A 142,314-nucleotide genomic window follows, 5' to 3' on the forward strand; every position below is an offset into this window, starting at 1 on the left:
CTGAATAGCAAAGCACAGAAAACTATTTACTGATGGCGAATATTTTAAAGAAGCCTGCGTGTGCGTGTATGTGCGCACGCGTGCCTTCTGCTTTGCTGCTGTTATTTCAAGTTTTGATATTTTCTCCAACAAGATATCATTGATGAATGGTATGGTCGCTGTCCATAGCACTTGTTTTTTAAATGTAGTTCATAGTTAATGAAGAATGGTTGATTCTGGTTATTCTTGTGGCAAAACGTTGAAGTAATGGGTGGCTACAGGCCTTTCCACTTGTTACTTACATTCATTTTTAGTTGATTGATGAACAACAATAGTGGAAGATAAATTGGTCAGTTATACCAGTGTTTTTAAATCAGTGTGCTGGGGAACACTTGAGTGCCGTGAGACCTTGTCTAGTGTGCCGCTGGAATTTGCCCAATTTTATCTTTCCAAAAAATCAGGCCATTATTCAGTATTTTTGCAATCTTCAGACAAGGAACTGTAATAGTCATCCATATCAGTAAATGGCAGTAGATTTTTATATACTTTTTTTGTACTAACTATCTGCTCTTGAGGTAGCACAGTCCATTTAATAACTTAATTTGTTTAACAAAGCGGTTTAAGATTGCACTGTAAAAAATAAAAACATAAAGCACATCATTCGTTTTTATTTTAAGTATTATTTTCTACTTTTTATGTACTAATAGTCTGCTTATGATGTAGTACAGTGAAATATTTGACATAAATTCATTTTCAAACTTTTTCGACGGACGGTGTGCCTCTGAACTTTTTTTATAATTAATAGTGTACCTTGGTTCGAAAAGGGTTAAAAAACACCGAGTTATACGATTAAAATGTATATCCATGTTGTATATTTGGACTGTTGTAAAATGACAGCTCTGTTGGATATTAAAAAAAATGTTGTGCAAGTCATTAATCTTGGTGTGGCACACTGATTTACAAGGAAATTTGAAAGTGGCACTTCACACCAAAAAAGTTGCTGACCCCTGGTTTGGGATAATAATACCTTTTACTTTAAAGCAGCTTTCAGGACACTCAGGTTTGCTGTGAACCAAATATCAAACAACAATAAAATAAGAATCAAACAAGCACGTAATAAATAGCAAATAACAACAAAGTAAAGATAAAATTTGAATTTAGGAAACTGACCGCTACATGTTTCCTCAAGTTCGATGTTGAATTCTTGAATGCAGAAATAACCGTTTGTTTAGGCAAACAAAGGAGACATTGCATATAGAGGGCTCCGCGCTTTGTGCTAAAAATAGTAACACGGCTTCGTGCCGCCATCTTGGAAGTCTGTCGATTACAAGCGGTGATAGCGAGAGGAGCAAATATTTACTCAGTTTGTCTATTTATTTACTCAACTAGCTTCGTTTGTGTACGGATTTTGTCCATCAACACTATGGAAAACTACGTGGAGAGTTTAGACAAGCAAGCACGCGAGCGGTACGCTGCGAAGTTGCATTTTATGGGAAAATTGGATCCCTACAAAATTAAAAACAAGGACTGGAAGTCTGATCCCGATTTGTTGCCGTGTGTGACTTACATTGAACTTGTTAACTATCTTATTTTCCACTCAAGTCCCTTTTGTGAACTGAAGGATTTTCAAAATTACAAAAGTATGGAAGCCTACGACAGATTTGTGTCTGGTTGGGTTCGGGATGTGTCTGTGCACACAAGCGAAGGTGATGAAAACAAGACTGTGAAAGGGAAAGTTCTACATTCTCAGAGTTTGTCTCAGCCAAGTTTACAACCATGGATCATTGTTGACAAGTCATCATCGATTCTGTGTGCCCATTGCAACTGTGTTGCAGGTTTAGGGGATTGTTGTTCTCATGTTGCTTCCCTTTTGTTCTATGTTGAACAACCCGGGAAAGGCAACGCTTCTCCGAACGGCGCACCGGTGGCTAAGTTAGCTTAGCTTTCGGGGGCTTTAAATCCTCTATTGACGCGAGTTGACTGAGGAATGGAGACTCTCTTTCCCTGAAACCGCGTTGAATTTCTCCACCAAAATAGTGTACGAATGAGAAACGGAGTTTTGTTCGGTTTTTAAATGTCGTTTTCGGCGAAATACCTCACATATATGTTGTAAAAGTAGTTTGGGGTCGTCGAGCTGTTGTCATGAAGTACACATGTCCCATAACCTTTTTAAAATTTATTTCTACATCATAAATAATTCAATTTACCTGTCAGAAAGTGGTCAGAACAAACACGAACACAGTCAAGCTTTGGCAAATTCGACCGGTTGATAGCTGCCAGCCACATTCGTCATCGCCGTTCACTTTTCCCCTGAGCTTCAATCCCCTGATCGTAAACACACTTCGGAAGTCTAAAGAAGCCCTTCCCACCCTTTTCCCCTCGGCTACAACAGCCAACAATAACGCACGTATTCGGCATTACAATGTAGAATCTAACTGGTTCGCTGAACAATAACAATGAAGTGAAAAGCTTTGTGGACTTCCAAAATGGGCGCCAGCAATGCATTGTGGGTAATCTTAGGACCTCGAAGCACTCTATAGTAGCTGATGTTTGGCACATGCTTTTGAAGTGAGTCCAGGGGTGCTCTTCCTCTTCTGTCTTTTTATACTCGGTATTGCTAAGCGACAGTTTTGGTCTGTTTCATCCGCTGAACTTAAATATTGTCACGTGACGAGCCCGCTACGTTTGATTGGTTAAGCATGTTAGAGTGTGCCGGAGGTCTTCGTCATAATGAAGATAGACACATACTTACGTGGAGGAGATTTATTAAGTAACGAAGCAACGACTTCAATTTTGCCTAAAGGTTCCGTTTTTTCATCACAAATTTATTAAAGTAAAAGTAAAGGTATAGGGATTTAAAAATTGTCGAGAAAAATTGTTCAAACCTCACATTGTTTATTTGCTGTCAATACTGTCAATAAAATTGTTCAAACAAAAAAAAAATAGGGATTTAAAAATACTCCTAGAATTACAAAATGTCTAAAAACTTACTCAGGTAAATGTAACGGAGTAAATGTAACTGAGTACATGTACTCCGTGACTTCCCACCTTTGCAGATGTGGCATAGTTGAACATACCACTGGGAGGGGGACACAAAGCAGATTCACCCCTTTTCTTGAGAAATTTGGTTCATGCTGCTTTTGTATTGTTCCATACCATACCATATTAGCGCATATTCATACCTGTCCACCTGTACGTTTTGCTGTACAAAGTACATTTATTATGCATTTTAAGACGTGTACGATGTACAAAAGAATCTGTACGGAAAAACGCAAATTTTTCAATTATGGGTACCATCTGGTATCCACCGACTATCACGAAACAGCAAATCAATCAAGTCAACCGATTTCGCCGCGGTAGACTCTATCTCCGTATCGTTTTTTTCCCGTTGCAAACGAAGCGAGCGGTTTGATGCTACTGTGCGCATGCGTCTGCCGCCTCGGATTTCATGTGGTAGTTGTGTAGTGAAAGAAAGTCCATCTATTTTTAGAGAACCGGCTTGTTCGGCTCAACTCATTAAAGAGAACCGGTTCTCAAACGGCTCACTTGCTTTGATGCATTATATTACGAATGACTATGTTGTATAAAGAAGTTGAGAAAAAAAGGAAGTATAAAAGGAGAAAATGAACAAAGACAGGTTTGTGGTTATCCCTTTAATCAGTACATTACCAACAATAATTAAATGCAGAAAATGAATTAATTATGAATTAATATATATATATATATATATATATATATACATATTTTCCCTTTTATTTTCTTTGTTATTTTATGTGTTTGTCTTGCTGTCGGTCACCCCTCTTGAGGGATATGACCAAGGTAGATAGCTTTACTATAGTCCATCTGGTGAAGGAAACTATAGTACATCTGGTGACGGAAAAAGAGCTGGCGGATCCTTTGGTTTTAAATGCACCCTTTTTTTCTCATTATTTTCCCCTAGAACAATATAACATGTTAAACTACATAAATAAACACCTTTGAAAAAAAATATGATGTAAGATTATTTTGTGTTTTGTAAGGGAAAATACGACAGTTTGTAAGGGCATGGAGCCCTGGAGGTTGATAGGTATGCATATTACTAACACTTTTAACACTTTATACTTTTTCCATGACCCTGATTTCTTTTGGTGCCCTCCTGGGTACTTGATGCCCTACCAACGCACAGCGCGTTATGTGCGTTTGTGGGGCTATGGCCCTGTAATAGTTATTTAAAACGTATCGAACAACCTTTCTGGAAGTACAGTAGTTGTGACGTCTATTTTGAAAGAAACTACCGGATGTAGTTACGCTCATTTATCTTTGGTTTTCTTTACACTGGCTGTCTTTCCGGGTGGATCTAGTATTTACGTCAAAATTAGCGTGTCAGCATTTAGACGCCACCTCGGATACACCAAGTCAAAAATCGGTAAGGATTTGTGTTTTCTTTTGTAATATATCGAAGTTTTATCTTCCTGTTTGGATTTCCATTGTGTGTTTCGAAGACTTGTATTTTTGTGTTGAGTGGTATTGTGTGCTGCAGTGGTGCCTGACGGGGGAACACCTGTGTGCCTTCTCATCTGCTCCCTGGGGCCATATTATGAACGTTATGAATGATAAGCAGGTGAGGGCGCACAATTCGGCGTGTCGAACATTCAGTGGGCGGGGCTCGCCGGAGCGATAAAGAAAACACTAACACCGACGTCAAAAGGTTTACGGATGAATGTGTGGCGATCCTTTGTTTTTGGTAGCTATTTTCTAAGACTGTTGCTGGCTGTGATTTGACACTAGCAGCCAGTCTTCCCCAAAAGCAGCGGGTGGGTAAGGGGGTGGATGCGGGGGTGTCTTGAAGCTGTCAGACAGGATGCTCGGGGAGGAGGGGAGGAATTTAATCACAGAAGGATTACCCGACCTTTTTTGGTCAGGCCTTTTAACGAGGCTCTGATGCACTCGTCAGGTTTTGTCTTTTGGATTACAGTATTGCCTTTAACTTACATAGTTACCACTGTGTTTATTTATAGTCATTTTGAAAAACAGTTGCTCTGACTGTATCCCACTAGAAGGATGGCTTTCAAACTCTCATTTTTTAACTAAGTGTTCTCGGCGCCTTGCTGCATGGCCGCTATTTGTGTGTGTGTGTGTGTGTGTGTGTGTGTGTGTGTGTGTGTGTGTGTGTGTGTGTGTGTGTGTGTGTGTGTGTGTGTGTGTGTGTGAAGCACATTGTAAAGCGCTTTGGGAGGTCTTCATTGACTTGAAAAGCGCTATATAAATGCATACCATTTACCATTTATTGACGAGGCTTGTATCAGGGTCTCAAACTCACAGCCTGGGAAGCATTTGCGGCCTTCAAGGTAAGAGTTTGTGGCCCCTGACATAATATGAAAGCTTAATGTTAGAGCAGCCTGCGCGAGTTGGAAATGGATGCTTCATCTGTGCTTACTATGTACTCACTAGTGCAGGGGTGGCGAAAACGCTGCTCTAGAGCCTCATGCAGCTCTTGGCCAGTAAGAATGCGGCTCTTTGCCTCATTATATTTTCTATATAATGTGGCTCTTTGCCTCGTTTCATGTTCAGTTTTTGTTCCCCTCTTAAAACACAATTGCTCCATCAGTTAATAACAAATAATAAATAATGTTTTGAAATTAATTTGGCAGATTTGTGGTTTTTATGCTGCTCCGGACACATTACTGACTGCCAATCATCTGCGTAGGTTACGTCTAATGCCGGTCAGTGCGTGGTGTGGCTCTTCGACTCGCACAGTTACAAATTTCGGCTCTTTGTGTCAAACTTGTTCACCGCCCCTGCACTACTGCATTGTTTTTCAACCTTTTTGAGCCAAGGCACATTTCTTCCATTGAAAGACTCCCGCGAAACACCACCAGTTGGTGCCGTTGCATCTCCGGTAAAAGTAAATCCAAAAGAAAGCTAGCTTATGCTAGACTGCACACGCACACAAATTGGATAATTTGCAATATGATTGGTTAGCTACTTCCTGGTTAGACCCACACAGTGTGTACACATTACAAAAATCAAATTTTAAGCAAATTATCTGATTCAATCAATCATTTTTATCCCAATTTATTGCAAAATCTCTCATTTAAATCAAAGTGCGGAATGAGAGGCTGCTGTAGAACTGAAGCTTAAATAACATTGGATGCATTTTGAATGCATTTTGGTGAGTTTCTGCCTTTGGAAACCCAATACGGCCCAACTTCAAGCAGATCCTGGTTCCAGCGGCCCCAGAGTCAATTGACTTTGAGACCCCTGGCTTATATAATGTTGCTCTTTTAGATGTTGCCCTGCTCGAGAGTACCAAAGGAGTAAATACCCTGTAACAGATTTTGGTTAAATGCAGCAATGTACCAATTACAGTAATCTCTTGTTTTTCGTGGGAGTTTCCTTCCGAAATGGACCCACAACAGCCAAAAGCCACAAAGTAGAAATCTTTATTAATCACTCTGTTACACATTTAAAACCAAAGGACAAGCCTTATTTACAGGCTCAAGCTTGTATTTATAGGAACAGTGTGTAATATTAAGTGCCTCCTAGTGGTACGAAAAACTTTCATTCAGTAAAAAAAAAACATTTATTTGGATACTAGGCAAAATACATGAACTAAAATATCAATGTTGATTTTTTTTTCTTGCAAAAAAAAATCATAAGTTCAGAAATTTGTATTTCTTTTAAGAAGTGGAATCCCTACTTAGTTCGCCGCCATGTTTGTCTGCCGTCTTTTTCTATAAAATTAGACAACAGTGCCATCTATTGTTTAAATATTATACGCTGTGGCTATAACAAATACAAGTACTGTATTTTTTAAAAGTTTTGTTTACAAAAACCCTTTGCCGCCATCATGTGCACGTTATTTGGAAAACAAAGATGTCAGGCAGACTAAGCCAAAAAAGGGGTCAGGCAACTGTTTAGCCAACCAAAATGCAGAATAAAATGCACAAAGAAAATCTGTAAAGTATCGAAACCGCGAAAAAGTAAACCGGGATACAGCAAGCAATTACTGTCCTCATTCTTTTGTTTGTGGCATGCAAGCTCAACAATGTGGCATTTGATATGGGTGATCACTGATCATGAAAGAAAAGTCTTTCGAACTCAGTTATTTAGAATTGGAATTAAAATGTTCTTTATTGCCATTGACACTCCAGGATGAACACATACTAAAGACCAAAGAACAAAATAGGATAAAAAAGAATGTTAGGGTAAATTGGCAAAAATATTTACAAGGTACAGTAGTTCTTGGAGCCCAAGTTGTAAGTGCATGGGAACAACTTGAAAAAAATATCTGAATACATTTATCAATAACATAATTCCGAATTAAGTAGAGAAATATATAAGAAAAAAATAGAATAATAATGATTATAGGAGGACAACACGGCAGCGCAGTGGTCAGCGCGTGTGCGGCACAGTTCTGAGGTCATGAGATCGAACCTCCTGTGTGGAGCACTCTGGTTTCCTCCCACATTCCAAAAACAAGCATATTAGGTTAATTGGCCGGTTAAATTGTCCCTAGGTGTGAATGAGCGAGCGAATTGTCTATCCCTATGTGCCCTGCAACTGGCTGGCAACCATTTCAGCGCGTCCCCTGCCCACTGCCCACTGCCCAAAGATAGTTGGGATGGGCTCCAGCACCTCCGTGGCCCCACTGAGGATAAGCGGTGCAGATAATGGATGGATAATTATATGAAATCTATTTTCCATACATAAGCATGATATACTGTATGTATTCTTTTCACATTTTTTTGTTGTAGTTTAGGAGTGTGATGGCTCTGGTGAAAACAAAGGTTTCTTAAAAAAGTCTTTCAAATTCAGTTGATTATGCACATAGGTAGCATTGTGACTCAGGCACTAAGCAAAAAACTGATTGAAAAAGACACAAAGGTTCTGTCACAAAGATATCCTTGTTTGGTTTGAAAGTGAATGTTGAAAAGACAGTCTGTTTCAAATCAAGTCGTCAAATCATTTTTTCGGCTGAATTTGTATGACATTGGACGAGGTTAACACAGTGACGACTAAATCGGTTCAAAAATTGGAAATCTCAGTTCTCAGCCTTCCCGACATGCGACAAATTATGTTATGTTATGTTATTGTGGAGAGTGTTGGAATCTGTGTCAAGAATATTCTCGTTTCGTAACACAATGTTTGATGTAGCTGTTAAAAGAATACAATGTGGTCATGGATCTTTGAGGGCACAAAATTACAAAAAGCTAACAATTAAAATAGTTGTGAAGTGTCTTGAAGAATCCAACTTTTGGTTATTTTAAAGTATTTTGGTTGACTTGAAAATGTTCTCGACATGCACTGGCACTGCAGTGGTCCTTGAGGTTGTAAACAAAAAGACAGATACTTTTTTCTGACGAAGCAAGTCTGGAAAATGAAACCGTTCACAATAGACTTTTCTATTCTGGATCTGAAACATCTTGAAATGTTTGACTTGATTTGGTTTGTTTTTTCCCCCAATACATTCAAACCATCAATTTGCTAAACCACATATCCTCACTCGAACGAGAGGGAGGTGAGCAAATCCTATGCCAAATGATTTTGGTAGAAACATTACAACCGACTAGGCGCAGTATTCAAGGAACAACAACCATTTGTATGTACATTTTTACATATGGACTATTCAAGACAACCTCAGAGTAAGGTTTCGAGGATGTGAGACAGACACAGAGAACATGCAAAATACTCAGATCCCCACGGAACAGTGATAGATTTGCTAGCCATTCTACCACAGTTCTACCGGTCCGTTAATTCCTAGAGTTAAATAGATTGCTTGTAAGTACTCATGTGGACAGGTGACTATTAAGGCCAAGCATGAAAGAAAAAGAGTTGTATTGATTCAGTGCAGTTGATCCATATTTCAATCAAAGCTGGATCTAGATAGCAAGAAGTTTATCATTCAGATAGATTCTCTAATGTTGAGTTACTTTAGAAAATCATCCAAACTACAGCACCAGCTTCACTGCTACATACTCTGCAAAATCAGTCAATTACTAAAATTGTTATTCTAAAAAGAATGAAAACAAATTATTTTTCCAATTTAAATTTGCAAAATGCAAAGCCACCTGCCATATCTGCTCACTTGACTCATTTTAAGTCAAGTCAGTCAAGTCATGTTTGTTTGTATAGCACTTAACTACATTATCCCCTGATCTAAGAATTATTTTCCTAATTTTTCTGCGGAATGCATATTATAATATAGTAAAATAAGAAAATATACCTTACATGAGAAAAATAAACTTCTAGACACAGAATTATTTCTTTTAATTTACCATATACAACAATGTAAAATATTCTCAATGAAGCATGTGTTTGGAGGGTACTTGACTGAATAAAATATGTCCCCTGGGGTACATGATAGATGCATGAATATAATCGGTGAATGGATGGACGGATGGATGTCACTAACGGCCGCCTCCTCATTTGCTTTGTCTCCTGTCTTTGTTTTGCAGAGAGCGAGTAACCCCAAAGTGCAATGTCTATCTTCATTTGTGTGAGAGAACAGGAAAAGCACAAACATCAAAAGCCCTAAAGCATGCAAGGAACACTAATCCATCTTGGCCAGGAGCTGCAATGTTGAGGGTGGAGAGCATATGTGACGGATTTAATCAGCACACTAATTACATTCAAGTCAGGGACGAATAAGATGTTCGAGACACGACCCTCTGCCTGATTTAATGCTAGTCCCAATCCAAAACACGATGTGTTAACTACTCTCGGCCTCTTTCTTCTTCTATGAGACTGAGCTTTGTAGAGCACAGCCCAGATGGAGTGGTCACTAGAGAATGTAAGGGAGATGCTGGCCGGAGGGATGCAGTCTGTGAGAGAGTGTGAGGTTTGCGCCTGTGCAACAGTGGCGTGTGTCCTGTTGCTGTTCTTATGGTACTGCTACAAAGTGGGTCGAGATCACAGCTCCAGCCCTTTGCAGGGAAGGTACCTGACCGGGCCCAGCAGGATAAGTGGAGTGGTCGGAGGCCTTATCGGTTCGGACTGTCGAAATCGGGGCAAAGGAAAACTAGGGTCCATGTTAGAAGACCAGAACGGCTTTGCTTTCTGTCAGTCGTCTGAATGTTTCCGCTGCACTAGCGCAGGAGAAAGTCTAAATCAAAAACTGTATCATAGCCTGCAGGAATACGCAAAACGCTACACTTGGTCAGGTATGGGCAGGGTGCACAAAGGAGTCCGTGACCAAGGCCGATACCTTAACAGCCGGCCAACCATCCAGCGGCCTGAGGTCTTCTTCCTCCCCGACCTACCGTCAGCCCCTTTCTTCTCCAGGGAAATTCAAAGGCACGATGTGGAGCTCCTAGAGCAGAGCTTCCCGACCCTCCTGGCCGAGTTTGAGAGCATCTACAATCAACCGCCGGACAACAGCAGCTCCCCCTTACCGCCGGGATGGAGGGCCAACAAGACTCCTCGTGGCCAATGGTGGACATACTACCTGGTCAACCAAGGTACCCCTCTAGTACTGAATGTCAGGAGATGCCCACGGGCTTGGAGGGTGCTGGCCCAGCTGCGTACATTTATCGCCAACAATGTGTTTGGAAACGCCTGCTTCTCAGTCCTGTCCCCGGGAGCGCTAATCACGGAACATTATGGTCCAACAAACGTTCGGCTTCGCTGCCACCTGGGTAAGAGTGTGTACGGGAGAGTTCAAACTATTTCACAGAAACATTATTGGTCTCAGTTTGTTAAACAGAGATTTTCCACCAAACAAGTAGATTTTTTTTGCATGCATGCATGCTGCAAAAAATAACACTGCAATTCAGACTAGCGAGTCTTTGATCCAAAATAAAACATCCTTTTTTTAACAAAATCCGAATCATTATCATTTGTCCCTATAATTTTTTTGCACCTTTTTTTTAAAACACAATGCTTGATTTTCATTTTGAAATATAGGATCATGTATTTTCTAGTGGTTATGCATTTGTTTATTATAAGAGAAAACAAAAAGGAGCAATGATGCTATGAAAAATGATCTTGGATCAGATTCACTGAGCTGCCAGGAGAAAAAAAGGGTTTTTATTCGATGAAAATTGAGACTTCTTGGGAACATTAAAACAAAGTACTGTAAGCTGTGATTTTAGTAGCCTAAAGAAAAGTATTTGGTTTATGACTAAACCTTCAATTTCTTTTGTTTTGTTTTTGTCTTTATGTTTCAATAAAGAACTCCCTGTATTCTATAAAGCCAGTTTGAGATTACTCTTTTTGGGATTCAAAACTTAGAACTGTCTTTTTCCCTTTTGAATTGCAATTTAAAAAAGAAAGAGAAAAATATATTCAAATTATTTAAGTCAGTGTTCACCAAATAACATCCCGAAAGGCCATATTAGTCCCTCCAAAGGCCTGCGAAACAATGCTGAGAGGCATGCATGCTTCTAGTCAAATCATGACCTAAGATTTTTAATATGTCTACCGGATGTTGCCGTTGCATGCAACAAAACATTTGACTTGAATTTAATTGAATCGTCTTTATTGTCATTGTTAACAACATTGTATGCATCAAGATTAGACATAGCACTCAGGGTAAACATGTCATAAAGACTTTAAAGATTTTTAAAAAATACTGTCAGGGTAAAAGGCAGTTTTTTTTTAAAAAACATAGTTCTTAGAGACTGGCATAAGTTACAATTATAGTACAATGTTTGTGAATGAAAAATAATAATGCACTGTAAAAAAATTGCAATACATTCGGAAGTATTCCTATCGGGTTTTTTTCATCAAATGATCAAATTTAAGATTATTACTTTGTCATTACTTTTAATTGATGATCTTGTTTCTAAATGGATTTCATTATTTGTAAATTTTGTGTGTTTTAAAACGAATTGGATGACGTGTTCCATTTATAAACAAATAGACAATGAAACACAACTTGTGCAAGTGGATGCAACGAGAAAAAATGCATTGGCTTATTTTATTCATTTTCCCCACGTATTGTATCGACTTTAAGACTGTTTCGGCGTGTACAAAAAAATCCAGTACATTAATCAGTTTGTTTATATTTTGTCCGGCCTGGCCCCTATGCAATATTTCTTTTGAAACAATGCAACCGACAACTTGAAAAGTTTGCCGACCCCTGCTTTAAATTCTAGATCAAAAAGTCCAATAAAAATCGCCAAGGCCTAAAACTATTATTAACAAAATAAGCAATAAATTGGTTCTTTTGGAAGGTATTACACTGAGATTGTTAATTTTTAATTTCAGGTCTCCGAGTGCCACCTTCCTGTGAGCTTGTAGTTGGTGGAGAGCCTCAGTGTTGGTCCGAGGGTAGTTGTCTGCTATTTGATGATTCTTTCCTCCACAGGGCCTTTCACGAGGGTAAGAAGGATTTCCGATTAAGAATTTTTACGATGTATCATTTTGAAAAGCAACAATCTTTTTTCCAGGTATGACTTTCTGGGTTATATTTGCAGGGGGTCCCGAGGACGGCCCGAGGGTGGTCTTCATGGTGGACCTCTGGCACCCCAATGTGGCGGCCGCCGAGAGACAAGCATTAGACTACATTTTCACTCCGGGTCGTTTAGAGGACAAAGAAGCAAAATAGGTGAACGTATGTGATGTCCTGACAAGATTTAGAAGGAGGCTACGCGTATGTGGCGGTGAACAAATGTTCCTCAGCTTTCAAAACCAGCTCTCACGCTTACTTGTGTGCTTCATTTCTATTTTCACTCAGAGTTTACTTGAGTAACTGCACAATTATGAACCCCATGCTTGTGTTTAACACTAACAAATTTTATTGATACATTAACTGAGTGATAAAAGTGGATTTTGGCTTTTTATAGACTTTTTCAAAGGATTTCAAATAAAACAATCAGCCTGTGATACATCCAGGAATGAGGTTTAACTAGAGCAGTGGTGTCAACGCTATGGCTCTGGGTCAATTGCGACCCCATATCTATTTTGCAGTGGTCCATGGTATGTATTCAGGATAACATTTATAATCCAAACAATGATAAACTCTTTATGACTGAAATAACAAAACTCATTTCCATCAAAACAGTTGAGCAAATAATTCAATTTTAAAGGGACACTAATATTTGACCACTAAATCTTGCTGGATTGTGTAGTGCAACTGAAAACGAGTGCTGAAACGCACAAAGAAGAATACAAACTATGGAGGCTCAAAGTGACCAAACCACACCATTTTTATTGTATTTATTTTTACCCAAACTTTCACAAGGTTTTTTGGGGGGAAACCTGTAACAGCAAGTTGGTGGACTATTTTTTTCAGCTCCCTCTGGTGCAGCTCATGTTAATAATAAATAATTACATTAGAATTAATTGACCTACGATTTTTTTTTTAAAGATAGTTCAGGTATTTTGCTCATTATTCAAATCAATATTGTTTTTCAATGAAGTTTTTGTAACTCTAACCTAATTTTAACCCACTACATGGCACTAAACGATACACAACATCCCTTTAAAGCAAAAATATATTATTTACTACTTTACTCTCCTCTGAATTTATGGTTGTAAACAATAATACTTGTTAATAACTTGAAAAAATTGTGTTATAACTTTAGTTTCCCCTTATTTTGGTCTAAATATGAAGATGTTGATCCGTAGATCTAGTCTATTAGATTTCAGGCCTCCAAAATTTAGAAATAAAATTCAATAACTTGAGATGTTAAAGCAGGGATCGGGAACTTTTTTGACCCAAAGAGCCATGAAGGCAAAATATTTTTTGGGGAGAGGGCTAAAGCCACACAATGTATTTAAATACAAAATTCAACAAAAACGCCAAACATGCACTCCTGACAAAGTCTAATTATTCAGTGCCTTTTATTTTACTGTGTGACTTTGACGATTTGATAGAATGTATGAAACAATAATAATGCCAGAGCCTCTCTCCCATATCAATATCAATATCTCTGTTCACTGATCCCTTAATCAGGATTGTAGGGGCACCTCTTCCTGTGCTGTGTCTTGGGCAAATACAGCCTGACGGCGCCCATCCCTCTCCAGGCTGTTATTTTGGGTAGGGGTTTGCTCCCTTACGTGAAACAGATAGTATTGGTTTCCATGGTTGCCTCCTGATCAGATTCAGAAACAGCACCTTCATCATCTGGTCGTTGTTGTTTTTTTTTACTGTACCTCAACATTGACGGGCAGCGGTGTGTGACAACACTTATACCAGATAAATCGCTGGGGAAAAACTCAATTTAATATTTGCTCCCTCCTGCAGTTACTTAAGAGTGTTGAGGCTCATATTTTGTGAGCAGATGTTATTTGTAAAAATTTCACAAAACACTGCAAACAAAAAATATTTCCGGATTTATTTTCATTCTGCTCAAAGGGCACGTGTGAGAGAGACAGGAGCATGGTTATTTTTTTTAAGAACAAACTTTCCTGGGAATGTGTCACAACACTCATGAATAGTGTAGAAAAAGCCACCAATGGAATGCTTCATTGGACATTATTCGATTTTTAGTTTTCAACAGTGGTCTCACTGCCGCCAATTTTATAGAACAATGGAAACTCCAACAATCTATTTTCATCATATGAATGTTTACAGAGCTGATGCAGCTGAGGTCATAACTCCTTAGATGGATTCTTGTGCTCACCTGTTTGTACAAGACATGTTTCAATAAGCACATATTTTGTTTGGTAGTATGGAATAACTGCGGATTAAATGATGGTGAATAGATTCTTAAATTTGCTAAACTGTTGTAATTTGGTTGTATTTGATATTAAATTTGTATTCTTGTAAATATAAAGGGATTGTGGTAGAACTGGGGGGTAAATGGGCTGATGTATTTTGGAATAATGATATTTATTATATCTGTTGTGTTGTTTTGAGTAAATCATTTTGCTCGGGTATGTCAAACATAGGCCAGATTCGGCTCGCCATAAGCCCACCAATAATTATGTCAAAAAAGCAAAAGTTGTGATGTTTTTTTAATAAATACAAACCAAATGCTCCATTCCAATTCAATTTAGAACAGTAAAGGTATGAAAAAGCCGGCGTCCAGTCTGGTTTGGTTATGTATTTTGAAAGAGCGAGCAATCCACCCAGGAGTTTGTGGCTCGTGTCTCTCTAACCACATCCCACCTAAAATTAAAGGGGAGGTGGGGACATGCAGAACTAAAGAACGAATCGATTCGAAGTATAACTTCTGTGATATGGTGCATAGGGAATGCCCGTCAATAGCCTGGGGAACCAAGGGATGGTAAATAGGAACAGTTTGTGCAGTATTTTCTCTGCTTCAATAGGACCATCCTAGTAATTTTACCTGATGTCATTAAGTCAAGTCCAGTCACATGTATTTATATAGCCCTTAATCACAAAAATGTCTCAAAGGACTGCACAGGATTACAATTACAAAATTGCACAATTACCTGATCTTAAACCAGCATGCGGGCAAGGAACAACTCAAAAACCTCAGTGTGAGGAAAAAAGAGAAACCTTGAGAAAGGACCTCACATGTGGTAATCCCCCTTCCAGGATTGACCAGGGTGAATCACAATTAGCATTTTTGTACACAGAATAGTAAACACTAGGTAAGATGTTGAAAATGTCCGGAAAGAGCATGACACCAACGATGCCCCCAGCCTGTAAACTAGTCCAGAAAGTCTGACGGCCACGACGCAGCTTCCCATCTCTGCCAGCTGGTAAATGCAGGGGTTGACATGTTTCAGGTCAGACGCTGGTCCGCTGACTCATCTCAAATCGTCCTTCTCCTTTGTATCACCACCAGGCAGGCAGTCGGAAAAAGACAGGACAATACAGAATATGAGGTGGGCATCAATCATAAGCTTTGGAATAGAAGTGTGTCTTAAGCCTCGATTTAAAAACTTGCGTTGAGGTTGCAGATCTTATCTCCAGAGGCAGGGTGTTCCATAACACCAGGGCCCGCATGGAGAACGCTCTCGAGCCTGCAGACTTCTTGGCTCTCTGAGTCACAAGTAGACCGGCATTTTCCAAGCGCAGACTCCGTGCAGGAACATGGGAGGAAATCAAATCAGAGAGATAAGAGGGTGCAAGCCCATGCAAACATTTATATGTTAATAAAAGAACCTTAAAGTCACATCTTAAGTGGACTGGGAGCCAGTGCAAGTTGGCCAATACAGGAGTAATATGCTCAAACTTTTTGGTCTTAGTCAAAAGTCTAGCTGCCGCATTCTGAACCAGCTGCAAACTTTTAATGCTAGACATCGGGAGACCAGAAAGCAATACATTACAGTAATCAAGCCGAGAAGTAATAAACTCATGAATTAAAACCTCTGCATCTGATTGGGACAGCATCGAACGAATCTTCGCAATATTACGGAGGTGGTAGAAAGCTATTCTAGTAATATTTTTCACGTGTAACTGAAACGACAGATTAGGATCAAATATAACACCTGGATTTTTGACCGAGTCACTATGGGTGATATTACATTTGTCCAGTTGTTTCCAGTGGCACATACAGTTGAGTGTCATCTGCATAGCAATGGAAACTAACATTATACTTGCAGATAATGTCACCAAGCGGGATCATATAAATACTTAAAAGAAGGGGGCCAAGTACAGAACCTTGAGGAACACCACAGGGGACATTAGATTGTTTAGAGGTCAGATTGCCATAGTTAACACATTGCATCCTGTCTGACAGGTAGGACCTAAACCACAAGAGTACAGTTCCTGAGATACCACTGCATTCTAGACGAACCAGTAATATGTTGTGGTCGACAGTATCAAAAGCAGCGCTGAGATCCAGCAGCAGTAACATTGATGAGGCACCGGAATCTATTGCTAAAAGGAGATTATTGGTTACTTTAGCCAGGGCTGTCTCAGTAGAGTGATTTGCCCTAAATGCTGACTGGACAGTTTCAAAGAGGTTATTTTCTGACATGAAGTCATTTAGCTGCTGTGCAACGACCTTTTTAAGTAATTTTGCAAAAAAATGTCAGATTTGACACTGGCCTATAATTACCCATTCACTGCTAAAAAAATGTATCTGAAATCAATGTGACAATTAAGGCAAGCATATTTTTATTTATAGCTTCCAATTTGTTTGTTTGTGGTGAGTTGGTTTGCCAAACATAAAAATATTTTTCCATTGTTTGTGAGCAAATGTGTTTAGAAAAGGTCCCTTCCTATCTGTAATTATTATTTGTAGTTTAGACTACGAATGTAGGCTGAATGATAACGCATAGTACTGAAAAACAAAGCGAAATATTTGCTGTCGGCATTTTTTTACTGATCCGGCCTAACTCAGACAAAGTCTGGATCTAGCCCCCGAGCCAAACTGAGTTTGACATGCCTGATTTATCTTGTCTGAACAGTTGGTTTCTATTTATAGATTCTGTAAATGCTTGAAAAGTCTTAACAATGCTGTTACTGAGATTTGTTTATGTTGTGCATGATCAGCAAACTTGCAAAAGTACATTTACACAGCATTGATTCCATATTGACATGCATCTTCCAGTGTGTGTGTAGTTTAAAAGGGCCTCCTTTTCGCACATGAAAACTGATCTCATACAGTTTTTGCGTGTTGTTTGAAATCTACCACCGATTTTTACAAAGTCGAAAAACAATAGCACTTACATTGAGCTATCTGTTGTTATTTTGATTGATGGCTGGCAGTCCTCAACACAAAGAAGAGCATAATTATGAGAGGCCATTTGAGAAGTGAATCATACTTCCTCTAACATATAACATACGCTCACACATTCTCAACTATACTTTTATACAGATACAGTCATACCCATGCACAAAACGTACTATACTCTCGTACATACTATACTATTTCACACATACCAGTATACTTTCATACACTAATCTCTCACACATACTAATATACTCTTATACACACACTACTATGCTTCCACGCACACATACTACTACACTATCACACATACTACTATAGGCTCTCATACTCTCACACACTACTATTCTTTCCCACAAACCATTAAAATTGCTATTAGAATAGGGGGTTCATACCTATTGTAATAATCACTTCCCCTTTCTGTGTTGTTTTCATTTTCGTACTATTGGTACAAATTGCGATGCACACTGATCTGTGAGTAAGCGAATCACTAAATGGGTATTTAATGGTTCTTTCTGTTGGACTAAACAAACTCCCTGTTTAATATTGGACAATAGATTTAAGAGAATATAGTAGTGTGTGTATGAGAGAATAGTTGGATGTGTGAAAGAGTATAGTAGTGTGTGTTTGAGAGTATAGGGTATGTATGTGTACAGTAGTGTGTGTGTGTGTGTGTCAGAGTGTAATAGTTTGTGAACGTGAGTGTAGTAATATGTGAGAGTGTAGTAGTGTGTGTATGAGAGTATAGTATTGTGTGTATATCAGTACAGTAGGATGTGTGAGAGAGTTTAGTCATTGATATAAATGACAATAAAGACAATTCAATTAAATGTTTCTATTTGAAGTCTTTACCACATGTTTATCCTGGAGTGCCATGTCTAATTTCATTGCAATGTCCACTACATTGTTAGCAACGACAAAAAAAGACCATTCTAATTCTAGTGGGAATGAGAGTATACTCAAATGCATGAGACAGTAAAGTAGTGTTTTTCATGGGTATGACTGTGTCTGTATGAGAGTGTAGTTGTGCATGTGTGACATCATGATGTTTTATGTCTAAGAAAGTATGATTTACCTTTCAAATGGTTTCTCATACATAATCGTCTATGCTCGTTTGAAATAATATTGTGTTTACATTACGATTAGAACTAGTAACAAAATTGAAATGGCTTGCACAGGCTGCGATGCCCCCTGGCGTCTGAATTGATAATGACAAGACACGGGTGCCTACTGCTGTTGCCATGCACGTGGCATTGAACTGCAAAGAGAAACTATTTAAAGGACTAATATGCTGAGGAGATATTTGTAATGCTATAGCGCAGCAGTCTGAGCTTTCTGACTGACTTGGCAGCAAATGTCAAGTAATGCATGTGTGGACGTAGGACAGTGACAGTGCCTTCAAAAGTCCTTACAAACAACTTTTGAAATTAAATGTCTTACGACCTTATCTTGTGGTGGGCTCCGGCCAACGGTTTGAAGGCGATACCAACCATTTATGAAACATTTTGTAAAATGCTGTTCTATTCACAATTTCTCCATGTTGCTTCTTTGTGTGAATTTTCAACAGTGTTTCTGTACATTTATTAAATGGTCAACAACATCCATGTTGCTTCTTCTTTCACAAAATTCACTTCAAATGTTGGTTTTACAGTCGCACAGTCTCAATAATGTTTGTTAGGCAATATTGGCCTTGTTACTATTTTGTAATCAAAATTGGGGACCATTATGTCAAGTCAAGTCTGAATGACATTGCCTCTTCCTCTCGAAGACGTGAACGCACCGCACCGCGAGTGTATGTAGCGTGGCCGCTAATGTGCGATGGCCACGTGAATGCCACAATTTTGGCGTCTGTGGGTTTCGAAAAGAAAATAAAGCACGGAGTCGACATCGCCGTGGACTCGGTGGATTTCTTTCGAAAACCAGTGCAGGAAGGAGGCCGAATCGTCCTGCTTTCCGAGATTGGCCATTGTTGACACTGGCAAACATGGCGGCGCTGATTTGTAAAGCAACCATAGGCCGGGGAAACTAAGTCCGGCGAAATAACAACCTGAGAGTCAGAGGGCGATCGGGTGAGGCGGTGCCGTAAGAGAAGCGTGGAATTTTCAAGATGTATAGTATAGAAAAGAAGAGATACGCAGTCGGGGTATTTATTGACTTAAAAAAAGCATTTGATACCATTAATACTCCTATACTATTAAAAAAACTGGGAAGATATGGCATCAGGGGAGTGGCTTTGCAATGGATTCAAAGTTATTTGACGGGGAGGAAGCAATATGTAAAAATGGGAGAGTTGTCATCTGAGTACTTGGATCTGTTGAGGAGTACCACAGGGTTCTATCCTGGGACCAAAGTTATTTAATTTATATATTAACGATATTTTTAACGTTTCAAAACTATTGAAAATAGTAATATTTGCAGACGACACTAACATTTTCTATTCAAATGATAACTATATTGATTTGGTAACCTGTATTAATCGTGAACTAATTAACCTAAAAGCATGGATGGATATAAATAAATTATCTTTAAATTTAAATAAAACCAAAGTAATATTCTTTGGTAATCGTAAGGCAAATCAAGATTTAGAAGTAAAAATGAATGGTGTTGCAATAGACATTGTATCAGAAATTAAGTTTTTAGGGGTCATAATAGACAATAAATTAAGTTGGAAAACACACATCAGACACATACAAACTAAGGTATCTAAAAGCATTTCAAATATTAATAAAGCCAAATTTCTTTTATATTATAATGCATTGTATTTGTTATATTGTTCTCTAGTTCTGCCATGTTTAACATATTGTGCAGAAGTCTGGGGCAATAATTACAAAAGCCCCTTTTTATCCTTCAAAAACGTGCAATAAGAACCATACACAGGGTAGGATATCGGGATCATACCAATATTTTATTCATGCAGTCCAAATGACTAAAATTGGATGATTTAATAAAAATTTTCACTTCACAACTGTTGTTTAAAGTCAACAAAAACATAGTGCCAGAAAACATACAAATATTATTCACTCGGAAAGAGGGAAATTATAACTTGAGTGGCTGTAGTGAATTCAAAATCCCAAAGGTGAGAACAACCAGGAAAAGTATGTGTGAGTCTGTGTGTGGAGTCAAACTTTGGAATAATTTACAAGATGATATCAAACAATGTCCAACTATCCATGTGTTCAAATTTAAATACAAAAACGTATTACTGGTGAAATACAGGGACGAAGAAAATGGGATATGAGGGAGATTGGAAATATTGCGTTTAAAACTATGGTTAACTTGTTGTTATTGTTGCTATTATTATATCAGAACTGTTATTATAAATATTATGCTTATTTTTATTGTTGTTATTATCATTGGTGCCACTGTGACAGTTGGTAACTAGGCGCATTATGACGTTGAGGGATGGGATTTGCGAAGATTAGTGTATAAAATATGTGATTATTGTAATTATTATAATTATTGATATCCGACCTATGTAATAAGTATATCCATGAGATTTTGTTATATTAGACATAAGAGGAAAGGAGGATTTGTAAAATGTATTTAATAGGGAAGATAACGGGGTAGGAAAAATAAGCATCTGCTTCTGACTACCCCTTTTCGAACATGTTATGTGACATTATTTTGTTGTTGACTCATTGTTTTTGTCCTGTTTTTATTGTAATGTTCGAAATAAAAGTTTTCATTCATTCATTCATTCAATGTAATATAGAATACACTCTGTAGATGGTGAAAAGACCTAAGCGCATTGAAAAATTGAAGTTAAAATAAACAAACAAACCCTGTCTATTGTTTGCTGGATGTTAGATGTTTGGCTAAATATATTTTGGTTTGTTTTAGAGAGGATTTAGTTCCAAAAAAATAAACGCCTAAAATTCTATTGTCTCTGGCCCATCCAAATTGGACAAAATAAAGTTGAAAATAATGATTTGGTTGTGTTTAGGTTGATAGGATGCCTTAACCACTTGAGTCGTGGGGGCACCTTTTTCTGTGGTGTGACTTGGGCAAGTACAGCCTGGTGGCACTCATCCCTCTCCAGGCCAACATATGTTTCCACACGTTCTGGAACCGGGGACTTTTTGCATTTTAGGCAAATGTGCTAACCCCTGCACTTGTTGGTTGGTTGGTTGGTTGGATGCCTTAACCACTAGGGTTGTAGGGGCACCATTTCCTGTAGTGTGTCTTAAGCAAAAAACAGCCTGGTGGCGCCCATCCCTCTCCAGGCCAACATATGTTTTAATTTGGCAACATTAAGACTATGAGAAAGATTTTTTTTCCCTCCCAACATGATAAAGACGTCTTTTTTACATATTTTCAAAAAGGTTTTGCTGGGTAGTTAAGAAACAGAAATAGAAGTTAACATTTTCTCTGGACCGGTGACTCGCAGTTTTGGAGGCAGGTGAGGATGTGCCTCACTTGTCGACAGCAAAATATTAAATATATAAGAAATGGTTATATTTATTCATTGTTTGAGTTTTTTCTCAATTACCTTTAAAAGGTTTGGAATTTTCCAAATCGCTGTCTTTCCGCTGAACATTATTGATAGAATTAGCATGCATTGAATAATCGTGCTGTATAAAAGATGCAAAGCGAGGCACGCAGTTCCCCTGAGGTCGCTGGTTCGCGCCTCGGCCGAGTCATACCTAATTGGTAAAATGGCGGCGCCCTCTGTTGGCTGCGGCTGCATCGGCTCGCTACAACGGGTCAGGTGTATCGACATTTCGTTCTGTGTACATTGTTACAAAGAATGACAATACAAAGGAAATTATTATTATTATTAATAGTCAGACCAGGGATTCTCATTTGGTGTACATCTCACCCCGAACTATAGAATTAGGTTTAGTAGTAGCAAGCTTACAGCAAATCAAGCAATCCATTAATATCTTTGTAATTGCATGGATTTTTTCCATAATGCAGGATTACCCATTTATTGATACCTTTATTCAAAAAGAGCATAAAATAATTTAATTTATTCAGTCAAAGGTGCGTTGTGTTCTGAGAGTTGTTCTTAAAAAGGTGAAAGTTAAATATTTTAATTGTGTGTAAACAAAGCCTGACTTCGTTTAAAGAGCCCATATGCTTTGTTTTCCACTGTGCCTATCTGCTTTTATCTTACTTTTATCAGAGCTGTTTGGGGTGGAACAAATTAAGTTCGAAGAATGGGAGCTGAGGTGAGTACTGGTCGTTATGCTTGTCCCTGCAGGTTTTTCTGTTCTATTTATCAGTGTAGCATGAACATCTTGAAAAAAAGAAGGCCTGTTTCAAGTACAGTCCAAACGCCAACCCAAACCCCAAGAAAGATGAAATGAGCAGAGTTTATTTGAGCGCCTCTAAGAAATGCTTATAATTGCACACAAATCATGAATGAACTGAGGCTGCAATGCAGACACAAGATATCGTGGCAGAGTGTAACAAAGTTCCAAATTCCATACAACTCCTTTAAAAATCTAGTGCTGAACATGAGGAGAGACAGAGGGGCAGGGAAACAAAGAAATACAATGACAGGTAGATAATGAAAAAGAAAGTCAGCGAGAGAGAAGCCCAGCCGGGCCTAACATAGATTAATATTCTACGTTTGACTCAATGTTAAATTTGGGTCGGTCGAACTCGAGTTCGGGCTGAAGATCTTACCTTATGTGGTGGGCCACAATTAGACCGCAGGCTATGAGTTTTTGATGCTTGTGGTTATGTAACCCACTCTGAAGAAATAAGTCGCAAGGAGTAACGCTCACTTTTTTCAGCCACATGTCAATAACTGAGAAAAAAACGAGGAAAATCGTAAAAAAAAATGTTTACATTTTTTTCTTTTCTGAAAGATATGACATCGAAATCACTTTCCCCGAGTTTCACAATCCACAAAAATAGAGTAAGTAAAAAAACCTGATTAAAGTTCAATATTTCCAATTTTAGAAAACAAAATTAAAGTTCTTTTAATATGTACTTAAATAAATACGTGCTAAAACGTCTTTCAACCTGGTCTAATTATTTTTTTTACATGTGTACGAATACCTTTGTTTGAATTAAACTTTGATATAAGACTATATCCCTTTAACTGTAAAAATATTTGAATGACATTGCACCAAAAAGAGCAAGGACAACTTTAAACCTGAATCTCTCAAGTTTTTGATCAGAAAAGGGTATAGGGAAGGCCATAAATCAAATGGCCATGTATTCAAAATAGGTAATGATAAAGCTTTGACTATGGTATGATTTTGAAAGCTAATTTCTTATATTTTCCACTGAGACCAAAAGCCCAAATTTGATATTTGCCTCACTGACTCATTTCGGTGGATCACATCTTGTTTTCTGCTCTCCCAATCAAACAATGAAAGATGAAGGTTAATGGATATTTGTAAATCTGACTGTGCCTCATCAGACACCAATATCACCGCACGTCACTACCGAGGACCCATTTGCTTGCCATCCCTGCACGTGTGCCACGCACGCACGAAAGCACAGAGAACAGGTGCTGCACGGGCTGAAGGAAAACTGCTCGACAATGGAAAGGAGCGTACGTGTCATGTCGAAATTTGAAACGCCGCAGAAATGAGCTCCTCCTTGCCAAAATCGGAATCAACGACCTCGTTGCTGAAAGCGCCCCCGAGAAGAACCGTGCACGTCCACGAACGCACGACAGAGAGCCGCAGAAGTCATCACCATCATCAGCATCATCACCACCGTCCTACCGCCGCGATCCAAAATAACGGTACCGACGAGGGGGCTTTCTTGTCCCCAGACAGCGACGTCAGCGCCCGGAGACCGCTCTGCCGCCCTGCACTTACTGACAACCGGGATAAAGTTGAGTCTGTGCGGGTGAAGTGTCGAGCGTCTGGCAACCCAATTCCGGAACCCCCCGAGCGTCACGATGAGGTCAGCCGCGAAGCGAGGGACCGTGGCACGCATCGGCACCACCATCGCCGCAGAAAGCACATCCGTGAGGAGCGAGCGACCGTGACGGGACCGCCTGAGCCAGAACCGCCACCGCCGACGGAGCATCGCCGTCGTTGCCGCGCACGCCCTCTCCCGGGGATGCTCTTGCTCTCGGACAGCCACGACGAGAGGACACCCCTGTGCGAACCGCGGGACCAGAAGCGGGCCGCCTTGACTGAAAGCGGTGGCCAGGCCAGGAGGTCCCCACCGGCCGCCAGCTCTCCGAAGCCGCTGTCCAGCGCCTCCTCTCGCCATTCGCGGAGGTCCAGTGCCGCCTCCTCTGTCTTGGACGTCAACCTGCGGACTGTCCTCAATTCACTCTTTGGCCAGGTAAGAACTGTTTGAAATTCGAAGGGTCTATTTTTCATTCCTGGACAAAATGTGTTACACGTCGTACACAATGTAATTTGATATAAGAAGGGAAAACAACACCTATGCATTTTGTCGAATTATTTAGGTAACTTTTTTAAAATCGTTTTTATTGTTATGTCATTTTGTAATGAACCATTTCTTTTTTATCCATCTAGTTATTTATCTATATGAATTAGTGGTACAGTATCTGATGTGGGTGCCCCTTTAGGAAAGAGGAGGTGCCCGCAGACCCGTTCTGAAAATAGATAACCAGTCCTCGGTCATTGTGATTTTCTGGTAAAATTATTTTGTTTAGAGGTTAACTGTCTCTATTCAACCCTCCTTCCATTAGGTAACCTAGTAATAGCATATTAATAACGTTGTAATAACATAATTATTTTTTTAAATGCATATCAAACTGGGTGCACTTTAATTAGTAACAAAAAGTAGCTCTCGGCTCGAATAGTAGTTTGAATATAGATACAAATATATATATATATATATATATATATATATATATATATATATATATATATATATATATATATATATATATATATATATATATATATATATATATATAATGTCTTTTACCAGACAAAGAGTCTTTCAGGCACAAAAGCAAAGGCTGATCATCATTGCCATAAAGTTTGTTTTTCAACAAAAATATGAAAGTGATGCAATGTGTATTGTATGATGCAATACTCAAAATTTTAAAACAAAAACGTTATACCCCAGTGATTTGGCGCCACCAGGCTGTACCAGCCAACCAACTAACAGTATTGTACGATGGGAATATGAACAAAGCCACCCTACCTTAAATCCGGAAGGAAAGAGATTTTCCTCACTGATTTAGGATTTGCTATCAATATTGTCACATGCTCCAGGCAGTCAATGCCAAGCTACACAGCAACCATAAGATTAAGGTCCTGTATCTGAGTCAAACATTTTCTGCTACTGGTAACTATGGAAACCAGTACTATGTCTTTCACAGCTTGGAGAAGGCTGGGCACCGCCAGGCTGATCTTGTCCAAAACACACCACAAGACATCGTGTCCCTGACGATCCAGACAATTAAAGGATCCTGGAACCGTGATTTACTGTAATATCCATCCATTATCTGCACCCCTTATCCTCAGTATGGTTGTGGGGGTGCTGAAGCCCATCTCAGCTATCTTCAGGCAGTGGGCAGGGGACACCCTGAACTGGTTGCCAGCCAGTCGCAGGGCACACAGGGACAGACAATTCGCTCGCTCATTCACACCTAGGGACAATTTGGACCAGACAATTAACCTGACATGCATGTTTTTGGAATATAGGAGGAAACAGGAGTGCCCGGAGGAAACCCACGCAAGCACGGGGAGAACATGCAAACTCCATACAAGAGGTTCGATCTCATGACCTCACAGCTTTGCCACACACGCGCTAACCACTTCGCAGCTGTGCTGCCCGTTTTACCGTAATAGTTTTTCATACTTTCTACCTGAGAAATGTCCACTGTTGGGACGATTCACTTTTCTCCTAAAACAATGGTCCCCAACCTTTTCAGTACCGTGGACCGATTTAATGTCTGACACTTTTTTCCGCGGCCCGGCCCACCAATATTATTAGTAATACTAACAATAAGATTATCATGATTTAAATAATAAGCATAAATCTACTGTGTAATCATAACTACGAAGCATTAGATTTGATTTCATCATCACACTATTTTTACTCAGGGTACCAGAGACGAATGCCAGAGAATGAGGAAAACAGAAAATCACCCTGAAAAATGTATATAAATTCTAATAGCACGACAAAGCAAACAACTGTTGATGAATCGGACTTGGAAGGACATTAAATAAATAAATTGTACATTTTGTCTTGGTACTGTGTTTATCGTTAACATTGTCAATAAATGATATTAGTCATGGCTCCACATATTCAACATTGTGGTACCGAGAGTAAAAATAATGTGATGATGAGATGAAATACAAAGCCTGAATGAATATTTTTTGTGTGTGATGGTTTTCTTTAGAATAAATATTCAATATTGAATGACTGACCTAATGTATGAACCACCTTTTTATTTTTTTGTAGCCCTAGACATTTTTCTTTTTGTTTTTTTGGTCCGTTGCGGCTCTGGTGTTGATCCATGAGAGACTGAAAAATAGTAGAGTTGAAGCCACATTTTTTTCTGACTATGTAATACCCAAACCTTGACCGCCTCAGTCGTTGGAGCACGACTAAGGACACAACTCTGGACAGGTCTCTCCTGGCCTGAGTTTGGGTTTTGCAAAGTAGTCACCAGTCAATTTTTTTATGTTGTTGGCCCAGTTCTTTCTGTATTCCTCTTTCTGCCCCCTTGGACTGTGCACTGGAAAATTATCTTGGCCTGTCCTCATGATCTTCTGACGTGAACTTTTGTCTCCGCTCAGTTGACAACAGTTATTCACATAGGTCCAATGTGCTCTCTGATGGTGTTCCGCACTGTTTCATTTGTCACATGAATCAAGTAGCTGATGGCTAGAAGTTTCCTGTAGCATTCCAACCCTATGGCTTGGATTTTCTTTTACAGTTTCGGTGTCTGAGTCAATGTCTCGCAAGCGTAGAGAAAGATGGAAGTAGCTAGCTTTCTTTTCCCTCTGGAAGAGTTTATTTCTGGCAAGTGTGGCCATGAGTTCTGGTTCTCACTGTAACTTCACTTACATTATTTTCCTCAATATGTAAATAAGCAATACGCAGCCTGCAAAAGCATTAATGTTACTCACATTTTTAGATGGACTCCAGGCAATCCTTCTTGTGCAAATTCACTTCTTATGTAATAGATCCTCCTACAGGCCTTTTCAATGAGAGCCCTTCCAGTTAAGGTGCAAATCAGTATGTGGCCAAATTTAACCTCCTGCATGATTTACTGCAAACTCTTAGCAGAGATCTGCTTGGAAAATGACTCAATTTTGTGCCATTTGTTGGAGGGTAATTTTTGTCACATTTAGGCTCAAATTGGTTCAATCATTTTGTGTTTTGAATTAGCTTTCTGCATATGTTTGTGATAATCAAGTACTGTAAATGAATTGAAGAAATTGTAGACTAAAATGCAATGCCAGGTACTTTTATGGAACTAGCTGTGTAAGTATATATATATATATATATATATATATATATATATATATATATATATATATATATATATATATATATATATATCGGCTCGCTACAACGGGTCAGGTGCAATCGACATTTCGTTCTGTGTACATTGTTACTCAGAATGACAATACAAGGAAATTATTATTATTATTATATATATATATATATATATATATATATATATATATATATATATATATGCTATTGTTAAGTGAAAGAACCCATTTGACATGCAGCACGGTAGTGTTGACCATTTAGATTCATGTGCGTGTCTCACACAGTCTTTGTGTGCACCTCGACAGGGAGCGTGTCTGCTGAAGGTCACAGTGACCTTGACTTTCAATGCACAGGGCAGAGGATGACATGTTGGGGGTGGGCTCAAACGAGCATGATGCATACAGTGCAGATACATTTGTAAGGGAAAATGCAAAAACAATTATTCAAAAGAACAAAGGAGCTACAAAATGTGACAACACCTCACAAAACAGGGATTATTGGAAAAAGGGGACTTTTTCAGCTAGTGTTAATTAAATCTCTTGGTGAAAAGTGTGGGACACAAATCCCACAAGACAAAACGTCACACAAGATTGAGTCTGCAAAGACAGATGAGATTTTTTGTTTTTGTTAGAGCAATGGGACATATTCAAAAGGCTGCCATACAAGAACAGCTTCAGTTGAGATCTTTCTGCTTACTAAAGCGAGCTTCAACTATCCAATACCTAGCTATTCAACATCAATCTTTACCCCATTTGCAGAACATTTGATTAATTTTAAGTAAACATGTTCTTGTGATACTATGTTTTGAACGTATTTCTCCAAGAAAATAGGACAGATATATATTTTAAATGAAATAGGAGGGAAAAGGTTATTATTTCACTCGGAAAAAATATCAGTTATATTCAGATGAAATAAAAAAAGAAAACTATTACATTACTCAAAATGACCGAACATTTGAATTTGTTTTTTCAGTATATTTTAATGTAGTAAAATTAAGAAAGGTATCGTATTTCATTTTTTTAGAAAATATACCAAGTAATACAAGAACTTTCGCAGGTTTTTTGTCTTATTTGATCAAATTAGTTAAAAATGTACCAAAAAAGAGAAACACTACCCAAACATTTGGCAAATTTTGAGTATATTCTTTTCATTTACCAAATTTCAATCTTACACTTTAAGTTATTCATAAAATAAGAATAATACTTGAAATGAGCAAAATTCTCCAGTATTATTATTTTTCTCACTGTCCAACATTTGTTAACTTTTTTCTTTAGTCAAATCATGCAAGAACATATCCTTAAAAAGAGCAATATTAATATGGCACAAATCTTTTTCTATACTACCCTTTCCAAATAGACAAAAAATCAAGGGCGTAGTCATGGCATGGACGGGAGGGACATGTCCCCGACTAATATTGGGCAATCACTGTTTAGTCCCCACCAATATTATGTGGTCACTTGAAAAAATGCACTATACCCCATTATCCCTTTCTTCCTACTTATAGTATTCTGCAACCCAAACAGCTTTGCTAAAAGTAGGATGAATCAGTTAGGCGTGGTGGGAAAAAATTTAGAGGGTCTCCTTGAACTCAGTTGTGCATTGTTAAAACTAAATAGAGAAAATATTCTGCTTTCAACTTTTTAAGTACACTTCAAACAACGTACCCCAACTTTTAAAAAGAAAACTAAGATAAAACAAATGTTAGGATATAAAGGCTAAAATCTTGGCCCATGGCCAGCGATAGTGCTTCTGTATAGAGTTGTATGGCTTGGGCAACATCAGATGGAAACATTGAATCGCCGCCCCTTTAATAGGCGTACTCCTGTTTCTTTCGTAGCCTGCTTTTGCCTTTTATATTGTCTCACAGAAACACATTGCACAACGTATCGAATCAGTAGGAAGCTTCCAGTTTCTGCTTTCATCCTCACAGCAAAAAGAAATAGCAGGGAGTGTTTCATAAGTCCACATGGGTCTCATTGAAACCAGAATTTATGCTCCTCTCAAAAGACAACCTACAGATGTTTCAGAAAAAAAGTCCACCTGGTCCTTTTTGATGCCATTTTTCTCTTTTGGTATGGGCAACTGCCTCGATACATCACTCACAGAGGTAAGAATTTTGATCTTGTACATTCTATTGAAAAGGCCATTTTGGATTTGAAGTCCTTTCTTTGAATGGAAACTGTTTGTGTGGGGCAACTTCTGCATAGATACCTCAAATATTTTTTTCTGACTATTTTCTGTTGTCATCATGTTGCTGTTTTTTGTGGTTGAAAGACTACGTTGCTGTCCTCAGCTCCTGTTCCTGCTTACAGTTTTTGTGACACTGTCCATTTGTAAGTTGACAGTCTGTACTGAACGATGCATCAAGTAAACTGTTATGCATGATGAATGGAAACTTGGCACGCTGCCTTCTTATTGATGCTTTTAACTTGTTTTCATACTGTGCATACTCTTCGCAATGCTCTCTTGGTTATTTGACTGACAAATAAATGGAAATAGTCTTTTGGGATCATACTTTATGGTACAGATCTAATAGATCCTAACATAAGATGCAATTTAATTGTGTCTGTGAGTTCTGAACAAATGCAGAGGTCCGGGTAGTTTAAAGCAATTGAGGCCGTTATTTAAGTAGGAGACACATTGTATAACAGGGAGTGTACACAGTACCAATGCAATGACCTAGTTTGCCTGGGTCACATCTTTCCATGTCCAGTTGCTTCCTATTGAAGTCAATTCCAAACTAACTGCATGACCTACCAGATAGAGCTGAAACACCTTTAAGCCTGAAATGTAAAGATGACAAAGGACGTTTTATAAAGCCACTGTTCTGATTAATATTGTGTTTGTAGAATTTTAACATTGTGTTTGTAGAATTTTAATAAAGCAGCAAAACTAACTAACTAACTAATCACAACCATAACTAACCTATAGCCAGCCCATTAGAAAAAAATATATATTTGTGACATATTTTATAGTCAATAGCACAATATTTACCTGGATACAGGTAATCAAATCCAAAGACCCACCTTTTCTGTGCTTTGCATGTTCTCCCTGTGCTTGCATATGTTTCCTCTGGGCACTCCGGTTTCCTACCATATTCCAAAAACACGCATGTCAGGTTAATTGGCCGAATCCAAATTGTCCTCAGGTGTGTCTGTCCCTGTGTGCCCTGCGACTGGCTGGCAACCAGTTCAGGGCGTCCCCTGTCCACTGCCCGAGGTCAGGTGAGATGGGCTCCAGCACCCCCTGCAACCCTACTGAGGATGAGCGATGCATATAATGGATGGATGGATAGAAGGATGGATTATATAGGTATCAGACATAGCTATAGTAGTAATGTTAACTTGGAAAGGGGGGACCGTATCAGGACAACCTAATTTATCATAGAAGACAATAACATGTTGAACATCGAAGCCGACCCCCTAAAAACGCTTTGAAATAGTCACATACTAGAAGAAATTGAAGAAAACGTGTACAGCAACCTGTGGTAGCAGTAAAACATTCATATTTATTGGCTTGCGAAATCTTGGGAGCTTGCAAATGAACACTTAGTTGAGTAACTCCATATCCATTTTGTCTCTGGGCTTCAATCCACTCAAATATCTCCTTGCCCATGTCTGGGTACAGTCCAAGACGTTTTCCTTTTTTCTCCAGACATTGTGTATTGCAAAAATAATTTTACAAATATATATAGCCAAAAATTTTGCACACATTTACCGTAAGTTCTGTGCCCCATAAATTTCCTGTTGGGTTGTTGTTCCTGCGTGAGCCATGCCTATCTCCCCAAATGCTGCCTACCATGCGCTTCGGGTGGCATACACCCAAATATGCCGCCCTGATTTGAGTATTCTATTTTGAAGATGTAAATTTGTCTCTGGGTAAGAGTATATATGGTACGAAGAAAGTACGAAGAACGACGCCACCATAACTGTATTCAGTTGTACTTTAAATGTTAATACAAACACGGCCAGCCTTCAAATTATGTTGTTGGCTAATCGAGGGCTGTTTGAGACATTGTGAAAGATGCACAAGTGTTCAGCATTTAGAAGACATTGCAGTTCATGATCTGCATTTAGGGAGTAGTGGAATAACGCAATAAAGCACAATGTAGTAACGTCAGTAGAGTTACAAAATGATATTGATAATGTGTTACAGTACTAGTCAACGAGAAAAGTAATTATATTCAAAGAACGCGTTCCATTGTAACACATTAGTCTCAACAGTGATAATTGCACTCTATCGTGCCGGGGGACAGTTGAAAAACACTAATCTCCGATACCAAAGTCAAGTGTAACCCCATTAAAAAGTGAGTGAGAAGTAAATAAATAAAATGATAATTCAACATTAAAATAAAATATAAACTTTCTCCCCACCCCCAAAAAAATATTTTCTCCTTTTCTAACGTGTTAGGCCCAACACTGTTACAATGACAAAGATCTCATTATCTTGCAACACGAGCAAGTAGAATGCAATTTGCTGCCACTGAAAATTCTAATGTTTGATGGCCTGTCAGTCACAGTGACAGGAAGTGCTGATGATACATATTCAATTGCTAGCTTGTGTTTCCGTACGTCTTGGTTGTTTCCAGATCCTTCAGCCGACAGAGCTTGGATGTGACGTCAAGACACGCTGTTTTGTTTAGACACCGCCGTGCTTCTTGGGCTGTTAACCCCTGAGGCTTCTGGGTTATGTCTGTCGCTGTCTCTGCCCTTTAAAGGTTGTGTTCGTTGAATGCAAGCATTGGTGTGGGAACATTTTGGACAACAAATTCTTTGAGGGATGAGGGGCGAAAGATTGCATTGGGGATTGTTTAATGATTTCACTAGTTGCTGTTTTTTTCTTTAGGTATCAGTCACATTCTGTTTTTTGTTTTCTCCTGTGTCCTAAATAATGATTTGTTGTGTTTTCTCACTAGGACAGAGAACTTCGTCCAGAAGAAATGGATGGTATGTTGAAAATGAGTCACCAAGAACAAACACCCATTTTTTGCAGGGGTTGCATTTCAAAAAGGTTCTGCGATAGTCAAAACCTGCGAAGTACAAACTTTTATTTATTTATTTATTTAATACTATAGAACTCTATACATTAAAACCAAAGAACAAACCCAAATTACAGTCGCTAGTTATTATTCAAGAAATAAAAGTACTGTACTTTATAAATATTATTTCATTTACAAACACATTCTGTACCTTCAAATTTTATTCTAAAAATTACCTTTCACTTTATTGCACAATTGTATCAAGGACACGATCTATTTTACTTCACATGATACTATGTCGTGATCGTGTGGACGTTATGAGAAACTGCATTTACTTTCCGGTCGGCAACCCAAAATGTAGAAATAGCCATTTTGGACCAAAAATGATAAATATGTCTGAAGAGGCAAAAAAATAAAAGCCTTATAAAAGCCTTATAAGGAAGGAAACACATACTATATCTATCTATATTTATTGGAAGAATCTGTTCTATTTGCCCCTTTAACAGACACCATATATTTTTCCATTATCAAACTGATAGGTTTATTCTGTTTTTACTATTGGACAAAAGCAAAGGAGATTTCATAGGATGCCAGTTCCTTATTTTGACTCACTGTATTTTTTCGGTTTCCAGTTTATCACAACAAAATGCCACTCAAATGAGGAGGCAGGCCCGGCTGCCTTAGCCCTTCACCTATTGGTCGATCAGTGATGCCCTCAGTGACATGGCAGTTGATTAGTGCTCTCATTGATCAACCAATAGAAGAAAGCCCTAACAATCTGACCTGCCCCATCACCTGAACTGTTGTGACAAAAAACACAACAACAAACAACAGTGAGTCAAAATAAGGAACTGGCATCTTATACAACGTCCTTTGCATTCGTCCAATTGTAAAACTAGAAAAAAACTTATCACGAGCATTTTTGAAAAAGTGCCGGAGAGCCACTGGAGGGCGTCAAAAGAGCCGCATGACGCAGGTAAAATTTAGCGGGTCGATAGAATGCGTCTTCCTCTGCCTTTTGGTCCTTTGGTCGGTCCATAACGTTTTGTTGACATGGTGGCTTTTAGAGAAACTTTAAATTGAAAAAGATTAGCACTTATTTAATAACGATTTGTCAAGCTGTTTTACATACATGTACAACTCCGACAACAACATCATTAACGCACATGCAGACACAGGCAGAAAAGAGGCGGGGCGACGATTTGCCAATCGTAATGCAGAACAAAATGCACAATGAAAATCTATGTGGTGACGAAACCACGAAAAGTAACCACTCTACAGCTGGAGATTACTGTACTGTATTTTACTTACTCAAACTTGTATCTGCTTAACAGAGCTGCGGGACGCATTTAAAGAGTTTGACAAGGACAAGGACGGTTTTATCAGCTGTAAAGACCTTGGAAACTGTATGAGGACCATGGGATACATGCCGACTGAAATGGAACTGATCGAATTGAGCCAGCAAATAAACATGAACTGTAAGTGCTGGCTGATTTAGATTGTACAGTTAGTTGTATGCATCCAAATTGTAGATGTTGTTATTTTTTGGGGGGGGTTTTCTGCAGTGGGCGGTCATGTTGATTTTGAAGATTTTGTCGAGTTGATGGGTCCGAAACTCCTCGCTGAAACTGCCGACATGATAGGAATAAAGGAATTAAAAGATGCCTTTAGAGAGGTAAAAATTTCCCTTTCTTTAATTTTCCCGAACATGTATGAGATTGTCATGATTGTTTTCTGTTATTAGTGTCAATAAATTTGTTCAAACCAAAAAAAGTATGAAAAATACAAGAGAAAAAATAGGAAAACTATCTTCTTTTTTTTACTATTGAATTAAGTGACATAGCATTACAACAAAACTAATAACAAATGTACTCACACTACAGATTTGAAATGACTCACAATTCCTAAATGGCACTGTAGGCAGCCATCTTTTTGTTAGTTTTCCTAAGCCTCAACAAGGAAGTAGACATCTTTGTATCTTTTTAAGTGTACTCCATAGTTTTACACCCAGAACTAACACTTAGGATTTTATCTTGGTCATCACCTTACATGTTTCAAGCATAAATACACTTCTCTAAAATGGATAAAAAGAAGGAAGCTCATGTTTACTACACAAAACCGCATCATGGTGTTTTTAAACTACAGGGTTCATGAATGTAAAATGACGTCTTATAGATAATTGGTAGTGGATCTTTAGTGTTTGGGCTTATTCATTGTTCTGTTTTTTTTGTTGTTTTTTGGGGGGGGGGGGATTTAAAAATTGGGTCAATGTTTTTTTTCCTACCTTCCCTTAAATTTCAGCACAATTTGACAAATGATACATACAATATCTAAGGCTTTTCCTGTATAAGAAATCTTTGACTTTTTAAAAAACTGCCACTGATTCATCAAATTTATTATTATAATATGCTATCTCATTATGTTCTGTGTTTTTTTTTTATGAGTTCTAAATAGAGTTTTTGTGTGTCCTTTCTGTCACTGTTTGGTTAATACGTCTTGTTAGCCCTGTGTGTGAGTGTAGTTTTGGGTTTTGTTGCAGTTTTTTTCCGGCTATTGTCCTTTCAAGTCTAGTTGTGTCGCTAACCATTGCTTTTGTCGTGCTCCATGTCCCCTGTTGTTTGTACCAGGATGGTTTCTTATTTTGCTACTTTATCCTTATTTTGGTTTTGTCCTCCGAGCTTTGTTTGCTATTTTGTATTTTTGTTGATCCTTTTGAGCACACATCTGCCCCGTTTTTGTTTCCCAGTTGGGTCCATCACAATCACAAGATGGCGACGTATCTGGTTTTCGGCACAAATTATGGTTGATATCACCCAATTGCGTACTTTTGATGACTCGTTTTTACGTTTTGGGGGGTGGACCCAAGTGAGGGAAAGCAGAAACTGAGGTGGGTATGCTCAAAATAAGGATGATATTTAATAACAAAACGGGGAACAAAGTAAAAAACAGACAAGGGGTCATAAAACAAATATCATGTCCAAACAAAATCACACCTAACAATATCCAAACCAGAAAGAAAGACTAAACCGTAAATGGAAGGGACAAAGTAACAAACAAACAAGTGGTCATAAAACAACAAAATGTCCAAACGAAAACATTGATCCAAACCAGAAACAAATACCAAAGCGGAAATGGAGATGCTTGCAAGAAACAAACCAACAAACAAACAGGGGGTTACAAAACAAATAAGATGTCGAAACAAAATCAAACCTGACATTATCTACACCAGAAACAGACCAAAATGGAACTTCAGAATCACACGATCGCTTGTGTTGTCCAAACAGTCAGAATAAAGGTTCAGGAAAATTAGGGACAGGTGTGTGGTGATGGGACACACATGTGTCCAGTTCCAAACCTGGTTGCCACGCTCTGGGCCTAGGTTACATACCAGATCATAACACTCGTTCTACTAAATACCATTTCACTGTATTTATGATGTTAAAATGTATGCGAATGTGTCATCTTAAATGCTTGTTTACTGGCACTTTCTGCTTAGTTCGACACAAATGGAGACGGCGCGATAAGTACGTCTGAGCTACGGGATGCGATGCGTAAGCTTCTAGGCCACCAGGTAAATTTTGTCTTCAAAAACATTGTGTCTTATTTTTCCAACTGTCGAGGCTTGTTTTTTCCAGGTGGGTCTGAACGAAGTGGAGGATATTTTGCGGGAGGTGGATTTGAATGGAGATGGGCTTGTTGACTTTGAAGGTAAAAACACTTTGTTGAAATATTTATAGCGGCTGACGCTTTCTGATGCACTACAGCCGAGAGCATGAGCCTCCCCTTCTACTCCCCTTTCTGCACAGAGTTTGTACGAATGATGTCTCGATGAATACCGAGGCATCTCTCCATACCTGATCGAGTCGAAGATTTCTGAGCCATTCAAAATTTGACTGACACTGGAATTTCAACTCCTTGAATGTCGAGAATGAGTGAAGAGCCACCACCATTTTCTTTCAAATCAAAAAGTGTTCTTCCTGTTACGTCTCCAGTCCAATGGAGGCAGAACTTGCTGTAGCTTATCCAACGATTGTATATTTGTTTTTTGCACTTTAACGATGATCTAAAAACGTCCTTTGTGTGTAAAATTCTGGTGTTCCAACACATCTTAAATGTCCTCATCCTATTGCCTTCTAGAAGAAATATGGGATGTGAGATTATCTGTTAAATGTTTTCTCTTGATATGTAGATGATGAAAATGTGTAATTGTGTCTTTAAGTGTGTGTCTTTAAGTGGCCCTCATGGGAGCCCTTGTAGCAATACTACATGTTTCAGATTTGTATGTGACTGGCCTGTCTTTTGTCACAATGTTGTTATACTAGCGCTAAAGCGTCATTTAGACAGCCACATAAAATGTCTAAAAACTCAACTGTGATCCGTACCAGATAATGAATGTTATTTCTGTATCCAGCCCACAAACAGTTGTTATATCATAGAAGATTTGATACCTATGACCACCAAAGTTATAGCTGTCGTCATCCTGTTGTGGTGTTCAGCATGTGCCACGGTGAATTTAGAGAAGTTTCACGTCACGCACTTTTCTTCCATGCTCACAAACTCAAAGTCCCCAAAATGTCAATACAACTTTGGTCGCACATAAGTTGGGATGACATCTGTGAGCAGTAGTTAAAATCAATGTCAGTGTCAATATGATTGTAATTGTGGTCAAGTCTCACAAATGTGTGTTGATGAAGAAAATTCTATGCATGCCAAAGAAAGTTTTTTTCTGTTCTCAAATTTGGATTCACGGAATAAATATAAGCAGATTTTTTTGCCAAATGCAGTGTGCATAATAAAGATCATCGCATTGCTGTCTCGAAACCGACCGGGAAGCAGGAAGTTGGAACTCAATTGCGCAGACAATCTGTCACTTTAATTGAGAAAGAAAAGTTTTCCAACACACAAACGGACCAGAAACGAAACAAAGTAGGTTCAAAGGCAGGCAAAATTACAATCTAGGCATTACTCAGGTCAAACTGGCATGAACAGGTTTTCAACAAGGTTAAGCAATGATCTGGCAACGGGCAGTCCCAAAAGGAGCGTTTAAGTACTCCAAGAGCAATCAGTCCAATGCGTCCCAGCCGGTGTCAAGGGGCGGGGCCATCTGGGCGCCATGACAACCGTGCAGGACATGACAATTGCAGCCTAAGTTTATAGGTGGTTCTGTTGTTGTGTTTTTCCCTATTGTATTGGATTTATACTATGAGCTTCACCAGGCTGTACTTACCAAAGTCAAACCACAAGATGTGGTTAGTTAATGCTATAGGCAAAAATATCAAACGTGTCAACTAGATAATTTGTATAACATAAAAACAATTTATTCGTTTTTTTTTAAATAAACACAGCTTCACTGTTGGTTCTCCTGATTTAAATGGAGCATGAGTCACCTTTTTAAAAAGTCAGTCATCTTTGAAAAGAACGGTGCAAACCTCAATTTATCTTATCATAGCAAGATCTGATATCAACACACTTTGTCCTTGATCACGGTCAAGATTGTGAAACTGGATGAAATGGAATCATCAAAATTTGAATGAAAAATATATATGTATATATATATGTATATATATATGTATATAAATATATTCAGCATATTTCCCCACTTGCCATTAAGTGAATGTTGCTTTTTATACGTAAAAGTATATATTTATTGTATTTTCCAGTACAATTCTTTTACACACAATTTGAAATGATCAAAAACGTATAAAATTCGTGGGGAACGTACAAGTTGACAGGTAGGTGTACACTAGTTGGCTTTTATTACGTTGTGTTTGCTTCATCATAAGGTTGATGGCTATAACTGCATTTGTTTGCCAGTGCTCTGTTTAATAAGGGAATCCGTCATTTACTGAGCTTATTAAACGTTACCATGGTAACCCAAATCGTGGCTCCTTTTCGTCCAACCCCTTCGTGTGCAGTGTGCTGGCTGTGTTGGACTCTCCTGATTGGACAAGGGATCGACTATAGACGGAGCGTTGAGACAGTCCTGGGGAAAGAGGCGTGGTCGAGATGTCAAGGCCACGCGTTTTATGTCACCAAATGATTTTGTTCAAGATTAATTTAAGAATTATTTATAAACATGTGTGCATGCACATTGATACATGTGTTCACAAAAAAATACAATTTAAAAAATATGTCTCGGGTTTTGTGTTTGAATATGATCGCAAAGAAAATCGTTGAGCCCGCCTTTGAAATACAGGAGAAGATTATTGGTCAAAAAGCACGTCTGTCACCCTCTGCGTTAGTGATGGTAATCCCGGCTCTTTTTAGAGGAACGGCTCTTTCGGCTCGGCCTACTAAAAAATAAAAATATCTAAGTCAAGTCTAGTCACGTCATGTTTATTTGTATAACCCTTAATCACAATAAGTCTAAAAGGGCTGCACACTGGGTATTTGTATATTGTATTCTTTTTGCTTTATTATTGTATTGTTCTCAGCTCAGGAATGCTGCTGGAAATGTGAATTTCCCTTCGGGGATGAATAAAGTATCTATCTATCTATCTCTATCTATCAGACCACAGATAATTGCAAACTACAGACTATTATTACACCCCCCCCCTGATCTAAGACCTACATGAGGGTAAGGAAAAACTCAAAAACCTCAACATGAGGAAAGTGAAGAAACCTTGGGAAGGGACCGCACAAGAGATAATCCACCTACCAGAATGACCAGGCTGCAAAGGATGTTGCAATAACAAATAATACGCAGATAATGTCAACAAAAGAAAACAAATACCTAGTCGTCTGTTTCGGCTCCGGAACGCCTCTTCAGGTTGTTCTCGTTGGTTTAATCCATATAAAACCAATTATTATGTAGGATTAAGCACGGAAAGTCTTTGAAAAAGTGTAGAAATTAAGACCAAAAAAGGATAAAGACTACAGTAAAAAGGAAGGTGAAAGCAACAAAAAAGAAGCAAAAAGCAAGGGAAAAAGAAAAACTAAGAAACATGAAAAATAAGATGAGAAAAATGTTTTTTAAAAATAAATAAAAAATTGGAAAAATATAAAAAGGAAGAAAAACAGAGTTCAAAAAAGGAAAAGCTTTTGGAAAAAAATAAAAGAAAAAAAGGAAAATAAGGATAAAAAAGAAGAAAAAAATAAAAAAGCCAAGGAAAAAAACTGAAAAATAAAATAAAAGATAAATTAAAAAATAAAAAGATGGAAAAAGGCAAGAAAAAAGTAAAAAGCAAGGAGAAAAGTAAACAAAAAATAAACAAATAAAAAAGAAGAAAAACAAAGAAAACAAGAAAGCGAGAAGAAAAAAGCTGGGGAAAAAAGAAACAGACAGATTTTTAAGGGTCCCTTTCATCTGTATGCGTTATTACCAATAACAATGTATCATTATGCACAATATAAGGTCTTTTTTTTTAAATATTCTTCTTCTAAATGATAACGATATTTGTGTTTTTAACTGAACCATTTTATATTAAGCAATTTTGAAGTCAAGCAACCCGGAATCTCGGAAACACCTAACAAAAAGTTTGAGAAAATGATGCGATTTTCAGTGCAACAACAAATAAACCATGCAATACACAAATACACTTTACATTTTATGTAAAAAAGCTAATCATGAAACACTTCATCTCTGGAAAAAATACAGCTAAATTGTTTATAATTTTTACAGTGCTAATAAAATATAGATAACATACAAAACAATTTTAAACTGTTATATACTGAACAAATGTGAAGTGAACAATAGGGAATAAAAGGTGTAATGCATATTAACCAATCACAAAAGTGGTAAAAAGAAGCGTCTCGAAGGAACCTGGCTCTTGTTTGGAGCCGGCTCCCCTCATTCTCTTCAAAGAGCCAGACCATAGACTCGTTTCGTTCGCGAATGACACGTCACTAGTTACGTTGCACTGCAGCTAGCGTTCACACATTTTGAATGAAAGTCGTGAAGTGTGAGACCGACATTATTCTGACAATATACAAATAAAAAAGACGTTTAAATTATCCGTCGGTCTGTGCATTAGGGGAAACTGTGTCACCGGCGCTAGCCAGGTTCTCACTGACAGCATTTCAGAATTACAGAGGAGAAGGTAAGACACATGTTAGCTACGCTCTCCAGTCGACCACGTATTTCTGGTTAGACAGGTACGTTAGCCTGCTAGCAACTGGCGACCGGTATTTAATGTTAATTTCTGTTTTAATACAATGTCTGGTATATTTATTCACGTTTCTATGATATGAACGCATTCTTTTTGTTTTATGGCTATGTATGGCTCTGCCACGGTGTGGGTTTTGTTCTTGTTACTGGGCACTGCTAGCATTCTTGCTAACTCCTATCATATCGCCTGTCATCACGTCATGTGCCCTAGCCTACTTCAAAGTAAGGCTGCAACCAACATCTATTTTAATAATCGGCGAATCACCGATCTATTAAAACGATTAGTTAAATAATCGAATACTTTTTTCAAGTATGAAGTTGTTTAATTGTGGCAATCAACAATAAAAATGAATACAATGAAAACTACATATTTTATTGAACATACTGCAGAATCATAAAAAATAAATTAAAACGTAATCATAAAACCAATCAGTCGCAGTGCTCGGTTATTAAAGACATAACTCCATAAATTAACCTTTGTCCATTTATTAGGGACAGGCAAATAAATAAATCAAAACCAAGTTTATGTTTTTGATCCCTGTAATCCAGTGATTTTCAATTATTTTCTGTCACGCCCCCCATCAGAAGAAGAAATCCTCTTGCACCCCCTCTAGAAGTCTCCTCATCCAGGTTGATTACTTTTTCATGGGGTCACTTAAGGGTCTGCTTCACTTTGTATCTTCACTTAATACCCGATGCTTTATTTCTGTGCTATATGGAGGGTGTGGAGATTAAATGTAAACAAAACACTGCAGATGAGAGTGCCACCGATCCCTATTTTAGTGGAGGTGCAATCGCACTTAATTCTTTGGAAAGTTAGATTTTTTTTTAAAAATTCCCTGAGGTCAAACGCACCCGCGCCCCCCCCTGACAGAGGCTCGCTGTAATATAAAATGAGGCTTAAGACTGCATTGGGAAACTGAACAATAATATGTGCATTTTGTAGAGTACATTCATGGGTCAACTGCAAAGTCGATATCAAATGTATTTAACAATTCTCAACACTTTGACATCAAACGATTTTAACCACTGACATTTGTTGTCCAGACTGCACACATCCTGTTTCTAAAATTTTGTCAGGCACAGTCGGGCATAACGCTCAAGCTCTCTTTTCATGGTTTCTGGTTTATTCCTGGACGCTGGCTATTTCAGCTGAAAATGAAAATCTCCATTCTGATCCCTGCATGTAATACGTATATCATAGAAACAGTTTTGACTTGAACTTTGCTGGAATCTTACCGAGACAAATCAGATTCTTTGTTTGAATGTACGACGTGCTTTCTCTTTAAATTTTCTTGCGTCACCTATCTACCCCATTGATACGCAAAGTCTGCTTTGCAAGCTTTGTAAGTAGTCTTTCTATTAGCTTTGTCCAGGGTCCGATTGTCCCAAACTTCAGAAGCTTTGGTACGAGTACTTGATGTTGGCGTTGCATTTCTGCATTGTTACTGCTTAAGAAATAGAAGCTATTGCGCAAGTGGGACTTTTATATAGTGATGTCTCTCTTTGTTGGAAAAACGTGTCTGATTACTAAAGAATAGAAATACAAATGAAAAACAAGTCTAAACACTAAATATACATTTGCAAGCCCAGACAAAACAACAGCCAAGAAGGACCAAGCTCGATTACTCGTTCCAAAACAAATAACCAACAAAATTGGAAAAAAATGCTTTATGTGCAAACACTTGAATGTAATTGCAAGTACAGTAATGTTTATTTGTATAGCCCTTAATCACAAAGAGTCTCAAAGGGCTGCACAGACCACAGATGATTGTAAACCACAGACTATTATGACACAATTTCCTGATCTAAAACCTACATGGGGGCAAATAATACACAGATATTGGCAACATAAAATATAGGTAATTTATATGCTATAGAATAATAGTGTGTACAGTATGTGTTAAGAGTCAAGTGTGGCAAAAAAGAGACACTTTTAGTCTTCTTTGCAGATGTATTACTTGCAGTTGATGCATAGTATGTCCAGTCCACTTACGATTTCAATTTTGGCAGCCGGTGATATATAATCTTGTTTTTATAGCCAGGTCAAAACCAACCCTAACTATAATATACTTTTTTTTAAAACTATTTTTTTGAGAATATACATTGGCGACTAAGTCAACATCCTTTTTGCAATAAACCAGTGAATGTGTTATTGTTAATGCATTTAAAAACCAAAACAGGTCAGCGGCCATCCTAACACACAAGGAGGGTTAGAGTAGCGCTTAATTTGCACATTGGTGACTGTTGAACCCTTTCCCTTTCGCAGAGGCAGTCTCCCATTGGAAGATCGGGTGTGCATGTGTTGCGATGAAGCGGCTCACGGCGCAGCTTTTCGCTGGGCTGGTTGCAGGGGTGCTGTCCGTGCTGCTGGTGCAGTGTCGAGCGGACAGCGGTGGCCCCAGCCTTGCTGAGAGAGTGATCTGGGCTGTCAATGCCGGAGGGGAATCGCACGTTGACGTGCACGGTATTCACTTTAAAAAGGACCCTTTGGAAGGCAAACTTGGGAAAGGTGAGTAAACATGAATCATGTATCTGTATGAAGCGAATGCACATAATTCAGACTAAAGAAACAAAAGCTTATAAAGTAGCAATAATGTCTTGCAGATAATGATTATGTTGCCACTGGTGACAATTTGAGAGGTTTGTGTCTGGTGAAGCACTGTCAGATTTAAAGATAAAGGAACTTATATTTTATTCATCATTTGATTAGCACAAGAATGCAATATACAGTATACACTGTAGCATAGAAAAATCGTAATGTCTTACTTTTTTGTTGTTGTTCATCCATCCATTATCTGCACCATTTATCCTCAGTAGGGTCACGGGGGTGTTGGAGCCCATCCCAGTTATCTTCGGGCAGTGGGCAGGGGACACCCTGAACTGGTTGCCAGCCAGTCGCAGGGCACATAGAGGCAGATAATTTGCTCGCTCATTCACACCCAGGGACAATTTGGGCCGGCCAATTAACCTGACATGCATGTTTTTGGAATGTGGGAGGAAAACCGGAGTGCCCGGAGTAAACCCACGCAAGCACATAAAGAACATGAAAACTCCACACAGGAGATTAGATCTCATGACCTTAGAACTGTGCCGCACACGCGCTAACCATTGCGCTGCCATGCTGCTCGTAATGTCTTACATCAACTTATAAATTAAGTCTCTGGTCCTCCTTTAGAATAATAGCATAAATTGAAAGGTAATTTTCCATTATAGACAAAACCTCAATGCAACGATAACAAAATGGGTGGCGTGACTTGCGGTTAGCTTGCTAATACCATCACTAATTCTGTTGTTAAAGGTGTGCACAAAATCAGGATCCTTGGTCTCACTAAAGCTCTCTGCCATGAAGCAGGGGGACTGCACGCCTTCCTCTGCATCTGCAGATGCTCAGCACAGTAATACGTTACACATAGCTCCATTTTAGTAAGTCATTATTAAAATAAGGCCATCTTATGGGAATAAATACTTGATGGCTTGACTTGCTGATTATTATAGCAAGCTTTTGTTTAGGGCTGAGGTGTGCGCCGGATCAGAATCATTGGTCTCACAATCACCTTCTGTCATGAGCTATGTTCCCTCTAATTTTTCATGTATCTGGGCAAACACACAAGCCTCCCTAAGCAAACTGAGGACTACTGTGAGCAACATCAGATATGCACGCTTTATTTTTAAATAAGTAATTTGGTCCACTTAAAAAAAAGACAAAAATCTGAAAAATAGGATTTGTAGATGTTATACAGTATGTGAGAGTCCTGCTTTGGCCATGGAAAGAGTCCTGCTTTGCCCTGGCCGAGGGTCCTGTTCTGGAAGATATGAGATATAAACCTTTCAGACATAACATTTTGCTCACATTAAAACATTCACATTTTGCAAAATGATTTGTGCTGTAGCTTGTGATACAGTACAAATTCCTGTAACACTTTGTCTGTAAAATATCTAATTACAGTTTTTCTTGGCATTTCTACTACCCATAAATGACCTAATAGTAACAACATTTAATGATTAATATCCATAAAGACAAAATCTTAATAACCGTCACTAAAATATGCACAAATCTGACTTAAATTTTACTTTATTTTTCCACGTCTGTCCTTCTCACTTCTCCAATTGTTGTACACTTTGTCCAGGTTGATGGCTTCGTCTGCTTCTTGCTTTGATTTTATGCGCATCGGCTGGTCCAAATGTGTCACTTCAAGACGATTTCTGGATTTTGTTTTGATATGATTCATTAAACTAAATCCTCTTTCACAGTCGGCACTGGAAGCTTGAAATGTAGCACAAATATCCACAAGCTGTGAGATCTCCTTTAGTTCCTCTCATCTAAGTCAAGTGTTGCAGCAACCATATCTGAGAATGTGCTGATTGACCTCTGTTTAAGTTTTTGCTTCATTATGTTCTTGAATTCAGCATACTGACTGTTAATGGTCTCCATAGACTGTGATGGGTGGTGGAGAATGGCCTCATACTTCTTTGCCAATGTAGCAATGTCTGCTGATCCATACACATGCCCCAACCCTTTGTCAAACGTAAAGAAAAATCATCTGAATTTCCTGGGGCATTATTTTATATTATGCTTTGAGGTCAGGTGCAAAACGTCTGTATTTTCCAGACAATAAGGTACATCTAAAAACCCTAATTCGGCCAGAAAGTTGAACCCGTGAGCCTTATATACCGCTCAATACAGCAGATAATGCATAAAATAATTGTTGGCGTTACCAGAGAAGGTTTTACAGTCATGCCGTATTTAAGGAGTCAAATCTATAAACTATGCTGACCTTAATTTTAAAATATGGATTGCAACGGGAACGGAATTTGAGTAGTGGCACTGACATTATCACTTGACCACCAGTGACACAAATGACAGCTGACAAGGCATTAGACTCTCATTAGTTTTTGATTTGCATAGTGCATTCTGATATGTTAAACAATCCCGCCACTTCACTTGTGCATCAATAACTTGTTTTCTCTATTCTTTAAGCTCTATTGGATTGGAGATTCTTCAAGCTGAGATCTACTTTTAGTTATTAATTAGCGCAAAGGTCACCCAGTTTTATATGCAATTCTTTAATAACTCATAATGTTATTACTTTATTGTTACTATACTATTATGTTAATGGTTCAATAGACTCAGTCAACCGCTAAAAAGTTAACTGGAAAATCAGAATCACCCAGCACTGGTGAGCTATTTTCAGAACAGGCCCTCAAGCACTTCAGCTGCCCTTAGAGCGCACCCTGGTGTTCATCCGCACTGTGTTGGAGACCCCTGCGCTAATGCCTTTTCACATGTCATATGTACCACTGATGGTTTAGTGGGTGTGCGGGCGCTCTCACCACCACTACTCTGGCTTGATTCTCATTGCATACAATGTATGCGATTTGAGTTGGCAACACATGTTAATCCATTGTTTTAATATTTACCCGTACGCACGGAAGCTCTTACTGTAGTCTCAATTTCATGCGCCTTATAGTCCAGTGTACCTGATGTATAGAACGTACATTGTCTTGCGAAACTATTTGGCCCCCTTAAACTTTGACCTTTTGCCACATTTCAGACTTGTCACGTCATGTTTATTTGTATAGCCTTTAATCACAAAGAGTAAGTGCTGCACTGATCAAAGACTATTGCAAACTATTATTACAGACTATTTCAAACATAAAGCTATAAAACTGTAATTTCTTGTGAAGAATCAACAATAAGTGGAACACACTTAATCGGATATTAGAAACTTTTTTTAACAAATCAAAAACGAAAAAGTGGGTGTGCAAAATTATTCAGCCCCATTGAGTTAATACTTTGTAGCTCCACCTTTTGCTGCGATTACCGCTGCAAGTCACTTGGGGTATGTCTATCAGTTTTGCACATTGAGAAACTGATATTTATGCCCATTCCTCCTTGCAAAACAGTTCGAGCTCCGTGAGGTTGGATGGAAAGCGTTTGTGAACATCAGTTTTCAGTTTATTTACAGATTCTCAATTGGATTGAGGTCTGAACTTTGACTTGGCCATTCTAACACTTTTTTGGCAAACTATTGCATTGTAGCTTTTGCTTTATGTTTTGGATAATTGTCTTGTTGGGAGACAAATCTCCGTGTTAGGTCATTTGCGGACTCCATCAGGTTTTCTTCCAGAATGGTCCTGTATTTGGCTCCATCCATCTTCATCCATCAATTTTAACCATCTTCCCTGCCCCTGCTGAAGAAAAGCAGGCCCAAACTATGAGCTGCCACCACCATGTTTGACCGTGGGGATGGCATGTTGAGGGTGATGAGGTTTGCTGCTTTTACGCCTATTATAACGTCTTGCGTTGTTGCCAAAAGTTTGATTTTGGTCTCTTCTGACCAGAGCACCTTCTTCCACATGTTTGGTGTGTCTCCCAGGTGGCTTGTGGCAAACTTTAAACGACACTTTTTGTGGATATCTTTAAGAAATGGCTTCCTTCTTGCCACTTTTCCATAAAGGCCAGATTTGTGCAGTATACGACTGATTGTTGTCCTATGGACAGATTCTCCCACCTCAGCTGTAGACCTCTGCAGTTCATCCAGAGTGATCATGGGCCTGTAGGCTGCATATCAGTTTTCTCCTTGTATGAACTGAAAGTTTAGGGGGACGGCCCTATTTTGATAGATTTGCAGTGGTCTGATACTCCTTCCATTTCAATTTTATCGCTTGCATAGTGCTCCTTGTGATGTTTAAAGCTTGGGAAATCTTTTTGTATCCAAATCCAGCTTTAAAATTCTCCACAACACTATCTCGGACCTGCCTGATGTGTTCCTCATTCTTCATGATGCTCTCTGCGCTTTAAACAGACCTCTGAGACTATCACAGTGCAGGTGCATTTATACAGGCTTGATTACACACAGGTGGATTCCATTTATTATCGTTAGTCATTTAGATCAACATTGAATCATTCAGAGATCCACGCTGAACTTCTGCACAAAGTTTGCTACACTGAAAGTAAAGGAGCTGAATAATTTTGCACACCCACTTTTTTGTTTGTTAAAAAAGTCTAAAATATCCAATAAAGTGTGTTCCACTTCATGATTGTGTCCCACTTATTGTTGATTCTTCACAAGAAATTAGTTTTATATATTTATATTTGAAGTCTGAAATGTGGCAAAAGGTCACAAAGTTCACGGGGGCCAAATAGTTTCGCAAGCCAATGTATATGACAAGACAATTTTGGGGCAGGGCGCATTATACTCCCATGCGCCTTGTAGTGTGGAAAATTAGTTTTATTTGATCCATCCATTTGTGTCAATTGTTAAAAAAAAGTCCATTAGAAGGCCATGCAATGTGACAGAAAGTAGCCATGTATTATTATTTCTGACTTTATATATGGTTACATTTTCCTTTTCAGCTTCTGATTATGGGATGCGTCTGCCGATCCTCCGATCTAGTCCCGAGGATCAAATCCTCTACCAGACGGAGCGTTACAATGAAGACACTTTTGGATACGACATCCCGATGCGAGAGGAAGGCGACTACATACTCGTAATGAAGTATTCAGAAGTTTACTTTGCCCAGTCACAGCAGAAGGTAAAACCTTGATAAACTGTTTCGTGTCGGAATACGGATCCCGTTTCACATTGTGGTCGGGACAGGTGTTCGACGTTCGACTCAATGGCCACGTGGTGGTGAAGGACTTGGACATCTTTGATCGAGTGGGTCACAGTACGGCACACGATGAAATAGTGGCTTTCTCCATTCGTCGCGGTAAACTGAGCGTGCAAGGCGAGGTGTCCACGTTTAACGGCAAGCTAACAGTTGAGTTTGTAAAGGTGAGTTCAGTCAACAACTGCTTTATGAACCCTTGACTTTTTTCCCACTTTTTTTCAATTATATTCAAGGTACAATGATATTAATCAGTTCCAGACCCATAAAATCTTACTGTATTTTCCGCACTATAACGCATCGGATTATTAGGCTCATGTAACTGAGATGACTATAGGAGATACAGTGGAACCTCGGTTTTCTAACGCCTCTCAGTTCGAACAAATCGGAGTTCGACCAAAAATTTCGAGAAATTCTTGCTTCGCTGTTCGGTCAAAAATTCGGAGTTCGAACGCCGGTAATGCGTGAGTGCGTACGCTAGAGTGCGATGCTGAGCAGCGTACGGGTGTAGATCGTGTGGATCGCCTTCACCCCTCGTGACCAACTGCTATCACATGCGCACTTGCCTCTTTTTGCTTTCGCTTTTAATATCGGTGAACGGAGTGTTTTAGCCCCTAACTATGCCTCCGAAGAAGGTCGGTGCAAGCAGGACAGGTGAAAAAAGAAAAGTTGTTGGTACAACTATTGCCTTTAAGAAAGACATAATAGCTAAATTTGAAAGAGGTGTGCGAGTTTCCGATCTTGCTAGGGAATACATTATGCGCCTTCTGCTGACCACCACAAAGGTAAGAAATCCTATTCATAATTCTTTTCTTAATCTTTTTTTTTTTTAACACGTTTGTGTTAGCGTAATCTTTCGTACAGAAGATTACAATAACGCGAACGTACGATTAGCCTGGGTTAGCTTTATGATTAGGTTGAACATTCAGGTAAACATTCAGGGTGTTGGAACGGAGCCCCCTTTCCAATGAAGCGCTAGCCACCTGTGGTGCTAAATGACTTGTAAACGACCTGATTTTTTTATTATTACACGTTCATGTTAGCGTAATCTTTCGTACGGAAGATTACGATAACGCGAACGTACGATTAGCCTGGGTTAGCTTCATGTTTACGTTAAACATGCATGGTAAACATTCAGAGTGTTGGAACGGATTAAAACGATTTACATCATTTTTAATGGGAAAAATGATTTCAGTGATTGAACAAATCGGTTCTCGAACAGGGTTCTGGAACGGATTTTGGTCGAGAACCGAGGTTCCACTGTACTGTGTTTATTCGTGTTTAACTGTTAGGCTCTTTATACACTTACAGCATTTAATAGTGCAATGATTAATCAGTCGATGAGCATTGCTGATTACAATTCGCAGTGCCCGAAACACAAATTTGCTAGTGCATTCTGAAAAGCTAAACAGTCTCTTAACTTCTTCTGTGCATCAATTTTTTCTCCGTTTGATATGTGTGCATACGTAAAAAAGAGCTTGTCAAGTATTCTGTGGATATACTTTGATATCTGTTTGTCTTTCGCAACGTTAACGACACACAGAAAAATAAGTGGAGAGACTGTTTAACCTAACAGAATGCACAATGCAAGTCAGTGTTTCTGGCACCGTGAGTAAAAATAGTGTGATAATGAGATGATTCCTAGTGCCATTTCTTATGTGATCTGTACTACTAGAGCTCCATGCTAAAGTGTTGGCGTCCTCATCATTCGAATCCAATTGCACACTATGTTTTTTGATTTGGGCGAGGGATTATGATCTATTGATCTATATCCTTGCTCATATAAACCTCATGTAGTATAGTAAAACACACCTAAGAAAACTGTGTGTTTCCAATCTTGTCTGCTATACTCTGCACTATTTAAGGCGCACTTTCAAATTTCTGGGTTATTTGCGCCTTATTGACGGGAAAACGCAATAATTTTCCCTAAAAAGATTTTTTTAACAATAACTAGCTGAGTGTTAAAATTGTATTTGAATGCTTTTAAAGGGGTGTGGCCTGGTTTGATTAATTTTAATGGTTTTCCACCTTACATATGCCCTAAAGTGCTTAACATTCCATGACTGATGTATGTGATTTAGTCATCTATTACTTTTCAGCAAGGTAGATGGGTTTCTAATTGGTGTCCATATCCTTAAGAAGGATTTAAATTGTGTGAGAATTAATACTGTCTTTATTGTCATGATAATAACATAGTGATCATTGTTTACATTGAGACTAGTCATGGCACTCCCGCATAAACTTGTAATAAAACTTGAAAGAGAGAAAAAAGGGGTCTGTAATTTAAGAAGGCTGAGCAGTGAATTTAATGGTTTGGGGAAAAAAAGAAGCATTAAAAGGCCTGTTTAAAAATGTCAGCAACAATTTGAATACTGTGATAGAACAGAGCGTCTTTCATGCATACTAGTTAAGGACAAACAAATATCTGAAGGTGAGATCACAAATCCTCAATCAATGTCAGACCAGATGGGATTCAGAAACTGCAAAGGGCAAAATGACTTTCATGTTCTCTTGAGCCCTGCAAAATATACTCGACAGAATGATTATTCGGGGTTTTACTATACAAACATAAACGGGTAAATGGTCAACAACAGCATGGACTGTTGCTCAGGTGGTTTTGTAGCAGTTTGATATTCTAGCATTTTAGGAGTAAAATCTGTTTCGCAGTGGGGTTTTTGTTTAGTGCTAATGTTGTTTCTAACTATCACAGTTGTAATCTGAGTAAACTGATATGGTCAATTCACAGAGGAGTCATCAATATTTTTGAAAATGTGGCAGTGTTTTCACCTTGCCTCGGTTTAAAGGTAGGAAGTACAGTATGGTTAACCAGTAAAAGGAGAATTTTTGTCTCTTGTCCATCACACGATGGCAACATGGGATTAAGTTTCTATTCTATGCGCCTGGAGCAGGAAGAATTCTCCAAGTGTCAAAATATGAATTCGGTCATGGTCAACCTTTTACATGTTCTTCCTTGAATGGTTTCGCAAAATCTCTGTTTTACATAAAGGATCATCTTTATGTGGACAGCTCTGTTATCCAAATCCACGTAATGAATTTCTCGCTTGCAAAAGAAGCATTGCCTTTCTCGCGCTTGGATGTAGTTTTGAGCGACTTTTTCTGATTTTTCAGGGCTATTACGATAATCCGAAGGTCTGCGCCCTCTACGTCATGAAAGGAACACCAGAGGGTAAGTTATGTGATTTAAATCCAAGCACAACATTTTTCGTACCTTTTTTTGTACTTCTGTTAATGAAAAATAACTTGATAGAAAATAACTTGAGTCTCCCAAGAGATTTGTGATTTGTCAACACACTGGCAAATTAGTTTACGGTTTGATTTTGACAGTCGTATCCCTCAAATTCCTTGTGGGTCCAAATTACGACAGAATGTGTAATCTTGCAACTATGTGATTCTCAGAATAATTAATGTAATCTATTTAGCGGGACTCACTTTGTTAACATTCAATCGTGGATTAGTTCAGTTTGCCATCTTGTGGCGGCCATGTCCAGAAAGTTTTTTTTGCAGTGTCATGGGATGGGAAAGACTAGAAAGTGCCGCAGTGGTCACAGAATCATTAAACATCTTGAAGATGCGTTTGGAGCCTTAATATTTTAAAATAAGTGTCTAGAAATTTCTTCCTAATCTCCTGGGACTAAATATGCTTCCTCAGTTCCATGTGTAGTGTGATACACGCCACATTTTATACTTTGAGTATCTTCTCCTATCCATCCATCCATTATTTGCACCACTTATCCTCAGTAGGGTCGCGGGGGTTGCTGGAGCCCTTCCCAGCTATCTCCGGGCAGTGGACAGGGGACACCCTGGACTGGTTTGCAGCCAGTCACAGGGCAGGCAGACAGACAACTCCACTCGCTCATTCACGCCTAGGGACAATTTGGACCGGCCAATTAACCTGACATGCGTGTTTATGGAATGCGGGAGGAAACCAGAGTGCCCGGAGTAAACCCACGCAAACACGAGGAGAACATGGAAACTCCACACAGGAATGTTCGATCTCATGACCTCAGAACTGTACAGCGGACGCGCTAATAACTCATCTGCAGTGATGTCCGATCTTCTCCTAATCACCTTTAAATAGGCAGACTAGCTCATTACAATCTATGAGTCACTATGCTCATCAGGGGACATACTTTAATTTCCTTGAATAACATATTTGCTGACCTGTTTAGCTTCATCAGTTCGCTTAAAAAAATAGAATTCAAAAGTAATGTATGATTTAAAATAGTGAGTTTTTATTTGCCTTTTTGAACTATATTGAAGTTATTTTTGCAGCTTCTTATTGGTGATATAATCAGCTAGTTCAACTTTTTGGAGCTTTTTAAAATGCCAATTTCTCACGTAAAACACAGTCTTACATGAGTGTTAGCCGCTATGCCTGCCTTGCCAGAAATATAGCACATTTTTGCGCTCCTACCCATCTCATTTACATTTAAGCCAGGGGTCTCAACGTAGTGCCCACGGCTACCAGGTCGCCCCCTGAAAGTGCACAAGAGTAGCCTGTTGGCACGTTCTGAAAATAGCTCACCAGTGATGGGCCATTGTGATTTCTAGTGAATTTGATTTCTAACTGACATTGTTTTAGTGGTTTACTTATAATTACAACCTGTAATAACTTATCAATACAATAAGTTATTTTAGATATGTATATAAAAATGGTAGCCCTTTGTGCCAATGAAATGAAATGATCTACATTTATATAGCGCTTTTCAAGTCAAGACTTCCCAAAGCGCTTTACAGTGTGCTTCACATTTCCCAATAGCGGCCTTGCAGCCATGTAAGGCGCTAACCTGCTTATTGGGGGTATTAGGGGTTCAGTGTCTTACCCAAGGACACTTAGACATGTAACACAGAGGAGCCGGGATTCGAACTGCGATCTCTTTATCCCAAGACGAGCGCTCTACCTCCTGAGCCACTGCCGCTCCAATCAGTAACAAAAAGCAACACACGACTTTAAAAGGTTAAAAAAAAAACTGATTTAGACATTACAGCTTTTTCTTTGAATATTTGAAATTTCCGACTGCATACCTGGTCTTTGAACTCGCCATGTGTACAGCGCAGAATCCCAGTAGATTTTTTCTCTAGGAGAAGCATGGTAATCATGACTTCCCAATTGTCTCCACCAAAATGAGTTTTATAAGTGAGGGCATTTTGTCAAAGGTAAGATATGATGCTTTTAATGCGATTGTAAAAGTGCTTAAAATCACACATGTGCCCTTTAGTTAAAAATAGCAAGAATAGTGTCTTCATGTACAAATACTTCAAGAAAATTGACACAGAATGAAGCTCACCTTTCTACTAAACTTTTTTTGTATAAAGATGTGCCAAAGCTCCAACCTCATCCTGGTTTGGAGAAGCAGGATGAAGAGGATGATGAAGAGGAAGACAGCGAAGGAGGGGAAGAAGCGGGCAAAAAGAAGCTCCCACCCGATTCCAAGCCCAGGGTCCAGTCGGGACCCCGAACGCCCAACCCTTACGCTGCGGACAACAGCAGCCTCATGTTCCCCATCCTAGTTGCGTTCGGGGTCTTTATCCCCACTTTGTTCTGCCTCTGTCGGCTGTGAGACGACGGGACGGACACAAAATTGACAGGTATGGGGCGGACGGAGGCAAAGCGTACACACGAGTCTGAGGAACTATGGACCACACAGGACAAAAAGACGAGTACGGCAAGGAAATACTTGGAAATACTTTGTCCCACTCAGTCATCGAACAGGTTTCATTTGGAATAAACCACAAAATGGATCATGGACACAGTCCCCTTTTTTTTGCTGCTTATTGTTTGTTGAGTTTGGCCACTATGTGTGTGTGTGTGTGTGGTATCACTTAGCATGTCACGGAAAACTGTTTGAGCATTTATTCAATTACGCTAGGCTAGCAGAACTTTACTTTATAATTATCAGCAATTTGAGTGCTACAAGTAGGGTCCAGTAGGCTTCTGGTTTGTGACGCACTCCTAGTTATGTGAGGTTTACTAGTCATTGAATTGTAAAATGTGTCGTGGAGGGGTCAGCAGCCAAATGTTGAATAGAGTTTTAATGGACTACAAAAAAAAAGATGTCTGAAGCCTTTTTTATCTTAAAAGAAAAAAGGGATTTATTGATAAAAGTTTCCCATTTAATATATATTTTAAACATTTTCACAGCATTGGAAAACGCTGAGAATACTTTGTTTTGTCCTATAAAAACCAGATTTAAGAAATATTTACTTCCCTCACTTTTTCTATTTCCAAACATTAAAGAAAAAACTCTAAGGAGCTTCTAGAGCAGCGCCAAAGAGCCACATGTGGCCTTTGAGCCGCAGGTTGCTGACCCCCAGTGTAATGCATGTAAATGGATATTATGACGGAAATCATTCCTACACGACAATGTTCAAACGGTTTTCCGTAAGCAGTAGTAATCCGGAAGGTTGAGATGGGAAATGCGCGCATCATAGAAACAACATGTTTGCGTCGCTCCTTTGTTTTCCAGCTTTTTGGTTGGCAAGTGTCGTTAAATCCATTTAGCATTTAACAAGATAAAAATGCGAGAAAATGATAACTTGCAACAGCGCACTCAGACTTTTTGGGTGTGAAAACAAGAGGGGCTTTGTATCCCCTTGCATGAAATTGTTGACGATCATGAATTGCTTCGTGTAAGTGGCGCTTGACTTGAAGAAAGCACAACGTCGCCGTCGCTTCCAAAACATGTTTACTCCGCGTCTGTTGAATTCCCGACCGCCTTTTAAGAAGCTCCCGTCTTAAAGCTACCCTTAATTTCCGGCCTTTTTTTTTCACTGATCTTTCGTTTGACTTCTGCCGTCATCGTTGAGCAAATATTTGTATCTTTGCAACATCTTCGGTCACGTCATCACTTGAGTCCTCTTAAACAACTTTTGGGCTACTGTTGGTATTTTTAAGTCTTAGTCTCTAAAAGAGATGTTTTTTCCATTCAAATCAATTACAAAATCATGTGCGGTGGATTTTTTTTATCTACTTTGCGTACAGCACGAAGAGTTGTTTACGTGGTGCCAATTTCTTCCCTCGCCTCAAACTATCATTTCGTTGCCATGTTTGCTGTGTCCCACTGTCACGTGTGTGTATATATGGTACAAGATCTCACATTTTCGTTTAACGGTTTTCTCCTCACTTTTCTGTTGTAACTTAAGAACTTGGGGAAGGGGCTTTTTGTTTGTTTTTGTTTTCTCTTTAAGAGACCTGTGGCCTTCTTGTGTGTGGGAGGAGGGGGTGCTTTTGGGCGCAGTGTGACATAGCAACAGAAAGATTAACAAATGAATAGACTGTCACAATATCAAATAAATTAGCTTATTTGTGCAAATGTGGGCTCTTCCATTTGATTATATGTAATTTAAATCTGTGTGGGTTGATCTGGAGATTTGTGTTTAGATTTAGCAAATGTTGCCTCAGTGGTTTATTTTTTGAGATGGGATTAATCAAACATGATTATTTTATTAGTGTGACATTTTTGCACTGCCTCGTGTGTCGTCGCTGCCTTGAATCATTGAATTTGTTGCCTTTTTTTCTTGTGCCGATTCGTCATTCCACTCCAGCTTGCCGGAATGAAGTTTCATCTGTCAGCAGAATTTAATTTATACTTTGTTCCAAGAAGAAATGTGCGGGAAATAGGAAACTTCTGTGAAACGATGACTTATTTTTAGACCTGGGTCCTGGTTTTACTAGTAGTGAAGGCATTGAAAGGAAATGAAGCATCCGTCCAGTGTTTTCTCACGAGAACCAAAGACTTGCGGTCAGTCCATCAACACTTTGCGTCCTATCTGCTTCCTTGCTTTCCTTTTTTGAAGCGCTCAATAAATCAGGGAATTTAAACTTATGTTGAAATTCTAGCACTCCTCAAACAAGAACATTTGTGAGGGGAACTTGTTCATTCTGTGATTAATTGTACCCCTTTTATCTATAAACCCTTTCCTTAAAAATCAACTGTACAATATATGTGAGGCATATTCAAACTGTGACACATTTTGGCAGCAAAACTTCATCCGAAGCCTCCAAGGTCCAAATGAGTTCAAATTTTGTCACCAGCCCCAACATGAGCATGTGAGAACCTGCTATGGCCATGTTTTGGATTTACAAATGGAAGGTGGCAGGTGGTTGTCCTGTATCTGCAGAGTGATGAAAATGCTGTCTCTTTTTAATAAATGTGCTATTTTATCAGACTGTTCCTGATTTTCTTCCACCCTGACACCAAGTTACAGTAGTATGAAAAAATATCAACCTTTTGTAAATACATTTCTGCACAAAATCACCATCAGCTGCTATCTGATCTTTGTAAAAATCGCACGAATGAAAAAAAAAAACAGTCCGCTTTAAATGTGTTACCAAAAAGAACTTATTTTTTCAATTGGGTACAGATGCATTTATTTAGCTAAATTTTCCTTGTGCTGGGGGTCAAGAAATTGAGTCTAACAGTAAACCCATTTGGTTGGTTTGCTGTAAAGTCATTGAAGGACACACTTTCAAAATAGCGAATACCATTAACACAACATGTGAGGCGACCTCCAAAAGAGACTGAATGCTCAAAGCTCGTTTCCACTTGTAGGTTGGCGATTATGCCCTTTTGCTGGTATTTTATGCCACGCCTGTTGCAGTTAGTATAATTTTGTCCGTTTAGCGCCGGGCTTACCTGTTTTGTCTACTCCCGGTTAGTGCTCGTTGGCTGCCCACCGTGTATTGTTTGTGCCCGCCTCTGGTTAGCGCTAGTTTTGCCGTGTCCCTTATTTATTCCAGACCAGCTTTGTGTTTCTCGCCATAGCTGTAGCTGCTTTTCGTTGTTGGTTCCCAGTTAACCAGGATCCTTATCGCATGTTTTCTGATTGGCTAACCTGGCGTTAGCGCCAGTTTTGCCTCATCATTTGGTTTATTCCAGGCCGGCTTTGCGTTCATCGCCATAGTCGTTGCTGCTTTTCATTGTTGGTCCCCGGTTAGTCTGGCTGCACACCGCATGTTTTATGGTTGGCTAGCCTCACCTTTTCCTGAAGAGGCTGCGTCCACCTTTCGTTTATCTGTCTAAACCTGCAATCTGCTAAACCTTGTTTGCTCTCTGTGTGCTTTTTTTTGCCAGTTTTCCCCTTTTTGGCTGCACCCTCTTAGTTGTATCGTTACTGCATTCGCCTGCAACACCTAGTCATTCTCCACAAAAACTACCGAAACTTAGATCAAAACCCTTGTAATCTCTTCAAATGATCAAAATGTAAAACAAACTGACATGTTTAACAGAGTGCTGGTGTACCTCTGATGACGCCACAGCTGCTCAGGATGACAAAGACGAGAAATGTAGTCCTTATAATACATTATCTTGGAAAATGATTGGAATATATTGATGAAATATATGTATATAATATATAGAATCATGCAAAAAGTACTACCTCACATTCTGCTTGTTTAAGAATTTGGGAATACCTTTAACTAAAACCCCCCAAGAATGTATAGGGTTTCATATTGTAATGAGGATAGCATACAAACATGACAAAAGGGGAAGGGATAAGTAACGGAATCATCGGCTGCTACAAAAGGCATCGCTTGTAGTTATTGCTGCACAAAAAATTATATGTGATGGTTCTGTTACTTATTACTTCCCCTTCCTCCATTGTTTGCCTAATATTAGAAGCTCTAAACCTTTGTGTTTTTTTAGTTATAGAAGAAACTTGTTTTTTCCTCTCTGGGATTTTGACAACGATCAGATCACACCTGATTCGATTCCCGTGTTATATGTCGAAGTGTCCTTGGGCAAGACACTGAATCCCTAATGCCTCCAATAATCAGGTAGGCGCCTTGCATGGCTGAATCCCTATTGGTGTGTGAGTGTGTGTGTGAATGGGTAAGTTTGGGAGGTGTTAAGTGACTTGAAAAGCGCTATATAAATGCAGACCATTTACCATTTTATAGAGAAATGTTAATTTCCAAAAGGATCAGATTATTTTTATACCACTGCACTTGAATTATTTCCAGTTGCATAAATCTCCCGTTTTTTATACTCTCCTAAATTCAGCAAGCTTTTGTTTGTCCAGGTGTCTCTTCGGGCCACAACTGTGAAAACACCTCGAGGCTATATATGCTAGAAAAGATCAAAGGAGGCCTGAGACGCAGCTGTACTAAGATAATAAGCACAAATGTAATGGGCCGCTGCTTTCTCGCAAAGGTGCTAAGCTCGTTTTGGTTTAGTTTAAACATGTTTGCTCGAATTTAAATTCAACAGGTGACCTACGGTGGATATAAACCAGTGAGGGGTGGATATTTTGCTTCCCTATGTATCCACTGATTTGTCAAGTAACATGCAATCAGGGGAGACAGGCAAAGCAAAGCCTGGAAATAAGACATAAAACATGGATTACATTGTTTGATTTACTCTCTAAAGTATAAGGGCTCTTGGAGCTTAGATGGGCATTGGAAACACATTTTGCAAAGAAGCATGCCATTGTTCCGCATCATCGCTTTCTTCAATCAGTCAAGTAACCCTAACATTCATTCATATCAGTAGGAGGAAGCAAATTATTGTTTTTTCATATACTAATTAGCTGCTACAAAAATAATGAAATAAATCTGCTGGTTTAAGTAATTTGTTTAATGTTTTGTTCCCAATTGCAAATACGTTTCGCTCATTTTAAGAAATATGTTAAAAACTGGTTAAAACTTATTAAAATTCCAGATAACAGCAAAATTATTAACCTATTTTATCTCCTAAACCACAGTGGTCAGAAGTGATAAGAAACGCATATACTATCGATCTTTTTTATCATTTAAGCTCTTGAAAACGAATTAATTTTGGCACAAAAAAGGGTTGGAAACCACTGGGTTAGAAGATTTTATCGATACGAAGTGGTTGTACTGGCGAGGGGACGGGACCAAGATAAGCTCTAGCTTTTAACCATCCTCCCCTTGTCCCCTTCTTTTTTAATTCATTGTATTTGATGAACAGAAGAAAAACTTCAATCAACCAACTCGGAGCAAATTGTTAAAAGCATTTTGTAGTTGACATACCTCTTTAAATGGAAAAAAGAACAGCGACAAGAATTAAAATGTTTGTGTATATATATTTATATAATTTTAACAAACCGTAACATTTATAAGTTAATATATTTGATTAAGAAGTGCATCATTCCAGGTCAGTAGGAAGAAAGTGAAAGTCTCAGCATGTGGAAGTCCAGCATCCCATTTTTGCCTCCTCATTGGTAGTAGATGACCACAAAAGGCGCGTGTAGGAGGCTGACCCCGCTGCTTCTGCAGGGCATGTCGACTCCGGCCCGGCTGCAGCCTAAGGCCAAGCCCTGCTCCCCCCACGCCATGACACTATTGTCCTGGAGATCCACCAGGTCCCGATTTTTATGCAAAGGGGAAAGCGCAACCTTCTGCATGTTCACCAAGCGATGACCTCCTGCAGGAACACCAGCCGCCGCCTGGAGACTGCGGAAAAGGAACAGCAGGTCCACTCGCAACTCGCCGGTGGATCCGTGAGATCTCGAAATGAACCTGAGAGAAGAAAAAAACTTGAGGTTTTCAGGGTTTAACACAGTTAAAGTTGCTAGTCATGTTTATTTGTATAGCCCTTAATCACAAAGAGTCTCAAAGGGCTGCACAGACCACAGATTGCAAACCACAGACTAGTATTACACCATCCCCTGATCTAAAACCTGCATGAAGGCAAGGAAAAACTCCAAAAGCTCAACATGAGCAAAATGAAGAAACCTTTAGAAGGGACTGCGCATGAGGTAATCCCCTTTCCAGGATGACCAGGCTGCAATGGATGTTGCAATAACAAATAGTTTGTAACTAGTTACAAAGAAACGCGTTCCTGGAAGGCGATTACAGTACTCTTTGTCGATAACGAGTACTGTAACGCCTTATTAATACAAATTTGCAATTCAACTGACAGTGCAACATGGTGCATTACTCTGGTTTTTGAAACAGACCATGATTTATCAATCAATTTAGCCATCAACATTTATTTGTGCAGTACTTTTCATGCAACTCAAAGTGCTGTATAAAAACAAAAATCTCCATTTTCCCCACGTATAAACCCAGAAAATGAAAACAAAATAAATATCTTCTAAAAAGTGATAACATTTTGGCAAGGCAGACTGACGGTGTGAGTAAAGGGACTTAAAGGAGGCATATGGTATTATTTTGTTGTTTCTGTGTTGTTATTATTATGCCATTACCAGGTTCTACTCACTGTACTAGAAGTAGGGTTAAAATAGGCTACCGCAACCTCAAAAACATGTGCTTTGAATGAGTGCACTGAGTGACTTACATCTATAAATTATAAGCTAATTTTAAAAATAAGTAAGAATTAATCCCGTTTTTGTCGGAGACCAGAAACGGGGACAGGACCCAATTGTGTTCGTTTTTTTCTCAGCTTTATTTAGAAGGAGGAAAGGGCTTGCACCCACAATCCTGTGATCGTCGGTCACGGGTAGCAGATCGCTTGGAACGCGAAAGTGGGACTTCCGTGACGAGCGAAGGCAGTGTCGAGAGCGGGGGGAAGAACAGGTCGATTGCCAGGACGGTGGAGCAGAAACGTAATCGAGTTCGAAAAAGGGGTCGGCGCCGGGAATCAGGACAGGATTGAGTTAGGGTCGAAAAGTGCCTGCCTAGCGTGGGGCTGAGGTTCGCAGACGGACTGACAATGGGTGACAGGAAGACGGGGGTTTAAAGGGAGATGAGCAGCCAATCAGCATCCGAGGCAGTTGGCGCCAAAGGAGCTGACTCAGGTGCCTCGCATCAATAATCCTGACAGTTTTAAAGACACTGACCATGTCAATGATTTATCATGCCAGTTAGAAATCAAATTTCCATAAATATCACAATGACCTATCACTGATGACCTATTTTGAGAATCTGCGGTCTACTCAGGTGTTCTTAGGAGACCACATGGTACCCAGAGTTATGATGTCTTCTGGTCTTTGACAGTAACATGCAACCCCCAATCTGCAAGCAACATAGCGCAGAATATAACAACAACGAAAAGCGGGCATGTTTATATGTACAGATAAAAACAACTACAGTTACAATGGCACGGTCTGAAGCACAGAGGGCATATAAATGCTCCTTATTGATATTCTACCTGCCGTATATACAGGGTTTGTACACCTTTTTATGGCCAAAACCGTTCCTAAAGACTTTCAAAGTCAATTTTCAGTTCCTCCAGTAACATTAAAAGACAAAATCCGACGTGAATCACGTATTTTGCCGATCTGAAAATATATCTGTGATTCGTATAATCGATTTTTAGTCTCGCATGTGCATTTATCAAGTCAGAAGACTTATAGATCATGAGTAAATTGTGTATGTATTTTTTTCTCCCCATAGAAGTGTATGGTAAAATGACGCTTACATTTTCAGTTGCAGGAAGTTAAAGTACATAGTGCCCTGTTTGGGTGTAGGATGCATCTGTACTCTTGGGCAAGACCCGTAGGGGGCTATGACGCTTCATAGCACAATGCCATACAAACAAATGCCGGCCGCCAGTAATCACGAGTGAAGAAGAAATATAATGGCAAACCGAAGCCACAAGAAAGCAGTGTTGGCGTCATTTTTAAGCAGACTTATTGAAAAACGTGGAAACAATTTTCTATTTACAAGCACCTCATGTTGAGGTTTTCGAGTTTTTCCTTGCCCTCATGTTGGTTCCAGATCAGGGGATGGTGTAGTAATAGTCTGAAAAAATAGTCTGTGTAATAACCTGTGAAGCCCTTTGAGACTCTTTGTGATTAAGGGCTATACAAATAAAAATGACTTAACTTGACTTTTCAATCCTTGAAAACACAGCACTAAATTTTAAGCTTTGTCAAGGATTTTAAGCACCTGTACAAACCCTGTATATACTCACATCCAAGCCGTACGTACAACTATAAAAAAAGAATACTCCTATCAGGTGGTCAGCCTACAATATATGCACATATTTGGTTGTGTGTCACTAGTAGCGAATGGTGTGCAGCGTGTTTATGTGTGTGTGTCAAGTGTTGGGGGGTTACACAGTAGTAACGCAATCAATGGGGCAAACGCAAGCACAAAATCTACGGTAAAAGGGAAAAAAGAAAACGTCTTAGACGGTATCCAGAAATGGAGAAGGAGATTTTCAAAATGATTGTCACCCAGAGACAAAATGAATATGGAGTATCTCGACAAACTGTCAAGTTCGCACAAGGCCAGAAATATAAAGGGTACACCGTTTCTTCTTTTTCTTTGATCATGTGGTTAGCTTTGAGCATTTTTAGGGGGACAGCTTCGATGTGAGTTCAACACCGGTGTCAACACCTCATTTCCTACCTTGTCGGAATGTTGCTTTTCACTCTGGACTGAAGAGAGGGATGGATTTCCACCTGTTCCGGGTTTGTAAACTGAAGGTGAAGCTCGGCTCTTCTTATGTTTAGTGAGAAGATCTCCCTTGTAAAGAGGAACTCTACATCCGAACCTGGGGACAAAAGGACAATCCTCATTTTCTTGGACCGTTCAAATCTTTACGTTACTGTCGGTCCAGCGGATAGAATTAGCTTCCTAATCTGTCAGCAGGATATCTCAACGACTCTTGGTGAAAACCTCGGGCCTGCCAAGATTCATTTGTATGCAGATGGCATTGTCTCTTAGCGCACAAATGAATTAATCAAGCCATTAAGGTGCCTTGGCAAAATGCTAAACAGGAGCTTGTAAGGACACTCGGCAAACTTTCAAGACAGCTGCTTGGGTTTTCATATATTTTCTCTAGGGTTATGTGCTTGGTTTGTTTAATTTGCATTATCTTGCATGTAATTCTTCTCCTTTTATTCTGTCATAGTCTCCGAAGAAGCTTATTCTTCCTCAAAATATCAATAAATCAGAAATCAGCCTCTTATCCACCATTAAAGCCCCACATGCATTCAAAACTGTGAAAAATATATGTCTAGTCAATTGCGAGGAAATAAAAGTACTCATGTATTATTAATTGAATATGTTATTGCATAACATTTTGTTGCACTATTTTTATGATGCACTCGTTACCATTAGTTGGTTGGTTGATCCCTTAACCACTAGGTGTGTTGGGGCACCATTTCTTGTGGTGTGTCTTGGGCAAGTACAGCCTGGTGGCGCCCATTATAACTTGAAGTATATACTGGCCTATTTATCCTGCCATTCTTTTTATCTTATTTTTCTCTTTTTATTACGTGTTTGTACTGGAGTGCCTAATGTCTCATGGATAATCTTGTGGCAAAGAATCTTCATTTCACTGTGTGTTAACGGCAATACAAACCAATCAATTCAATCATTGTCAATATGCCTAAAAATGAATTCATACATAATGAAAAAAACATATTACATGCATTTAAACCTGGTTCATCATTTGTCTTTTACAAAAATAACTTGAACAAAAGTTCTTGTGCCACTCACTCAAGTGTTTTGGGTCTTTTTTTTTTCATTGTATAAACTTACAATAAAACATGGGTTGCCAGCCTTTTGGAATACGAGAGCTCCTTTTTGTTACTGATAAGCGCAAACGGCAGTTGGAGATCATTTTCTGAAGTAGCAACCTATGTTTTTGTCCTGGAAGGGGATGACCTCACGTGCGGTCCCTTCTCAAGGTTTCTTCATTTTCCTCATGTTGAGCTTTTTGAGTTTTTCCTTGCCCTCATATAGGTTTTAGATCAGGGAATAGTGTAATAATAGCCTGTGGTTTGCAAAAATCTGCAGTCCGTGCAGCCCTCTAGGGGCTATACAAATAGACATGACTTAGTATATTGTTACAAGTAATTATTGGAAAAATGGTTAAAAATAATCAGAATCAACCACTAAAACATTTTTTTGAAGAGACTGACCATGTCAAAGATTTATCATGCCTGTTAGAAATCTAATTTCCGAGAAAATCACCATGACCCCTCGCTGGTGAGTTATTTTCAGAACCAGTCCGCGGGCTACTTAGGTGCTCTTAGGGGGCTACCTGGTCCCTGTGGTCACCAAGTTAGAGACCCCTGCTAAAACAAACAAAAAAACATATTCCTTAAGTGTTTTGGATCTTTTTTTGCATTGTACGAACTTAGAATAACACAGAGGGTTCCAACCTGTTTGAACCCGAGAACTACTTTATTGTTACTGATTATCGCAAAGAGCTACCAATTTGAAATATATTTCTAAAATAGCACTTATTACTATGTTGTTTCATGTTTTTATTATTATATAACAAGGCGGTAATTATTAGAAGTAGGGTTAAAATAAGCACATTCCTTCACTAAAACATAGTTTTTAAAGACACCGATGATGTCAATAATGTTATTATGCGAGTTAGAAATCAAATATCCTAGAAAATCAATTTTTGGAATCTCAGGGGACACTCTATTGGAGACCCCTGCAATATCACCAAAAACTGTTTTCCTCGAGTGTTGATTGGATTTTTTGCATTTTGCAAACTTAGAGTAACATTCACAAAAAAATATATTCCGTTTTACCATGTCTAAAACGTCCTTGTAGGCCTTTGACGTTCTTGCAGTCAAATCCGTCCTGACAGCATCGGTAAACCCGCCTGATAAAGCTAAAGAGCGGCTTCCCCGGAAACACCAAGCCGCGGGAGGCTCCAGAAGACAGCGGCCTGACGCTGAGACGCACTACGGTAGAATTTTCCAATGGATTTGCATGCAAGTTCTCCTGCCAGGCTGCAGAGAGCTCCGTGCACCGCTCCCGTTCGCCTCCCGGGACCCCTCGTCTCCAGCGCCTCAGAAGATCCGTGCGTAAAGACGGGTTCGGGGTTCGAATCCACATCCCCGGTGAAGCCGCTACCAATCCATCACGCGCGTCAATTGTGCGACATTCCACGCCAAAGTCGAAAGTAATCACCGAAATGAGAATGACAGCAATCCAAGCGTGTTTTGGGGCCATGGTGGTGTTTGCGCACCCGAGCTGCGCTCCCCTTGCTTTATATCCGCGCTCACAAACTTTCCACTTTTCAATTGAAAAGCCGACCCCTGCCCCTCTTTTTGTTTTGGGCCACTTGACCCCCCGCAGTTCTCCTTTTAAAGCGCTCACATAATGAGGCGCCCCGACGAGGGCCAACCCCGCCATTCATATTCAGCTCCTTAGCTAATGACTCTAATGACTGCCATTTTAAAGCATGTTTGCAAAGTTCACAAATATAAACAAGATTTGCTTTAAAACATTCTTATCTCAGCCGGCATAAGCGAACTAAGGGGCTGCGTAGGGGCCCCGTGACCACTAGGAGATCCCCAAGAGCAGATAACTTGGATATATAATTACATATACATACGTTAATAAAAAAACAGCAACGTAATTGCCGTTACCTTGTTTCAGTTATCTCTGTGCATTTACATTTTTATTTAAGAAGCATTTATTTGACTTTAAAATCAGTTATTGTACATTTGTTGTTGTTGTTAATGTAAAAACAATACCCTTTTATTTCACCTTGTTGCAGGTACTTCTGTGCATTTATATATTTATTTAAGTATTTGTTTGAGTATACTTTATATATTTTCCAAATCTGGTTTCTATTGGAGCAACACAGAACAACCATTCTTAGCATTTTCAATGCAGTAAAAAAGAATAAAATAACTATTATATGAGTATGAGTATAAGCATGAATCCCCTTTTTGTTTTGATTTTAAAAAGGCCTGAATAAGCCTTTGTATTTTTTGCAGCTTCAGACATAGGTTTTCTGTTTTTTTAATCTGCTATGGCTCTTTCAACATCTTTGTCTAAGTATCACTGCAAACATTTGGGATCTGTAGCAGGTAAAGACAGTATTGGGCAAGACACTGAATTCCTAATGGGGAAGTGTGAAGCACATTGTAAAGCACTTTGGGAGGTCTTCATTGACTTGAAAAGCACTATATAGATGCAGACCATTTACCATTTAAATTGAGTACATTTGTTTTTGCAGTTGATTTAAAGGGTATATAGTGTTTATAGTAAATAATTGAGTTACTTTTACATGGTTTGGATGACTTTGAGTCTCCCACTTTGTACGATATAACTTTGAATAGTCTGTGTAAATAAACTCCAGGCTGCTCTTGTAGTTGAATTTTGGACCATTTTCGATTATAAATCTCAGGTAAAACATGCATGGCTGACGTCTGAGGACCATATGTTTTGATTCCTGTGTGGCCAGTAGGGAAAGTTGCTCACTTTGCCAGATATTAATCTGAAATGTTTTTTTGTGTGCAAATTTCTTAATCTATTGTCTACTTCTGTGGCTTTATTTACTGCGGATTCCAATCTAACTACAACAGAAACATCTCACATCTAGTATTTTGAGTGTATTCGTGATGACGACTAAAACATGGAATGAGTTTTGTAGGTATGCAAATGATCAAGTAATAGGGCCCCCCAATCAAACTTTGCTTAGGGCCTCATGAGGACTTGGGCCAGCCTTGATTGTTGTTTTTGAAGCTGTTGCCATCTGCTGGAGCGCTTCTTGGGGCTCCATTCAGCCCAGCAAACCATTCCCTGGTGCGTTCACGTGATCACATCTTCGCGTTCCACTAATTGTGACCAGCATGCATTTTAAACTAATACAATGATGTCACAGCCATTGGAGGTAATCAAGTACAATTATTGTATTCATAGACTTCAGATTTTATTCTTACTTAGAGCATATCTGTCAACCTCTGCTAATTTCTGCCTCAATTGATGCCTGCAATCCCCCTTGTTAAGCGATGATAAACAAACACGACGCGGCACCTATTTACTCACAGCAAGATACACTATGTGGAATAAAAACAAAGACATTATTTGTAAACAAGTTTATTTTATTTACCACATAAACAAAGATCAGACTCTTGGTTCTTTCCCCACGTGCAGTGTAGTGTTGCTTAGTATGCAAAGCAGTGTAGTATTTCACAGACTTAATTTGCTCTCCAGATGGTTATATTATGTAACAAACTGTCACAATTTAGTTTAATATGCAACAAATATGTCAGAGTATGAACTCTCATTGTCTTACAATACTCGATTACATAATCTGCTAACAGTGACCCTTAAAGGTACAGCAATACCAAAAAACATACATAGGCAAAAAAAACAGAGCAAATGAATGTCCAATTGTAATGTGTATAACATTTTTCAGTTATTGCAAATTTTTGTTTTTGAATAAATCAAAATGACACATGGTACCTAAAAAATAATCCGGATTAGAACCAAAATGGGCAAGGCGGGATCGGTCTAAGAAATAAATAAGTTTTCTTTTTGTACAAAAATATAAGAAGTACACAATTGAAAAACACATGAAATACAGGGAAACTATATAAGTTGCCAGGTATGTCGGATATATTACCCTTTTAACACCTGTTAAGAATACATCTGTACTTTTAAGTTCCTACTTAGCCAAACTTGAATAATACTTGCACAATATGAAAAAATAATTCTAAGACCTTAATGGGACAGTGTGTATTATTTAGAACCTCCTTGTAGCAAAAAAACTCCATTTATGAAAAGAATCATGATTTCATTGTTAGGCAAAAATACACGAACAATCATGTACATTTTTTAAAATACTTGTAGGGCGAGAAATATGTATTTATTTTACATAAAATAAGCACACCTAGAGAAGCGACACCATTATACAGCTAAGGGTACCTCCAAGAAAACCCAAAACTTCACAAAAGGCTTAGCAAAAATATGAGAAGAAAAATAGTACAGTGGTATCTGTAGTTGGTATTCTTTCTTGTGTGATTTAGCACTCGTTTTCAGTTGCAATATAAAATACAGCAGCACCTAGTGGTCAAATGAGACACACTGTCCCTTTAAACCACAGTGTTTTAATGAAGAGTGCTGAGGATTTTTTTTTAAGCACAAAAGTTTAAACAATACAAGCTAATGCTTAACGGTCTAAAAGATTAAACTCATAATTGTGATAGCCATGTGCAGCCCCAAAAATAATGTTGCATCGTAGACACCCAACTACACTTTTAAAATAATTTTGCGATCCCAATAACTAATATATCAAACACAATAACTTAAAAGCCTATACTATGTAATAACGCTGTAAAAAATCAGTTACATGCTTCACTATAAAACAGGTATGCAACCACACTTAAAATCTTCACTGACAAACTAAACATGTCCTATTTTTCAGTATAAAGTATGTTTAAAAAGAAAAATACAGTCTATGTAAATAATTTACATTCAACATTCAAAAAGTCCTGCAGGGGCCTGTCACGTCAGAGTAGGTTGACTCCGTGTTTGAGTAGTCTGTGCCGAGCTTTGGCGGGCAAAGAGAAAGCGCTGTCCTGCGGGTTGGGAATACCGGAGTTCCTCAGCCCGACGCCGTGCTGCAGAAAATACGTCTCCTGAGCGACATTTCGTGTCCCATATGCGGCGCTAGAAGCATTCCTGCAAAACAATCATTTAAAAAAAACTATAAAAAATATAACTGTTTGATTATATATTCTGGAAGGGAGATGGGGAGTAGCAATACCAGCAGTCAGTGTCAGATTGATGTTCAGACAACAGTAATCGCAACAGCGGTTGATATCAGTCAATTTGCGATCAGAATTTAGAAATCAATAATGATCACAATATAAAAGTGTTTTTAATTCATGCATTTTTATAGGAATCTTTAAAATGATCTTTTGTTGTTATTTGATATGAACCCAAGAGCAGACTGATTGTACTGCTATGGGTTAGAAATAACAGAACACATTTATTAAGAAACTGTCATGTTCAACACCACATCTTTTCAGACTCATACCAATACATCATACAAATACCGTTTCTAAATTGAAAACCCTTTCCTTTGCCGATAAGAACTACAACAATATCTTTATGACCACAGGATAGAGAGAAAAAAGAAAAAGAGTAAGGTAGAGGAAGATAATAAAAGGGAAAGGAGACAGATAAAGAGAACGGAAGTGAATGAAAAATAGGGAGGAAGAGAGAGTAAGAGAAAGAAAAATAAATCAGAGAGAACAAGAGAAGTAGATAAAGAAATAAAAAACGGGGAGAGAAAGGCAAAGAGAGGGAGGGAAAGAAAGAGAAAGAGAAAGAAAGGTAACTCAAGGGGAAAAAAATGGAAGAAAAAGAGAGACAAAGCAAGAGAAAAAGAGCAAAAGAGAGAAAGGGAGGGAGAAAGAAACAGAGAGAGAAAGAGAGAGAAAGAGAGATAGAGAGAGAGAAAGAGAGAGAGAGAAAGAGAGAGAGAAAGAAAGAGATAGTATGAAACAGTGATCATGAGAAAGTTAGGCGGACAATGGGAGAAACTGAGGGAGAAAGAGCGAGTGAGAACTGAAGAGAGAAGATCTGATAGAGGAAGAGACAGAGAAAGAGTGAGAGAGAGACAGCGAGAGATCAAGAGAAAGAGGGAGCGAAAGAAATAGAGAACATAGAAAGAGAAACATAAAGGGAATTAAACAAAGAGAGAGAGGGATAAAGAGAAATGGATAGAGAGAAAGAGAGGGATTAAAAGAGAGAGATGTCTATATAAAGACAACGAGAAAGAAAAAATAACAGAGGAAGAGAGAAACAGAAAGAGAGACAAAAAAGGGAGAATGGGAGAGAAAGAAAGAGAGCAAAAGAGAGAAAGAAAGGATAGAGAAAGAGAAGGAATTAAAGAAAGAGAGAAAGATAGAAAGAAAAAGAGAAAGCAAGTGGGATTTAAAAAAAAATTAAAAAAAGAGAAAAGGACCGAGATAGAGAGAGAAAGAGAGAGAGCGAGGGAGAGAGAACAAGAGAGAGAGAAAAAGATAGCTAGATAGCTCGATGCGGCCACCAGTCAGGGAACGCTGCATTGCGATGATAGACATGGTTGACAGCTGGTTCCCCTGCCCCCCGGCCTCGGTGAAAGGAGCCCCGAAGGGTCCCCACCCCCGCCACTCGGGACCAGGGCCGTCAACCGTCACTGGCGTACTGACCTGATAATAGCCTCCTGCAGAGTTTCAGTCTTACAGAAATGCGAGTGAAGGAGCGATGCGGCCCGGACAAAGGGACGCTCGGGGGCTCCCGCCGCCCCTCCAGACAGGTTGGCTACAGGGACACACAATCGCCGCGTCACAACCTTCGCTTTTTACGTCGAGAAGAAGAAAGGAAACAAAAAACAACAAAAAACGGGAACAACTGACTTGTTAGCGTGCTTTGGGTGCTGTCGAAGTGGGCGAAGACGTAGGGGGCGCCGCTGCTGGCCGTTCCTGCCGAGATGCTCCTCAGGTGGGCCTCCAGGCCGTTGAGGGAGGCTAAGCAGCTGTGGTACTGGGTGCAAACCAGAAAGGTTAATGGTTTGCATTAATATAGCGCTTTTCAAGTCACTCAAGACCTCCTCAAAGCGCTTTACTATGTGCTTCACACACACACACACACACACACACACACACACACACACACACACACACACACACACACACACACACACACACACACACACACACACACACACACACACACACACACACACACACACACACACACACACACACACACACACACACACACACACACACACACACACACACACACAGCGCTCTACCTCCCATGGAGGAGGCAGAGAAATTGATGACTATAAATAATAATAAATAATCATTTCCACATTAATGTGCTCCTGTGTGTTTTTGTCTTTTAAAGGAACACTGCGTAGTATACTGTATTACCACCAAATGTCAGAGTATTGTAAATTTCCCTACAAGGATGAATAAAGTATCAATCTATCTATCTAGTATTGTATAGTGCACAGTTTTGGCATGATACGTAATTAGTTATAGTTGACTTGACTTTTTCATAGTTTGGCTGGAGACGCGTATTATATTCCTGTGTAACATATGTTTTCCTTCTTAATTATGCCTTTTTAGCTCTGCGATTTATAATCAATCCTGAGCGATACAGACAATTCAGTAGTCAGAGGGCTTATGTTTGACATAGTTGTTGTAGTGCAAATGAATGAATTGACATGTATCAAAAGAAGTCTCAGAATCAGTGCTGATGCTAGCTTTTTAAAAGTATCGGTAAACATATTTGTAGCTGATACCAGCATCGACTGCCATTTAATAATCAAGAACCAGGAATTAAATTAATAGATAAGGCATGGATCCCCCTTGACTAGTTCCCAGCTATTCGCTGGGCAATTTAATAATTATTGGGGAGAAATATGAAGTTGAGATTTCAAAGGGACAGTGTGTATTATGTGTATTCATTGACCACTACATGCTACAAACCACAAGGAAAAAGACAAACTATGGAGTCTCAAAGTGACCCAACCATTTTTCTCTTCACATTTTTTACCCAACCTTTCACAAAGTTTTTTAGTGTATCCGTCGCAGCAAAATGGTGGACACTCATGTCAGCGCCCTCGAAGTGAGCTCACTTGTTTGTGTGAGACCCCTCCTTTAGTTTTTTTTTGTAATTGAGTATGTCAGTACTTGTTTGTGAACGAGAATCTAAAGATCAATAAAGCCAGAGGGATGTCATTTCATATTTTCACATTTTCTGACGACGTCTTTTAAGTTTTCGGATATAATTAATGCCGGCCTTTTAAGCCAACGAACGTTACAGTTTGCTTCGACCACTCAGATGACGATATCTTAATAACTAAACTACAAGATTCGCATTGCAAAATAAGGGGTGAAGGGGGGTGGGTGTTGCCAAGCAAAACACAATTTCAACGATAATAAACATAGTTACCTTATTTTAGCGTTAATTTAGTTATGCAAAATAAGTTATTTTACAAATACTATTTGTAATGACTGTGGGAACCAGGACAATAAGCTCTCTACCAAAATCAGATATCTTTCAGAACTAGACAATCCGAGTAGAAGTTCAATTTCCTACTTTTCATGAACGCAACATCAGCAAAGTTGGTGCCATATTGGTATTGCCATTAATTCTATAAATATATATGATGAATGATATATGAGGATGTAATAGAAACAATCTTGATTTTCCATTTGAAAAAAAATATCCCCAAAAATTGTTTCTTAAATATGTTGTGTCGAAACGAATCATTTTGTTTAATGTTGTGTTTATGGAATGTGAACCTATCAGCAACACCGTCTACATTTAATTTTGACATAATTTTGTAAGGAAGACCAAAACTGAAAAGATAAAGTCAATCAGGTGGCTATAAAAAACAATTATTGAATATCTAATTGACAAAAATCCATTAAAAATGAATATCAGATATTTAAGATGAAATAAGGGCACCACAAAAATCAACACATTAATTCATATAATAAAATCCAAATGCAATCAATAAATAATGTATTCCGTTTGTTTAGCACTGTAGACAATGTATGCCTTACAATGCTATTCAAATTTTGTTTCCAATTTTTTATTTTCAATTTATATTTGTACTGTTATTAGTAATATAGCGTACACGTTTCCATATGTATTGATTCATTCATTTATTTTCATTTTCAGTTTTTTCCTCCATAATTTTGAGTGGATAGAAATAAGTGAAATGGCTAGAGCTAACTAAAATCGGGTGGAATTTCAAGCTTGGTTAAAAATTGACAACAGAGATATTAGTACGCTTGCATTATTTAGACGAGCCAGGCTGCATGGGTCATAATTGTCAAAAATGCTTGGGTGACCCCAGATTGAAATAAAGAAGTATTGAAAGAGAATGATTAACCTGCGTGATAACAAGTGCAGGAACTGTGTAGCTCCTTACCACTTCCTCTATGGCCGCTTGGTCACATATGAAGTGAGGTTCAACCAGCAAAACCAGAACAAGACTCTTGACCCTGTGCAGGTAGAGTGTCATGGGAATGAGGGCGTTTTCATTTGTGTTGACAGGAGTAGTTTTGGTCTCCCTCCCACTAGCAGCCCCTTCTAATATGCCATCAGGGGATTCCTTATTGCAGGTGTCAGTCTCTTCAGAATGGAACGCTGTCCCACTGCATGCATTTCCGTCCTCTTCATTTGGGCGCAAGGTTGCCTCGTGCTCCGAGTTGCCACGTTCCCCTCTGCTGCTGTGAAAACTGTCATAGTAGGAACTCAGTAGAACCTTTTCCTCAGTTTCATCAGAGGCCTCTCTTCTTGGTCTGACGTGATCAGGGGTGCTCCGCAGTGGAACTACGCCAGCAACTGAGTCATCCGATGCAGATAAGCGAGGGCTCCGGGTTTCCTTTCGGGAGGAAGGTGGATCTGAAGAAATAGACTCAGAAGAGGCCGAACCTGATGTCGTTGAACGGCTCTTATGTCGGGAAGAGTCTTTCATTGAAGTAAACTGGGACCTTTTGGAAAACAAAAAGTATTTTCTTGGCTTTGAAGAGTTAATTGTTTGTTGCTGAAAGGTATATTATGATGTTTAATTCCCAACAGACCTTACCATGATTCTTTGTCAACAGGCGCAGACTGTAGGTACTGAAGTTCATCGATGGTGAGGAACACAGAAGTAGAACTGACGGCGTCATCAAATAAGCTTGTTAGGCTTGGCCTTTTGGGTGCCTGAGAAGAAACGTAAATTACAGCCGTGCCTCTTTTTTTTTAAATACAAAACAAAACACATGAACTACTTCATGAAGTAAGACAGTTTGACATAGAGCAATTGTGGATATACAACAATGAATTTGGGCAGAAAGAAAAAAACTCAGACACGGATTTTAAACATTCACTTAAATGTCATTTAGATATGGGCTGCCCTGAAATGAAAAGTTTGGGCTGAAACCGAAAAAATAAAGCACTTGGCCAAAAACGAAACACCAAAACAAATGAATACTATTTGGGCACTGTATAATGTAAAATGATAAACAACTGACAGGCATGTTACTAGATGATAATTTTAAGTGTTTTTTTTATCGAGTTATCATAAACAACAGTAAAAATCATTAAGATAAATTTTGTTTACAAAAAAAAAGCAAAAATACATGAACTATTATACAAACTTGCCTTTTTTTACATACCTGTAGGTTGAAAATGTGCATTTATTTTACATGACATGAGATACACCTAAAGGGAGCTGATTGCCTGCAATGTTGCTGCTAAGGGTACACCAGAAAACAAAAAAATGGTGAAAAGCTGGACAAAAAAGGAAGAAAGATGGTCCTTTATGTTCAATTAGAGTTTCTGTGGTATGTATTTTTTTGTGTTTTGTAATACTCGTTTTAATTTGCCCAAGACAATATCTACATCTAGCAGTCAAAGAATACACACTGTCCATTTTAATATCCAGTCGGACAGCAAAATGATGCAGAAGAAGAAAAACTGATGAGAGTTTTAAAATGCAAATAACAAAAGCAAGTTCATTGTAGAGTGGCTAGTTGTCAATTGATCAATCTATATAAATACCAAAGCTGTATCCCCCTAGTGAGAAGTGGCTAGAGACAAGAACACACCCACATTCGAAACAACCACCAGCTGCGACATACACTACAAACCCAAATACTTAAATTTACCTTCTGCAACTTTACACCGTTTTAACAAAATATGTAATCGGTAAGACACATAATTTTAATGAAAAAATAAATAGCTTGTACTTGCTCCACTTCACAAGCTCGCTCTCCCCCTTTTAGTACATGTTTTTGGGGCATTTTACCTTTATATGAATAGGAGAGTGAATACTGCTGAAAGGAAAATGAGAGGAGGGAATTGATAATGCAACAAACGAGTCACACTTGCATATTTGCCAAATGAAAATATAATAAACAATAACAAATTAAATTATTGTTGTATGTGGCTGGGCTACAGCCAATGGACTGAAGACGAATGGACTAAATGCCACACAAAAAGTATGTGTTTCACATTGAAACGGGTCAACTTTATTTTACGTAACCTGTGTAGTGTAAGCATGAAAATATTAGCCAAAAGCTGGCCAGAAGGTAACAAAGACAGGGAGGCAGAGGGATATACAAATCTTTGCAAAAATGTATTTCTATTAAAAGCTTGGTAGGGCTCCTGTTTAGACGGTGCTCTCCTATCTCCTTCCTTGTCATGTGCAAAATTAAGAATAAGCAGTCATGTTGTGCACCAACTCTGCCCCTAGAAAAAGCCAGCTTCGTGAGGATGGCCTCACGTTTGATGTGACATGATGATTGTCATCACCTCATTCTTTGTGAAGCAGTTTTTCGTTATGTTTTTGTTTAAGGCTAAAAAAATGCTATTGTGGTAATTTTAGGCAGTAAAATATTCTGTTCCAAAAATTTCGTACATCCCTGTAGTCGACTGGTAAAAATCTTTTTTAAAAAATTGTAAACATAGAGCAGCTTTACGGGCAAAATAAGGTGATGTATTAGAAGCCACAGCAAAAGAGTCAGTTCAAACATTTGAAAACTTTGTCATTCATACATGGAATTGTACACCATTTATGATAACATTTTATAATTTTCCAAGTCAATTTTTCAAGAAAGTTTTTATAGCTTCAGGAAAAATGCACTTCATTAAACAAGAATAGACTTATTTAATCTTATTATTAAGTCAGAGTCCCCAAAACAGTTCAGTAGCCGTTGATGTTCCGAGAAAACTAATTAAACAATGTTATTTGGATTGTTTATTAGCTACTGGAGAAAAGAAAGCGCTCTCGGTTTCATGAAGTTTGGTGACCCCTGGTGGACAGTATGTGGACCTTTGTAGTAATAGAAAGAAACAAACCTTGCTTATGCTTGCTTACATAAAACAATTGTCACTGCTAGGGAAATATAATCCCCCGCCCCCCAATGAGTTAATTGGATTAGTGCATGAGATGTGTTATTACACACGCATTCCATTGAATGCATCTGGAACATGGATAGAACTCCTCCCAACATGGCGTCCTTGAGGAGACATCTCATCAAACTCAAGGGCTTAGTTTTGACATGGACCGAAGTTACGCGTCCCCTCGAATATCTTCAATCATTATGTGATTTCTTAACATGCATCGTGTCCCAACCAATGCAAAAAACAAACATACGCTTTTGATCAAACTGATACTTGAACACACAAATTTACAAAGGTAAAAAGCATAGCATCAATAGTTGGAGCCTATCTTGTGGAATTTGTGGAACGTGCATTGTAATACAACTGCTATCATAATGTCAAAAAATAAAACGTGGTACTCACCTTGAATGCTTCACTCTCATGAAGCATTACTTTCATAGTAATGTCTGGGGACATCTGAGTGCTCACGACTCTGTGGAAGAGAGGAAGCAAAATGTCTTACACAAAAATATAAATGCAAAAAAAACCTGTATTGACCCTTTGCACGTGACATCACGCTGCCTTTGTAGGCAGAATGAGGGCCTTGACAGGCAGCTGAAGCACTCTACAAGTATCAATAACGATGACAGAAGAACATAAGCACCACCTTTTACAATGGTGATTTATTGCTGTGCGCTGGGCTGTGCAAACCCGCACGGCTCTAAGCCCTGTTTGGCATTTTATCGTATCCTTTTGTTGAAGACGCCATTGTTTATTTGCAATCAAATGGAGGGACTGTTGTTGTCTTGAGGCAGAGTAGCACCCCTCAAAGAACTCCAGGATTTGCAGGCGAACATTTTTTACAAAGTCTGTTTAATGTATTTCTGAGCAATTTTATGTTAAGAAGGTACGAGTCAGGTCAAAGACCCTCAATATAAACACCAATAAGTTAACTACTGCAAACTAGGTAGTGTTGGTGTCTTACCATTGCCCTTTCTTACCAATATATGGATATGTAAAGAAGCTGCTTTTATTGCGATTAACCAGCATTTCAAAAGGGTTATCTTCCGAATATCACATGTATTGAATGCTGTTCTGTGTTCTATCATAAAAATGATCAAGCCAAAATGAACAGTCAAATTAACAACAGATAAAATGGGAGACAAATGTTCAGAAGATAAAGCGTCATTTCCCCAATGTAAATACTTCCAACATGCTCTTAATTGATTTTTATACAAGGTGCAAATGCCCTGTGTTTTACTGTTGTATTAGATTCCCTGAAAAATTATATCCAAATTAATTTTAGTAACGTTTGCGTGAGGGGAGATATTTCACGCCGGGAATGTATTTTTTGGCACAGCATGGATAAAAACTGGTAAGCATTCAGACGTTTACAAGCTTTTAGATCAATGCCACTGTATGGGGCTACTCCATTTACACTATATTGCTTCAGATCTTGTGGAGTGAAGTCTGGCAGACAGAACGATTTGGTTAGATCTGTAAATATGTCAGGGGGAAGAAGGTATGGGTGGGTAGCTAGCCCTGCTATCCTTACTTTCTCTATATAGTGTTCTTTATGCTCTCCGACAAAGCGAGCCACCTCATCCGACAGCTGCACAATATTTGTTTGGCTAATCATTGCCAATGGTAATGAATAGTATACCCTTTGTTGTAGTTGTTGTTCTCGTCTACTGTTCACTGGCCTCACCCACTGTTTACTACAGTTTACTGCCTCGCAAAGGTTTAATGAAACCTTTTCCAAATGTTTGTATTGTCCTAAGGGGAAGAGCACTGTATTAAAAAGTTGACGTCCTTGTATTCGTCAAATCATGGATTAAAAAGCTGTGTATGCAATTTAGTTCCGTCCAAGAGGAACACCTTTTGCCCTCCAAAATAGGACTGAAACATTGAGTTTTACATAACACGTGTGCATTTAAAAGTTACAACACTTTTCCGAATATCCTCTTGACTTGGAAGTCGGTTAGCCCACCTGCCTCTGAAAAGTATACAGCCTGCTAACACTAGAGGGCAGCGCTGGCATGACTGTAGAATGAGGGCAGCCTTGAGCAGCAGAAGAGGGTCAACCTGCAAAGTGAAATAATGCTTACCACCAAAACAAGAACAGAAACTTAACTATAAACAATTTGACAGTTTGCAGTGACAGGAATTCATCAGTACAATTAGCAATGTACACGCACTAGCTTGGTCATTTTTGCCCATTAATCCTGGCATTCTTTTTGTTTTTTTTTTTCTGTAAATTTTCATGTTTTCTGTACAACAAAGTACAGGTTTCATACAATGGTTAGTATTTTTTGCTTTTTTCAAATACACACAAATAATGTTTAGTTGAATATCATTTGCACCAATGCGAGGTCACCGTTCTTGCTTTGAGAAACAGATTGAGCGCGCTTTTTTTGGCGTTGAAGAGTTAATTGTTTGTTGCTGAAAGGGGGAAAAAACAAAAGGAAAAAAAACGCATAACTTTGTCGGGAATACAGACAGCGACTTTCAAATGCTTGTTGCGAATCCTTTGTTTTGCACCGCATTTACTGGCGGTCTAGCTGGCAAAAAAAGTAGTTAGGAGTGTAACCATTAATGAATGGATTAATCAATTTTTATGGTGAAATCAGAAGTCATAATGTTAATTTATGTCCTATAATCTAGTATGCCTTATATGTGTACGGAATTCTATTACATTCTTTTCCTGAAGAGCCATGTTTAATCTTGTTGTAAGCAATGTTCACCAAGTTAAATGATGATAAAGAAAATTATAATACAAATTCAACAAATTGGGGGCCATCTTTCCACTTACATAATCACTAATGTTATTTGACGTGTCTTGGGACAGTTTGCAAAAGCTGGTATAACCACTGGGAGCAAATTTGCATGCACCCCTTACTTTGTATCTGACATAATAAATGCAGAAGTGGGTCTTCTTGCTCAATAACAAGACTTTGTGACAGAGTGACAGTCATATCCTGAATCTACTTATGCAATTTACATTTAAAATACATGGCGTGTGTAATTTTTTTGGACATGCTACGTTTCTCATCCAAAACACCAAAACCAGAAACATTTTCTTCATCCAAAGGTCTAAATATTTAGTTTGAGTTTGAAGAGTTGTCTAGCATATTTTGCTCTAATTAAGACATCCTAAAGAAAGCCAAGAAATGAATGTTGACGTACATTTGTGGAGTCAATAGTGGTCATGGAACTGAAGATGCGATGAAGCTCGGAAGGTCCAGCGAGTACATGTTTCAGGTAGCGTGCCCACCGGAGCGCTAAGCTTTCCCGACTATGAAACTGAGGAAAAAAGCAATACTGTACACTTAAGAACAATCATTGTCTATAACAGATTTTTTAACCAGTTTCACAGGGCACACCAGTGTGTCGTGAGACCTTGTCTAGTGTGCCTCAGGAAAGAAATTGCCCAATTTAATATTGGCAAAAAAATGCATGCTATTGCTTAGGATCTTTGCTTTCTTCCAGGAATCAGATGACTACTGTAACAATTATCCATGTCAGTAAGTCACAAAACATAATTATGTTGTATTTGTATGTACTAATTATCAGCTAATGAGGTAGTGCAGACAAATGTTTAATAACTAATGTGGTGCTGTAGCCCATCCCAGCTATCTTCGGGCAGTGGGCAGGGGACACCCTGAACCGGTTGCCAGCCAGTCGCGGGGCACACGGAGACAGATAACTCACTTGCTCATTCACACCTAGGGACAATGTGGACCGGCCAATTAACCTGACATGCACATTTTTGGAATGTGGGAGGAAACCCTTGCAAGCACGGGGAGAACATGCAAACTCCACACAGGAAGGTTTGATCTCATGACTTCAGAACTGTGCCGCACATGCACTACCCACTGCGCTGCCATGCTGCCTAGTTATTTTTTTAGAAAAACTATAAATATAAATTTAGAAACCTTAAAAAAAACAGGTAAAAATATAACAAAAACAAAAAAGACCGCAAAATGATTGGCCAAAATGAATAACCCATATTACCTCCTGAGCCACAATGAACACAAAGGATCAGATATACGTAATCCTGTCAATTCACAAAACATGATCATTTAAAATTTCTTAAAAAAAAAAAACATAAAACTGGTGCCTGGAATTTATTTCCAAACATTATCGGAGGGTGTTGTGTCAATATTTTTTAATGAAGCAGTTTTCCCTGGCTCCAAAGAGGTCTAGAAACACTGGTCTATAAAAGCTTAACACTATCAGAACCTGAACTAACATTTACTTACAGAATTGTAGGACTTATGCCATGAAAATGTATGTGTTTCCTACCAATTATTGTGTCGTTGTGAAGATTATGTTCATGTGAATAAATAATTTCCAAAAATACATGTGTGAAACTTTCTTTTCATGTGCATTGACCTCTCAAGAGCTACTAAGGCAGGACTGTACCTGATAGCTATGTCGCACAGAGCCATTGTAGAAACTAAACAGGTTTATTATCTTATCCAGTAGCTCATGCGCACTGACAGTGGGAGTTTCCATGGAACAGCCCAGAGCCTGAAGGAGCAAAGAAAGACAACAAGAGAAAGGTCATCACTCACAAACCAATAATTAGGGAGGAAGATCATAACAAGACCCACCCAAAAGAAGTCCTGTTTCATTTGGACTGCAAACTTTTGGCAACGCAGCTTCACAAGGCGCACAGGGGACGAAGACAGTTCCGAAATGCAACGGCACGCTCCAGCAAGTTGGCTGCAAAGCAGCTCTTGTTTATCCACGGGGGTCTACAGCAAAGATAATTTTATGATCATCCTTTACTGAATAAAGAAACATTTCCAAGAGTTTCCAAACCTCTTCTGGGTAAAAGTAACAGATGCCTTTGCTAGTTGGATCTCCTTCCCCTTTCACCTTGGAGCTGTCATACAAGAAAAATAAATGGTACCTGCAAAACAATACAGTAAAGATTAGTCATGTAAACCAGGAAATATTCATTTTTTTCTTAACTTGAACATTCAAAAATGTAGTGTTAATATTTTCGATTAAATAAAAAAACTTAAACCATGCTTAAACTTTAATCATGTTGTATTTGCCTTTTACAAGAATAAACATGGCATAAACATGGGGGCCATTTTGCCATTTCCTTTCCAGTGAAAATTACATAAAAGTTGACAACAAAGGGAAGACCAATCACGACTTATCTTTTTTCATGAAATGAATTGTTAGTAATGGAACTCCAGGGTTAACATGTGATAAAGACTTAAAAGATAAAAATATTTAGTGTTTAGAGACTGGCCGAAAGTATAAGAATAGTGCACTGAAAGAATAGTGGCTGGCATGGCGGATGAGTCCTGAGGTAATGGGTTCAAATCCAGCTGCTACCGTTAGCAGCAAGATAACAGACAATTGTGTCAGATCCCTCTCATGATATGTTAAAAAAAAATTAAAAAAAAAAAAAAAAAAGGAAACCTTTTCAAATCACGAATATTTAAAAAAATGCAATAATGACATAATTCTGGTATTTTTGATCATCGATTTTCTTTTAAGGATTTAAGAATATTTGACAACTCGGAGGTCCTAAATACTAAACACTGTCCCTCAAAAGTGTATTTTGATACTCAATGCAAATTCTACAAACGCAACATTAACATGAATATCATGTTGAGAGTATTACAAAAACATATAACGTTATTTAACATTATTTAAAAGAAAATTGGTTCGCGTTATCTTTAATTTTGTGAACAATTTACAGACATATGACGTTACTCGTTAATGGTCTAGAAAACATAAATGTAACAAGTGAATGAAATTTTAGACGCAACAGAATAGTAGAAAAGTATAGAAATAATAACCTTTAGTAACTGGTGAACTCACCCTCTCGAGTCCGGTGGAGAAAGTTCCGCCATGGTGAAAATTGTATGAATTACGCCGTCATCCGTCCTCTCATTTCTTGAAACTAAATGCTTTGAAAACCCGCAAAGTCGGTGTAAAGTTTGATTGTGCTCCGTCGGCGGGTGAATAAGAAATCATCTTTGGAGCACCAGACCGGAGGAATGCGAGTTTAGTCATACGTAAAGAGGGTCATGTGAAACTACGGCGTCCGGCAACAGACAATTTAATTACGCATTGATTTGTATGGGTATACAGTAAATGTAAATGGTTTACATTTATATGGCGCTTTTAAAGTCAACAAAGAACTTCCAAAGCACTTTACAATGTGCTTCACACTTACCCATTCTCACACACACGCACATAACGATAGCAGGGTCAGCCATGCAGGGCAATTACCTGCTCATCGAGGGCATTAGGGATTCGGTTTCTTGCCCAAGGAAACTTACGAATACAAATGAAAAGTAACACCGAGAAAGTAAATTCTGGAATAGTACTTGCTAGAATAGAACACATGAAATTTAGACATACAATTGGCACGTTACAACGGAGCTGAGCGTCTCCAGATGCAGAGTGAAGCATGCAACTCATTTGCCTCATGGCAGAGGGCGACAGTGAGACCAAATATTCTAATTTGGACCCCAACTGAGCTACAAATATAATTAGGGATAGTAAAAACAAGCTAAGAGCAAATAAAGCCATCCAGTGACCTTTTCTCATGCAGACATTTTGTTGTTTAAAAGGATCAGCACATGCACTCCATTTATAAAACTATGCTGCAGTTTATAAATGGCTTTCTTGCAACATCCCTTCTTCTCTCAATGCAGGTCACTGGATTTGAGTACAAATAATTTATAGTATTTGCATATCCATCCTTGCCTCAATGCAAGGAAAGCATTTAAGGTGTTTCCACTCGATGGCAACCGATAACACAACCTCGGCAGTACCAGATACATCATACATTGGCTCAAATTACCTTTGGTTTTATGAGAATCAATATGTTCAGTCATTTAAAAAACAATTATGATAGCAAACATTAAATTAACGATATTTCTGAATGCGCTTTCAAAAGTATCACTCTTTCTACTTTTACTAGCCATGGACAAATGAGATATTTTTGTAACATGGCTTGCGGAAAATCATGTGGTCCTAGAAGCCTGGGCCAAATATGACCTCTAAATGTACCATCTGTCATTATTCCCCAAAGAAGTACACATCTTTATTCTCAGGAAAACAAATGAAATTTCACACCGAGTCAATGTAAGTATAAATTTGGAAGCACTCATGTTAATATACAGTATCAATACTTGTAATTTTTTGAGGGGAGTTGAGGGAATTTTCATAATGAAGCAGAAATGTAAAACGTCAGTTTAGGCGTAGTATTGTAAAAATGGTCTAATATGCATGTTGGTTGTGAACACCTGTACAAAACATTGTTTACAATAAAAGAAGAAATACACAAAATAGAGGTAATGAAGTTTAATTTGTAATTTTTGGGAACATTTTTCTTAAAGTTGGTGCAGAGCAGAGAACTGATGGCTCAGGTCCCTCGTGTTCAAACACAGAAATGGAGTAAACTGCGAAGAGTTGTGTGGTCCTGGAAAGAAAAACCTGTAGAGGGCAAACTGGTCCCTGCACCAGTTTTGAGTTGCGGAAAGAGCATCTACTCGTCGTGGCCCTCATAGCCCTCGGGAAGGGCATTCACATGGGGATTGTGAAACAGGGTTTTGTTGCCATCTCCCCAGGGAAAGCGCTGTTGACAAACAACATTCAGATACATCAAGAATGTCAAGCAAAACAGATGAAATGAAATTCTGATTGTAGACAAACCTTTGTCCGAATGCGGAGGTGTGTGTAAGGGATGAACTCTGGCTGTTCATGGCTGTGCTGCTGCTCCTTCAGGTACACGTTTAACATGCACACTCCAACCCCAGGTAGAGCAACCACAAAGGTGAGGATCTTCCATGTCCTTGCTGCAGAGATGGAAAATCACAGTCAGTCAGTAAAGGAATTCTACATAGAAACAAATTGTGTTGAAAAAAAAATATTGACTCACAGCATCACCATGCTAAATGCAATTCTTTTTAAATGTCTCTATGACCAATACAGGCATTCAGAATTAAAACGTTTTGGGCCAAGGCTTCCTATTAAGAAAACTAAAATGATTTATAAGCCTTTACAATGTGCTTCACACTTACCCATTCTTAAGTCGAATGTGGTTCCTGGACAAAGTTAAACCACACTTCAAACCCGCTGTTAAACTAAATTTCCAGCAAAATAGCTTTGTTGCAATGTACTTTTGAAATTGGCCTTTTTTTTTTTTTTTTTTTTTTTTTTTTAAATGTGTTTCAATATGGGTACTTGGAAATTGGACCACTTACAAAATGTTGATAATATCAGAATTAGAAAAAAAATTATACTTTTGTATATAATATGACTTTAAAAGGACAGTGTATATTTATATATATAATAATAATAATAATAATTTCCTTGTATTGTCATTCTGTGTAACAATGTACACAGAACGAAATGTCGATTGCACCTGACCCGTTGTAGCGAGCCGATGCAGCCGCAGCCAACAGAGGGCGCCGCCGACCACTTTTTAAGTCTTAGGAATGACTCGGCCGGGGCGCGAACCCGAACCTCCCAGTCTCAAAGCGGGCGCCTTACCATCTAGGCTACTATACATAACACCGAATGGTGTAATGCAACCAAAAACAACGCTAAAAAGCCCAAGGAAGAATACAAACTACGGAGACTTAAAGTGACGAATCCACACAATTTTTCTCCCCCTTTTTGCCCAGCCTTATTGGGGGGTTTGGGTAATACCTGTAGCAGCAGAGTACCAGAGAATTAGGTCAGTTTCCTTTAGGTGAGGCACATGGTAAATACAATAAATCAATGAGTAATTTGTAAATGTCCAAGTGTATATGATAGTTCATGCATTTTTGCTTATTTCAAAATAAATATTGTGAGTTGTTGTTTGAATGAATCAAGCTTTTTAGACAATGATGCTCTGAATAAAATTCCTCTTTAATGAAAGGGTGTTTAGAAATATTTTCTGTTGAAACGTTGTACTTGATATTTATTGACGTATACAAAATAATAACTTTTGTGCTCAGTACACGGGTGCGCAAACTTTTCAGAAAGCAGGACCCATTTGGTTAGATAAAAATGTATATGGGTCGACTATTCAGCTTGGAATTCTTTGAATGGTCTTTAATAAATTCACCCTCCGTGAAAGGTTTGTAGTGCTTAGTGATCAGCGTCGAAGCCTCCTAGCTTGCCTTGTAGCATTTTCATTTGACTCGCAGAGTCTCCAGAACAAGCGCTCCTGTGCTGTTGAAACAGCTTCCAGTTGCGTTACCTTTTCACAGTGTTCTTTTCTAGTTAGCTTTTTGTATTTAGCAAGTTTTGTCTGGCAGGTTCTTTAATCTTTGAAACCAGCGACAGTATCTTGACAAAATAGGGAGTTGTTTCAAATTTCGGTGAAAAAAAAAAATACTCAATTTTCCACTTGTCCTGTAAGCAGCAGCCCTCACAATCAACTTCCCTTTATTTTATTTACAGTCGCCATGTCGGAAATGGGGTGGGCTAAAATTCTCTCAGAAAGCAGTGGGCAATGTTCCCAAAAGGCTACTGCCATAATCTGGTGAAATGGTGAATATTTTTTGTACCACTTTATTTAATACAGCAGTCAACATTAATGGCATGCCACATATTAATTATATGACAGAGGCCACGGGCTTGGAAAAATTTGATCACAGGCTGTAACTGGCCCACCAGCCAAAATTTGGACAAGCCTGGCTAAGTGTTATCTGATGGCAAGTTTAATAACTGAACTAACCTGATGAGCTAATAGTCATCGTAATTGTAACATTTCGCCAACACTGTTATTGCACTATTGTTACAATGCATTATTCATCATTGCATTTTTATTAATATTATAAACTTAAGCCAGCACGGCGGCGCAATGGTTAGCGCGAGTGCGGCACAGTTCTGAGGTCATGAGATCGAACCTTCCTGTGTAGAGTTTGCATGTTCTCCCCGTGCTTGCGTGCGTTTCCCCTGGGGACTCTGGTTTCATCCCACATTCCAAAAACATGCCTGTCAGGTTAATTGACCGGTCCAGATTGTCCCTAGGTGTGAATGAGTGAGTGAGTTGTCTGTCTCGGTGTGCCCTGCGACTGGGTGGCAACCAGTTCAGGGTGTCCCCTGCCCACTGCCCGGAGATAGCTGGGATGGGCTCCAGCACCATGGCGACCCTACTGAGGATAAGCGGTGCAGATAATGGATGGATGGATAAACTTAAGCCTGCACGGCAGCACGGCGTATGCATGTTCTCACCGTGATTGCGTGGGTTTCCTTCGGGCACTCCGGTTTCCACCCACATTCCAAAAACATGTATGTCAGGTTAATTGGCCGGTTTAAATTGTCCCTAGGTGTGAATGAGCAAGTGAGTTGTCCGTCTCGACTGGCTGTTAACCGGTTCAGGGTGTCCCCTGCCCACTGCCCGAAGACAGCTGGGATGGGCTCCAGCACCTCCGCAGCCCAACTGTGGATAAGCGGTGCAGATAATGGATGGATGAAACTTAAGCTAGTTTTTCTAAGGGGGGGTTACCATAGGTGCGGCCTCTTCTAAAGGTTTCTTCATTTTCCTCATGTTGAGATTTTTTAGATTTTCCCCTGCCCTCATGTAGAGTTTAGATTATTTATGTTTTTGCCTATACATCCCAATCATCTCAGCTTTTTTTGGTCTTCAGTCATTATACTACGTACATGCTTTACCCTGGACAGCCATGTCTAATCTTGTTGCATGCAATGTTTCACAATGTTGATAACAATGACTATAAAGACAATTCTAATTCTGATTCATATTAAGTCTTTTTAAAATACTGTATACGCCACTGTATTTAACATCGACTCAGAAGTCATATATTAATGATTAGACAGAGAAATTATTATGATTTGAAGTCTTAATGACTTGTGCTAATGATGATGGTTTAATGTTTTGCGCTTGGCTAAACAATACTATTTTTGGTTAAATTAAGATCTTGCTGAAGGGAAGTGCTTCATGTTTAGTGTGTTTCACATAAACTATTAAGAACCCAGCATAGCATTTTTCACATTTGGTAAAACGGGAAAAGGTCACTAGTATACAATGTTTACTTGCCCTGCAGTTTTCAGTCAAGGATATCGATGCTAGTGCTACCATAGCTAACGCCAAAGAAACAAGGTCACTGTGAAACTGTAGTCCCTTTCTAAAATATACGAATTGAATTAAATTGATTTCGTATCTTATCAATTGTTTGACTCACCAGCTTGCCCGCCATGACCACCAGCAGCAGCAGCAGAAAGCTGCCGACGAGTCTGAGTCAAAGAAGACCTGAACAGGGCTTGAGTCAATCGTCCCAGGATCGCCATCTTCGTTTGGTACGCTAAATTGCAGACCGGAATGACGTTTGGTCGCATAGTCACGTGAAAGGAAGTATATATTTACGACTAGCAATAAACATAAATAATTTTTATGTTGTCAATTTGATAATATGTTTAGTGTTATTGATGCAGTTCCTGTTGTTTTTTATTTCTAGATACAATTCAATTGAGGGTTATTTATAATTTGGATCCTTAGGTCAGTGTCTTTCAACCAGTGTGCCAGGGTACACTAGTGTTTCATTCATTAGACCTTGTCTAGTGTACTACAGGAAATTGGCCAATTTTCTCTTGAGGAAATAGATTCAATAACTTATTTCATTTGATGAGGCTGTTTAAGAATGGACTGGAAAAAAAAACAAAAAAAAAAAACAGAAAATGAATTCAAGTAAAAATTGCACATTATTATGCTGTCTCCCGTAGTCTGTACCCCGTGTTGTATGGTGCTAAGACTTGGAGCCTGAACACAGATTTGCGAAGAAAATTAAATGTTTTTGAGTGTTTGAGGAGTATGCTATGAGTGTAAAGTTTGGATAGATTGAGAAATAAAATTGTGAGAGAGAGAACTGGAGTAGTAGTGGAACTGAGCAAGCGTTTGGATAAGAGAGTGCTCGGTTGGTTTGGACACATGGAGAGGATGGATGAGGAGCGAATGTTGAAGAGGATCTACAGAGCAGAATTAACTGGAAGGAGACCAAGAGGAAGACCGCGATTGACGTGGATGGATGGTGTTATGAGTGCACTGAAACAAAGAGGTCTAAATATAATGGAAGCTCGAGCTCTTGTTGGTGATAGGAAAGAGTGGATAGGTATTGTAAAAGGATAGTGGGATGTTTAGACGTGTTCTAAGGGATGGGCAGGGCACCCATATGATGCAGCAGGGGTGAACCAGCTCTCGGGCCCTGCTGTTGAACAGAAAAGGGTGTTGTGTCACCCTGACCCCGAGTGACTCGGCAGCTTTCTTGTGCCCCGTTTCATTTGGAGGAACGAAAGCATGACCAACTTGGGTGCCGAGGTGCTTAACTTGTTTGGGTGTTTAGGCATTTGGGTTGTTCTCTAAATGATCCCCCCCAAAAAGGTCTATGTGTTTTTTGCTAATTTTTCCCTTTTTTATTTTCTTTGTTTTTGTGTATGTGTTTGTCTTGCTGTCGGTCACCCCTCTCGAGGGATAGGACCAGGGTAGATAGATAGATAGAAATCCCGTAGTTTAAAAGATAAAAAAATACAATACAATTAAAAATTGGCAAAATTAAGAACAGACATAGAATAGAAGAGTGTTTTAAGCCTAGATTTAAACAGGTTCACTGAGGTTGCAGATCAAATCTCAAGGGGCAGAGCATTCCACAGCACCGGGGCCCGAATGGAGAACGCTCTCAAGCTTGCGGCTCTCTTCTTGGCTCTTGGGATCACTAGATTAGAAAGACTTTATGAATGAATAAATGAATGAATGAATCAATATATAAACAAATCAGTCAGTTAGTCAATCATTCACAAAAGATAATATACATGATTTGAAAAACTGACTTACTGTAGTTTAGATTATAACTGATGTCATTGACCTTTAATTTTCTGAACACAAACAGTCCTGAGTATGGTTTCATGCAAAATAATTTATCAGAATTGACCCTTTGTGGCATAGAATGAAACAAATACAACCACATTGTGTTTTACAACCACAGTCAATCAGACAATGTATAACACGGCAAAAACTCACTGTAAGTAATTTGCAAAGTGCATCCACTGGCCTTTAAACTTCAGTTTAACAGCAATGATCTACTTTCTGTAAGGAACGTCCATATCAAACTCTTACTTGAAACATATATTAAGGTGGGGGCCCCATAATATCATCCCGCTGTCCGTAAATGGCCCCTGAGCTGCATGTTTAAGACCACTAGTGTAGAATAACAAAGATAATTTGTGTAAACAATTTTTTTACCAAATCAACAACAAAAAAGAATTATTTCAGCATCTTTCTTAGTCCTTTCCCAGTTGCAGTAAATTTACTGTTGCTTTTTATACGTGGCAGTATATTTGCAAAAAGAAAAAAGCGGTTCCCGTACAAAAATGTGTATATGATTAGAAAATAAATTACTGGATGGCTTGACTTTCTATTAGCTTGCTAATGCTATCACGATCACTTTCTATTGTTTGGACTGAATCAGAATAATTGGTCTCGTTATTGCATCTGCAGATGCTCAGCACAGTTATCCATTACAAACTAATTGTACTGATTGTCATAATATAATGTGAAAGTTCATCGATTTTTGAAAAAGATAATTCCTAATTTGTTAAGTTACGTGAGAAAGAACTTAAACACTGGATAAAAATAGTCAAGTCATGTTTATTTGTAAAGTTTTTAATCACAAGAATTCTGAAAGGGTTGTGCGTCAAAGTTTTAACTTAGAGTTAAGGAAGGTTTAACTTAAGAACTAAACGAGATTTAAATCTTTAACTTAAGAGTTAATTGACCGTTAAAGTATAAAGTTAAATTTAACACTTTAACTCAAGAGTTACCATGGTTTTAAAGCTTTAACTCGAGAGATAAATGAAATTTTAGCCTGTAGAGTTAATTAAGGGCACCTCAAATGACACACCACACCTTTAAATACTATTTAGTGGTAAAATCATTTCTCTTTAACTTTGCAATGTTTGGATTTCTTTTTTCAAAATCTTTCTTTACATTATATTATGAATCTTATCAAACATATTAGTACAGTATGTAGATGCATGGTGAAGCAATCCTCTTGCTTCGTAGCAGAGGGCGACAGTGAGACCAATGATTCTAATATAGCGCACACCTCAGCCCCAAACAATAGAGTGAGTCGTATGGTAAAATGGTAAATGGTGTTTATTTATATAGCGCCGAAGACCTCCCAAATCGCTTTACAATGTGCTTCACACTTACCCATTCATATATTTCTAAGTTTATACTTCTATGAAGACAGGTGTGTAACAGCTTCATCTACCTCCCCTGACTGCAAGTCACTGGTAGAAATACACCAACCCTAAACCTAACCCTACCCATTGAGTTTTACAATATTAATGCTTCCTTTAAAACAAACTGCAAAATTTACAAATAGCATAATACATATTTAATAAATTAATATATAAAGATCCCAGAGTTTTAAAGTCACCAACCCAGAATCGATACCAGTTAAGCTTATTTGAAGAGGAGGACCTTCATTGAGTTGGTGGTCAGAGTCCAACCAGGGAATACTGTACAATAGTACATTTAATGTTTGGCCAAGAGTGGAAAAAAACTTTCCTGTCATGGGTAAGTATAGATTTAGGACAAATATCTAAAGTTATTTTCGAAAAGAATATACCAACTCATGTGTAAATGATCCTTGTGTCTGTTTATTTGAAAATGGCTGAGTTCGTGATTTTAAGTGTTTACGATTTAGAAACGTCAATCTGTCAAGCACCCGTGAAGTATGATTATATTAATTATGATTTTGCAGTAGCGTAACTAGCATTTTGAGACTAATGTAAAGATGTTAATGGAAATGTACTTGATGGTGTTTTTCAAAGTGATGGAACCACGTTACAACCAGTTTGAGCAAACCTCTGAGAGATTTGAGCTGGCGGATCAGAATTTGTCGATGCAGAAAGGTAAAAAAAAAGTTTACAAGTCACATGATTGAACTATTTTAGGAGAAGTCTGTTCGTTCGCTAAATGTGCCATTTTTCAGTTTTAGGTATGAGGAGGATATTGGTATACATCCTCTATGGCATCCTTGTTGCTCTACTTATAATTCAGCTGATGGTAACTGGGATCAAATGTATGTTTTAAAATCACATCCAATAAGTAATATTCTGGCAGATTCCTGGAACAAAAAAATTATGGCTAATTTGTATTTGTTAAAAGCCTCACAGTTAAACACAAAAATCACTGAGGTCAAACTTCATCTTGAGAGACTGAGCCATCTAGACCTGGGTAAGAAAACTGAAGACCAGTAAGCAATGATTTAGAGGAATACAGTGACTTTTCTTTTTCTTTTTGTATTTGTCACTTTTACTTTGTAGGAGCAGAAGAAGATATACATTTAGAAAAACGTGTCCCAGTTAGAGGTAAACATTTACATCTCTCAATTATCTCTCTCTTTAAGTATTGTTTTCTGTCTGATTGTTGGGTTAAGGTCCCCACACTCTAAACACACTGGACCGAACCAATACTTAGGTTGATTTTACCCAGTTTCCTGTGTTACTTTGCAGGGGGGATCAGAAACTGTGTAATATTTTTTTTTTTTGACAAATGAATTCAGCAAAAACAATGATAAAAATTGATTTATTTTATACTAATCTGTGTGCGATATTTTGTTAAGTATAACCCAAACACGGGTTGTTTTGTGTAAAACAACCCTGGAAACTGGTCAAACGTTGGTCCAATTTTAGATCCAAGTATTTAAGAGAGCAGGAAGTTGAGATTTTTATGCCATTTAGAAATTTTGTGAAAAGCATCTTGTTACTGTGCCAAATGTACCAGTGTTTCTTAACCTTTTTTGAGACAAGGCAGACTCTGAAAAATCCCACGGCAAACCCTCCCTCAAAAATTATTAAAAATTAATTCACGCCACAAGTTTGAAGTTATTTTAAAGCATCAAAAATCATGTTCCCTAATTTGGCAGTATAACGTTTTTTTTTTAATTATTTGTGGTCACCATGGCTCATTCATTTCAACTAATAAAGTTACAGTAATTTTGTATTTTACTATCTTTTACATCTGCTTTTTATGTTTACCTATATTTTTTTCATTTTTTTACTGGGAAAATAACCAAAAAATACGTAAAATGATCAGCAATGATCTGCTGTGTTAATTTGTTTAAGTGAAATAAAAAAGTAATAATTAAAATCAAGAAAATTAGGTGCAAGATTTGTACTTTACATGATTTATTTTATTATTTTGCTGTGTAGTCTTAAACAGCTTCACTAGACAAAGGAAGTTATAAATATATTTACCCGTACTGTGTCGTGTGCAGAAAATGAGCCCATAAAACAAAAAAACAGCAATTTGCTGTCACCAATTGTTATGCATGAATGTTACAGTTACTTGGCTGATCACTGGAAAAAAACAAAAATAATGAACAATGGCATGCTTTTTGCAAAGATAAAATTTGGCAATTTCCAGTGGCACACTAGACAAGGTCGCAAGGCACATTTGTGTGCCCTGGCACACTGATTGAAAAACACTGGCCTAGGGATAAGTTTATTGTTTAGTAGACACTCAGAATAAGGTGAGAAGATATCAAGGGATTTTGAACTTGCAAGGAGAACAGGAGAGGACCCAAGCAAGAAATCATAACCTGTTCTAAAAGATATCTACTTTTTTTCATTATTAAATCGCTGAGATTTCAAAAGCAGGTCTGCCCAATAGGGTTTGGAAATCGAAGAGCCAATAGTGACAATAACGGTGCATAAGAGTCAAAACAATGGACAGCAGTAAAGTCCAAACAATAAACTGGCAGTTTATGTCATCTCCAATTTCAGGTGTCCAATATTCAAAACAGAATAAACTTATCACCTAGTCTCAATATTTGACATTATTACTCTGCATCTAACTAGGATCATGTAACGAGGGATGGGTATCTTTCCAAAGCAGCTGCTACTTGCTTTCCAGCAGCCGTGCCACTTGGAGCAAAGCTGAGCAACAGTGCCTTTCACATGCCTCACATCTGGTGGTCGTGGACGGTGCGGAGGAACTGGTAAAGTTTATTTCAAGATCAAACATTAAAGTATCATAACAACCTTGGTATTGTTTAGGACTATCTCTCAGCAATATCAGATATCAGTTATGAATATTGGATCGGACTAGTGGAACGAACACACGAAGGAGAGTGGAGTTGGGTCGATGGAACTGATTACCATACAACTCCGATGTAAGCATCTGTTGCTAAGTAGCAAAAGCCACTTAAAAACACAAGTACGTTCTTAGATGTTTTTCTTTCTGCGATTTTTCCAAGGTTCTGGGATGTCGATCAGCCCGACAATTGGGCCTTCCGGAGAAATGGCGAGGACTGCGGGCAGCTTCATGCTACCACTGTTCGTGTACAGCGGCGTTGGAACGATGCTGATTGCAACATTTCCTACAACTACATATGCGAAAAAACCGTATGAGTCGCATTGTATAGTGAGAGCTCGAAGAAGAGTGGATTCGTTTGTAGACCTTTCAAGCATTTTCATAAATTAAAACAAAAACATACTGTGTGTGTTTTGCAGTAGTGGGCCGTCAGGGTCTGCATGGCCGTCTCTGCTGGCCTAAAAAGATCATGTAAATTCTATTTTGTCTGTGAATACTTATAATAATAATAATTTGTGTATCAGCCTTCTTTCATTGCTTTTACCCTGGTTGCGGATGTTTGCTTTTCCGTTCTTATCCAAGCATTTGACCAATCACATTTCAGCCATTACTTGTTTTTAGGGTCAGATATCTACCCGGAAGCCTTCAATATAAGATCTGCAGGCCTTGAGGCCTAACATAAGCGTGAATGACACTGTCGGTTTCTCTAATGGGATTTTGAGTTGGCGAACCATCAGCCCCATTTACATAGACTAATACGCAGAAAACAAGGCGTACGCCATATGCAAGCAATGTTCGGTATTTATAAAAATACAACGGAGAATGTGCCGACTTTCATGGCAGCTGCGGCCTTGTAGTACGCACAAAATCTGGAGAAATGGGAAAATACAACCCCCAACGGAAAGCAACTGAAATCGATACGTTTGTGACCCAAAAAATCAAATAGAACTTTTTATATTACAAATACGAAGAATATATTTTTTTTTAAAAAGTAAGAGGCATACTCAACATTGACTATCCCGGTAGCACACATAAAACATATAAATAAATTATTCAATTATTAGTATTTAAAAGTTTTCATGATTACTGTGATCTTTTTATAAAAATCGGAATTATTTTGAAAATACAGACACAATGATGCACATTTCTGGAATCGTAAATCTGTTTACTTCCTGTTTGACCTATATCAGGCATGCACATGTGCAGATCAAACGAGGCATATCGAATGAAACATCACTTTACATGAATATTACTAAAATGTCATGGTCGTTGCACATGACAGTTGGTTTAGTACCCCACGATCAGGGTATTCCCCCACCTGTAGCTCTGTAAGAGATACGGCGGCGCAGTGGTTAGCGCGTGTGAGGCACAGTTCTGAGGTCTTGGGAACCTCCTGTGTGGGTTCAAATCCAGCTACCAGCCTACCTGTGCAGAGTTTGCATGTTCTCCCTGTGCTTGCGTGGGTTTCCTCCGGGGACTCCGGTTTCCTCCCACATTCCAAAGACATGCATTTCAGGTGGATTGGCCGGTCCAAATTGTCCCGAGGTGTGAATGAGCGAGCGAGTCGTCTGTCCCTGTGTGCCCTGCGATTGGCTGGCAACCAGTTCAGGGTGTCCCCTGCCCACTGCCCGATGATTGCTGGGATGGGCTCCAGCACCCCCGCGACCCTACTGAGGATAAGCGGTGCACCTGAGATGAGATGAAATATACATATTGATGTAAACCTGTATTTCTTTAAGTATTCATAACTTGCTTTTATTTTAAATTAAACAAAAGCTTTACCTAAAGAGAGCTGTCATAATCGCACCCATCTTGCTGCCACAGGTATCAAAAAAAAGAGAAGTAAAATGATACTTTTTGGTCAATTTGAGTCTCCATAGTTTGTATTGACCCTTATTATTTTTAAAACTTGTTTTTTTGTTTGATCGACACCATGTAGCAACTTGTAGTGGTCAACTAAAACACACTGTCCCTTTAACCAATCATTTCATCTACAGTGAATTGAGACTTAAAGTACAATTGAATAGAATGTAAATGGTAAATGGTCTGCACTTATATAGCGCTTTTCAAGTCAATAAATACTTCCCAAAGCGCTTTACAATGAGCTTCACACTTACTCATTCACACACACTCACACACCAATAGCGGCCGTGCAGCCATGCAAGGCGCCAACCTGCTTATTGGGGGCATTAGGGATTCAGTGTCTTGCCCAAGAACATGAAAAAAATTGAGCTTACGATCAGTATTGACCAAGAAAATCGGCAATATCAATACTGATTCAAGCATACTCTTAATCTGAATTTATTACAGGCACACTTAGCGTAAGTTTGAATATACCATAAACATAATTTATACATTAACGCTGACACAAACTAACAAAAACGTCCAAAAATGGCTAGTCATGCTATATACTGTACGTATTATGTGATACTATATACTTTTTATTTAATGTTAGATTCATAACTAGTCCAAAAAGTCTTCCATTGCAATAATTCTTGACATTTATGATAATCTTGAGTGAACAGAAACATTTTCAATACTCAACAGTTTATTAAATGGTGAATGGTCTGCATTTATATAGCCCTTTTCAAATCAATGAAGACCTCCCAAAGCGCTTTACAATGTGCTTCACACTTGTCCATTCACGCACACACTCACACACTAATAGCGGCCATGCAAGGCGCCGACCTGCTTATTGAGTTTTGGTTATTTACATAGCGCTTGTCAAACGGGGGCGCCGGTTCTTCCATTGCAAATACTGCTACAGTGGGTGCTCCGCGAGTTCTGCTGGGCTTTGGCGACATCCAGTTGACAAATGTAAAACCACAAGTCATTGATTGACATGATACCGGTAATTTTTCCCTTGTGCTTCTCTCAGCATCGTCGAGCGGGTGACATAAACTTGACTGTTGTGCACTACATAAATAGTGTCGTGATCAAGTACTACACTGTGTCCCTTTAAGCAAATACCGTGACAATCAAATCACCACGAGAACACAAAAGGAAGCGGGCAAAAAAGTGTGACATCGACAATGAGCCAACAAAGAGTGAACAAAAGCCAGCTTAGCTTGCTGCGTTCACGCACTGACGAGACAACGAGCGACACCTGGACAAGAAGACAGTAGCTGAAATTGATTGGATGACACGAAGAGCCGCAAAAACAAGCACAGGTGCGCATGATAAAACTTGATGAGATGATCCATGTCCTGGTAAGTACTTCTTAAAATCTGCAAGTTTTTTTACATTGATCAAATTAAAATCTTACGTGATTTAATTTGGAACAAAATTCAAAGCATGCGCCAATAATTCACATTTCTCGACTCTTTCGATTGAAGGGCACACGTGCCACAATCCTGCTTGATCCCTCAGTTGGCGGAAACAAAAACCCTCAAATGATTTCATTGTGTTCTGTGGGGTGCTGACCAATATGGGCTTCAGGATTCTTCCCATGATGCATTTGGGTCACACTGCTGTGAACTATAGGGACAAAATTGTTTGGACAGCTGTTCATTGAACCGACAGGAACACAAAGTGACCCAACTAGGAAAAAGATTTCAACATCTATGGAGGAGAATTAGAGCTAGTTAAGGAGACCAAGAAAACAATTGGCAGGGTTCTCATTCTTATCTCTTAATTATTGCTTTAAAGCCCCCATGTCTAATATTTGACCATTAGATGGCACTGTGTTGTCTGGTACGAGAGAAGGCTAGTAATACACAGCACAGCGTGGCAGCATGGTTCCGGTGTTATGCCTATAAATGCATTGCTGCCGAGTGTTGTATCCCCTAGCTAATATAACCACTTTTACCTCGTTGAATCTCACTTTAACATCGATTTTCGGGAATGTAATGGCGAACATATAACCAAAACTACTTCGTCCTGCATTTGTTGGGAATGTAATACAACTTAAACCATTCCGTCTTTGTATTTGTTGTGAATGTAATCAAACGGTAATGCACACCGTATACAAATCACTTTTGAGCAGGTAAGATGTTTATTTTGCCTTTTTCAATTCAAAACGCTCGTATTGAAACTGTTATGCACTCTACCATAAAGCTTATTTCAGCATAATAAGCTTTATGGTAGAGTGCATAACAGTTCTCAAAAGTGATTTATATACGGTGTGCATTAACGTTTGATTACATTCACGACAAATACAAAGACGGAATGGTTTAAGTTGTATTACATTCCAACAAATGCATGACGAAGTGGTTTTTGTTATATGTTCGCCATTACATTTCCGAAAAGTGAGATAAAACGAGGTAAAAGTGGTTAAATTAGCGAGGGGATGCAAATCTCGGCATAACACCGGACAAACATGGCGACGATCTTAGAGAGGATTCCACGGTGTGAAATAAATACATTTTTTCGACCTATGAGTCCTTATAAAAATTAATTTTGGTATGAACAGTCATGTATTTTTGCCTAGGATTTCAAACTAATGTTTTGGGGTTTTATTTTTAACAACTGAAAGTTTTTTAGCATCATTAGGAGGAACTAAATGTTACACGCCATCGCTTTAAAGTTAGGATTCTGAGATTAAAAACAGAATTCCGACCTTAAAATGTGAATTCTCAGAATTCTGACTTCATAGGTGTCCTTAAAAAAATTGAATGTTGATTTTTTTCTCTTATAAGTATGTGTTTACAATGCCCGAATGAGTTCAAAGAGTCCTCATGCTTTATACAACTGTTTTGCAGAACACATTAGGTAGTGGGGGCAGCACGGCGGGGCAGTGGTTAGCGCATGTGCGGCACAGTTCTGAGGTCATGAAATCGAACCTCCTGTGTGGAGTTTGCATGTTCTCCCCGTGCTTGCAAGGGTTTCCTCCGGGCACTCCGGTTTCCTCTCACATTCCAAAAGCATGCATGTTAGGTTAATTGGCCGGTCCAAATTGTCCCTAGGTGTGAATGAGCGAGCGAATTGTCTGTCCCTGTGTGCCCTGCGACTGGCTGGCAACTAGTTCAGGGTGTCCCCTGCCCACTGCCCAAAGATAACTGGGATGGGCTCCAGCACCCCTGTGACCCTACTGTGGATAAGCAGTGCAGATAATGAATGGATTAGGTAATGGAAAATGGGGGTGGGGGGAGTGACGTGTTGCTCGTCTCTGCAGTGTAGCAATCAAATAATTAAAGTAAATAAAATGCTTGTTCCAAGTTGAGTCCAAACATCAACCCAATCTCCCAAAAAGATTTTAAAAAAAGACTTTAATTGAGCGCATCTAAGAAATTGACTCACTTGCACAGATGAATGAGCTGACAGAGGCTGCAATGATGACACAAAGCAGGGATGGCTGCAGCAAGTGAAAAGTTCCCAATTCCATTCAGCTTTAAAGTCAGATTTAGGTCCAAATTCAAGATATTTCTTTAAGAATTGGGAGGTCAACTTCACAATCCTGGGATTAAAAATTTCCCTTTTATGGAATTCTGCCTGGTAAATCATAATCCTCACTTTAAGTTTAGAATTCTGAATTTTGATCTCATAATTCTAACTTTAAATTCAAAACTCTGGTTTATTTATATTTAATGAATTCTTACTTTGAACGTCTGAATTTTTACATTTAACTTAGTTTTTGACTTTAAAGTGAGAATTATCGATGTCAGATTTCAGTCAAAATTCTGAGATATTTTTTATAGTAATAATTCTGTGGTCAAATTCAGAATTTAGAGGTTAAAGGTTTCACTTTAATAGTAAAATGCTGACTTTAAAATCAGAAATATTAAATTTAAGTGATAATTCTCCCTTTGAGGAGTTAGTGTATTTTAGTTGTAAAAATAAACTTTAACAAAAAAAATGAATTTAGAATAGCAAAATATACCATATGAATGTGCATTTTACTTAAATACTCGTAAGTCGAGAAATTCGTATTGATTTTACCAATCGTGAGCCTAAACTAGAGAAAGCTGAAAACATGTTCTGAAATCTTGCTGCCACAGGTACCCAGACAAACAGAAACCTCACAAAAGGGGGGGGGGCAAAAAAAAAAAAAAATTAACAATAAGTGGTGCGGTTTGGTCACTTTCATATATGTATGTATGTCCATAGTTTGTATTTTTCCTTGTGCTTTTAGTAATAGTTTTTAATTGCGCCAATAAATACAGCGACATCTAATGGTCAAATAAGACACACCGTCTCTTTGAGGTAATCATTAAGAATTGTACCTATTTATTACATTCCGAAATCTGTTTTTCATGATTGTGGACATAAGGCTAAAAATTATTACTTTGAAAGTGAGAATTTTGACCTTTTTTCTCAGAGTTCTGACTTTAAAATGATAATACTGACTCCTAAATTAAGAATTCTAAGTCAGAACTCTCACTTAGTGTGTGAATTCTGAGAAAAGGGGTAGAATTCTCTTTTTGATCTGACCTTTAAATGAGAATTATTACTTTATTATTTTACAGCTTAAGTCATATTTAAGTCAAAAATTTGAGATATACGTGGGAATTCTGAGGTTGAATTCAGAATTCCGCAATTAAGGTATTAATTTTAATCTCATAATTCAGACTTTAACATGACTCAGATAGAGATTAAAGTGATATTTATCTCTGAATTATAAACTTTGTTCAATGAATTTGGACATTCGTCTAAAAAGTCAGAAGCTATACAAATAAACATGACTTGACTTGATTTCTTAAATTGCCCTTGTCCCTTTCCGTGACCCTCCTACATCCTTTTGCAGTATTGTGTACATTTATAAATCTTTGAAAATGTCCTCCTCCTCCCAAACCCACATATTATCAGGAATGTTAGCAGCATTGAGTTGGGAATCATGACATGTGTATGCTGTTTACACAGCTGTGCACCACGCAAATGGCATGATGTTCCGATGTAGAAACAAAGTAGTCCTTAAAAATGGAGATCTCTGTATTCTAAACATATGACAAAAGAACATACTATAACTCAATATCACATACTCTTAACGCTAAAAACAAATTAACAACAAAAAAATCTATGGCTGCTTAACTGTGAAGCGAGACTGTGTCATTGTTCATGAATAAACCGCTGCAACGATCGGATTCGATTTCTTTGGTAAATTAGCCACTTTTAAACCAGGACTTTTTTTTTAATATTCTGGAGACAAATGGTGTTTCCCGCATACAAATAGAGTGCGCGATAACATCTACCGCTTTTTATTGTCAAAAGGTAGGATGGATGGATCGTTTGCATGTCTGCTTTCATACCATCTATAGGCATTAAATTAACCAACAATTGTGCAAGTTCTTCTATGTGAAAAGATTAGAGAAGACTGTGAACATGGGTGAACCTCAACCATGACAGGCGAATTGTGGGAAAAAAAAACAAACAAAAAAAAATCACATTTTTTGATTTTCAAATAATTTATTTAAAGTTAGATTGAAAACAAGTAACGGTATTTGGTCACTTACAAACAAGCCAGTTTTCAGGATGTCAAAGAGGTCTAGAAAAGATCTGCTTGGAGGAATGGGCCAGTATACCAGCAACAGTAAGTAACGGGCTTGTGAAGAGTTACAGAAAACATTTGGCCTCTGTTATTGATGAACTTATTTTTCACTATGGTTTGCAAATACATTAATGAAAAAACAAACAATGTAATTTTCTGGGGGGTTTCCCCTTACATTGTCTCTCATGGTTGAGGTTTCCCCATGTTAACATTTTCAGGCCTCTGTAATATTTTCAAATGGGAGAACTTGCACATTTGGTGGTTGACGAAATATTTATTTTCCCCACTGTATATGTTACAATAGAGATTGACTTTCAAATTCTGGAGGGGACAACTTTTACGTGGAAATTGGACACCTGGTTGACAAAAACTATGCTTCTAGACAGAGCAAACAGTTTTGTTCTGCGCTGAACTCAAGATCAGAATTGTACTCAGAACTTTTAAATATTCAGAGAAAAAGATCCGACATTTGAATTTTTAATTATGTATGCTTAATGTCTAAATTTTTAAAATGTAACATGACTAATTTACTGAAAAAAAACATACATTTGGGGCAGCGGGTTTCATGATGTGTTTTGTACATGGAACTAGAGGCCTTCACTTAGAGATAGGAGACAGTGTGTATTATTTGACCACTATACAGGTATGTTGCTGTATTGTGTCTTACAACCAAAACTGAAGAATAGAAACTACCGAGACAAAGATATGATGGAGACGGATTGTATTTCGCACATAGAAATAAGAGTGTGCGTCAACATCTGCCGCTTTTTAAGGTTAGGATGTCTTTATTTTTATATACCCATCGATATATATTTTGTATTTTAGCGTATTTTTTTGTGAACAACCGATTCTTTTATTTAACACTCGGAGGCTCTATATGACACAAACGTGATGTAATTTCGGCACAGGGCTTCACATGAACAAAATTGTTATAAGTGCAATTCATGGGAAAATTTGAATTTAAACATCCAGGATTGCTTATGTAGCAAGCCAAAGTAAAAAAAAAGAAAAGAAAATCCACTCCTCCCCATGTACTCCTTCCCTTATCTTGAGCTCACCTCTCGGTCTATAAGTACAAGCTGTGATGGAGCTGCCTCTTTCTCTGCGGGCGAACATGAACCCGACGACTCCTCTGCTGCTGCTGCTTGTTACGGGTAAGACTCGCTCAAACACGGCACAATTTCTAAAAAGCTGAGCTGACGTTTCCCATGCTGTTTAGCTGGCATTTCTCACGTTTTTTCACTGCCGTGCCTTCAGCTTGCGCTGCCGTCAGTGCGGCCCGGCTGCCCAAAGCCTTGTGGCAGTTTGGCATCATGATCGAGTGCGCCCAGCCTGGAGTCAATCCGCTCAAGTACAACGATTACGGATGCTGGTGCGGATTTGGGGGCACGGGAAACCCAAAGGACGACCTGGACATGTGAGGGCCGCATTCGAATGATATCGAAGAAAAATACTAGTGTTGTGGATTTTAAATGGAATCACGCTGGTTTCAGGTGCTGTTACCACCACGACAAATGCTATGAAAACAGCAGAAAGATTCCTGGATGTGATGCCATTAGTGATCTTCCATATGTTCAGGTTTATGATTTCACCTGCTCAGATAACCAAGTCACCTGCACAGGTGAGTCTGTGACATGATAAAACAGTGGTCTGCTTATACCGTATTTATTAGTCTATAAAGGAATGCTTTTTCTCACCCAAAAACTCAGTTTGGGTGTGCTTCATACCAAGGTATCCCGGTAATCGACCAATGATTGATCAATCGACTAATATCGCTGCTCTGGAGTTGAACCCAGATCGCAACAGTGAGAACGCCCTATCCTATCAACTAGGCTACATGTGTTAAACTCATAGCCCGGGGGCAAAATGTGGCCTACCTCATCATTTTTTGTGGCCGGCAAGAACTTAAAATGGCTGAGTGTCTGAAAATGAATGGGTAGGTTTGACTAAAAATTACAGTTCCTACAATGCCAGTCGACGACAGTATCCGCAAACTATGTATGGCAATATGGCAGAATTGTGATATAATTCCAACAAGTGGAATTGAGAAACAAATATTCTGAAAAATATCCCAAAAGATTATGTTATGGTTTATAACATATTACAAGAAGATTTAGGAGGGCCCGCCTGGGGAAAAGCCTGATCCCCTCGCACATACCTTTTTAAAGAATAGGCCCCGCTGACCCGTTGAATCCGTCTGCCCTCATTGTCCCCCTGACATGTATCATTCTGCAGCATTTTGTGTGTGTGTGTGTGCGTAATGACTGTTGTTTACCCCCCAGTATAGTCAATGGAAGTGACCAATAAATTCAATCTAAATCTACATATGTCAAGCAACATTTTATTCAATACAACTGTATGGTTTCGGAATTAATAACTAACACATTGTTATTTTACATGAAGGAGTAGTTACATTTTTTGAGATACAATTCAATTTTATCAATAGTTCCATCTATAAGTGAGATCAGGCCCATTGAGGGCAGCCATTTTGCTGATGTGGCCCTTGGTGAAAATAAGTTTGACACCCCTGACTAGGTTATAGGAAAAGGCATCAGATTGGATCATCCTCACACTATTTTACTCACAGCGCCGTGTTGTAATGGAGCATCGTGGGAAAGAGTCCAGCCAAACAATGTTGTACAACGTGGCACCATGAGTACAAATACTCCAACTCAAATGGAATTATGTGTAGTACATAAATATAACTAGGGCTGCAACAACTAATTGATCAAATCTATTAAAATTGTTGGCAACTAATTAATCGATTCCTTGTATCATGGGATATATGAGCCACTACGTACGTCACATCAATGCAAATAATAGTGCACACAATTCCGTTGTCACGCTGAGATTGAAGTACCCATTTGGTCTGGCAGAGTGTACCAAGACCATTTTTTGTAAAAAAGTTGGCTTACAATTTTGAATAGCTTTTCTCGTTGAACATTGCATCTTAACAAACAAAATTGGCATGCGAGTTCCAACTTCCTGGTGCTGGTCTCTTTCGTCACAAAACAAAGTTAACAATTTTCACAAGAACAAAAACAGAAAAAAATGAGTAAATAAACTGAAGTAAAAAGAATAGAATAGAATATGCCTTTATTGTCATTGTTACAACATGGGATATTAACTATATCATTTTCACATTGGGAATGTTGATCATATCACATCATAGGATTCAACCAAATAAACGAAAAAAAAATATGTTGACAATATTTTGAAAAGTGGGTTTAATTTTTTTTATCTATTTTTGTGGATAAAAGAAAATTGCTACACATAAAATGAAATGTATTGCTCTTTCTTTTTTGTTTTGAATGATACGTCCAAATATAATATCATCTTTGGATAAGGTGGTAGGAAAAGAGTATCTTAAATATTTGCAGGTTGATGTTTGTTTATTGTAAAGTTAAGTGAATCCTAGATTTATTTGTTTGATATATATATATATATATATATATATATATATATATATATATTATAGAATATTCTGTGGTTTTATGCACTATTTTTCTATCTGTCCGAATCTACATTTTTTGAATAAAGAAGTGGAAATTAAAATGTCCTTCAAATTAAGATTGATCAATTAATCTAAAAAATAATCGACAAATTCATCGATTATCAAATTAATAGTTTGTTGCAGCCTTAAATGTTACTACCATAATAACATATTAGAAATAAGTTTAAAAAAATACATTTTACAAAATGAACTTTTGGTCTTAATTTTGGAATCCCTTTGAGCTGATGGTTGCCATTCTTGAACGACAAAATTCAAAGTAATGGCTGCTAGCTACAAGACCTCTAAACCAAAGTATAAAGAAAATGATACGTTTGAATACATTTAGAAAACTATAGTAAAATTAAGATTTTTTTTTTTTTCCCCCCTGGAAAAATTGTCAGCCTACTAAACTTTTGGTTGACGAGTGTCAAACGTGATGTTGAATTTGTATTCAAGGGAATCCTTTATATTAGAAAAAAGTAGTGATTGTGTAGTTTGTTTCAAAGCCTTTCATTTTGGGTTAAAGTTCTGATATGTTCTTTTTAGAGAAATTAAGAATTATTTTCTTAATAAATGAGAAAATGTTTCAAAATGAAGTATTGAGTTAGTATCCATCCATCCATTATCTACACCGCTTATCCTCAGTAGGGTGCTGGAGCCTATCCCAGCCACCTTCAGGCAGTGGGCAGGGGACACCCTGAACTGGTTGCCAGTCAGTCACAGGGCACACAGAGACAGACAACTCACTCTCTCATTCACACATAGGGACAATTTGAACAGGCCAATTAACCTGAAATGTATGTTTTTGGATTGTGGGGGTAAACCGGAGTGCCCGGAGGAAACCCACCAATAGGGAGAACATGCAAACTCCACACAGGAAGGTTTGCCCCTTTGACCTCAGAACTCTGCCGCACATGCGCAACCCACTGCGCTGCCGTGCTGCCCTTAAGTTTGCAGATTTTGTCAATTGCAAAACAGCAATATTTTCAGACACGCAAGAAATGTGTGGTCTTACTAACCCCCCCGCCAACATTAATCCGTTCGGTGTATCCCTAATTTTGTAATTCTTCGAATTCAATGCCTTTATGTTTCTTTTATGTGTTTGCAGCAACGAATAATGAATGTGAGGCGGCTGTTTGCGAGTGTGATCGTGTGGCGGCTCATTGCTTTGAGAAGGCCCACTTCAACCCTGAAAACAAGAACTTGGATCCCAAAGTCCATTGTGTCAACTAAGCAACAGAACAAATAAAGAGATAACTTTTCACCACACAGTTCTTCTCAAAATACATATTTATAGTTTGCATACACAACATGAGCATTTTGGAATCATTGAAGTATAGTTTTCTATTTAAAAAAAAAAGACACGGTAACTTTACAGCTTTGGTCTGAAACACAAAAGTTATTGTATAGTGTACAAGAGATGTAAAAATGATTTAAAATGCCAAGAGACAAAAATATTACGACACATTTACTAGTCACAATGAGGCCTTGTGATGAAAAGTCAAAATATGAATTTAAAACGGCATCAAAAGGAATGGGCATTTTTTTTGAGTTCATGCAACCATAACTATAATCTCAAACTATACAGGTTTGTACAAAAGTGTGGTCACGTACTTCTTCTTGTATCTGTGTGTTGCACTTAGAACCATTACGCCATCCTATGGAAAAAACATTTAGTTAAATCAACAGCTGTCGGGCATTAAGTCAATACAAACTTTTTGTGTGGTCAATGCAAAACCAAGAGCTTAAACATGACAATCAGATTAATATGTTTGCGGGATGTGGGAAAATCTCTCATTTTTATTAATCTCAGCCATTTTGAAAATCACAGCTGCTCAATGTCGAATAAATGGCCAAAAAACTTAGGTAGAAAGTGAGCCGTCTTGAATGGCTAACAACAGAATGTTCGTAAAAAGGTGACCAGTGTTGGGACTAACGCGTTAAAAAGGAACGCATTGTGAACAACATTTTGTAACTTTACTGCTGTTACTACATGGTGCATTACATCATTATTCCGCTACTCATTAAATGCAGATAATGAAATTCATAATCCTCTGACTGCTGATCTCCTGAGTCACTCACAATGCTCCTTATAAACCAACGTTCTCAGCAGCGTGGGCATGTTTATATTTACCTACAATAAAAAAACCTAATACAGTTATGGTGGCGCCGTCTCAAGCACAGAGTACGAGAACGTTCAATTTCTCCTCATGGAGATATTCTCTCTGCAGTCTATGCTTGCCTTTAAGCCTAATTTACAACTCCAAAATCCAAAACTCAAATCATGGGTCAGTTTATATGTGCATATTTGGTTGAGTGTCACCAGTAGCGAATGGTAGGCAGCACGTAGAAGGGGGCGTAGCTTTTACAGGAACAATGAAATCCATGGGGCAAATGAATGGATAGAATCTACAGTAAAAGTGTACTGAGTTTTTTTATTTTGTAATATTTTTGCAACACATCATGCCTGGAAAAATAGAAAACATATTGAACAGTACCTGGAAAGCGAGGAGACAATATTGATATGGAGTGTCTCTGGAGTGTTAGTTTGCAAGCTCACAAGATTACACAAGAAATGAAAGGTTCACTGCTTCCTTATGTTGGTGTACACGTTTTAATCTATTTTTTATTGTTTTTCTATTTTAAAGCAGTTATAAGGGGCGGCAGTAGCTCAGGAGGTAGAGCGCTCGTCTTGGGATCAAGGGATCCCAGTTCGAATCCCGGCTCGTCCGTGTTACATGTCGAAGTGTCCTTGGGTAAGACACTGAACCCCTAATACCCCCAATAAGCAGGTTAGCGCCTTACATGGCTGCAAGGCCGCTATTGGGAAATGTGGAGCACATTGTAAAGCGCTTTGAGAAGTCATTGACTTGAAAAGCGCTATATAAAATCCAGATCATTTCATTTCATTTTAAAAGGGGTTGGCTTTTTCGCGAAAATATCCGCTCATTCGTAGATAGTTACTTTCAGAGTATCGCACCCTACTTTTTGGTGTCAGTAATTTTAGGGGTAACTAAATTTCTTTAAACAAAAAAACTGTAACTAATGACTTTTTTCAGATGCCCGACAATGCTTATTACATTGTTTTTGTATTTAATCTTGTGAGATTGTGCAGTAGCTAATATTTTTATGGAGCACATGATTTTTATATGTATTATATTGGAATGCATATAAAGCAACAATAAATTGGCGGAAGTTCGTGTTACCTTGATGGAGAGGGCGTAAAGGTGATTGAGCATCACGTGGTTGGGCTCGGGAAGCAGAGTCGGGTCACACTGGGGGAGGCCATAAAAAGATCAGTTGAACTTGTTGAAATAAACATTTGACTTGACAATCGGCACAACATACGGAAATGCCGGTGTCTTTGTTGAGCAGCACTTGGAGCAAGTGTGGTGGTAAGATAGGAGGATGTTTGAGCTTGTCTTCGGACTTGACGATGTACGCGTCCTGCTGGTAGGGACCAGGAGGGGAACTGGACAAGTCTGATTGCAAAAAATACATTTATCAGGACATTAGGAGATACAGTACCTTGCAACAGTATTGACCCTCAAGAACTTTTTGACAACTCAAAATATTTTCTAAGAATCAAAAACATGTGAAAGACGTTTGTTAAGAGAAATTTATTAAAGGTTTAATATTGCACTAACAAATAACAAAAAACGAAAAGTAGGTGTTGCAAAACCATTGGCCTCTTTTGAGTTGAGTTAATACTCAGTACAACCTGTTTTTGCTGTGATCACAGCCATACGTGTTTTTGGGTGTGTCTCTATAAGTTTTGCACATCTTAAAACAAATATTTGCCCATTCTTTCTCAAAACAGCTTAAGTTCCTTAAGGTTAGATGTTCATCCTTTGTGCACTGTATTTTTAGATCATTCCACAAATGCTTTTTAGAATTTAGGTCTGGACTTTGGCTCGGCCGTCGGCTTGGAGAGGGATGGGCGCAACAAGGCTGCACTTGCCAAAGACACACCACAGAAAATGGAGCCCTACAACCCTAGTGGAGTATAGATGTTGAACTAACACCTTTATATCGTTAGTTTTAAACCACCCCGTTGTAGATTTTGCTTTATGTTTAGGGTCATTGTCCTGCCGGAAGGTGAACCTGTGCCACAGTCACGGGTCTCTTGCAGATTCCAGCAGATTTCCTAGCTGCTAACGTAATTGCCCTTTATATGTCTCCATCCATCTTCCCATCAACTCTAACAATCTTCCCAGTCCTCACTGAAGAAAAGCAACTCCAGAGCATAGTGCTGTCACCACAATGTTTGACAGTGGGGATGGTCTTTTCAGGGTGATGTGCAGTGCTTTTCTTATGTCAAACGTAACGCTTTGCATTCAGCCCAAAATGTTCAATTTTGGTCTCATCTGACCTTGTTCCACATCTTATTTGTGTGTCCTATGTGGCTTTATGCAAACACCAAACATGCCTTATCATGGCATTCTTTCAGAAAGGGTTTTCTTCCTGTCCACTCTTCCATAAAGGGGAGATTTATGCTGAGTATGAGTAATAATTGTCTTGTGCACAGATTGTGCAGGTCATCCAATGTGGTGCACTTATTGTTGCTTCTCTGATTAGTTTTCTTCTTATTTGGGTCAAAAGTTTAGAGGACCGCCCCGGTCATGTTAGGATTGCAGCGGTTTTATGCGCTCTCCATTTTGAAATTATTGCTTGCACTGTGCTCCAGGCGCTGCTAAGCTCGCTGTACATCAAACAAAAGCCAAAATAATTCATTAGTACCTGAAATGTCAGCAGATTCTTCAGAGTCAATTCGGAGGGCGTCAAAGACCTCAAAGTCGGTCGTCTTCACCTGGATGAGGTTGTTTACGGTTCCAGTTTTGGTTGTGACCACGGCCTGTGAAAACACACAGACAGACGCACAGACATGACTTCAAAATAAAATCCGACCTTTCAAACTATTCTTTAGTGCAGGAGTGGGCAAACTATGCCACGTGAGTGACAAACAGCCATCAGGCAGATTAATCCGGCTCACCAAACAAAAGTAGAAAAATGTAACAATAATACATGGTAAACAGGTACTACAACAACTAAAAAATATTATTTTGGTGCCGCACTTGTCCCATGTGTGCCTTAATGTTCCATTGCCCCATAAATTGTTTTATGAACCATATTTCTGTATTTGCTATTTCCATGTCATCTTTAAATTTTATTTACCAAAATTCTTTATAAAAAATTGTCATCTGGGCGCTGCTCTTGTCCCCTGAGTCCCTTTATAGGAGTTATTTTTTTCCCTCCTGGTCCAGCCCCTCTGCTAACAATTTTTTAACCCCGTGCAGCTCGTCACTCAAAAGGTTTGCTCACCCCTGGTCATGTGTCTTTTTTCCTTGTAAAACTCCAGTATGTAATACTTGAACACAATATGGCACTGTAGTCTAATCCGTATGAAAAACAGTGCCACAGCAAGCGGAAAGACGGCAGATAAACATGGCACAAACTTAGGTAGGGATTCCTATGTGTAAAAGAAATACACATTTCTCAACCTATGATTTTTTTTTTTATAAAAATAAACACTGGTATGATGGTTTAAGTATTTTTTGCCTTGGAAACATGTTAGCCTGAAGACGGATGGGCGCCAACAGGCTTTACTTGCACAAGACACCAAAGGAAATGGTGCCACTACGACCGTAGTGGTTAAAGAATCCGACTACAGTATTCAAATCAAGGTTGATTTTTTTTACTAAATGGAAGATTTTTTTGTACCATTATGACGCACTATATATTACACACTGTCTCTTAAAATAGGGACATTTGAGAGCACAAATAAAAGTATGAGTTTTATTATTTCATCAATGCCAAGAAAATATACCATTAGTAATTAGAAGAGTAAAAATTTCAGCCAAAAACAATTACATGAAATATTAAGGAAATACTATTTTATATGACAATTTTTTACATTGAATACATTTGAATTCGAAACCCATTATTTATGAAACGGACTCAATTGTATGCTTGTTTTTCTGCTGGGGTTGCATTTAAAAAAAGAACTGGAGATAGGTGGGATCTGTGAAATAATAACCTTGTTTTTGTTTTTAAACAATTATTACACGCTAGAATCCAGCAAGCCTGTGAAACAGGAACCACATAGCAAGGAATTACTGCAATCTGTCTATAAGAAATTATAAGAAAAATATCATTTGATAATCAATTATTTTGTGTCCTGGAGTGTTTTTTTTTATTTTACTGTTCACTAAATGTATCATGGTTACAAAAGACCAGAGCTATTGCACTTTAAGACCAGCCAGAACATATCTAGTAAATTGAATTTTTTTGTCATGACGTGCAACTTAAAGTACAAAAATATACTAAATTATTGCTGAGTTACTACTTCCATATAATCTATTTTGGAACTTAAATAATTTTTACGTTTTACTGCACCTGATATAAATAAGTATTCGTTTTCCACAATATAGGCAGATTAATTGATATAATAATAATAATAATAATTTCCTTTGTATTGTCATTCTTTGTAACAATGTACACAGAACGAAATGTCGATACACCTGACCCGTTGTAGCGAGTCGATGCAGCCGCAGCCAACAGAGGGCGCCGCCATTATACCAATTAGGTATGTCTCGGCCGAGGCGCGAACCAGCGACCATAAGTTGCGTTGGTTAAACTGAGGAGACTCAACGTAACCAGAAAGCACCATTTACCTTTTACAAGGCTTTTGGTTATTTAGGGTAACCTTAGCCAAAATATGGCGTACAATTATGTAAGCTTCCCCCAGGTGAGGCTAATGTGATGTACAGTATTGGGAATAGCGCAATTATAAATAACGGTTTTATGTAACGACGTTATTTTTTTCAGTAACGGGGTAACCAAAATAATTCTTTTTTCCGCCGTTGCCGTTACTGACGGTCGAAAGCTGTGTGTTAAGATTTTATGTATTTACATACATTTTGTGTGTTTACGTTTATTTTTGTCTGTGCTTATGTACATGCTGATTTTTTTGGGTTTATTTTTGTTGCGCTTCAAGTGTAAGATAAATCTTTTGGTGGTGAGGTGCAATCTATATTACAAGGACATAATAACAACATGGTAATAACATGACAAATGCATATCAAACTGGGTGCCCTTTGCACTAATAAGTTGCAAAGCGTAACTCTCAGTTTGAGAAAGGTTTAAGACACCTGCTTTAAAGGGAGCAGCTTTAAGTACTAAAAAATGGTAACAAATACCTTAAAAAAACAAAACCTAATTTCTTACCCCTGTTGGATCCAAAGTCCATTGTCCGTCCACGCAAAACTTGTACTGGTGTTCTCCTTCAGGCAAGTCCATGATTGCAACGAAGTTGTTCTTACTGAGTGAGAGGGATGCACACGTCTTCAAACTATTGCCAACTTAAAAAGAAGCTGCCAGGTTCAAACATTACCTTTTATTGAGGGGGATTTTAGTGGCCCAGTTGTTAAAGGAGCCAGACACAAAGACCTCTTTAGCGTTTCCTGCCCAGCGGAACACAGTCGGCCTGGCTAGGGTTGGACATTTGCTATCGCTCTCCAAGTCCTGCTGCCAGGCCAGAAACTCCTGTTCCTCCTGTGGTACCTGCTCCTCAAATGTGTTCATTTTAAGAAGACGTAAATGATTCTACTTCAATTTTAGACTTAGCATTTGTATTTAATTAGCATTTGCATTGATATAACACCAGTGTTCGGACTAACCGCGTTACAAAGGAACGTGTTACTGGAAACCAATTACTTATTGCGAAAACAAGTACAGTAATACGTTATCAATAACATTTTGTAACTGTACTGTAGTTCATTTTAAGTGCGTTACTACAATACTCACAGTACTACAATAGTGCTAAAGAATGACAATTATTGTACAGTACATTATATAATTAAATAATGCGCAAGTCAAAAAACAAATACACATTAATAAAATAAAAATAAAAAACTTTGAGGTGGGTTGCGTAGTGTTAGGTGTCCCTAAAAAGCTGAAAGTTAAATATTTTCTCTATTAAGTATGCGTTAACAATGCTAAGTCCAAAGAGTCCTTATGCATTTTTTTCTCATTGTGCCTATCTGCTTTTATCTTACTTCAGGCTTGTTTGGGGTAGAACAACCACCCAAAAAGATGAACCAAAAAAGAGTTTATTCAAGCACGTTTAAGAAATGTACGCAAATCAGGTGTTACTCCTGGTTTGAAGTCATATTTGCATCTTTAGGTTTTCAAATGCCGCACTGGTTCAAACATCAAAATTAACACAAAATTAATTTGAATATAGATACAAAAATACACTAAACGCAAAGTCCTTTACCGGCACAGAGTACAAAGAGGCTGAATTTCTCATGATGGAGATATTCTCTCTACCTTACCTAGCCAAATTTACAACTATTAAATTAAATGCGGAAATCAGGGGGTCAGCGTATATGTGCATCCTTGTTGTGTGTCACCAGTAGCGAATGGTAGGCAGCACGTTGAAAGGTGGGTGTGGCTTATACAGGAACAACAAACGAACAGGAAAACAATGGAGTAAACGTGGGCCCAGAATTGACGGGAAAAGTGTGCCGAATTTTGATCTTTTCACTTGTTAAATGCTTAGAGAAAAAAAAGAAAAGTCTTGGACAGTACCCAGAAATGGGGAAAGAACTCTTCAAGTGGTCTGAGGCCAATAAGAATATATTCCTTTAGTGTCTCGGCTAAGTGTTCGTTTGCAAGCTCTCAAGATTGAAAAAGCAAATAAATAAGAAGGCTCCACAGCTTCCACAGGTTGGTGTACACATTTTGTTCCATTGCTTTTATTATGTGGCTATTTTAAAGCAGTTTTAGGGGGTCGGCTTCACAGTGAGTATAAACGGTAATTTATAACTAGATAGTTCCTTCAGAGTAATGCGCTGCATTTTGATGTCAGCATTCTAACTAGTAACTGTAACTACTTAATGTTTTTCTGTTATGCTCCAAACACTGTATAACACAGACAAACACTAGTTACCTTTGCATCTTCTCTCTGGAAAATGTCTGCATCCTCAGTACTGTCAATGAGGATGTTTTGACGTGGCTCCTTCCCTCTTTCACTCTGACTCCCGCTGGCTCGGTCACTGCTGCTGTTGCCCATTCTCACAACATTTAACACTGCAGAAACACAAACACCAGTGACGTGCAGTCAGGGGAGGCAGGTGAGAATGTGCCTCACCTGTCATCATGGAAATACAAAATTCAAAATATGTTAAAGGGTAATATTCTTTTCAGTGATAAAGTTCTTTCTCATTTAACGTTACAATTTGGTATTTTCTTTTTCATAGTTCCTGAATTTTCATGTTATATTATGAATATTATTAATACAATACAATATGTAACCTCTTACTGTGCTAAGTGTTTGCAGATTCAGAATGAGGCACGCGCTAAGCTTGCTAAGCGTGCCTCATGGCAGAGGGGGATACTTACACCCAGTATTCGGATTTAGCGCACATGCAATTGCAATTACTATGACTCACAAAATTAATTTGCACAGCACTGATCCACGTTAAACATAACAAGCAGTACATCCAGCAACAGCTTATATCAGGCTTCATTATTTAAAACAATAGACAGAATATAAGTTATCAATATCCATGAAACAGATGTAAAACCAGGGTGGGTCGGCAGAAGCCCTTTGTTAGGCAGTCCAGGCCCCCTATGTCCCGCTCATAGTGACGGAGCTGAATCAGTAAACTAACAGCAAAAATTAGCCATCCTGTGATCTATGACTGTTTTCATTCAAAAGAAGCAGTATGTAACATATTACTCTGCCATATATCTACATATGCAGAGTGAGGCACTAAATTCTCTTGTCTCATGGCAGAGGGCGATGGCGAGAACAAGGATTCTGATTTGGTGCACACTTCAGCCCCAAACAATAGAATTAGTAATAGCATTAGCAAGCTAAGAGCAAGTAAAACCATCCAGTAGTTTATTTCCCGTTGCATGGACCTTTCTCTCACAATGGAGGATTACCTTTCTTTGTATACTTTTACTCAAAAGGTGCAGTAGGTGCATAGACTTCATGGTTAAGGTAAGACAATACAAAGTTTTTTTTCCACGCTACAGTTTATGTATTGCTTTCTTACTCTGCCAATCAAATGATGAAAATGTAGGTGTATGCATTTGTAAATCTGACTGTGTCTCACCTGTCACCTCACTGCACAAAAGCATACATAATTTCAAGATGTGCACTTTCAAAATCCCATATATTCCTAAATAAACATAATAATCATTTGTTTTGAGTGGTGTGTCGTGAGTTTATTTTCCTTCTTTTTATCCTGCTAAAATAATTTTACACATTCACATAAACAAGTCTTCTGTGCACACGAGGGAATTGATAGCTTGACCACTAAGCGCTAAAGACGGTCCTAACGATGCAACAACAAAAGTTAACTTTGTGTGCTTTTCTAGATGCTGTTAATTACCTTAAAATTTTAGATGATATTTGAATATTGGCCGACTTGGGACAATGATTTCATGCAATTTTTTTCAGGAATGATAGAAAGGAAGTCTTGTTTTGTTCGCTTTGTTTCCGTCTTTGAACTGCAATTCTCCAGTTTTGATTCCGAAGCGTCCCGCGTGAATCCTCAGTAACCTTCAAAACAGTTTCAACCCCGTTGTTAACTTTTCTTCTATTTCGATTATTTCTTTTAGAAATGACCTGTGATCGCCGCTGTGTTTGTGTGTCGAATGAAAAACACACCTCTTCCGCCCCGGTTTGACTTTAACCTGTTCTATGCCGAGGATGTTTTTATTTTACTGTATTTATGTATTTTTATTTTTATTTCTAACTATTTCAAACACAGACATGACCAAATAATTAAATGAAAAAAATAAAAATTAATTGTAGTAAAACTAGAAAACCTAATATCGATTTGAACAGTTTCTAAATTTGGTTGTCACTGTAGAAACATTGTACCCGGACGTTTTGGAGTTGTATTTGGCTTACTATTTTAAATGCAAAATGTAAAGTTTTTTTTTTACATTGTAATGTGAACTAATTGGTATTTGTGTTTATAAAGTTATTGAAATTCTAACACGAATTTACCGGAAGTTCCAGCTTGATTTGGATGTTGTTGCTCTTTTTGACCTGTCAACATAATTCATTTTACAAATAATCTACTTTTTAATTATTCACATGTTTTATTGTCAGTTGAGGTGACTCTACATTACGATGTGGTAAAAATGATGTCTTCATGGGATTCGACACAGTCGTAGTTGACTTCGTTGAGGACTTATGCAGGTATAGTGTAATTTGAGAATCCAGATATGTCAGCATGTGAACGGCTTTTATCGCAGCAAGGCTTTAGGGCTAGGACCTTACCTTGGCCTTTTGGCTGAGAGTAAGTGTCCCAGCTCCTAGGCTTTGTAGCGTATTATGAACTGACCGATAACGGATAATGGATAATGAATAACGAGGATAGAACAATAACCCTTAAAAACCCCAAACCCCCGTACTGAAGCTATTACCTCATTATTTTTGTAGTTCTAACACCAAGGTAATACATCTTAGTATACTGCTATTATATTAAATTACTTACAAACATGGCGCCGACTTAAGTGAGGATTCCACGGTGTAAAAGAAATTGATATTTCTCGACCTACTATTTTTTATAAAAATTAACATTTTGTATAATAGTTTATATATTTTTGCCTTGTATTCTAAATCAACTGGGTTTTTTGTACCACTATGGGGCATTAGATATTACGGTATTACAATAACGGAAATATCACAACGAAAAGGTGAAGAAAAATACAGTACCCTTGTGTCCACAGCTTCTGTCGAATGGACATTTTGAGCCTTAAATCGAATAAAAACATGCCAGAAATACGAAAGGACAGGCTCCATTTTCAGCATTAGCTTCAATGGCAATAGAGAGGAACTTCTTGATGGAACAGAAACGCACGGATAATCAGAATGATAGAGTAATTGAAATCTCCTTAAGGAAAGAACGGTGGATGGATTTTATGCACAAATAAAAATGATTTTAGGTGAGTAAAATTTGGCCATAGTCGTAAATAATATTGCAATTTTACTAGGTGATTACTGTTGCTTTTTATGTGTCATAGCTGTAGCTACAGTAAATGTTTTATAGCCATAAAATAGTTTAATATTTTGTGTATTGGATTTATTCAAACGTAGCACTACTGAAGGTTTAGATGTGAAATGCACAGCTTGCCACTGGTTTTAAAACAGTCCTATGCGTTCTCATCTCCTTTATTGCTTGTGTAATTTTTCTCAGCGTACTCTAATTTTTCCCACGTAGCAAATTTATCTTTGGTAGGAATTAACATTGGGTGTTATAGTTTAATTATTCATAGAATATTCATCTTCAGAGTTTTTATTAAAAAGCGTTAATTGTTATAGCCATAGCTTGGATTCAAAGTTGCAGTCTAAGTAGGGGACTTGTCTTTTAGATAAACTGTTTGTGTTCCCACGACTATCAGTTATTACCACTATAATCTTGAAAATGCTGTGTCATCACTCTTGCACTTTCACTAAGTATGACAATATCATCTTTGTTTGTTTTTATTTTTATCAAAACCATTGAAGATACAGTAATCCTTATCCCATTGATGGAATGCAATGTGTTTATTCTTTACGGAGTTGGATGCAAGATGCCACAATTTAGGTATTGCTTTCACTGCGTATCATTATAAATCCATGGAGTATCATCTTACAGTAATGGTCAGCTGCAGGTTATTACCTGTTTTTTTTTTCAGCAGTTTATGTTCTGATCAGAGGGGGGTAGAGGAGCCAAATATTTTACCCAGGTAAATGTACTGTTACTTCAGAATAATATGACTCAAGTACAATTAGAAAGTAGCTATCCAAATAATTAATTGAGTAAAAGTAAAAAAGTTCTTGGTGAAAAAATATCAAGTACTGTGTGACTTATTTCATTCAATCAGATCATCAAATCATCTAAGTCCATCCAATCAACAGTAAATATCAAGTATATATACACACACACACACACACACATGTATATATATATATACTGGACTGTCTCAGAAAATTAGAATATTGTGATAAAGTTCTTTATTTTCTGTAATGCAATTAAAAAAACAAAAATGTCATACATTCTGGATTCATTACACATCAACTGAACTATTTCAAGCCTTTTATTATTTTAATATTGCTGAATTTGGCTTACAGCTTAAGAAAACTCAAAAATCCTATCTCAAAATATTAGAATATCATGAAAAAGTATACAAGTAGGCTATTCAACTAATCACCAGAATCATCTAATTAACTCGAAACACCTTGCGAGGGTTTCCTGAGCCTTAAAAACACTCAGCTTGGTTCAGTAAACTAAATCACTGCTGATCTGACTGCTGTCCAGAGGACCATCATTGATACCCTCCATCAGGAGGGTAAGACACAAAAAGAAATTTCTCAAAGAGCAGGCTGTTCACAGAGTGCAGTTTCAAAGCATATCCACAAAAAGTCTGTTGGAAGGGAAAAATGTGGCCGGAAACGCTGCACAACCAAGAGAGATGACCGCAGCCTTAACAAAATTGTGAAGAAGAGCCGCTTCCAGAATTTGAGGGAGCTTCAAAGACAGTGGGCTGAAGCTGGAGTCCAGGTATCAAAAGCCACAGTTCACAGACGTGTCCGGGAAATGGGCTACAATAGCCGTATTCCCATGGTCAAGCCACTTCTGAACTCAAGACAACGGAAGAAGCGTCTGACTTGGGCTTTCGAGAAGAAGCACTGGACAGTTGCAGAGTGGTCCAAAGTCCTCTTTTCAGACGAAAGCAAGTTTTGCATTTCATTTGGAAGTCAAGGCGCCAGAGTCTGGAGAAAGGCTGGAGAAGAGCAAAATCCAAGTTGCTTGAAATCCAGTGTGAAGTTCCCACAGTCAGCAATGGTTTGGGGAGCCATGTCAGCTGCTGGTGTTGGTCCACTGTGTTTCATCAAGTCCAGAGTAAATGCAACTGTGTACCAAGAGATTTTAGAGCACTACATGCTTCCATCTGCTGAAAAGCTTTATGGAGATGAGTATTTCATTTTCCAGCATGATCTGGCACCTGCCCACAGTGCCAAAACCACCAGTAACTGGTGCACTGACCATGGCATCACTGTCCTTGATTGGCCTGCTAATTCCCCTGACCTGAACCCCATCGAGAATTTGTGGGGTATAGTTAAGAAGAAGATGAAAGACACCAGACCTACAAATGCAAATGAGCTGAAGGCCGCTATCGAAGCATCCTGGGCATCAATAACACCTCAGCAATGCCACAGGCTGATTGCCTCCATGCCACGCCGGATTGATGCAGTAATCCGTGCAAAAGGATTCCCAACCAAGTACTGAGTGCATCAATGGACATTTTCAAATGTTTGATTTAGTTTTGCTGTTATAAAATTATTTTTTTTACTTGGTCTGAGGAAGTATTCTAATATTTTGAGATAGGATTTTTGAGTTTTTTTCAGCTGTAAGCCAAAATCAGCAATATTCAAATAATAAAAGGCTTGAAATAGTTCAGTTGATGTGTAATGAATCCAGAATGTATGACATTTTTGTTTTTTTAATTGCATTACAGAAAATAAAGAACTTTATCACAATATTCTAATTTTCTGAGACAGTCCAGTATATATCTCATCTCATCTCATCAGCCGTACCGCTTATCCTCATTAGGGTCGCGGGGGGGCTTGGAGCCCATCCCAGCCATCTCCGAGCAGTGGGCAGGGGACACCCTGAACTGGTTGCCAGCCAATCGCAGGGCACACAGGGACAGACAATTCATTCGCTCATTCACACCTAGGGACAATTTGGACCGGCCAATTCACCTGAAATGCATGTTTTTGGAACGTGGGAGGAAACCGGAGTGCCTGGAGGAAACCCATGCAAGCACGGGGAGAACATACAAACTCCGCACAGGAAGTCTGGAGCTGGATTTGAACCCACGACGGGTTCCCATGACATGAACTGTGCCGCACAAGCGCTAGCCAATTAACCTAACATTCATGTTTTTGGAATGTGGGAGGAAACCAGAGTGCCCGGAGGAAACTCACACAAGCACGGGGAGAACATGCAAACTCCATAGAGGAGGTTCGATCTCATGACCTCAGAACTGTGCCACACATGCGCTAAGTGGGAAAAGAAGCAAAAAAAAACACACACAAAAAAAAAATGTTTTTGACCATGGCCAACCCAAATGCCCAAACACCCAAACAAGTTAAGCACCTCGGCACCTAAGTTGGTCATGCTTTCGTCCCTCCAGATGAAACAGGACACAAGAAAGCGGCCATGTCACTCGGGTCAGCGTGACACAACACACTCTTCTGTTCAAGAGCAGGGCCCGACATCTTCCACTGGTTTACCCCTGCCGCATCGTACAGGTGCCCTGCCCATCTCTTACAACACATCTTAACATCCCACTATCCTTTTACAACACCTTTCCACTCATTCAAGAGCTCTAGCTACCACTATATTTGGACTTCTTTCCTGCAGTGCACTCGTAACACCATCCATCCACGTCAGTCGCGGCCTTCCTCTTGGTCTTTCCATTTACTTCTGCTCTGTAGATCCTCTTCAACATTCGCTCCTCATCCATCCTCTCAATGTGTCCAAACCAACCGAGTACTCTCTTATCCACACGCTTGCTCAGTTCCACTACTACTTCAGTTCTGTCTCCCACAATTTCATTTCTCAATCTATCCAATCTTGTCACTCCTAACATACTCCTCAAACACTTCATCTCAAAAACATTTAATTTGCTTCTCAAATCTGCGTTCAGGCTCCAAGTCTCTGCACCATACACAGTCGACACAATCACACTCTCATACAGTCCCCTCTTCAAATCCATACTCATACTGTTGTTGCTCATCACTCTCCTCAGAGCACTCGAACCTGCTTCCTTGATTCACTCCATTTCACCATATATCATATATATAAGTTCTGCGACCCTTTTGAGGATAAGGGGTGCAGATAATGGATGGATTATCAAGTAGTCAAATATTAGTCCCTTTAAATATGGATTAATTATAATTAATATGAATTATTTTGAATAAGGTTAACAAAAAAGTAATCCAATAATGAGGAGTAAACCTTCCTTCTTAATGAAATAAAAACAGATCATGGTCACAAAATAAAATAATGAAACATAAGAGGATCTATTGTTAAAAACCATCAAAACTACAAGTAAATTAATATGCAAATAAAAAGCAATAAAAAAGGCTTGATCAGGTGCTCGAAATCCATGAAAAGGCTTGTCAAGGTCAGAATTTTGGTCAAAGTGCTTGAAAATGCTTGAAATTGTTGCCATTGCCATGTTTCTTTGCAGGGGATCCTTGGAAAACATGAAATATAAATTAAAATATTCACAAATTTAAAAAAGAAAAAAAACTTGTCAAATACAAAACAATTTTAGGTTTTACACAGATTTAAAGTTGAACAACAACACAATTTTACTGAAAATGCAAAGCAATAAAATAAAAATGTAAAAATTAACTATTCAGTGATATAAATAAATGATAAAATGAAAAACAAATTAGCCAATTTAGACACAGATACTCTGAAAAAACATGCAAAAAATATAAATTAAAATTGGTAAAACAAAAAGCAAAGGATCAGCAGTCACTAAAGTTGAAAGATTAAATGCACTCTGCTTCAAAGCAATCAATGCTGTATCATTAAAATGAGTCCAAATTTGGCTCATTTTTCTGCTTTTTATATTCATTTTGTTCTTTTTTTGTCTTCCGTATTGAATTCAATCATTACCCGACACCTATAAGTAGCCAAGCTGCTGGTTCATTGTTGGAGCAGAATGTCAGTTTATAGCAGTCCATTAACAAAAAAAGATTGTAGATTAAAGTTAGGAACAGTTTAAAATAGCACATATTATGTGCTAGCAGCAAGATAGAGACCTCATTTTATTCATCAAAGTCAACCCCCCCCCCCAAAAAAAAACCGCTTTGATCGGCACTGGTTTTCTTGCGTTGAAGGTAATGGAAAATTTGGCCTTGAAAATAAGTGCTTGAATAGTGGTTGAATTCGGCCATGAAAAAACTGTACGGACCCTGAAAAAACCTCCCGTTGTGTGGAATGTTTGACAATAATTTATTAGGAAATTTAAAAAGGTTTTTATTTTCCCAAAAGAAATAACATGACAGGAAATTGAACTTCAGAAAAGGGTACAATATCGGCAAGATATTATTTTCATCAAAGACAGCATAAAAACTAACTTGCAGCAGTACGAGTGTGTACGAAAATATGAACTTGTTCTATGAAATGTGGAGTTCTTTGTTCTTTTGCCCTTTACATATTTGCCAGCCAGTGCAACATTCAACTCGCTTTGTTCTGGTGTAAAATAAAATAGCTGTCACATGCTTTAGCTGCGACCTCCATTGGGTACGCGGGTGGGATTAAAAAACATTGACAAATATGTTAATGGACTGTATTATTAAAAGTCAAATTAAAATTTCACATTTGTAATAAGATAGAAAAAAAACATAGGGTGCATATTGTGCATTGTAGCTCAATGTGTTGGAAATCACATACAACACATGACAAGCAGAGTGAAGCGGTGCATGGTAGGGGTGGGCGGATCAATCCAAATATTGATATTATCAGTACTAGGATTGTGATTGATATTTCTTCTTGGAAGTGAAAACCAGAAGCTAGGAATAAAAGACAATTGACATTTTGCATTACTAACTTTAAAAAAAATATATTTTCTTGTTTTTGTTAGACTGATTTAACTTTTGTTCTAAAACAGTTGTACTGTAATTAAGGGTTAGCGGATGAATCCAAATGTGAATAATATCGACGACGAGTGGACACTTTGATAGGATCTATACATTTTTCCCATTTGAACAAAAACTATAATTATATTGTAAGGAAGGTGTAAGATTATACAGACACATTTATACACATTTCTAATTATGTCTAATTGTGTTTACACTTAATTTGGATTGCTGGCATTATGATACAAATATTGTGCTATAGATAACATTTTGGTATTAAGGTGGTGTTTTTAGTGTACTTTTCACACTAGGGCTGTCAAGTTAATTTTCACCGTGGGCGAAATTAGCCTACCCTATACATATCTGTTATCAACTAAATAAAACAAATTAACACAATCTTCATGACTCAGGAGGTAAAGCGCTCGTCTAGGGATCAAGAGATCGCAGTTCGAATCCTGGATCCTCCGTGTTACATGTGGAAGTGTCCTTGGGCAAGACACTGAACCCCTAATGCCCCCAATAAGCAGGTTAGCGCCTTACATGGCTGCACGGTCGCTATTGGGTAATGTGAAGCACACTGTAGCTTTGGGAAGTCTTGACTTGAAAAGCGCTATATAAATGCAGATCATTTCATTTCATTAGCCATTAATTTGTGGGTATTGTAGTCAACAGGCATTGTGGGAAATGTAGTGTTTTGTTAAAGCACTCTGTTGACCCTTTGTTAAAGTGTTCTGTTGACCAATTTTTAGAAACTCAGACATTTTAGGCTCTTGTGGGCCTCATCATTTGATATAGCAGGCAACAATTGACCACTCGGACAAGTGTTTGACTTATGTGGTTTACACTATTTGCACTTTGACTTCATTTTCAAAATATCGCACAATAGAGGGCATTTTAGTTGACCTTAATCATACAGTATTTCTACTTTGGTTACAACGCAGATTTTTTTGGTTTGGGTCTCTTTACTTTTGTTCTTAAACTGTTTGCATTGTAATTATTTAATAAGAAATAGAGCCTTTTTAGTGCCTGAAATGTCTATGCGGTGTTCATCAGAATTATAGACTAACTCAAAGGGAAAGGTTTCGATTATTTAATGATCATGACATTCGCAAGCAAAAAGTATTGGTATCGATTGATACCTCAACGTATTTACTTTAAACGGATCAAAAACAAAAGTACTATTATCGCCCACCCCTTAGTGCACAGCTACTCAAAATACAAATCCTTCATGTTCTTCCAAGAACAATATTCACATCTTAAAAATCACAGTTAAAATGATAAAGTAAGAAAGCGGTCTGTTTTTTTCTAGTAAGGAGCAATTTCAGGTGCGTGTGTCCTTGCACCTGCAAAAAAAGTCTGAAAAAAATCAAGACTTAAACTCCCTCCGCTAAACTCACAGCAGCCTTTCAGTGAAATAAGACTCGAGTGACAGAAAGAGAAATGCCTAAGCAAAATATATGGCTGGTCTAACAATGAAATATGCTCAAAACTCCAGTAAATTCCTGACTACAGAGCACACCCAATTAAAAGCCGCATGCACAAATTTAAGGAAGAATCCCAACTTTTTTTTATACAAGCCGTACCGTATATTAAGCTGCAGGCTTGAAAAGCCATAAAAAGGAACAGCTTGTTTCAATTTCTTCCATTTAAAAAAAATCAGTGGGGAAATTTCAAGTACAGAAAAGTAACACCATGTGCCACGAGTAAGACACTTGTTTGGGGACTCTGTCCGCAGCTGTCAATCTTACGTAACCGTAGCAGTCAATATTAATTGAATTGGAAAATATACGCGTGAGTTTAACAAAAAATCTCAGAACAAAACTCAAATGTACCATAATGACTAAATTTCAGAGGCCCGTATAATCACAACCGCCTGGACACATACTGAGCTATGCTGAGCTTAAGCTTTCCCAGCAATTACTCACAAAGAAAAGTGATAGAAAGGTGACAAAGTATTGCTACCACTACATAAAAAAAGATCTTTACAGTATACACAAATGCTTGGAATCTTTCTAACAAGTAGTGCTGGCTGATTAAATATTTTAGTGTAAGAGCAGGGTGACGAATTATCAGGTATATTTTTCAGATTAGGCTAAAAACTGGGATGTCATATTAGGCTGTGATCAGTTCGCTAACTGTCAGCCTAATAACTATTTTGTACGTCTCATTAACAAAAGTGTAAGTGTGTATAATGATTTTTTTAAAGTAATATCAGCAATCCGTGGTCTCCTCAATCACTTTGTCATGTGCGCAAGGGATGGAAGCGCTTAAGATCAGTCGCCTGGCTCAGTGTACACACTGTTGTAATTGTACAGGCTTCTGAATCAAAGTCAGTATAGTACATTGAGTTTTGAGAATGGTTTTGTTGCACTCCTTCATATATGTTAATGCCAATTTTATAAATATTGACTGCAGCACTAGTTGACTAAGATTGACATTTGCAGACACAGTATGCAAACAAGTGTTTTAATCGCGGCTTTTCATTACATAGTTACTTTTGCCGCTTTTTGCACTTCATTAAAATTCTTCACTTCAGAGCACTCGGCAGAAATCCAATTGCGTAATCACCCGCCTTGGATCCTCGCAATGCTTTGTTTTAATTAAACGGTCAAATTCCCTGGTTCGCACCAGTGCTAAGCTAGGTGCTTGGTGCCGGCCAAAGTGAAAATAAACAAAAGAGAGCCTCATCATATTGCAAGTCCCATTATTTAAAATGTAAAAAAGTAGGGGCTTGTAGTCCGGAATTTACGGTATATCACCATCACAGTGGAAGTAAACTTAGCGCCTTTCCAAAGCTTCCCAAACCTGAAAAGTAACCCCCCTCCCCAAAAAAAAACCCCAACCCAACCCTCATATTTACAATATTTTACAACATTGTACAGCACAAGTAGGCCGACCACGTAACCGCCACCAATGACCTGTTAACTTGCTTCAGTTTTTTGTTCATAACCTACCAAGATATACACGTTATGACACATTTTCAACAAATTGATCACAAATTAGTAATTAAAATTCATTATGAACCTCTTTTTCACTTTTTTTTCGTACAGTTTGTAACCTTAACTTGGAAGCTCGGGTTCACAGGTCAAGAAATTGCGGCCATCGCGCACAAAAAATGGCAGAGTAAAAGATAACCCAAGAAAGTATGAGAAAATACAGCATCTGAATGTATTTGCTACGGTTTTCTGGCTACAAAAAATATATCAAAGATTGATTTTGCTGAGGAGTCAGTAGTAGGCTGGGATGAGGTTTGCTGTATTTGTGTATGTGTGTATGCATGAGACAGGGCTACCGCTAGCCCTGCCATGACAGAGCTTGAGCAAAATGAGCTCCAAAGCGACTTCAAGTCCTTCCAGCCCGTCCGTCAACAACTTCACTGAAATTCAAACAAAACGTGTAAGTCAAAGTTTGCATGCATTCATGCCGGACCGGACACAGAATCTTTACGTGTATCGCAACTCACATTCTCAGTGATAGCCGTTAGTGAAGGCAGTGGCGATCAACGGACCCTGCAAGGGAATAAGTGAAAGGTTCAATTTGGCCTTTTTTCAGAATTGCAACATTGGTGTCAAAGACATTTTGCTTCACTGTGCTGTGTTTAGGTAAAGGTTAAAGGGGCAGTGTGTAAGATTTTGTGCCTCCTTGTGGTACAAAAAGACATTGAACTGAATGCTAGGCAAAAAATATATGAACTATCATACCATAGATAATTAAAAAAAAAGTCATAGGTCCAGAAATTTGTCTTTCTTTAACGCCATGGAATCCCCACTAACATCGGCGCCATGTATGTCCGGCATCTTCCCGCCACGCTGTACAGTGTATCACTGGCCATTGATCGTACCCGACAGCACAGTGCCATCTAGTGGTCAAATATTACACATTGGGTGCTTTAATAAATGGCTTAAAGCCGTGTGGTCTGACTAATTTAAGCTCATGGGCCACCCATCTATGCCTTTTCTTCCGCTTAACTGGGGTCGGATCACGGGGGCAGCTGCCTCAGCAGGGGAGCCCCGACCTCCCTAACCCCAGCTACTTCATCCAGCTCATCTGACGGGATCCCGAGGTGTTCCCTTGCCAGCCTAGAGACGTAGTCTCTCTAGTGTTTCCTGGGGCCTCCTGCTGGTGGGACATGCCCGAACAACCTCCCAAGGAAGGCATCCAGGAGGCAACCTCATCAGATGCCGGAGGCACCTAAACTGGCTCCTCTCAATGAAGAGGAGTAGCGGCTCTACACTGACACCTTCCTGCATGACCGAGCTTCTCACCTTATCTGTAAGGGAGAATCCTGCCACCCTGCGGGGGAAACTAATTTGTTCTTTTTCTTTTGGTCATGACCCACAGTTCATGAACATAGGTGAGAGTAGGAACGTAGATAGACAGGTATATCAAGAGCTTTGCCTTTTGCTTAGCTTCTTCTTCACCACGACAGACCGGTACAGGGTCTCCATGATTGCAGACGCTGCACAAATCCGTCTGTAGATCTCCCATCCTACCCTCATTTCTGAACAAGACCCTGAAAGACCTAAACTCCTCCATTTGGGGCAGGATATCTTCCCCAAACCAACCCAGATCCTCCGTGATCTTCTACCCTTCTGTGGTAGAAGAGTTTGTGTGTCCCAATAATCCTAGGAGCCATGCTGTCTGGGGGCATCAAGCCCCTTGTAGGGTCACCCATTACAAACAGTTCCGAGGTAAAGGGCCAGACTAAACGCAGATCATAGACCTCTTATGACAACAAAAACCCTTAGTTCATGATTTTTCCTTGCCCAGACATGGATTTGGAGCCGGAGTTGGTGTGTGAGGTTGAGAGGTTCTGATTAGATACAGTCTGACTCACCTCCACACAAATCTAGAGTTCTGGTACCAGTACTCTCAAAAGGGGTAAAAAAACATTCTCTTGGTGGCCGGATTCGTAAACTAATAGCATAAAAAGTGTGCCTTAGCCGGAAGGCTGGGGGTCTTTTCAGAGGCTCACGGTTGAATTATGATACAGGAATGTAAGATTTGATTGAGGTTTTTTTAATTTTTTATTTTTTTTCTTTCTCTAAAATTTAAACTCTTGTAGTGTTTATCAAAAGTGCATTCAGTAAGAAAAAGGAAAACAATTGAATTAATTTCCCCAAGAGTTTATTTACCGCAAATTGAGAAACTAATGCAGACTGCAAAGTGACGAAAATAGCATACAAACCCAAATTTAACTCATTGAAAGGGCATTCTGCTGTTCATTTTTTTATTGAAATGTTTACCTGAATATGGGAACTTAGCTGTTGGATTTCACTTCTGTTATAGAAAGGAGCTAAAGCTTCTTCAAACTTCTGCAAATACACCCAGGTGCATTTTCTAATGTTGTCTGACTTTTATTTGAAGTAAAACAACACCAGAATAGGTTTCCTTAATGTTCTCTTGTTGATTAATGGCTGTCAGAAAATACAGCCACAGTGGGTGCTTTGCAAGTTGTGTCTGACTTTGGCTACCTTCAATGGACATTTTTAAAACTACTAGTCATTGTTTAACGCTAAGCAGCTCATTTTTCTCTTGGACTTCTCTCACCATTGTCCTCACTGCCCATATAAAATGATGTGACGTGCCACATTTGGCCCGCAGGCCAGAACATTGACCCATCTGGTTTCAAGTGACACTGTGTATTTGATAAAATTATCCTACATATTTCTGTTTTTAATACTGGACACCTGTAAAGGTGATTGCATAGGATGCTAGTTCATTATTTTGGCTATTATTCACATAATTGTCACTATTGGCCTATAAGGGGGGGCGGGGATGCAGCATTTTTCTGACAATGGAACAGACGAGTCTTAGTATGCAAATATTTATCCATCTATGGACTTGTAACTTCATATTCAACATAACGTGAACCGATTTTAGAAGTTAGAACACACTGGTTGGTGTAGGGTGTATCTCACCCCAAGACCGTGGCTGAATCCAGTGCTCGGGGCAGGACTGGCAGCGCTCAGGTAACTGCTGACCGCCGACTCCTGGGCAGCGGTTCCGTAAAGTTCCGCCATGGGTCCTGGGCTGCTGGTTCCCAAAAATCCAGCTGTGCGAGATGGGGTAGAACCTGAAGGTACCGTCACATCAGAGTTATGTTGCAAATGACTATTGTTTTTCTTAAGGGAACCAAAAACTCCAGAATGGGTTTTGTGACTCTAACATAAAATTTGCATTAACTTCTATTTCAAGCAAAGTCACAATTAGAGGTATGCATTATAATTTATAATATATTCCATTTACTTCAAATAAAATTAATTTAGGATGGTGTGTTAAAAAAAAAAAAAAAAAAAAAAAAAGGAAGTACAGTATTCCCTTACAGTATCGCGGTTTACTCTTTGCATTTTCACTACTTTGTCAATTTTCATTGTGCATTTTGAATTCTGATTGGCTAAAGAGACCTTCCACCCATGTTCTGTTTGTGTCAGCCTCTTCGTCAATTAGCTGTACACGTAGGTAAAACAGATTGATGAACCTTCATTACCTAGGTGCAAATTATTTTTCAATCTCAAGTTTCCCTAAAAGCCATCATGTCGACAAAACGCTCAGGACCGATGCCCGTGGGCCCAAAAGGCAAAGGAAGATCATTTTTATTGCCAACAATGTTCGACTTCTCCAACCGCTAAACTTGCTCTGGAGCCACATGTTGCTATTTGGCGCTCCCTAGTGGCTCTCTGGCTCTTTTGTGAAAATGTTTGATTACAGATGGTTTCTGTAGGATGAAAAACAAAGATATTCTTAATGTTTTCAAATGACTTTAGCAGTATGTTTCCTTCCTTATAAGGTATATATAACGCCATATTTTTTGTCTGTAAGATGGCAACATATCATTAAAGTATATAGTGTCCTTAATCAATATAGTAGTGCAATAAAGCAACATTATTTTAAGATTTATAATTTGAAAGAAGAAGTTGTTTAAAATGCATTAACGAGGTACGGTATTAGGTACTTGCATTTGTTAAAGAAGTGCTTGAACTTGTAAATTGGGCTGTTTTTTTGGTTTCAATGTCTGATACAATTAAATAAATAAAGGTTTCTACTTCATGGGTTTTGACTTTCGCGGGGACCTTTTTGGAACAAAACCCACGCGTTGACATATCATAATTTGAACACATATTAAAGAAGAGATACTAAATGTTCAAACTTATAATTGTTCTATGAAATTATTTTCCTTTGGATGGAAGCTAATTAAGACCTGTGAAGAAAAAAAAATGTCAGGATTCTGCCTTTTTATCCTCAGAATTTTCACTTTTACGAAAAAAATTCTACCAGCCAGGATTCAGAGAAAAAACATCTCTGAATGTTATAAGTAAGAATTATATACTCTTTTCTCTAAACCCTGATTATTTTGTCTCAAAATTCATAGAATTTTCCGAATAGATGGGTGACTAGAACAGTGATTTTCAACTACTGTCCCGCAACACACTAGTGTGCCGTGAGAGATCGTCAGGTGTGCCGTGAGAAATTATCTAATGTCACTTTTTAAAATTTAAAATTTTACAAAACATGCTCAAAAAAGTCGAAAAACACTGGACTTGAAAGCCATCTAATGGAGGGACTTACCTCTGACTACTGCTGCTGCTGCTGCTGCCATTGGTCCATACGCTGTGAGAGGAATGGCTAAAGACAGAAAAGCTCCGCATTAAGAAACAATTAAAAATTAAAATGTTTCTTTGTAAAAGCACATGGCAACAATTGTCTTGAGTATAGACCCTTTCATTTGTTTGTAAACATTGTGACATATCCAGTGGGCAGGGCTCGGCCTGGAGGCAACAGAGTACTTGTGCTGGCTAAAAGACAGTGGAAAAGAACACTGTCGTAGCTGCTAGTTGTCTTGTTTGTGTGCCAGAATCGAGAAAGAAAAAACGTTGATGATTGGAAAGTGAAGTTTTGCAGGATCCCAGCAAATACTTCTAATAAAGGAAAAAGATGAAAGTTGTGAATTAAAGCGACAACATTGGAGCGAGACGCTTATCAAAAATGCTCAGGTTTCCACCAGACACTTCATATCAAGTACGAAAAAATAAAGGTTTGTGATTATTGCTATTGAGTCCATATTACTTATACCAGCAAAATATCTTGTTATTTTCTTAGCTTTACCTCACCGTTAGCATATAACCTAAATGCCAATGTGGGTCGAAAACAAAAACAGGCACGCGCAATCGTGTGATTTATTGAATATGTTCAGTTAATTATGTATTCATTGTTTTTTAAAAAAAATGTATTTATTTGTTTTTAATTGCATGCCCACGGATTGTTTGCAATGTGAGTCTGTTTTTATTTTCAACTCACGTATTGTTTGAAAAGGGATTTAGGTTACATGCTCACAGTTAGCTGGAGTTAAGAAATTAACAAGATAATAAGTAATATGGACTCGATAGCAACAATCTTAAACGTTTAATTTCTCTTACCTGATATGAAGTGTGTGCTGCAAACCCGAGCATTCTTTGAGTACCTCGGTCTAATCTTTTTTTAATGCACAACTCTCTTCTTTTTCTTTGATTAAGAGTGTCCGCTGGGATCCCGTAAGTCTTTCATTTACGATCACTAACGTTATTTTTCCTCCGATTATGGCACACCAAACATGATGACAACTAGCAGCCATGGTTCATCTTTTCTTCTGACTTCTAACCAGTGCAAGTACTCTTTTGCCTCCTTCAACTGTGATGTCACGCATAGGTTTGGCTATGAAAGGGTCTATTGACATGCTGCTTGTAAAGTCCGCAGGAGGGATGAACTGACCTGTGAGTTCAGGGGGGTGGGGTGAAGTCAGAAGGGGAGTCCTCTCTAAGTGGAACTCTAAAACAGAAACATCAGAGTGATTTTGAGTCCTAGGCGCCACATTGGAAAGGAAAGCAAAGGACCACGAAAACGCCCAAATTGCGAAGGGGGCTGGAGGTTCAACTATAGCATGGGATTTAAGGGAGGATAAGCAGGATTTTAGGATGCTTTAAAAGTGCGCAAACCATCAAATAGAGCTGTTTTTTTTTAAAAAAATATATATATATACATCAACACTTGTGTTGATAATAATTTCTTTTTTTTAAAGGAACAGTGTGTATTATGCGACCTCTAGATGTCGCTGTATTGTGTTGTGGAACAGAAAATGAGTGCTACAGAGCTCAAGGAAGAATACAAACTACTGAGACTCAAAGTGCCCTTATAGACCAAGCATTCAAGTGGCGGGCCGGACTGGCCCGTTCGATTTAATCATAAATTTCTATAGTATGTCAAAAAAAGCAAGTCTCTAAGTCATTTCTATCAATAGTTATGATTTTAAAAATGAATGCAAACCAAATGCTCCCTCTGGCCATTAGAGGGCAGTAATAGATATACAGTGGAACCTCGGTTCTCGACCATAATCCGTTCCAGAACCCTGTTCGAAAACCGATTTGGTCGATCACCGAAAATCGTTTTTCCCATTGAAAGTAATGTAAAATCGTTTTAATCCGTTCCAACACCCTGGATGTTTACAATAAACGTAAACATGAAGCTAACCCAGGCTAATCGTACGTTCGCGTTAGCATAATCTTCCGTACGAAAGATTACGCTAACATGAACGTGTAAAAATTTAAAAAAAGGATTATGAATAGGATTTTTTACCTTTGTGGTGGACGGTGGGGAGAGAAAAATCATCAAAAGTTTTTCAACCTCTTCTGAAACTTGCGGCAGTTGCTCGCTTATAGTGCTAACTTCCTTAGCCGCATCACTCGATTTCACAGCCTCCTTATTCTTTACTATCGTACTGATAGTAGATTTAGCCATGCTGTAATCACTAGCAAGATCGGAAATTCGTACACCTCTTTCATATTTAACTATTATGTCTTTCTTAAAGGCAATAGTTGGACGAACAACTTGTTTTTTTTCACCTGTCCTGCTTGCACTGACCTTCTTCGGAGGCATAATTAGGGGCTAAAACACCCGTACGCCGCTCAGCATCGCACCATAGCGTACCGGCGTTCGAACTCCGATTTTTTGACCGAACAGCGAAGCAAGAATTTCTCGAAATTTTTGGTCGAACACCGATTTGACCGAACTGAGAGGCGTTCGAAAACCGAGGTTCCACTGTACTCTCAGATTTAGTAGCCCCACCCTAGTAATTTGATCTAATGTAGTCTTATTGCCCATGCACTGATAACCATTTATTTTGTATTTCTTTTTTATTCATTTTAAACCGTCCATCCATTCATTATCTGCACCGCATATCCTCAGGTGGGTCTCGGGGATGCCAGAGCCCATCCCCAGCTATCTTCGAGCAGTGGGCAGGGGATCACCCTCAACTGGTTGCCAACCAGTCGCAGGGCACACAGAGACAGGCAATTCACTTGCTCATATACACATAGGGACAATTTGTACCGGCCAATAAACCTGACATGCATGGTTTTGGAATGTGGAAGGAAACTGAAGTGCCCGGAGGAAACCCACGCAAGCATTGGGAGAACATGCAAACTCGGCACAGGAAAGCTGGTAGCTGGATTTGATCCCATGACGTCACAACTGTGCCCGCAGACGGGCTAACCACTCTTCCGCCATGCCGCCCTCATTTCAAACCAGTATAAGAATTAAGACAAAAATTATATATTTTTTTACAGCTCCCACTTAAATTTGTATGGCGTGGTGAGTTGGTTTAGGTGTAAAGCTGCATTCACTCAACTGGAGGAATGCCAAACAAGAAAAACAAATTTTCACTTTTGTTTGTAAATAGATGTGTTTTGCTTAGAAGATATCCCTTTTCACCATGTTTATAATGTTGAGGTAGGCTACTAAAGAAGGCTGAATGATAAATCATAATACTAAAAAAATATTGTTTTACTAATTTAGCCAGGTTTTTCGTTTTCCATAGCAGCAAGATGGTGGACAATCATGTCAGACTCATGTTGTGTAAAATATATGATTTTTTTTCTCACCGTACAAGTATTTTTAAAAAGGTGCATATTTATATGGATCGTTCATGTTTTTGGCTTGTTATTCAAATCCTTTTATGTTTTTAAATTAATGATTTTTTTAACCTCTTGGAGGCACTACATTATACACAATGTCCCTTTAAGGTTCAATCAACTGCAAGGCAAATCCACTACGTTTATCCTAAAAATCTTCAAATATTTACAAACAAATATTGCTTCTAAAAACACTAATTAGGTAATATGAGATTTCATGTGGGTGTGCGCGCATGTGACTATGCGCGCATGTGACTATTATTAACACAATTATAACACATCTTGAAAAGAGATTAAAATGTTTAACTTATAATAAAATGTAATATATTTACATATACATATATAAAGCAGCTATTGTACAAGTTTCGTTAATTTGTTTGTTTTTTGCTGCACCCAATGAAAAAAATACAATTGCGTCAGCTATTGTGACTCTCCTTTCCCACAAATATGAGCATAACTGTTGGTACACTCTAATCAGGACTGCAAATAGTGAACATCCTATTGCTAAATAAAGTAAAGATAAGATAACATGATCTAATAAGGGTGTGTAAGATGAGCCGTGATTTCGCAAGGGGAAACTTCACATGCCTACACACTTTCACCTAACACACATAGACACAGGCAAGCAAGGCAGTGAAACAAATCCACTCCCTGATGTTTACAAGCAGCGATTTACACATATGGTGTAACTTTTTTTCTAGAAAAGCATTTTTTTCATATCACACAATCTTCATACCTCCCAAATCATCACTTTTCTGAACTTTAACTCATAAATCTAATTTGTTAAACTGACATTGCATTTCTGAAAAGAGCATAGCATTTTTTGGACATTATAGTTGATATAACTAGCCAATCAAATATATTTTCTTTTCCTTCGGAAGAAATCTCTTGCTTTCTTACACGACACCCCGCGAATGAAACCTGAATGTGAGCCGAATCAAACACTTTCTATTTTAGTCTTGCTTCTCACCTAACAGCGGTGAAAATCAAATTACCATCAAGCATGATGATGTGAGTGGGTGTTATGTTTACCAGGGAACTGGTAGGTGTAACCGGGGGTAATGCCTGCGTAGCTTCGGCTGGTGTAGGTGGCAGTCTGGAAGCTTGGATAACCTGTCGAGAAAACATCAGAAATGCTGTTTGGATGCCATTAAATACACAACATGGGACTGTAACTCCATGTACATGGTGTAACACGGTGCTTCTCAACCTTTTTTATTGATATAACCTGAGTGAAATAATATTATCATGCAATAGCCAACACACCTTGCCCTATTACAAGATGTCTTTTCTCGTTTTATTTATGATTTTTTTTTTCTTGTTGTTACACAATGTTTCAAGCTTATTATACCCAGGAATTAAAGAAAAAAAACGTTAAAATAGGGCCATTTTTCTGTCAGGGGCACATGAATTGTTTTCTTTATTCTGAGAATAATGGACCGGACTATTTTTTTTTCAAATTTTCTACATAGGTTTAGTATATTTATTTTAGAAAAGACTTAAAATTAGTTGATGACGGATAACTTATAAAAAACTTTTTTTTCCACTGAGATAAAAGTATTTAAAATGAGCAGGGTTTTTTTAACTCTTTATTTTTCCCAATGTAGTATTAAATACATAACAAAAATGAAAATGACTAAACGATAAATAAGCAAATCAAACAATACATACAAGTCTACCAAATATCTCAAAGAATAAGAAATAGACTACATCCATCAATCTTCTACTCGGCTTTTCTTAAGTCTATAGCAGCTTGTGTGAAAGGCTAAATGCACCCCAAAATGGGTGCCCTATCATAAAAATGGCGTATTTTTGGCTGCAGGTGGTGGTTTTGAGGAGGATGTGAAGAAGAGGGTGGGTGAATGGTCCAAGGCAATGGGAGTGCTGAACAGATTGTTCAAAGTATGGCTCAGAGGCGTGGTGTTTGAGGGTAAATGAGAGTAATAGGTTAAATGTCTTTGAAATGAGATGTTTGGGTAGTATGTGTGGAGTTACACAACTGGATCAGTTAAGAATTGAGGTAGTAAGGTAAAGAACTGGTGGGGCGAGAGAGCTTGCTGAGAGGTTTGATAAAAAATAATCATAGATGGTTCAGACATGTTGAAAGAATTGATGAAGGCCTTTTTGACTAAAAGAGTATGTAGTGGGAAATAAAATGAGAGGAAGGCCCAATTATGGTTGGATGGATGGGGTGAAACGTGCTCTGGATGTGAAGTAGGTTATTTGAATGGATGCAAGAGTGTGTGCTAGGGATTGGTGTGACTGGCAAAGGATGGTTAAGAACTAGCGTAAGCATATAAATTGATATTAATAATAAAGAATGTTGATTTTTGACCTACTGATATGAAAGCAAACCATTGAAAAAAACCTCAGTTCCTTGACTGAACACTAGGTGGTAGCATTTATGTGTGAAAGCGAAACAAGCTTGGCCTTGTTCACTTTAGACATGAGTCATTTTGAATACTTGGACTAAGTTCCAATACTTTTTTAGGCACTTGTAATATGAGGAGTACCCTTTTTTTTAACAGATTTTAGAAATTTGTATGGTTTTTGAAAGAAGTTACCTTTACCTTTTTAAATATAGATATTAATTATGGTTAATAATCAATATTTTTCTTGCTATGTGTGAAAACACTCCTTAAGTTAATAATATAAGTTTGAGAGTAGAAATATAATAACATAATGAATAAAATATTGACAGACCTGAACATAACACCGATAGGATGTGTATTCGACCGTGTATGAAAATAAATTCCTGAGATACAAAAAGGCATCCAGAAATCATTAAATATATATAAATTAATGTCTTGGAGCCTTGCCATCTCAAAGGGTGACTTTTAAAGCTTACATCACAATTATAGTCGTGAATCAGGGGAGCAGCAAATTATTTAATCTCATCGGTCATTCTCCCTACCAATCAGTAGTGGGCCGTCGGGGCCTGTAACCCCTTCTTTGCTGGCCTAAAGAATATCTGAATAATGTGATGTTAATCGCATTTCGTACATGAATACATGTTAAATAACTCCAAATCGTACTGTATGTCAGCTTCCTTTCATTGCTTTCCCCCTCGTTGCTCTGCTTCCATATGTGTGCTTTAATATCTAAGCATTTAACCAATCAAATTTTAGCCAATCCTTGTTGCTAGGGTCAGAAATGTGCCCAGAGGTCACTATCAGTTCTGCCGGCCCTGAGGCATAACATCAGTGTCAATAAAGCTGTCGGTTTAGCCAATCAGATTTCGAGTTTTGGAAGCAGGGCCTTCGAAAATATGTGAAGAAACGTCAGCAGTTGCTCAAACTATGATAGTCTAAGAGGGGTCCAACGAAAATGTGAAGAAAAAAAGTCCCTGTGTCCATTGCTTCTGTCAAAAAGACTTTTTCACACCTTAATCGAATAAAAATTTATGCCAGAAATATGAGAGGACAGGCTCGACTTTCAGCATTAGCTTCAATGGTGATAGAAAAGAACTTCTTACTGGAATTGAAACGCACGGAGTATCTGTACGACAGAAACTACAAATGATGTTTTTTCATATATGTCGCATCTGTAGCTGCAGTAAATGTTTTATAGCTATGAAATACTTAGGAAGGGTTGGATTGATTCAGATCTAGTGACGGCCTAGGTGTAAAATGCACGGCCCGTCACTGTTATCAGTAAATGCCACGTGACTATCAAAAGAGCTAAGGACGCCAGTGCAGGAGTAGTTTTAAAAGGCTAAGATGGGAGACCAGCAACAAGATCCTTCCTGTTCCAACCCACCTAGCATTCCGATCCCCAGCATGAAAGCGTCCATTCCATAGGGCATCACCCGAGAGCGCCCCCTAGCTGAGGCAGTGGGTGACATCACCTCCTTGGGTTGAGCTTTCTTGCACTCCACCTGTTTCAGCATAAAACACAATGAGGTCACTTGTGATGATGTCACTAGATTACAAATCCCAAAACAAGTCTCACCATTTTGTTATTAATCTCATGAAAATGGATCTCGCAGACTTTCTCCACTACGTCCTCGTTCTCAAAAGTCACAAAGCCAAATCCTGGTCAGGATGAAATAAGTACATGAGGGGAGCATTTCACGCAATGTGAGAGGCACGGACATTCTGCTAGTAGGGTCAACTAAATAATTAGGATCATAAATTCACACAACTTCCTGGGATGTTTTTGTACCAGAAATAACTAATGATACATTGTTGTCTTTTAATTTTCCCATCCTAAATTGGGTTGTTTAGTGCACAACAATCCTACCCCAATATCAAAATCGGTTTTTTTTTTAAATAAATCAAATAAAGTAGATTATTCTTTAAGGGACAAACAACCATGTTGTACAAAGCAACTCCCTGAAACTGGCTAATTTTGATAGAAAGCCTCTTTAACATAAAACTGGGGAATATATGTTCAGGTAAAAAGAATGGTCTTTTTGATTCAAACATTCCCCTCAAAATAGATTGTTTTGTCAAAAACGATCTAAAAATTTCAACTTCACAAAACTAAACACCCCTTAAAACACTTTGTCAATTTTTAATACAATCCGAAAAACAGAATTTTGTTCTTTTTTTAAATGGGTTCAACTCCCCAAACAGAATGTTTTTGTTTAAAACATAATAAAAGGGTTTTGTCTCATGTGGTGTAAAAGACCACTCCAAAACCTTTTTAGGCAAGATATTTGGAAAAGGTTTTTTTTTTCCCAAACACACCTAAAAGAGTTCGTAGTTCAGTTGAAAACGAAAATAATTGTAATATGGTACGGAATAACTCAAAAATCAGATTGCCTTGTTTGAAAAACTGAATATGTTCTATTATTTTTTTCTTCTGGCTTGTTTAGCACAAATGGCCCACCAAAATTGGTGGACATGTTTAGAGCTGCTATGTCAAACATACGGTAGGCGGGCCCGAACCAGCCCGTTGGATGATATAATCAGGCCTGCCATAAATGTCTGAGTATGTCAAAAATAGAATTGAGTTTCTCTGTAATATATATTTAGAGTTATTATTTTTAAATTTAGATGCAAACCAACTGCTCTCTATGGCCGCTAGAGGGCAGTGTTGAGTTTGTGTGGTGGGGTTAATTGTTTCAGGTGGAAAACTGCATTCACTCAATTGATAATAATAATAATAATAATAATAATAATAATAATAATTTCCTTGTATTGTCATTCTGTGTAACAATGTACACAGAACGAAATGTCGATTGCACCTGACCCGTTGTAGCGAGCCGATGCAGCCGCAGCCAACAGAGGGCGCCGCCGACCACTTTTTAAGATAAAATAAACCAGGTAACATTCAATGTAAAAAAACAAAACAACAAAAAAACGTTTTTTTTCTCCATTGTTTGTAAATAACTATGTTGTGTTTAGAAAAGATCCCTTGTCATCCGAGATTATAATATGTAGAAAAGGTTACTAATGTAGCTTAATGATACAACTAACAAAACTAAGCTAAAAATTTGAAGTTTAAATCTACTTTACTGATCCGGCCCGCCTCAGAACACAATGTCTGGATGCAAACCCAAAGCCAAACTGAGTTTGATATCCCTGGTTTAGAATAAGTGCTAACGTTTGCATTTTATAACAATAGACAATAAATAAATTGTATTTTGTTTGAAATAAGAAACAACTGGCTACAATAAAAAAATAGAGATAATATATACAAACAGGGCAAAGATTGTAATCGTTTTGTAAAAAAACAAAACAAAAACGAATTTGGATCAAATCCATCCAAGTTTTGTATGGGTACATGTTTGACCCAATTTGGCTTAATTTTGACAAATTTATTTTAAGTCAAGTCATTTACTGTATTTGCATAGCCCATAATCACAAAATGTCTCAAAGGACTGCACTGGCCAAAATTACATTATCCTCTGATCTAAGTATTGTTTTAGAGTACAGTATGCCTTTATCTGCACCGCTAATGCTAATAGTCCTGAGTAATCAGTTGTAATAGCTGCTTGACCCTCAATCACATGCACACACACATGCACTCGCACACTGACACTCATTCCCCAAACTCCCCACCCCCTAGCTCCTTCTTTTCCTGGCCAGAAGGCCGAGGCAAATCTGGTCGGTAGGCTGTCATAATCGATCAGTCCCAGTGTGGGGAGGAGGTGCTTAAGGAATCTTCACCCTGATCCTGATTAACAGACTGGCTAATTAGGCTAGCCCCGTTTGTCTCCTCAAGCTCAGCACACAGGAAGGAGCTCTGCAGGGGACGAACGGGGAGATCAATAGCTATCCAGGAAGGAGTGGAGAAGGAGTAGTAACTTAAGGAAGAAGTTGAGAGGAAAGGTGGTGGGGAGTGAACGGAGTGAGGAGGTCAGCCCGTCTCACCTCTGTGCCTGTTGGTGGTCTTGTCGAACATGAGCATGGCATCGTCGACCTGAAGGGGACAAACAAGACACTTTTAAACCACGCTCTCTCGCTCTCCTCCTTGCCACACGCCATATTGCCTGACCTCAGCCCTTCTCAAGTTCTGCAACAGATGGACAAATGCAAAGAGAAAAAGGAGGAGGGGGCAAGTAGCTAGGGGCAAGCAGCAGGTTCCAAAAGAAAAAGTACCTTATTTTCTTGACTATAAGGCTTACCTAAAAACCCCAATTTGGCCAGAAATTATAACTTGGTGCGCCTTACATTAGGGCTACAACGATTAGTCGACATTGTCGATATAAATCAATTTTACAAAAATGAATGTATGAATTTCATTATCTACTATTGTCGCCAAACACGTTTTTTCAACAGAGTGAGGGATCTCTACGTGAATATTATCTCTGCTGAGAATCGGAAATGTTTATTTGCATCTCTGTCTTGAGCAGTAACATAAACATACAGAAATGGCGGCATCAGCATCAAGTATGAATACCAAAACTTCGATAGTTTAGGAGCATTTTAACCTAGATTCATCAAATAAAAACACTACTTGCCAAGTGAATCGTGAATCATGGCAGTATATCAGTGATGCACAAATATTTAAAGAAAAAGCAACTTGGACAGTTACATGAAACTGAGTCTTCGTCACTCCAGTAAAATTCAAATAACATTCAAGCCAATACGCCTTTGAAGACATGACATTGAAGACATTTTATACATGTATAAATTTTATATTTTGTATGTAGAGCTTGAGCATTACTCCAGGCTGTGCCTGACACACGGATTTGAAATTAAATGCATGCACTCCAAAGAACAATCGTCAAAAACGACAAACGTCAGTTGTTAAAACTGATTGATTCCAAACTGCTGAGAAACATTAAGTAATTTTGTTGACCACTGAATGTACTTCACAAAATGCACCAATTTCTTTTATTTTATTGTCTTACTGTTGATAATGAGCCTGTTCTTTATTTATTATTCATTTATTTGTCCCTAAAAATGGAAAATGGTTTATTTCAGAGCTGCAAGTAGCATTTATTTCAACAATCAATGCATCAGTGCATTATTTTTCGATTTTTTTTTTTTGATTAATCAGATCTGAAAAAAAAACACATTTTTAAGTCCTTCTCTTCAAGTAGTGAAGTTATGGACAAATAGAAAAATAGTCACATTTATTTGTATAGTACTTAATCACAAAATAGTGCACGAAACTACATAATATTCAATCATATAAGACAATAAAAAAATCCAAGTGTTTGTCTAACAACTTACTAATAAACAAAAAAACATCTGAATGTATGTTATAAACCTGCAATTATATAAGACATTTTTTTTATGAGATGTAACATCGGAGAACTTCGTCAGAACAAGAGGACCACGTGCATCAAAATACGATCTTCAGTTTGTCGCCATATCAAAAGGGCTGTTGTGCAGCAAAATGTGATACCAGGTTGTCCTCTGCTGGATAAAAGTGGTACTACAATTATGTCCACTCAACAGCCCAATTACACTACGTCTAGCGCTCGTCTTGGGATCAAGGGATCCCAGTTCGAATCCCGGCTCGTCCGTGTTACATGTCGAAGTGTCCTTGGGTAAGACACTGAACCCCTAATACCCCCAATAAGCAGGTTAGCGCCTTACATGGCTGCAAGGCCGCTATTGGGAAATGTGAAGCACATTGTAAAGCGCTTTGGGAAGTCATTGACTTGAAAAGCGCTATATAAATGCAGATCATTTCATTTCATTTCATTTCATTTCATATTCAATGTGCTCTTATTAGCATGAAATTAATGACACATATTAGTGACACATATATTCCATGACACAACAAATCAATAATGAAATGTGCTGCCAACGCTTTTAATGGCCATTATTAATGAATTTTATTGATTCATTGTTGTAGCCCTACAGTCTCTAGATATGGGTTACCATACTAGGTTAAACGGTATACTTCCGTATTTGTGGAACGGTTGATCAATCAATAAACATTGCTGGCCAAAATCTCAGAACAATGTATGCAACAGTATAGTAGTTGGTTTGGTTTGAACAAGTATAGTAGGGGGGGGATTTTTTAAGGGTTATTGTTCTATCTTCTTTATTCATTATCCATTATCTGTTATCGGTCAGTTCATAATACGCTACAAAGCCTAGGAGCCGGGACTTTTACTCTAGTGGGGGGGATTTTTTAAAGGTTATTGTTCTATCTTCTTTATTCGTTATCCATTATCCGTTATCGGTCAGTTCATAATACGATACAAAACCTAGGAGCCGGGACTCTTGCTCTCAGCCAAAAGGCCAAGCTAAGGTCCTAGCCCTAAAGCCTTGCTGCGATCATTGCGTAGGCACCGTTCCCGGAGGTACTGCAACACTGGGCCGTTACCGTTGATTTCATATTTACGGCACAGCTGTAGTCACATGCCAATACTTCAGCCCTGACCTAATCGTCATATGCCTACATGGTTTGAATCTCTAGTGCCAGTGAGTGTGCCACTAGGCCACTAGTGGTAAAATGACACATGAAAAGGCATTAGCACTTATGTCATTATCACACTATTTTTACTCAAGGTGCCAAAAACACTGATTTGCGTAACGCATTCTGATAAACAGTCTCTACATTTCTTCAACAATGAATAGAAAGATAAAGACTTTCCAAAAAGACTATACAAGCTCTATTATGTACGTATGCATATTAAACCGTAATGTTATTGACGCACACGTGAAGAAGTGGGGAGACTGTTTAACCTATCAGAATGCAGAAGAAAATGCATTAGCTCTAATGCCTTTTCCTATGTCATCTGTACCATTGGTAATCTAGTAGTAAAGTGTCCGCGCTCTCACCGCTACTACTTTTTCCCTTGATCCCTAGTGGATACAGTTTTTTGCCATTTCGGTAAGCGACACTTGTCGCCCAATCAATCATTGAAATAATATATACCGTAAGTGTATAAAAAGCCCAACCCTTATGCATGAATGCACACGGTAGCTCTTACCTTAGTTTCAAATGTATGCGCCTTATGTATGAAAAAAATATGAAAAAACACTATTGTTCAGGGGTACTTCTTCTAATCTGATGCGCCTTATAGTGGGGAGAATACGGTAAAATATGAACAACTACAGCAGAGAGAGGCCTTACTGGGCCTGTCCAAAACACACATAATGTGTTGCATGTAAAGCTGGAAGTCACAACTCGC

The 142,314-nt window shown here is 38.4% G+C and overlaps 10 protein-coding genes and 1 long non-coding RNA gene across 22 annotated transcripts in view; 6 read left to right on the forward strand and 5 right to left on the reverse strand.

Annotated features, from left to right (window-relative positions):
• Nucleotides 1–4,445: 4,445 nt before the first annotated feature.
• On the forward strand, nt 4,446–12,788 carry asphd2 (aspartate beta-hydroxylase domain containing 2). Of its 5 annotated transcripts, none has more exons than XM_088335515.1 (4): nt 4,446–4,579; nt 9,417–10,595; nt 12,169–12,282; nt 12,351–12,788. In XM_088335515.1, the coding sequence occupies exons 2-4, from the start codon at nt 9,731–9,733 to the stop codon at nt 12,506–12,508; spliced, it is 1,137 nt and encodes a 378-aa protein (XP_088191641.1). In that variant the 5' UTR covers nt 4,446–4,579; nt 9,417–9,730; the 3' UTR covers nt 12,509–12,788. The 5 variants fall into 5 exon arrangements, with proteins under 5 accessions (XP_088191641.1, XP_088191646.1, XP_088191644.1 ...); XM_088335520.1 differs by having other exon boundaries at nt 4,447–4,579; nt 12,378–12,788; XM_088335518.1 differs by lacking the exon at nt 4,446–4,579 and adding an exon at nt 4,644–4,666.
• A 10,989-nt stretch (nt 12,789–23,777) lies between these two features.
• On the forward strand, nt 23,778–37,649 carry cabp1a (calcium binding protein 1a). Of its 2 annotated transcripts, none has more exons than XM_088335521.1 (7): nt 23,778–24,755; nt 32,818–32,848; nt 34,215–34,358; nt 34,446–34,555; nt 36,377–36,451; nt 36,516–36,588; nt 36,687–37,649. In XM_088335521.1, exons 1-7 carry the CDS (start codon nt 24,042–24,044, stop codon nt 36,710–36,712), a joined length of 1,173 nt encoding a protein of 390 aa, XP_088191647.1. In that variant the 5' UTR covers nt 23,778–24,041; the 3' UTR covers nt 36,713–37,649. The 2 variants fall into 2 exon arrangements, with proteins under 2 accessions (XP_088191647.1, XP_088191648.1); XM_088335522.1 differs by lacking the exon at nt 23,778–24,755 and adding an exon at nt 29,757–30,009.
• A 3,051-nt stretch (nt 37,650–40,700) lies between these two features.
• mlec (malectin) lies at nt 40,701–56,791 on the forward strand. Its single transcript, XM_088335523.1, has 6 exons — nt 40,701–40,919; nt 43,257–43,499; nt 48,348–48,526; nt 48,592–48,768; nt 51,731–51,788; nt 53,939–56,791. Exons 2-6 carry the CDS (start codon nt 43,298–43,300, stop codon nt 54,181–54,183), a joined length of 861 nt encoding a protein of 286 aa, XP_088191649.1. The 5' UTR covers nt 40,701–40,919; nt 43,257–43,297; the 3' UTR covers nt 54,184–56,791.
• Nucleotides 56,792–59,686: 2,895 nt separating this feature from the next.
• On the reverse strand, nt 59,687–65,548 carry LOC148365103 (uncharacterized). The gene is made up of 3 exons (XM_088335022.1): nt 65,048–65,548; nt 62,901–63,045; nt 59,687–60,101 (listed from the first exon to the last, which is right to left on the reverse strand). The coding sequence occupies exons 1-3, from the start codon at nt 65,472–65,474 to the stop codon at nt 59,798–59,800; spliced, it is 876 nt and encodes a 291-aa protein (XP_088191148.1). The 5' UTR covers nt 65,475–65,548; the 3' UTR covers nt 59,687–59,797.
• A 1,922-nt stretch (nt 65,549–67,470) lies between these two features.
• Nucleotides 67,471–82,176, reverse strand: hps4 (HPS4 biogenesis of lysosomal organelles complex 3 subunit 2). The gene is made up of 12 exons (XM_088335538.1): nt 81,990–82,176; nt 80,970–81,060; nt 80,759–80,902; nt 80,568–80,675; nt 79,329–79,445; nt 78,133–78,227; nt 76,566–76,635; nt 73,861–73,979; nt 73,201–73,765; nt 70,664–70,790; nt 70,457–70,568; nt 67,471–68,939 (listed from the first exon to the last, which is right to left on the reverse strand). Exons 1-12 carry the CDS (start codon nt 82,019–82,021, stop codon nt 68,768–68,770), a joined length of 1,752 nt encoding a protein of 583 aa, XP_088191664.1. The 5' UTR covers nt 82,022–82,176; the 3' UTR covers nt 67,471–68,767.
• Nucleotides 82,177–83,468: 1,292 nt separating this feature from the next.
• On the reverse strand, nt 83,469–87,477 carry cox6a1 (cytochrome c oxidase subunit 6A1). Its single transcript, XM_088335023.1, has 3 exons — nt 87,323–87,477; nt 83,835–83,977; nt 83,469–83,757 (listed from the first exon to the last, which is right to left on the reverse strand). The coding sequence occupies exons 1-3, from the start codon at nt 87,474–87,476 to the stop codon at nt 83,668–83,670; spliced, it is 387 nt and encodes a 128-aa protein (XP_088191149.1). The 5' UTR covers nt 87,477; the 3' UTR covers nt 83,469–83,667.
• A 3,129-nt stretch (nt 87,478–90,606) lies between these two features.
• LOC148365106 (hepatic lectin-like) lies at nt 90,607–93,729 on the forward strand. Its single transcript, XM_088335024.1, has 8 exons — nt 90,607–90,711; nt 90,969–91,049; nt 91,130–91,219; nt 91,306–91,374; nt 91,464–91,508; nt 93,000–93,139; nt 93,198–93,313; nt 93,398–93,729. The coding sequence occupies exons 1-8, from the start codon at nt 90,708–90,710 to the stop codon at nt 93,549–93,551; spliced, it is 699 nt and encodes a 232-aa protein (XP_088191150.1). The 5' UTR covers nt 90,607–90,707; the 3' UTR covers nt 93,552–93,729.
• A 2,622-nt stretch (nt 93,730–96,351) lies between these two features.
• On the forward strand, nt 96,352–105,421 carry pla2g1b (phospholipase A2, group IB (pancreas)). 2 transcript variants are annotated; one of them, XM_088335533.1, is made up of 5 exons: nt 96,352–96,443; nt 101,731–101,811; nt 101,915–102,074; nt 102,151–102,278; nt 105,259–105,421. In XM_088335533.1, exons 2-5 carry the CDS (start codon nt 101,742–101,744, stop codon nt 105,381–105,383), a joined length of 483 nt encoding a protein of 160 aa, XP_088191659.1. In that variant the 5' UTR covers nt 96,352–96,443; nt 101,731–101,741; the 3' UTR covers nt 105,384–105,421. The 2 variants fall into 2 exon arrangements, with proteins under 2 accessions (XP_088191659.1, XP_088191658.1); XM_088335532.1 differs by having other exon boundaries at nt 96,391–96,443; nt 101,711–101,811.
• A 1-nt stretch (nt 105,422) lies between these two features.
• On the reverse strand, nt 105,423–114,837 carry prkab1b (protein kinase, AMP-activated, beta 1 non-catalytic subunit, b). 3 transcript variants are annotated; one of them, XM_088335531.1, is made up of 8 exons: nt 114,557–114,837; nt 113,104–113,243; nt 111,544–111,713; nt 111,378–111,471; nt 108,891–109,005; nt 107,499–107,632; nt 107,357–107,425; nt 105,423–105,808 (listed from the first exon to the last, which is right to left on the reverse strand). In XM_088335531.1, exons 2-8 carry the CDS (start codon nt 113,224–113,226, stop codon nt 105,731–105,733), a joined length of 783 nt encoding a protein of 260 aa, XP_088191657.1. In that variant the 5' UTR covers nt 113,227–113,243; nt 114,557–114,837; the 3' UTR covers nt 105,423–105,730. The 3 variants fall into 3 exon arrangements, with proteins under 3 accessions (XP_088191657.1, XP_088191655.1, XP_088191654.1); XM_088335529.1 differs by having other exon boundaries at nt 111,544–111,716; XM_088335528.1 differs by having other exon boundaries at nt 111,544–111,719.
• Nucleotides 114,838–115,288: 451 nt separating this feature from the next.
• The window catches only part of LOC148365109 (uncharacterized), a 44,905-nt gene continuing 17,879 nt past the window's right edge, over nt 115,289–142,314 (forward strand). The window contains exon 1 of the long non-coding RNA XR_015850473.1: nt 115,289–115,374. This is a non-coding gene — a long non-coding RNA (uncharacterized LOC148365109). The remainder of the gene's footprint in view (nt 115,375–142,314) is intronic.
• Nucleotides 121,210–142,314, reverse strand: part of msi1b (musashi RNA binding protein 1b) — a 45,606-nt gene continuing 24,501 nt past the window's right edge. Inside the window, exons 7-15 of one of the 4 annotated variants that reach the window (XM_088335525.1) lie at nt 139,088–139,136; nt 136,719–136,801; nt 136,527–136,644; nt 133,800–133,880; nt 130,573–130,629; nt 129,394–129,450; nt 127,746–127,879; nt 125,288–125,333; nt 121,210–125,200 (exon numbers count right to left, since the gene is read on the reverse strand). In XM_088335525.1, the coding sequence (XP_088191651.1) occupies nt 125,292–125,333; nt 127,746–127,879; nt 129,394–129,450; nt 130,573–130,629; nt 133,800–133,880; nt 136,527–136,644; nt 136,719–136,801; nt 139,088–139,136 (621 nt within the window). In that variant the 3' untranslated portion in view covers nt 121,210–125,200; nt 125,288–125,291. Of the gene's footprint in view, nt 125,201–125,287; nt 125,334–127,745; nt 127,901–129,393; nt 129,451–130,572; nt 130,630–133,799; nt 133,881–136,526; nt 136,645–136,718; nt 136,802–139,087; nt 139,137–142,314 lie in introns of all 4 variants that reach the window. The other 3 variants (XM_088335524.1, XM_088335527.1, XM_088335526.1) reach the window with 3 other exon arrangements.

This window comes from Urocampus carinirostris, chromosome 5 (genome assembly GCF_059441175.1).
Source record: "Urocampus carinirostris isolate Australia breed hairy pipefish chromosome 5, RoL_Ucar_1.0, whole genome shotgun sequence".
Taxonomy (NCBI): domain Eukaryota; kingdom Metazoa; phylum Chordata; class Actinopteri; order Syngnathiformes; family Syngnathidae; genus Urocampus; species Urocampus carinirostris.

What these genes read in the sequence shown, in the direction of transcription:
- cabp1a (XM_088335521.1), top strand. Translation starts at nt 24,042, where the DNA reads ATGAGCTCCTCCTTGCCAAAATCGGAATCAACGACCTCGTTGCTGAAA. An exon ending in TCAATTCACTCTTTGGCCAG is followed by an intron (nt 24,756 to 32,817) that starts GTAAGAACTGTT and finishes TTTTCTCACTAG; the next exon opens with GACAGAGAACTTCGTCCAGA. An exon ending in TGGGCTTGTTGACTTTGAAG is followed by an intron (nt 36,589 to 36,686) that starts GTAAAAACACTT and finishes CTTTCTGCACAG; the next exon opens with AGTTTGTACGAATGATGTCT.
- asphd2 (XM_088335515.1), top strand. Translation starts at nt 9,731, where the DNA reads ATGGAGTGGTCACTAGAGAATGTAAGGGAGATGCTGGCCGGAGGGATG. An exon ending in TCGGCTTCGCTGCCACCTGG is followed by an intron (nt 10,596 to 12,168) that starts GTAAGAGTGTGT and finishes TTTTAATTTCAG; the next exon opens with GTCTCCGAGTGCCACCTTCC. An exon ending in CCACAGGGCCTTTCACGAGG is followed by an intron (nt 12,283 to 12,350) that starts GTAAGAAGGATT and finishes TCTTTTTTCCAG; the next exon opens with GTATGACTTTCTGGGTTATA.
- cox6a1 (XM_088335023.1), bottom strand. Translation starts at nt 87,476, where the DNA reads ATGCGACCAAACGTCATTCCGGTCTGCAATTTAGCGTACCAAACGAAG. An exon ending in TGGTCATGGCGGGCAAGCTG is followed by an intron (nt 83,978 to 87,322) that starts GTGAGTCAAACA and finishes CCATCTCTGCAG; the next exon opens with CAAGGACATGGAAGATCCTC. An exon ending in ACCTCCGCATTCGGACAAAG is followed by an intron (nt 83,758 to 83,834) that starts GTTTGTCTACAA and finishes GTTTGTCAACAG; the next exon opens with CGCTTTCCCTGGGGAGATGG.
- mlec (XM_088335523.1), top strand. Translation starts at nt 43,298, where the DNA reads ATGAAGCGGCTCACGGCGCAGCTTTTCGCTGGGCTGGTTGCAGGGGTG. An exon ending in TAACAGTTGAGTTTGTAAAG is followed by an intron (nt 48,769 to 51,730) that starts GTGAGTTCAGTC and finishes CTGATTTTTCAG; the next exon opens with GGCTATTACGATAATCCGAA. An exon ending in CATGAAAGGAACACCAGAGG is followed by an intron (nt 51,789 to 53,938) that starts GTAAGTTATGTG and finishes TTTTGTATAAAG; the next exon opens with ATGTGCCAAAGCTCCAACCT.
- hps4 (XM_088335538.1), bottom strand. Translation starts at nt 82,021, where the DNA reads ATGGCGGAACTTTCTCCACCGGACTCGAGAGG. An exon ending in CTGTGCGACATAGCTATCAG is followed by an intron (nt 79,446 to 80,567) that starts GTACAGTCCTGC and finishes TTTTTTCCTCAG; the next exon opens with TTTCATAGTCGGGAAAGCTT. An exon ending in CACCCAAAGCACGCTAACAA is followed by an intron (nt 70,569 to 70,663) that starts GTCAGTTGTTCC and finishes GTGTCCCTGTAG; the next exon opens with CCAACCTGTCTGGAGGGGCG.
- LOC148365103 (XM_088335022.1), bottom strand. Translation starts at nt 65,474, where the DNA reads ATGGCCCCAAAACACGCTTGGATTGCTGTCATTCTCATTTCGGTGATT. An exon ending in ACAAGGACGTTTTAGACATG is followed by an intron (nt 63,046 to 65,047) that starts GTAAAACGGAAT and finishes TTTTGTCCCCAG; the next exon opens with GTTCGGATGTAGAGTTCCTC. An exon ending in AAAAGCAACATTCCGACAAG is followed by an intron (nt 60,102 to 62,900) that starts GTAGGAAATGAG and finishes TTCTTCTCTCAG; the next exon opens with GTTCATTTCGAGATCTCACG.
- prkab1b (XM_088335528.1), bottom strand. Translation starts at nt 113,226, where the DNA reads ATGGGCAACAGCAGCAGTGACCGAGCCAGCGGGAGTCAGAGTGAAAGA. An exon ending in GGACTTTGGATCCAACAGGG is followed by an intron (nt 109,006 to 111,377) that starts GTAAGAAATTAG and finishes GTGTTTTCACAG; the next exon opens with GCCGTGGTCACAACCAAAAC. An exon ending in TTTACGCCCTCTCCATCAAG is followed by an intron (nt 105,809 to 107,356) that starts GTAACACGAACT and finishes TTTTTTCCATAG; the next exon opens with GATGGCGTAATGGTTCTAAG.
- pla2g1b (XM_088335533.1), top strand. Translation starts at nt 101,742, where the DNA reads ATGGAGCTGCCTCTTTCTCTGCGGGCGAACATGAACCCGACGACTCCT. An exon ending in GCTGCTGCTGCTTGTTACGG is followed by an intron (nt 101,812 to 101,914) that starts GTAAGACTCGCT and finishes CCGTGCCTTCAG; the next exon opens with CTTGCGCTGCCGTCAGTGCG. An exon ending in TAACCAAGTCACCTGCACAG is followed by an intron (nt 102,279 to 105,258) that starts GTGAGTCTGTGA and finishes ATGTGTTTGCAG; the next exon opens with CAACGAATAATGAATGTGAG.
- LOC148365106 (XM_088335024.1), top strand. An exon ending in GATGGTAACTGGGATCAAAT is followed by an intron (nt 91,220 to 91,305) that starts GTATGTTTTAAA and finishes ATTTGTTAAAAG; the next exon opens with CCTCACAGTTAAACACAAAA. An exon ending in TGGACGGTGCGGAGGAACTG is followed by an intron (nt 93,140 to 93,197) that starts GTAAAGTTTATT and finishes GGTATTGTTTAG; the next exon opens with GACTATCTCTCAGCAATATC.